Here is a 113,571-nt window from a genome sequence, read left to right on the forward strand (position 1 = left end):
CTTTTACTATACCAGGGGTCTGCAACCCGCGGCTCCAGAGCCACATGTGGCTCTTTAACACCTCTGCCGCGGCTCCGGGGCGGATACTAGCGAGGGGAGGAGGCGCATTGTGTGCCCCGACACTCCCCACTGTGGCAGGCGCTGTACTGGCTGTGATGCCGCATGGGGGCGGTGTGTGCGCTAGTCATGCACCGTCCCGACGTCACCTTCCCGGTTTTGCGGCTCCCAGGTTTTTTTTCTTCGGAAACGGGTCCAAGTGGCTCTTTTTGTCTTAAAGGTTGCAGACCCCTGTACTATACGGACCTTGGTTGGCAAGGTGATGTCTCTACTTTTTAAGATGCTGTCTAGGTTTGTCATTGCTTTTCTCCAAAGAAGCAGGCATCTTTTAATTTCGTGGCTGTTGTCACCATCTGCAGTGATCATGGATCCCAAGAAAGTAAAATCTCTCACTGCCTCCATTTCTTCCCCTTCTATTTGCCAGGAGGTGATGGACCCAGTGGCCATAATCTTCGTTTTTTTGATGTTGAGCTTCAGACCATATTTTGTGCTCTCCTCTTTCACCCTCAATAAAAGGTTCTTTAATTCCTCCTCACTGTCTGCGTCAAGGTTGTGTCATCTGCATTTTTGAGGTTGTTGATATTTCTTCCCGCAATCTTAATTCTGGCTAGGGAACAAAAGAGATATTTACATTTCCCTGTTTCCCAGCCAAGTTAATCACACCCTTTTGTCTTCCTCTGGGTTTGTTATTTCTGGAATGGCTACCTGTCTGGCACTCAGGTATCAGGATGCCAGGAATTATCACTCAGGCAGAGAGGCTGCTGCGTAGCTGAGCTCACATCTAGATGAATTTCTGAAGTTTTCCCTGTGAGCCAGTACATAGGTACATTTATCAGTGAATTCTTACATTTGGTATTGTGCAGCAGAGGCCCTTGGGATAGAGAGGAGGAAACTGTGATGAAGTGTTTTGTGGGGACAAGCCACAAAAGTGATTGTGCTGGTTTTGGTAGTGGGCTGCATGTGCATGATATCTGCTGGAGGGTCAAACACCCCCCCCCCAATCTAAACATAAATTCCAGCAACAGGGAGACCCATGTCCCCACACCATTGAGATCCTTTGGAGCGGGGGGGGGGCGGTATATAAAATGGCAATAAATAAAACAAGGCCTCTAGCGGGCATATGATGCAAAACAGCAATGCCCTTTTAAAAAGGCGCTTGTGATTTATTGGCCATGGCAAACAGCCTTTTGCTGGCGGAGCAAAAGACTTTTAACCCTTTCACCACAGGGGTGAAATAGAGAAAGGCTCCGCGGCCTTTTTCCCAGGGCACTCCCTGGGCGCTGTTGCTAAGGAGAAAACCATAGAGCTTTCCTCCCTGGGCGCTGTTGCTAAGGAGAAAACCATAGAGCTTTCCTCCCTGGGCGCTGTTGCTAAGGAGATAACCATAGAGCTTTCCTCCCCCACCCACCCGCGGACGAGGGAGGGAGAGCGCAGACGCGGAAGCGGCCGCTCTGCGCCGTCATCTCTACGGGCTGGGCGGACGCGAGAAAAAAAAAAAAAAAACACACCATGGCAGCCGGCGGAGGAGCGGCTCGCGGATCCTGAGGGGCCATTGCCCGCGCCGCCATGTACTCCTCCGCCGCCTCCTCTTCGACGCCGCTGCCACCCTCCACCAGGCGGGACTTCATCACCGTGACCCTCAGCCCCGGCGGAGCGCTCGACGCAGCGGCGGCCGCCGTCGGCGGCGGCTACAACAACAGCAAGGCCTGGCGGAGGCGCTCCTGCTGGCGGGTGAGGGGAGAAGCCATAGAGTCGGGGCTGGTGGTGGGGTGCGCGGAGAGGCAATAGGGGCCGCAGCGCTCTGCCCTCCTCAGGCCGGGGTGGGAAGTGCCGCGCAGGGCGCATGCGTCAAGCCTTGGCAAGCCAGGAAGCCCCCAGGGTGGGCATTGCATAGCCATAGTCCTTAGGGTGCTTACTACTCTCCCTCTCCAACCTCACCAACCCAACCCAAATGGAGCAGCTGAAAGTCATATTAGGGAATTTGCTGCCAAGGAGTGTGGTGGAGTCTCCTTCTTTGGAGGTCTTTAAGCAGAGGCTTGACAACCATATGTCAGGAGTGCTCTGATGGTGTTTCCTGCTTGGCAGGGGGTTGGACTCGATGGCCCTTGTGGTCTCTTCCAACTCTGTGATTCTATGATTCTATGATTCTAAGGGACTCCGAGGGTTATCCAGCCGGGCCCCCTGCAGCGCAGGAACCTCGGCTAAAGCATCCAGGACAGATGACCACCCAGAGTCCACCACCTCCCGAGGGAGGCAGTTCCACTGTCGAAACAGCTGTTACTGTCACAGAAAGTTCTTCCTGATGTTTGGTTGGAATCTCCCCTTTTGTAACTGGAATCCATGAGTTCAAGTCCTCCCCTCTAGAGCTGGAGAAAACAAGTTTGCTCCCTCTTCCATATGACAGCCTTTGAGATTTAGTTGTAGGGCCAGGTGAGAAAGGCAGGAACTTCCTCTGACCCCTTCCCTACAGTCTGAAATGGTTAGAATCATAGAATCATAGAGTTGGAAGAGACCACAAGGGCCATCGAGTCCAACCCCCTGCCAAGGAGGAAACACCATCAGAGCACTCCTGACATATGGTTGTCAAGCCTCTGCTTAAAGACCTCCAAAGTAGGAGACTCCACCACACTCCTTGGCAGCAAATTCCACTGGCGAACAGCTCTTACTGCCAGGAAGTTCTTCCTAATGTTTAGGTGGAATCTTCTTTCTTGTAGTTTGGATCCATTGCTCCATGTCCACTTCTCTGGTTGTATTAGCTGCACTGGTTGGATTTCTGTCTCACTTTTCTGACTCATATGTACTGTTGTAGAATGACTGAATGATTGATTGCTTTCATATCCCACCTTCTCCTCCAAGGAGCTCAAGGTACATGGTTCTGAGTGCCATAATAAAGCATGCAGTGTGATCCACTTCCTCATTTAATCCCCACAGCAACCCTCTGGGGTAGGTTAGGCCAAGATGCAGTGACTGTCCCAAAGCCACCCGGTGAGCTTCATGAGTGAGTGTGGATTTGAACCTTGGTCTCTGAGGTCCTAGCTTGATCTCCTAATCACTACATCAGCACCAGCTGTCAATCACCTTGTGGGGAAAGGGTGTGGGAGAGTGCAGCTGGAGGAGGTGCTGGGGTGGATTCTGCTTGCTCTCCTTCCCGTTGTTGTTGTTGTTGTTACAGTCATACGTTGGGTTGAAGCAGCTTCGGGTTGAGCATTTTCAGGTTGCGCTCCACCGCAACCCAGAAGTAACAGAATGCATTACTTCCGGGTTTCACCACTCGTGCATGTGCAGACGCTCAAAATGATGTTATGCACAGAAGCGGCAAATCACAACCCGCGCACATGCAGATGTGGGTTGTGTTCACTTCAGGATGTGAACGGGGCTCCGGAATGGATCCCATTCGCATCCAGAGGTACCACTGTACTGTAATGGTTGATTGAATGGTTGTTTTTTTTAAGGGTAATATTATGTTGGTGTGTTTACCTTTGTTCCTTCAAAGGGCAGGGTTATAAAAAGAACAGGAAGAGTCCCATAGGTGCAGGAAACTGGACTATTAGTAACAATTTATAAGAATATCAATTCCAACATGTTTTGAAAACAAACCTGGAGTTTTCATTTTAGATTAATAGACTCCTGCCCCTGCTGGGTTCCTTTCAACTTTTAAAGATAGGTATATGAACAAATGTCCATGGAGTCCAGGATCCTGCTTCCCTCAGTGGTCAACCAGATGCCCCCCCCCCAGAAGCCTTGGAGGAAGCCTTAAGGGCACGCCCCCCCCCCAAGGTTGATGCTGCTAGTATCTAGTATTCTGAACACAGGTGTTCCAGCCCAGCTCCTCCTATGTTCTTCTGATAATTCAATCAGTCCAGAGGGGGCCTGTCAGGTCAAGCATCCTCTTCCCCCAGTATCCAGCCACTTACCCAAGTCCACATGTGAGGCATAAATACAACTCCCCTCTCCCATTGTTGCTTCCTAGCAACTGATACTCAGAGCCATGCTGCCTCTGAAATCTGGTGGCTCAATACAGCCATCACAATTGGTAGTCATTGATTGGCTTTTCTCCTATTTATTCTCCCCCCTCCCCTTGATTTTCAGACCAACATTTATTCTCCAAAGCAACTTGCATCAGTTCATGATGCTGGCAGCAGGTGCTGTACCTTCAAGGTGTAGGCAGGGTGCCTTTCTCTCCCCACTGAATCATCACAACAACAAAAGACAGACCTCTGGGGTGCGACAGGAAACAGAGAGGTGGCATTAGCCCTGGCAGCTTCCTTTTCGAGAAAGAAACTTTGAACAGAGAGCTGGCTCTGTGTTTTCCTCAGACAGCTGTTGCTGTTAAGCCATGAAAAAGTCAAGAAGCGGCCTTGATCCAGATCTCATGAGCTGTGCTGTACGTAAGAGAAATCTCTGGCATTTTTTGTTTTTGTTTTAGGCAAGATGCTGACAAGAGAGGGAGGTGCCCAAGTGCAGTGAAATCAGGGCAGTTGTGGAGGCGCGTGGGACAAGGAAGGTTCATGTTGCTCCCCTTTATAAACTCTCCTTTCTAATCCCTCCGTAGCGGAATAGCTGTGGTGGCTGCATAGACCCTCCATGCTAAGAGGCAGTGTGCATCTTGAGTGCCAGAGGGAGGGGGTTCTTGCCCTCCTGCCCTGCTTGTGGGCTTTCTGGAAATATCTGGCTGGCCGCTGTTGGAAGCAGCATGTTGCACTAGGTGGACCTTTCGTGTCATTCAGCTGGATTCTTCTTACTTCTTTATGGAACTATATCAGTGGTTTTTATTTAGGATCTGTGTTCAGAAGCTGGAGGAGATGCTGGAGGCATACAACAGAGAGAGGCCAGGGAGGCTGTTGTATTTCCTGTTTCGGACTTTCCAGGAGGCTTCTGGCTGGCCTCTGTTGGAACCGAGTCTTGGATTGGTCAGTCTGAGCCAGCAGGACTGGTCATCTGCTCTAACTTTTTCTCCACAGTCACAGCACAATTTAAGTTGTTTAACTGTTTTTGCTTGCAGTTTGTTCCTTTCCCCTTCCCTCCTCCCTCCCAACAGTTAAATTTCAGATTTTAAGTCCTTCTAGAAGGGTGTGTGTGTATGTACTGTATTATACTATAGAGCAGAGTGGGGCAGAAAATAAGTCAGGATCTGTAGGTAGATTGGGATCCACTGCTAGATCTCTGGGTAATCTGAAGAACACCAAGAATGATTTCTCACTCCCAGTTGCTTAAAATTTACTGCATACAGTTCTGGTTGCCTTAACACAAAAATGTTATTGTAGAGTTGGAGGGCAACCAAAATTATCAGTTGGGGGGGGGTTGAGGGTGGAGTGACTTTCCGATGAGGGAAGTTTGCAGCATTTGGGACTTTTTAATTTAGAAAAAAAGCCAATAAGAGGTGGCAAGATAGGAGTTTATAAGATGATGCTTGGTATGAAGAAAGTGGATAGAGAAAAGTTTTTCTTCCTTTATTATAATACTCACTAAATGTTGCAAGATCCTGTGTTCCTAACAATGGCATCAACAAATTTACCCCAAATATTGCTGAAATACTGAAAACTGGGGAGGCGGGAACCCAGAGTGGATATTTTATGTAGAAGGGCTGTGTGCTCTGCTCAGTTCTGGTGCTCATAAGAAGTTCCTGGGCTCAGAAGTCTTTCATTCTAAGATTTTGTTTTTTGATATGGTCGATCTTGGGGTTCCAGTAAAAAAGCAAAGTGGATTCAGCAAAGCTGAACTCTGCCTTATTATAAAGTTTCATATGTGGTAAAGGAACACTGTCTACATAATTGCTTCAGAGAATCATCCTTGCTTTTCTGTGTGGAGTGAAAAGGGAGATACAAACTGGGAAGTGTTTAGTGCAGCTTGTGAAAACTCACATGGAGACCTGTGGTGTCAATGCATGCATGTCATGAGCTAGGGTTCTTCTCTGATTTAGACTTTATTTATTTATTTATTTATTTATTGCATTATTTATTTATTGCTATATAAATAGCGCAGTTATTTGCATTTCTGATCTCTCTATTGTTTCAATCTCAGAAATGGAAGCAGCTGTCCCGCCTCCAGCGGAGCTTGATCCTCTTCCTGTTCGCCTTTCTGGCTGTCTGCGGAGTCATCACTTACGCAAACATGTCCGAACCCTGGAAAAGTAGGTCTATTTCACTTACTTCGCTTTTCTGCAGCTTAGCAAGGTTGCAGATTTGTAATTTTTAAAAAGCAACTAAAGCTTTCACCCTAAACTCAGGACAGGTTTGGAAAGTTCTATACACAGAGAGGGTTCTGTATGCAAAAGGAAGAGGCCCTTCATTGGTGGGAGGCCAGTTCTAAAGCAGCAACCACTGGAGAAAAATTAAGGGCATCTTTGCTTATTTTCAGAGGCTGTTCTGCTTCTTTTGTGTTACTGTAATCAGTGGTGCTAAACGCAAGTTTAGACCACGGTGAAAATCCCCACCCCATCCCAGGCCTCCCTAATCAAGGGCATATTGGCTAGAAAGTATTTACATGGGATGTAAAACAAATTCATGATCTCATTTGGGTGTCAATAATAAATGTGATGTTTTGTACCTGCTGAGAATGTTAAGATCCTAATGACTTATATCAGTAGTATAAGCATATAAGCATCTACACGATCATTGCTGAACTAGTCAAACACTTGAAACATTCAACTTGTACTTCATTGTACAGTGGTACCTCTGGTTGCAAACGGGATCCGTTCCAGAGGCCTGTTCGCAACCTGAAAAGAACGCAACCCGCGTCTGCATGTCTGCGCACATGCGGGTCATGATTTGCTGCTTCTGTGCATGCGCATGATGTCATTTTGCACACATGCACGAGCAGCGAAACCTGGAAGTAACCCTTTCCAGTATTTCTGGGTCGCTGCGGGACACAACCTGAAAAATTGTATCATGAAGCAAACGTAACATGAGGTATGACTGTATTCGCATGGTGTTCACTTACGAAAACCCACATTGTAAGATGAGACTGTGCTGTCATATTGTCAAAGCGTAGAAGCGAATGTTCGTAGACGGTTGGAAATACTCAGAAATCATAGAATCATAGCGTTGGTGTAACATAGAAGGACACTGGGCAACTTATAGAGAATTCTTGGACTTTTCAGAAGTAGTAAGATTTTAAAAAGGAGGGACTTGGACAAGTGGTGATGGATTGGTTATAGTATCATCAAATAAATGATGTGTTAAAACTGGACAAAAGAAGGGGTTTTTCAGCCCAAAGTTCACAATTTGAAAGAGAGATTATTGATAGTAAAGAAAAATAATTTATAAAATGTATAAACTACTATTAGAATGGGGGACAAAAGATGAATTGGTAAAATTCGTTGGGTAAATGAATTGGTAAAATGGGTTAAAAAATATATGATCCATTGGGCAAGGGATAAAGGGCGTGATATAGAAATTATGGAAATTATGGAAAAAAGATCTAAAATTTACTGCATGTTACACACTGAAGGAAAACCATATGAAAATGATCTATAGGTGGTATTTAACGCCAAGTAAATTAGCTAAGATGTATAAAACTGAAACTGATAGTTGTTGGAAATGTAAAGAAAAAGAAGGCACATTTTATCATATACAGTGGTGCCTCGCAAGACGAAATTAATTCGTTCCGCAAGTTTTTTCTTCTTGTGAGTTTTTCGTCTTGCGAAGCACGGTTTCCCATAGGAATGCATTGAAAATCAATTAATGCGTTCCTATGGAAACCGCTTGCCAGGCTGACGGTGCGGAGAAGGGCTTTTCTCCCCACCGCAAGCCTTCAGGACAGGTACGGGAACAGAGGGGAAGGGGCGCAGCGCTTCTCCTCTGTTCCCGGGGCTTGCGGTGGGAGGAGGGTTTTTCCTCCCCACCGCCAACATTCAGAACAGCATTCTGAATGTTGGCGGTGGGAAGGAAAACCCTCCTCCCATCGCAAGTCTTCAGGACAGCGTTCTGAAGGCTGGCGATGGGGCGGAAAGACCTCCTCCTGCTGCCAGCCTTCGGAAGGCTGCTCCGAAGGCTGGCGGTGGGGCGGAAAGACCTCCTCCCGCCGCCAGGCTTCGGAGCATCCTTCCGAAGGCTGGCGGCAGGAGGAGGTCTTTCTGCCCCACCGCCAGGCTTTGGAGCATCCTTCCGAAGCCTGGCGGCGGGAGGAGGTCTCTCCGCCCCACCGCCAGCCTTCGGAGGAGGTCCGAGGACAGTGGGGAAGACGCGCTGCGCTTCCCCGCTGTCCCGGAGATTTCCCTATGGGCTTTCGTCTTGCAAAGGAAGCCCATAGGGAAATTCGTTTTGCGAAGCGCCTCCAAAACGGAAAACCCTTTCGTCTAGCGGGTTTTCCGTCTTGCGAGGCGTTCGTCTTGCGGGGTACCACTGTATGGTTGACATACGAAAAGGTTAAAAACTTCTGGGAAATGATGAGTTGCAAAAAATGTTTAAAACCCCGAAGCTTTTCTTTTAGGCATAACAGATGAAAATATACCCAGGGACCACAAATCTCTTTTTATGTATGCTACTACAGCTGCATGGATGGTAGATAGAGGGAAGATAAGATACCAACAAAGGGAGAATGGCAGACAAAGTTAATAGAATATATAGAAATGGCAATGGGGGGGGGAATCATAGAGGTGGAAGGGGCCACAAGGGTCATCTAGTCCAGCCCCCTGCAGTGCAGGCTCAAACTCACAACCATTAGATTAAGAGTCTCTTGCTCTGCTGATGGAGCTAACTTGCTGTTGATGCTTAGTTCACTGCAAAAGTTTGCAAGCTATTATTTTGGAATTGTGCGTGCTTTGAAGATGAAATACATATTTTGTTAATATGTTACATACAACATGTTCAAGTTAGTGAGTCCCCCCTCTGGACTGCCGGGCCCCAGCTGCACCTGCTGCCCTGTCATCAGCCCTGACTGCAATAATGAATGAATCGAAAGATCAAACCCGGTCTCAGCTCTTTGGGCTAATTTGTAAGGAAAAAAGAAATTATGCCAGTTCTTCTTGCTGGGTGATTTTTCTTGTGGGAGCAAGATACATTGGACAGGGAGCAATGATTTGGTTTCCATGGTTTTGTTTATTGTTCTGGTAAGCCTGAAGCCAGCATGTAAACATGTTTTACTGGATGAGATCTTACCAGGAGTCTTGGACATTCATTTCATTATGTTGCATCAGGTGGCATTCACTGCAGTTAATTTCTCTTTCCAGGTCTAACCAGCAGAGCTTCAGAGGAACAAAAGACTTATATGGAGGTCCCTGGGTTGAAGCCAGCAAATCAGGCAGTTCTTCCAATTCCACAAAACGCTGATGCCAATCAGGGGGATTTTTCACTTCAAGTAATTCTCTCCCCAATGTCTTTTTTGGAATCTAGAGGGTTGGGGGGTAGCAGCCTAACACACAGCAAGCACCCTCTGTATCTAAGTGTATGGTAATATTTTATTATTTGGCGAATTGTGCTGTTTAAAATGTGTATTTTACATTGGACTTCCTTTAGTAATGCTTCCTTTTGAAAAGGTGAGTAAGAGGTGACATGATGAACGATTATAAAACGATGCATGGCATGGAGAAAGGGGATACAGGAAAGTTTTATTTCTCCCATACCGCTGGAACTCATGGACATCCAGTGAAACCAAATGTTGGAAGATTGAGGAAGAGAAAATAAAGTACTTTTTCATGCAGCACATAATAATAATAATAATAATAATAATAATAATAATAATAATAATAATATAATTTATCACTTGTACCCTGCCCATCTGGCCGGGTTTCCCCAGCCACTCTGGGCGGCTTCCAACAAAGACCAAAAATACACTAAAATGTCACACACTAAAAACTGAACAGGGCTGCCTTCAGATGTCTTCTGAATGTCAGGTAGTTGTTTATCTCTTTGACATCTGATGGGAGGGTGTTCCACAGGGCGGGTGCCACTACCGAGAAGGCCCTCTGCCTGGTTCCCTGTAGCCTCACTTCTCGCAATGAGGGAACCTCCAGAAGGCCCTCGGCGCTGGACCTCAGTGTCTGGGCAGAAGGATGGGGGTGGAGACGCTCCTTCAGATGTACTGTACTGAGGCCGTTTAGGGCTTTAAAGGTCAGCACCAACACTTTGTATTGTGCTCGGAAACGTACTGGGAGCCAATGTAGGTCTTTCAAGACTGGTGTTATGTGGTCTCGGCGGCCGCTCCCAGTCACCAGTCTAGCTGCCGCGTTCTGGATTAGTTGTAGTTTCCGGATCACTTTCAAAGGTAGCGCATTGCAGTAGTCCAAGCGGGAGATAACTAGAGCATGCACCACTGGCAGTTAAACTTTGGAACTAGCTCCCACAGGAGGAAGTGCTTCCCACGAGCTTGGATGGATTAAAAAGAGGATTAGACAAATTCATGGAGGATAAGGCTATCATAAGCTACTAGCCGCAACAGCTATGCTCTGCCTCCACAGTTGGATACAACAATTTTTCTAAATGCTGGTTGCTGCAAGCTGCAAGGGTGGAGGAGAGTGCTCCTGTGCTCAAATCCTGCTTGCAGCGGGTAAGAGGTGACACGATAGACGTTTACAAAATCATACACGGCACAGATAGAGAGAAGTTTTTCTTCCTTTTCTCATGACACTAGAACTCGGGGTCATCCAGTGAAGCAGTAATTCATCTGAATTCCAGTTGCTAGATGCCGCAGAAGGGGAGCGGGCTCTTGCGCCCAGATCCTGCTTGTTGGTTTCCCTTTAGGTCACCTGGTTGGCCACTGTAAGAACAGGCTGCTGGACTAGATGGGCAATTAGCTTGATCCAGCAGACTCTTCCTAGGTTCTTATGAGTACCTAAAATACAACAACCCTACCACAAAGGAAAGGGACGCGGGTGGCGCTGTGGTCTAAACCACAGAGCCTAGGACTTGCCGATCAGAAGGTCGGCAGTTCGAATCCCCGCGACGGGGTGAGCTCCCGTTTCTCAGTCCCTGCTCCTGCCAACCTAGCAGCTTGAAAGCACCTCAAAGTGCAAGTAGATAAATAGGTACCACTCCGGCAGGAAGGTAAACGGCATTTCCGTGCGCTGCTCTGGTTCGCCAGAAGCGGCTTAGTCATGCTGGCCACATGACCCGGAAGCTGTATGCTGGCTCCCTTGACAAGTAAAGCGAGATGAGCGCCGCAACCCCAGAGTCGGCCACGACTGGACCTAATGGTCAGGGGTCCCTTTACCTTTACCACAGAGGAAGAACAGGAGAGGGTGGCTTTCATTTGTCTTCTACCATTTCCTGTCTTCTCAAAGCTGTCTGGAACACAACTTGATTAATCATTAATCTGAGGAAATGCCAGACTCGTAACTAGTCTTCTCTGCCAGCACCTTTGTTTCTCAGAAAGGAGACTGAGGTTTACGAAATGCCCTGTATGATTGCTTCACATCTTTAATCTTTGACTCCCAGCCCAGGACTCCACCTTGTGTCTTTTGCAGGTTGCTGACGAAGTCTTGCATGCTTACCACTCATATAAGCAAGTCTCTTTGGGTGACAGCCCTGTCTCAAGCCCTGGGCCACTGGTGTGTCACCTAGTGTGGTCAGGGGTTGCTGCTGAAGGAAGCTCAGGTCCACTTGGGATACCACCTCTCTGGCAAAGTGGGCGAGAGAAGTGGTCTATGTCCTGAATTTTCCCTGTGTCTGAGGTTTGGCCGGATTGCTGGGGCGGGGGGCAAGCACCCTATCTTGTCTCATTGGGTGGTGCAGTTATGACTCTCTTTTGCTTTGGAGGCAGGGCTGTGAAAATGGCTTCATGCTCCATCCCTTTTCGTGGGAGGCACATTCCATTTTCCAGTCTTGCCTGTACTTCCAGGCAAGGGGACCCTCAAAGAGCTTCAGATCCTTTTCATGGCAGTAGGTGGTGTTAACGGAGAAATCTGAGGGCTCCCTTGGACAAAAAACAAGGACACCAGCCAGGGATACCAGAGCAAAACAGAAGCCAGTAGGCTTGGTCTTGATTGAAGACTGTCGCGACAGGACTCCCACCTGCCACAAGGTGGAACAAGGTGGACGCCCGGAACAAAAGAGAACCCAAACTTTTATTAGCTGCTAATCCCCATCTTACACCCCCCCAAACTACATCACTCATACATCATGGTTACATCATGAAAGGGGAGGTCTGGTGGCAGGAATCTGAGCATCCTGGACCCTGCCCCATGGTTCCCCTTGCCCTCCACCAAACACCCATCAAGTGTAACAAAAGAGATATTTACATTTCCCTGTTTCCCAGCCAAGTTAATCACACCCGTTTGTCTTCCTCTGGGTTTGTTATTTCTGGAATGGCTACCTGTCTGGCACTCAGGTATCAGGATGCCAGGAATTATCACTCAGGCAGAAGGGCTGCTGCGTAGCTGAGCTCACATGTCTAGATGAATTTCTGAAGTTTTCCCAGTGAGCCAGTACATAGATACATTTATCAGTGAATTGTTACATTTGGTATTGTGCTTCAGAGGCCCTTTGAATAGAGAGGAAGAAACTGTGATGAAGTGTTTTGTGGGGACAAATCACAAAAGCCACAAAGGTGATTGTGCTGATTTTGGTAGTGGGCTGCATGTGCATGATATCTGCTGGAGGGGCAACCCCCCCCCCAACCTATACATAAATTCCTGCAACAGTGGCATCACTATTACTGGCCTGTTTTCTTCTGACCTGGTGAGAGAAGCCTCTCATCTTAAAGAAGCAAATGGAGGCTAGTAATGAGGCCAGGACTCAGTGGGGCTTCCTGTCCTGAGAAACTAGGAAATAGCTGGATTCAGTTCCCTGTCAACAGATGAAAGGGGAGAGCTGAAGGTGGGGGCAGTTTCAGTTTATCCCAGCCCTGCAGATATGGTCACAGACATGGGCATCGAGCCAAGTCTCCCCTTACTTCCCAGTCTTGCCTGCCAAAGGTGACAAAGCAAGTGGCTTTTTACAGGTATGTGTAGGTGTGTATGGGAAGGTGGGAAGTCATTGTTTTCTTCCTCTACTCCATTTCCTTAGAAACCTCCGAAGCAGCTTCCTGTCCGGCGGGGACCTCCTAACCTGCAGATCAGGCCACCATGGAGAGACTCGAGGTTGAACTTCCCTGATGAGGCAGTCAAGGAGGAGGGAGAAGCTGGCCAGGCTGGTAAAGAACAAAAAACGGAGAAGTCCGTCATCAGGTAGTTGGCTGGAGGAGCATTGCTTGGTTGCAAGAAAGTTATAACACACATTTCGACCCTTTAGGAGAGACAGCCGCAGGAGCAGCAGGAATGGAGATGTGAAGCTAACATGGAAAACATCTAGTGACAGATGCCTGGGCTTCAGTTCAGCTGGGGGTTAAGTTCTGAGACTAAGGAGAAGCTACACGCTGGCACCACAGAGGACCTGGGAGTGTTCTGGGCATAAGGGGCAGTAAGGGAGAACCATTTAAGAGACTTTTGTGCGGAGAAATCTGCACCCCCGGGAAAAGAGGAGCACCTATATTTGGGTATGCAGCACCCCAATCCTTGATTGAGCCTTTGTTGTGCATCTTTCTGACGTTGCTGTGACCGCAGAACCCAGACAGTTTTCCTTGAATAGTTCTCTTTTTGCAGCTGGAGAGGAGCTGTTATTGAGCCGGACCAGGGCACAGAACCTCCTTCCAACAAAATAAAGGAACCAGGCAGGCCCTTGCCTGTGGAATCCGAAGATACTAAAGAGCCAGGTAATGAGTCAAGGGGAACCCCCATCTCTGGTGAGGTCAAAGCTTATTCCTGCCATGCAGGCAGCTGCTGGTTACTGCTACACAAAACAGACAGGTCTGAAACAGACATGTCTGTTGGGTACAGAGACTGTTGGGGAAATATCCAGGTTCAAGCCTGATACCCTGGGCTGCTTGGAACGGTCAATAGAATCCAGATGCCAGTCATCAGTAAAATAGGATGTTTATTTAGGTGTTGCAGGGCCGATGCATCACAGTCTCATCCAGCAAGTAGTATGGGGGGCGGCACACCAAATATGAAAAAAGCACAAGCAGGTATACAGTTACAAACAAAGGGTCAGGTCTGTCCATATATGGCAATAACTTCCACCTTCTAACTTCTGTCAGCTTCTACAAGAGATGGCAACAGGCTTCTAACTTCCTTATCTCTTCTCCTACAACAGTTTATAATAACAAGTGTGGTGTAGTGGATAACTCGTAATCTGGTGAACCGGGTTCGTGTCTCCACTCCTCCACATGCAGCTGCTGGGTGACCTTGGCCTAGTCACACTGAAGTCTCTCAGCCCCACTCACCTCACAGGGTGTTTGTTGTGGGGGAGGAAGGGAGAGGAGAATGTTAACCGTTTGAGACTCCTTCGGGTAGTGATAAAGCGAGATATCAAATCCAAACTACTCTTCTTCTTCAAGTTCCTGCTACTTTGTTCTTCTTTCACGGTTCTGTTGTGAACACAGCCTTCACATTCCAACCTTCACTAGCTCAGTCCTTCACAAACACTTTTCAATTTCCATTCTTTAATTTATCTGACATATTAGTGAAGATGTGGGCCCAAGCTTTCTTCCTGCCATTTCCCCTTTGTTTCAGACAGTATGGCTGCATGTAACATTCAGATATTGTTTATTTTAACCTTTTTTAACGCTCATGGCGCTGTGGGTTAAACCACAGAGCCTAGGACTTGCTGATCAGAAAGTCAGCGGTTCGAATCCCCGCGAAGGGGTGAGCTCCCGTTGCTTGGTCTCTGCTCCTGCCAACCTTGCAGTTTGAAAGCACATCAAAGTGCAAGTAGATAAATAGGTACCGCTCCAGCAGGAAGGTAAATGGCGTTTCCGTGTGCTGCTCTCATTTGCCAGAAGCGGCTTAGTCCTGCTGGCCACATGACCCGGAAGCTGTACGCCAGCTCCCTCGGCCAATAAAGCGAGATGAGCGCCGCAACCCCAGAGTTGGCCACGACTGGACCTAATGGTCAGGGGTCCCTTTATGGTTTTGTTTTAGCCATGGTTTGTTGGAACAAACTAGGATCAGTCTTGTGGATGAACAAAGCAACCATGCCTAATTTTGCCTAATGCTGATTTCACTTTTCTAATGGCTCTTGCCTCACATCTCTGGCCATGTGAGCGTCTGGGGAGGGGTGCTGGAAAAAAACCAGGTTCATGCCAGTACATTGCATTCAAAAAGTAATGGGAAATCATGGTTGCACAAGCCATTGTTTGTATGCCAGCTTCAGTCCATGGTTTCACATTCTGAATTGTTAGTTTCCCCTCCCCCCCAAAAAAATTATCAAACTTATTAGTCACTTGTCACCTGACAGTCTCCAAACAACTTACACTAAAAATAAATAAATACACACACAACAATAAGGGAAGGGGGGAAAATAAGGGGATTGTATAATATACTAATATATTGTCTAACGAAACACTTATGAAAAAGCAAAAAAATTAAATTGTCTTATAAATAATAACAGTGTTAACTATACACTTAACTAATAAGTTTGATAAATGGGGAAAAAACAGTTTGGTAGTTGACTAGAGTAGGCGAATCATGCAATGTGAGAGGGGGCCCTTGCCTAAACAGAACCCAGAGAGCTGGTCCCAGCAGCTAAGTTCCTGTGTCCTACAGCTGAGTTCTTCTGCTTTCTGATTTTAGTACCTCTCAATGAGCGCCAGATGGCAGTGATAGAAGCATTCCGCCACGCTTGGAAAGGCTACAAGGAGTTTGCCTGGGGCCACGACGAGCTGAAGCCCATCTCTAAATCGTTCAGCGAATGGTTTGGCCTTGGCCTAACACTCATTGATGCCCTGGACACCATGTGGATCATGGGCTTGAAAGAAGGTCTGCCCCATTTCTCCCATGTCAGCTTTTTCACTTGGCCTCATTTACTTGATTTATTTTACCAAATGTCTATACCACGTCATCGGAGCAGAACCTCTTGAGTGGTTTATGGGAAGTGTTGAAATCACCAGTAAGACAATTAAAAGCAAATAATGAAAAGCATTTATAAAAGCAAAGTCAGTAAACAGAAAGAAGAGATTTAAAACATGCCTGCTTTTATGTCTCTTCATAGGCTTGCTCAAACAAAAATGTTTTAAGCAGAAAAAAATACAGTGAAGGCACTTGCCTGATGCCAATAGACAGGGAGTTCCAGAGAGCAGGTATTGCTGTGCCAGAAGAATGATTTATTGCAGCTGCAGAACAGGTATTACGTGGCATCTGCAACAGTGGCAGATCTGCAGATCAGAGTGGTCAAATGGGCACATTCGGAGTGAGGCAATGCCCTCCTTTCCATTGTTCCGCTTGTTCCGCCAGTGTTATCTGAGGAGCAAGAACCTTTCTTCCAGAGCTGGCACATTACCTTGAATATTAGCACACTTTGCTGTAGCTGCAGAAGATTTTCTTTTTTGTCTTTTGTTTGGGGGAGGGGATTTAGTTTGGGCCCCCAGCCCCAGGTTGACCATGTCTGCTGTGGAGAGCATCACCTGCCCCCTACCCCCACCCACTTCCACAGGCATGAATGGTAGAGAGCTATATTGGGCAGGGGCCATAGCTGCCACGGAGCACACTCTGCAGATGCAGAAGGCACTGGCATCATCTCCAGTTAAAAGGGTCCAGGTGACAAGTGATGGCAAATACACTTTTCTGCATGAAAAGCTGGGCAGCTGTTGCCAGTTAGAGTAGGCAGCACTGGATTAGATGGACCCATTTCATGAATGGGCCTAAAGGCAGCTTCTCCTGCTCCTAGGCCAACAAGGGAAACCTGTCTTCAGCAGCTTGGGGGGGGGGCTGCTCTTTCACCTGACATCCAGGTGGGCAGGAGCCACTCCCAGATGTGGCCTTAAGAATGAGGGTGGGGTGCTTTCCTGAGTCTTTCCTTCCCCAACAGCCCAGAAAACCTTGGTCCAGGGTTTCCGTTTACAATCTCTTGACTCCCTTCCCCAATGCAGAGTTCAAAGAAGCAAGGAAGTGGGTTGCCACTGACCTCAACTTCAACAAGAATGTGGACGTCAACCTATTTGAGAGTGCCATTCGGATCCTTGGGGGCCTGTTGAGCACTTACCACCTCACAGGGGACAACCTCTTCCTAGAAAAAGCTGTAAGTAGCCCTGCGATCTTGCAGTCCAACAACAACCAACGTCCCCCACCCCACCGCTGCCGCCACCAAATTCCCACAATAATGTCTGAACGTTTCTGGCACTCTTGAGAAAGTAGCAGCCCTGTGGAACTGAAAACTGAGAGAAGCCAGTTTAAAACCAGTGTCTGTTTACAGTGGCTAATTGGATGTTTTCCATCCCCACCTCTGCCACCTTGTCATGAGTCCCATAGAGAAATTGTAGAGAGAGCTGTCAGACCAGAAGAGGGTTGGGGTGTTGGAGGAGCTGCCTGCTGGTGACCCTGGGGAGACAGGCTGTGCCTGGGCCTTGAGAGGCTGGAATCCAATCTTGGGGAGGGTCCCGGTGGTGTAGCCTCCCAGCACTCTGCTCTGTCCCCTTCCCGCGTCACCTGGGAGTGCTGCGTCCACTCCACAACCCCCAGCTCCAGTGCCAGTCTCACCTCTGATCCTGACACCTCTGCTGCACCACCAGAGTCCACTCCAGCTCATCCTCTTAGGAGAGGTTAGGCACTCATCAGGAAGAAAGGGTATTCAAGGAAGACTGGAAAACGTTTATGGAATATATGAAGAATCATTGTAAACAAATTCAAACATTAGCAGGTTTAGAGTAAATTTTAGCAGTATAAATTACGTTGAGATAAAAATGGATAAAATAGGCTACAGAGTGAATGGAATATGAAACAGCAAGGGAAAGTTAAAAGGCGCCATGGAAAGCGGGGAAGGGAAGTCGATGTTTAATGTATTGTATTTGGTGTATGTTAATGTAAAAAAACGTAACAATGAAAATCCCACATAACGGGACCCAGGTTGTGTTTGTGCTTGTCTTCATTTGCTTAGCCAGACATAGCACCTGTTGTTTCTTTGAACCCTGTTTTGTACCACACTGATTTGAGCACTGAAGATATTGACAGAGACTGCACTCTGAGTTCGAGTTCTCAATCCAGTGAGAGCCAGGAGGACACTTGCTGATAAAGGGCTCTGCAAATCCAAGGATTGGGGAAACCCTTTTGTGTGCTGTGAGGGAGATCCTCAAGGGCAGCCCCCCCCCCAACGTGGTGCCCTCCAGATGTTGTGGACTGAAACGGCCAGTGGTCAGGCACGATGGGAGCTGCAGTCCAGTACCTGAGTCTGGGGAATACTGCTTTGCCTCTTCTCCTCCCGGTGACACTTCAGAGCAGCCCACCCGTGGCAGATCTAGCTGTCAAGCAAAAGATGAGCATTAGTGACATTCTGTTTGGTTGCTGAGCTTGGATGCAGCAAACCACTTAGCTTCTTTGATATCCCTGAAAGAGTTGTTCACTTTTGCTTCTTGAATAGCTACCCTCTCCCCCTACCCCCCGCCCCGCTCTATGTTTAAAGGCAAGCTGTGTTTGAAACTGAGGGAAATGTCAAGAGCCCTTGGTAACATTGCGTACTAATAGCGGGGGTGTGGGTCTGTTCTAAAATGTCAGGCATGAGCCCTTAGGCCCTTCTGAAGCAGCTCTTTGGACCCCAGCAAGTCAGTACTGGCTTTGGCAGCCCCAGAATGCCCCTGCCCCCTTCAGAAAACAGGCTTCGTGATGGAGGGCCCGACCTCCAAGGCTGGCTAGCTCAGTAGTTCTGAAATGGCATGACAGGGATTGTGGGGGATTCTCCAGGGCAAGACAGGAGATGGTAGATAGCTTTCCATGAAAGGCAGCGAGCACATAGCCGCTGACCGCATTACAGAATTGTAGAGTTGGAAGAGACCCCTAGGGTCATCTAGCCAACCCCCTGCAATGCAGGAATCTCAACTAAAGCATCCATGAAAGATGGCCATCCGACCTCTGCTTGAAAGACATTGGTTCGAGTCCTACTCTCCAGATCAGGAGAAAACAAGCTTGTTCAACTGTTCCTCATAAGGTTTGGTTTCCAGACCCTTGATCATCTTGGTTGCCCTCCTCTGCACATGTTCCAGCTTGTCAACATCCTCCTTAAATTTGGTGCCAGAACTGGACACAGTATTTGAGATGTGGTCTGACCAAGGCAGAATGGAGTGGGACTAGTACTTCCCTTCATCTGAACACTACCTCTGCTGATGCAGCCTAGAATCGTGATGGCTTCTTTTGCTGCTGCATCATGCTGTTGACTCACGTTAAATTTATGATCCCTAGGTCATTTTCACGTGTACTGCTAGCAAGCCAGGTGTCCCGTCTTATATTAGTGCAGCTTGTTCTTCCTGCCTAAGTGCAGAACCTTTCATTTGTCTTTATTGAAATTCACTTTGTTAGTTTGGGCCCAGTTCTCCAATCTGTTATAAGGTCATTTGAATCACAATTCTGTATTCTGCAGAATTAGCAACCCCTCCCAGCTTGGTGTCATCTGCAGATTTGATTACCATCCCCTCAATTCCTTAGTCCTAGTCATTGTTAATAAAGACACTGAACAACAATGAGCCCAGGACAGAACCCTGCAGCACCCTTCCTGTCCCTGTTCTTCAGGATGACGAGGAACCACTAATGAGAACTCTTTGGATTCAGTCAGTCAACCAGATACAAATTCACCTCACAGTTACCTCATTCAACCCACATTTTATCAGCATTCTCGCAAGAATATCATGGGGGAATTTGTCAGCACTCTTACTGAAATCAAGATACACTATGTCCACAGTGTTCCTCTGATCCATCAAGCTTGTGACTCTCATCAAATAAATGTGATTCATCTAGCATGACTTGTTTTGAGAAACCCATGCAAAACTTAGTAATCACAGCATCCTTTTCTACATGCTCACAGACCAACTGTTGAATTATCTGTTATAATTTCCTGGTATCATTGTCAAGCTCACCAGTCGGTAGTTTTCTTGTTGTTTAGTCGTGCCCGACTCTTCGTGACCCCATGGACCAGAGCACACCAGGCACTCCTGTCTTCCACTGCCTCCCGCAGTTTTGTCAAACTCATGCTGGTAGCTTCAAGAACACTATTCAACCATCTCGTCCTCTGTTGTCCCCTTCTCCTTGTGCCCTCCATCTTTCCCAACATCAGGATCTTTTCTAGGGAGTCTTCTCTTCTCATGAGGTGGCCAAAGTATTGGAGTCTCAGCTTCAGGATCTGTCCTTCCAGTGAGCACTCAGGGCTGATTTCCTTCAGAATGGATAGGTTTGATCTTCTTGGTCTGTAGTTACCTAGGTCTTATTTCCCCCCATTTTTGAAGATGGAGACATTTGCCTTCCTCCACTCTGTAGGGACCTCACCTGTTCTCCAAGATTTCTCAAAGATCATAAACAAAGGTTCTGAATTTACATCCGCAATCTCCTTTAGTTCCCTTGGGTGCAACTCATCAGGCCTTGGAGATTTGAAATCAATTAAAGTACCTAGGTGTTCCCTTACTACCTCTCTTCCTATCTTGGGCTGCAGCTCTCTACTTGCATCATTTATTCTGTTATCACCAGGTTGGGCATCACTTTCCGTTTGTGTGAAGACAGAGGCAAAGTAGGTACTGAGTAGTTCCGCCTTCTCTTTGTCACCCAGTAGCATTTCTCCGCCTTCCCTACATAGAGGACCTACAATTTGCTTGTTTTCCTCTGGCTTCAGACATAGCAGAATAAACATTCATCATCATCATCATCATCATCATCATCATCTCTTTCACAAGCCTGAGCTCATTCTGAGCTTTAGCCAGCCTGACCTTCACCCTGCAACTGTTGGCTACTCTTGTTTACCCCTCCTTTGTGATTGCCCAATTCTTCCATTTCTTAACTCTCAGCTCATCTGTAAGCTCCTTGTGCAACCACACTGCTTTCCTTAGATGCCTCCCACTTTTCTTTCTTGTTGGTATTGTCTGCATTTGGGCCTTCAATATTTCTCTGTTTAGAAACTCCTATCCATGTTGGTCTCTCTTCTCTTTGAATATTTCTGACCATGGGATCTCACCCAGTAGCTCCTTCAGCTTTTCGAAACTGGCCTTCTTAAAATCCAGAGTGCATGTCCAACTACACTCAACTTCGCCTTGCCTCTGTATCATGAAACCCAAGAGGACATGATCACTTCCTCCCAAGTTTCCCAGTACTTCCACTTTGTTGATCAGTTCCTTCCTGTTGGTGAGGGCCGGGTCTAGAATAGATGATCCCTTTGTTGCTACTTCCACCTTCTGGGAAATGAAATTGTCAGTGATGCAATGGAGGAATTTGTTGAACCTTTCATTCATGGCAGAATTTGAGTTCCAACAGATATCAGGGAAGTTGAAGTCTCCCATGACTACTATCTCTCTCTATTTCTGTATTGCATTAGGTGCCTTCCTTACTTGTCAGGTGTGACAGTGAGGTTCAGTGGGCCTGGCTCATGGCAGCCCTATTAACTGAATGCATGACTGGAAATATTCCCCTTTGGTACATACAGCAAACCAACTCTGGTGGCTTGTAGAATAGCAAGTTTGAACCTGCACAAGGCAAACAAACTCAATGAAGCACTCAGATCCAGGTGGCAATCCCAAGTCCAATAGCAACATGGCAATGCCTTGCAAGACTGATTCAGCTGCCAATTTAGCTTATTCCTGCATTGCAGGGGCTTGGGCTGAAGCAACGTGAAAGTAAGTGGGTACTTGCTAGGTGCAAATAAGGATCAGGCAGACTCAGCAATGGAGAATAAGAAGGTGAGGTTTATTGCCAGGCAATAAGGACCCAGTTCGAATCCCCGCGGCGGGGTGCGCTCCCGCTGTTCGGTCCCAGCGCCTGCCCACCTAGCAGTTCGAAAGCACCCCCGGGTGCAAGTAGATAAATAGGTACCGCTTACCAGCGGGAAGGTAAACGGCGTTCCGTGTGCGGCTCTGGCTCGCCAGAGCAGCGATGTCACGCTGGCCACGTGACCCGGAAGTGTCTCCGGACAGCGCTGGCCCCCGGCCAATAAATGTGAGATGGGCGCACAAACCCCACAGTCTGTCAAGACTGGCCCGTTCGGGCAGGGGTACCTTTACCTTTACCTTTAAGGACCCAGTTTGGAATCTCTTCCAAAAGGAGCTGGGACCCCGATTGACAGAAATCCAGAGGTCTTTATACCTGAGCAAATCACAGCAAATCATAGATCATGAGACAACCATGAGGGATTCACAATATTGTCAGCGAGAATCAGCCAATCAGCAAGCTCTTGTCACGCTACCAGCTCCTGGTCAAGCACTGGTCAAGCACAGGGTTCAAGTTCTGCTTTCCGATGCTCCCAGTGACGCTCTGTCTAACCTCTCCCCTAGTTATGACAGGACAGGGAGTTTGGAGATTTTGTGGTTTTGCTCTTCCTGTTCCGTGGATAAATTTAGCCTGTATCTGAGGGGATTTTGTAGCAGAATCTCTGATTCATGTCTTCCCCTTGTCCAGGGTACACGGATGTTTGTAGGGGAAAGGTCGGCTCCTAACTTTGCTGTTCCAAGCAGTTTGCAGTTTGCTAAGGCACAGTTTCCCTTTGATTCAAAATGGATTATAAAATACTGTAAGCCTTGATTATGTGTAAGCATATATGAATATATGTTGAATATATCGATTACTGATAACTGATTATATGGATAGCATAGGGGTAGCCCTTCTTCCTTGCCTCAGGGCTAGATGACCCTTTGGGGCCCTTCCAACCCTACAGTTCTGTGATTCATCAAAGTGGTTTTTGCTCATGGTGAATAATAAAATGATATTGGCTGTTCTCTCTCCTCCTCCTGTCTCTTCCCCCACCCCACCCTGCCAATATCACATATTCTCGACTGTTCAGAAAGATATTGGGAGCAGGCTCATGCCGGCCTTCAACACCCCATCTAAGATTCCATTTTCGGATGTCAACATTGGTCGGGGCACAGCGCATCCTCCTCGCTGGACATCGGATAGCACCGTAGCAGAGGTGACCAGCATCCAGCTGGAGTTCAGGGAGCTTTCGCGCCTTACTGGGGAAGAGAAATTTCAGGTATAGCTGTTGGTGAGCTCTTCTCTCCTTCCTTTTCTGATGGCATGCAGAGGGGCACCGTTGGACATCTAGTCCCACCCCCTTCCATCTCTTGCCAGAAAACGGGAATGTCAATCCATGCCATCCAGAAGTGGGAATAAATAGCTTCTGGGACATATATCATTCCTGTGCTATATAGACCCGGGCACTTAAGCGAAGACACCCAGAATGGAACAGGTGGGAGGGAGGGGTTGGAGAGACAATTGTCTGATATGATCCCAACGATTCCAAACCACCCCCAGTATTTCCAGTAACCAATGCAGCAGGATTTAAGGTTCTATTAAAATGCAGTGTAAAGTAGTTTCTCTTTTGGCAGGGTAATAGTTACTGTTTATGCCAGGAAAATAAATGAGCATGGAGAACAGGCTTGTCCATGCCTATTAGCCCAGCCAGCAAATGCAGGCCTTCTTGTTTAGATCTGGTATACCTCTAACTATTGGATTCTGAGAACGGGCAACCGGAGGCAACTGTTGCCTAGGAAGTCTTGCGGCCACTGAGAGAGAGGCACTTGGCTGGCCACCGTTGGAAGCAGAGTGCTGGGCTGCATGGATACTTGGCCTGGTCCAGCAAGGCTGTTCTTGCATTTTCGCTTGTCTCTGAGAAATCAAAATTTGAAATTCAGTCCATCTGTTTTTGTACTTTTCCCTGGGGGGTGGGGGTTGTGTAAGCGTACAAATGAGTCTCCCTTGTTTGTACATGTAGAAAGCAGTGGATGGGGTGATGAAACATGTCCACACCCTTGCTGGCAAGAACGACGGCTTGGTGCCTATGTTCATCAACACCAACAGTGGGCAGTTTACCCACTTGGGGGTCTATACTCTTGGAGCCCGAGCAGACAGCTACTATGAGTACCTGCTCAAGCAATGGATCCAGGGAGGGAAGAAAGAAAATGAGTAAGTCCTTTTTACTTTCCCCCATCGCCTCCTTTCTTTTTTTTTAAACTCTAGATTACATTGAACCTTGCTGGAAGTGGGGAATAGGTGGGCATCAAGGGGCCTGTTGAAGATCTGTGCCCTCCGTATGGAGGCAGACTATTGAGTGACCTGGATGGAAATGCAACAGCATGTTGGAAATCTGTCCACTGCCCCAGGCATTTCATAATCCTCCTAAACCAGACTTCCCTAGCCCAGTGCCCTTCGGATGCTTTGGACTACAGCTCCCATCATCCCCAGCCAGCATGACTGTATGATGCTAGAGCTGGTAGTAGTGCAGCTGGGGCTGATGGGAGTTGTAGTCCAAAGCATCTGGAAGGGTGCCAGTTTGCATAAGGCTGTCTTAAACTAATTTTTTTTCCTGTTCTGAAAAAGCCATTTTGCTCTATGGCCTGTGACAGTTCATTCACAGATTGACACACACAAGGTAAATGTGAATGTCACACAGGCTGGAAGTGTGAAAGGGCTCTGGGTGGTATCTTGTCTGCCTCTGCTGACAGCAGTCACAGTGCTTAAAAAACCAAGCCCTCCTGATGTGTGTGTGTGTTTATAATTGTCAGGCTTTTGGAAGATTACGTGAAGGGTGTCGAGGGGGTGAAGATGCACCTTCTCCGGAAATCGCAACCAAGGAGACTGACTTTTGTTGGTGAACTTGCTCATGGCCGCTTCAGCGCTAAAATGGTGGGCTTGCTTTCCATGGCTGGGAGAGCTATTTGTTAACATTGTTTTCTCTTGACCGTTCTGTTCTGTAAAGAGGTCCAATCCCTTTTTCCATTTTACTCCTCCCTGAACCACCAGACGTCACCCTTTTTTATCTGTAAGGGTGTCCTGGTCTTTGACTTTGTAAAAGGCTTGCACCTCTCCTCCTTCTTTCATGAAAGTTAGGCAGCAATCCTGTACATCCTTTCTTGACTGTGATCTCCACTGAATACAATGGGATATAGTTCTGAGTGTGTGTGGACTGCTAGCCAAATTTTTCCTTTCTATTCCCCAAACAAAATCTTAATTCCACTGGATAAAACGAGCTGAATTTGTCAATGCACTATCACATTTTGGTGGGTGCCCTCTTAGTGTTGTAGATCTGTCTTTTTCTAGGCTCTGGGGCACCTCATAAACTTTTCACCGGTTCATTCAAGGAGTAGCTCCCTTGAAAACGGTTGGGCTTTTACTCCTCAGTCCATTGCACAGCCACAGGGAACTGCCGGCTGCGTCCTAGGGTACAATCTTCAGCTCATGTCTGGCAGCATTCTTCCTCTTCCCTCCCTATCCTCGTTTCATTCTGGGTTGTCTCTATTAAGATCATAAGCCTTTATTTTTAATTTACACCCCCAAGTGCACTGTCAGGAAAGCAGTATATATAGTAAAAAAAAAAACCCCACATTGAAATGCAGGGACCCGGTCGACCTGTCCGTTACCCCATCTAAATGGAGCACATGCCCAAGAACCCTTTTCAACATCCTCTGGTTCTGTATCAGGGCTCCTTGCAGGTAGATTGCCAGAGAAGTCTCCCCGCCCCAGCATAGACTTTGAAAACTCCTAGAGAGATTTGGTTCTTCCTAACTCTTGTCATGTGTTTCCTGAGCAGGATCACCTGGTCTGCTTCTTGCCCGGAGCCCTGGCTCTTGGTGCCCACAATGGGCTCCCCGCGGACCACATGGCCTTGGCAGTGGAGCTGGCAGAAACCTGCTACCAGATGTATGCGCAAGTGGAGACGGGCCTGAGCCCAGAGATTGTCCACTTCAACATGCATGCGCAAAAGGACCGGAAGGATGTGGAGATAAAGGTGAGCAACTCAGCAGGTGGGGGGGGGGGATCTCAGCCCTGAGTGAATCTAACACCCTTTTCCTCCATGGACCCCCTTCCTTTATAAGCAGCAGGACTGCTGTGTCAACTTGACTTCAGCAAAGTTTCCACTCTCCCATCTCTCCACCCCAGCAAGCTTACAGGCCCAAGGCCCACCCCCAGCATCTCCACTTACAAGCGCGGCAGAAAGCAACCTGAGGCAGGGGCACGGCTGCTCAGCCTCTGGCTGCTGCTGTTGCAGGCAGAAGTGGGACAGATGCACCAGCATACAAGGCTTGACTGTTGGCCCATGTGTTCCATCTGTCCTTCTTAACAACCGTATTACTCCGATATTGTTATTTTTGGGGGGTGGTCTAAAACTGAGAGGTTCTGCTTTATTAAAGACCATCTAGAGAGAAGATACAGTGGACACTCGGGTTGTGAACATGATCCGTGTGGGAGGCACGTTTGTAACTCGCAGCGCCACGTCTGTGCATGCGCAGGTTGTGATTCGGCGCTTCTGCGCATGCGCAAAGTGCGATTTAGCACTTCTGCGCATGTGCCAAAACCCGGAAGCAACCTGTTCCGGTACTTCCAGGTTCAGTGCAGTGTGCAACCCAAAAACGCGCAACCTGAAGCATCTGTAACCCGAGGTATGCCTGTACATGAGACAGTGGCGGAGCATCTCCGGCACCAGGGGGTGGAGAGCAGGTGGCGACAAGGCTGGCACGTGTCCTGGGGACGTGGCACACTCCCTGCAGGGGTGGGGTGCCCAGTGCATGCCGGGGGGGCAGCCACGATGGCACCCCACCAGGATCACACTGCTACTGAGGGCGATGCTCTCTCCCTGCACTGAGAGTCCCAGTTTGTAGCTTTGAGTCTCTTAGCAACTGTTCAACTTCATGGTAAGTACCAGTGAGAGGGGCCTTTGGAAGTCTTCCCTGGGCAGCTTGCCTGGCACCATTTTTGTGGTGTTTTAATGCCATGAGAAGCTTTCTATTCAACTGGGACCTATTAAACGGTTAGCTGGTGTCACCTGGGCCTTGTGATTATTGCCTCTGTGTCGGGGTACAATTGAGTTTTGCTTTTGTGGTTTCCTGACTTCTTTGCATCCATGTTGTTTTCTTATTTATTAAAAGATCAGCTAAGAGAACAATGTTATGAGGCGACAAATGCAATAAAATGAATAACTTAAGAAAATAAATAAGCAAGCTACTAGCTGTTATGTGCTACAAGCACCTATTAGGGATGTATACTCTGGCATGCATAGATACATTTTAAAAACGGACCTGCTCAGTAGGTATATTGCAAACATTTTGGATCAAGAAAAGTAAGGATATGGTAAAATGGAGGAAGGAGAGGCCAACACACACACACACACACACACACACACACACACACACCTCTCAGGGCTAAGGGATGTGGGGCTACAAATGGCCCCTTTCTTCTTCAATAATTCTTTATTTTTTCCCCCTACCCCAGGCAGCGGACAGGCACAATCTTCTGCGCCCTGAGACAGTGGAGAGCCTTTTCTACCTGTATCGATTCACTGGTGATAAGAAGTACCAGGATTGGGGCTGGGAGATATTGCAGAGCTTCAATAAATACACACGGGTAAAGCAGATCTCGGGGGTGCGCTTTGGAAGGTCTTGGGCAGCCTTGGTCCACATCTTCACACGACGCACAGCTGATTTGTGGAATTTGCTGCCACAAAATGTGAAGGCCTCGAGCTTAATTAACTTTAAAGGCTGTGTGTGTGTGTGTGTGCGCGTGTGCGTGTGCGTGTGTGCATGAGAAATCCAGAGGCTATTAGTCATAGTGGCTAAATGAAGCCTCCCATGTTCAGAAGCAGCATAGTTCTGAAGACCACTTGCTGAGGAGCAACAGCAGAGGAAGCCTGTTGTCTTTATGCCCTGCTTGAGGACTTTACCTAGAGGCAACTGGCTGACCCCTGTTGGAAGCAAGTGGCTGGCCTTGATGTGTTCTTTGGTATGATCCAGTAGGGATGCTCTTAAGGCGTTTGTTTTTAAAGATTATCATCTCACTTTTCCAGCTTGTGTTAGCTGTCCAGGCCAGCCTCTGCCAACCTGGTGTCCTTCACACATTTTGGGCTGCGACTCCCATCAGCCTCCCGCACAATGAGTTGTAGTCTGGAACACTTGGAGGTCACCAGGTCGAAGAAGGCTGGCTTAGAACATTCAAGGCAGTCATATGCATGACACCAGGCAGTGCAGGAAAGACGGCATTCTTGGAGGCTGTCCTCCAGTGCCCAACCCTCCCCCAGTTTTCCTCATGACGTAGGAAACTTGGGATTTGGAAACCTAACATGGAGGGGGTGGGGAATGGCTGGTGCAGGGGTGTGTGTCATTACACTTGCCAAGCAATAACCAAATGGCTCTAGGCAGGGAGCAGTCCCATGCTCAGGTTTCTTTTCTTGGGATCCTTCTGCCCAGGTCCCCACTGGTGGCTACACATCCATCAACAACGTCCAGAGCACCAGCAACCCGGAGCCAAGAGACAAGATGGAAAGCTTTTTCCTCGGGGAAACGCTCAAGTATCTTTTCTTGCTCTTCTCTGACGATGTGGACTTGATAAACCTCGATAAGTATGTCTTCAACACAGAAGCTCACCCTCTTCCAATTTGGCCGTCAGCATAAAATGAAAGATGAGGCACCAACCATTCCCGGTCTTGATCGTGTCCCAGCTTGTTGGGGTCTGAAGGGAGGTGTGCAGAGTTTTGTGGGTTCATTTTTTTGCTGGCAGCACGTCAGAAAGGATTACGGAAGGGGAGCTCCAGACATACACCCCCTCCCCCCACCACACTACCCTTGCATCTTATCTCTCCGTCCACAAAGACTTGGTTGGGCAAGCAATGAAGTTCAATGCTGAATCCTGCCTGGAGCACGAGACATTTGAGAGGAGAAACAGGGATCACATTTATTTGACCTGGTGAGATCCACCAAGCCTTAGATTTCGTATTGGTGTCCGAATGAACGTCCCGGTGAGAGGAGACTCATTTGGGAACGCCAAGCTGCTCTCACTTTACAGCATCGTTCCACTGTATGAGCCTGTGCCATGTCTGTATGGTAGAGGGAACAGAAAGAGATAGGCATCCTCATCCCAGATTTAGAATCCTTGTTGCTGGTGCAGTTTGCTGATTTTCCACTTACATTCCAAGCCAGAGGGCTCTGCCGCTGGCCACACAAAAAAAGCTGACCTTTTTTAGCAGTGTTACCAGTGGCGACATCTTCATGGCTCTCTGAATAATCTTGTGATGCTCGTACCGTTGTGAACTGTGGGGCAGTTTAAGTGCAGAGGCTGCTGGTTTGGGTGGAGGGTTGTGTACACTTCTAGGTGTGTCACTCTATATTTAACTTATCTGCATAAATGCAGGAAGACAATGTGAAAAAGAAATTTTACATTCTAAAAAAAAAAAAAGGGTTATCTGTGCAGAAGTTTATATATGTATAGTTAATGTTTCAGCTCAGGTATTCCAACTGAAAGCTGCTTCCTGAAGCTCCAGGAGTCCTGAATAAATGTGTGCGGTCGTTGCCATTTCCTCCCGTGGATTGGAACCCATGCCTGAAATAAGCAGGCTTGCTGTTCTTTCCTTTGCTGTGTGCTGGCTCAGCCGGGCCTTTGCTGGAAAAGAGGGTTCTTGTTTGTGTACACAGCTAGGAAGCAGTTGCTTCCAGGGTCCAGTTTCTATGGTGAAGTCAAAGAGAATGGTAATGATTGTGACTGTTAGGAAATGGGTTAGCACAGAGGATGTATTGATTTGTATTGATTCTCCTGAAACAGTAGGCTTGATAAGAAAACGCTGTGGTGGCTTTTTAAATACAGGTCAAGGAGTAAACCTAATGTATTAAGTGCAAATGTATTAAATAACCTAATGGGGTTTTGAGGTCTTGAAAGCTCTTGCTACGGGGAAAGCTTAGTTTGAGGCAGTAGGGGGCTCTTTGGCAGTATTCTGGCTCTGATGCTGCTGCTTCCTGTTCTTCGTCTTGCTGGCCACCTCCAGGGTTAGCTCAGGGTGGTGAAGGGCCTTGTGCAATAACCTGAGTTTAGGTCAACTAAGGAGTGGGGGCATTTCTCCCTTTCCCAGGTCTGTTGCATGTGCTACCCTTTCATTTGCCCTTGCTATGGCTTCATGTGGAATTCAGGGTACATGTTTCAGAAATGTCTTGTCTGTAGTTCTCTTTTTTCTTTTTTCTTATGCTTGCACAGCACCACCTCTCCCTTATAGTTTGTTAGCCATTATTTCTTCCACCTCCTCCTGCTTCCACTGAATCCCAAACTCCAGAAGAAGAATCCCAGATTGGAGGGGTGGAGAGGGTGCTGGAGACTATCCTCTCTAGTTTGGGGGCTGACCAGTCACCCAGCAATTTTCATTGCCTGCCGTGGAATTCCCAGCCTCTGCTGCTTCCTGCTTTTCTTAGTAGTACATTCTGTCAGGCCTGTCTTGTAACCGCTTAGTCGCTGTTTTTGAGCTGCAACAAATTATTTAAATATCAAGGGGTAACAAATTAGTGGGAAGATGCCCTGTGGCTTCCACGTCGGAATGAATAAGAGAGCAGAGCTTGGACTGGCACGAGAATTTCCTGCAATGAATTATGTTCTTGGTAGATCCTACTTGTCTTTTATTTTTTAGAATTCTGACAGAATTTCAGAGTGTATTTTGCGAGCTGTATCAAATCTGGTACATATGGTGTTGGTGCTGGACTCGCTTTGCCCAGAACAAGAGCTGAACAACAACAACTTGTCTTAAGACTTTCCAATAAAAAAAGCAAGTTTTCAGAGACTGAGGTTTGGCTGCTGACTTAATAGCTGGAGCAGCGCAGTGGACAAGACCCTGCGGGTGGTGATCCAGTGCCAAGTCTCACCACTGCTAGGTATAGTCTCAGCCTCAAGCTTCCCTGCAAAAGTGCATGGATTGCAGCAGCCCTACCTTGCAGGATGGCGGTTAGGATCTCAGAGATAAAAAGTGCAATATAATTGCTAAGGATTAATAATTCCAAATTTTGCTGCTGTAACCTTGGATTTTCAGAGGAAGGCACTGGATGCCAGTTGTTTTACACGAAGCCTGTCTTCCCGGTTGTAGGGCAGTGTCTCCTGAGTGGCAGCAGAAAAGCAGCCACAAGCCACATGACCCTGCCTGCCCTGGGCAGTACTGGAACATTCGTCCAAGAAAGATTTATGTGTGCGTGTTTGTGTGTGTCATTTAGAATACTGTGGTGTTCCTGTTCCCCACTCTCCTCACCCAAGTGCACCCTGGAATTTAAAAGCCATATTCTAAAGCTGAACAGTTGCCCCATCTTGGGAAGGCCAACGCTTAAACTTTGCACTGGGGCCTTCTACACCCAAGGGTAAAGGGGGGGGGGATGAGTGGGTGTAGGAGCTGGAGGCGAGTGCTTTCCCTAGGAAGGAGGCAGAAGCTGGTAGACAGGTGATGATGTATCCCTTGGTAACATGCAGCTAGCCAGGCACAAGGTGGAGTCGTCTTGGGACTGAGAAACCTACCGTGCTGGAACACGCTCTCCAACTCCTGGGCCCCCACCCAGAGACTAACAGCAGAACAAATGAGCTGCACCTGCAGAATGTGGCTTTTGTTGGTGCAGAATCCTGATTTCTCACTCCCCTCACATGCAGAATATTCACAGCTCCCCACAAAAGCCAAATCCTCTTCATTCTCTCGTCTTTCAAAGCACTTCCAAAAAAGAAAAAAAACACACACCTGTATTGTCATTTTTCTCGCTCTGCAGGGCCACAGGTCTGCAGGCATTCCGTGTTAAATCTTCCATGGTTATGTGTAGGCAGGTGGGTTATGGGTACAGTGTTGTGAATAGGAACATGTCTTACTGTGAAATGCTGCCTATGAAGATTGCCAGTTCTTTCTCCAATGTCTTAAAGGAGGGGAAACAGGAGTTTCCCATCCTCTTCCTCCGAGCAACAGAAACAACCACCAGGAGTCTAGTTGGCAACTTGCTGCAAACTGATAGGAAGTGAAGGCCAGATCTTCCAACCACCAAACCTCATGCCTAGATGCTCAGTTGCTGCTGCGTTTACTCCTCCGTTTGGTACAGGAGCTGCAGGGTGGAGGAGCTTCCGAGACTTAGCCTATTCCCTTTCCCCAGGCAGCTGCTCTAGAGCTGACTGCCTTCCTTCTCTTCCCCTGCCAAAGAAGAAAAAAGAATGAAGCCTTGCTGTGTTTGTTATCTGGTCCACCATATTTGTTACATAGATGAGCCCATCCCATTGTGAATGTGCAAATGATTTTTGGTGTACTTCACCTTTTTAAGAGGTGGAAGAAATATATCTTAAATATGATTTAAATAAAAAAAAAAACCCATTGTATTTAGTCAAGCTAATCCACAGAATTCTATTCCACTTTAATAAACTTGTAATTTATTTTGAGACGCTGGTTTTTTTCCGTGTTCTGGTTTACTGCTTATGCATCCTCACGCCCTCCAGGCTGCTCAGCACCTGACTTTGCTTGATCTTGCACTGAACTAAATGGGGCCACGGGTGCCACATTTCCGTCAAGCTGCAGGCAGTGACCAAAACAAACAAACAAACAAACTAACTCATTGGCACTAGTGGTCCGCAGAACAGCTAGAGAGCAATGCCCATCCATGTGTTCCTTTAAGACTGGCTGTGAACACCCTTGGGGGGGCGTAGCTCTGTCGCAGGATACCTGCTTTACATACAGAAGTCCCCATGTGCAACCCTTGGTGTCTCCAGTTAAAAGGAGCAGGGGGCAGGTAACGGGCCTGAGATGGGGGGGGGGGACAACTGAGTACTGGGCTAGACAGGCCAACGCTCTGACTTGGTGTGCGGGAGCCTGAGCTTATTCCAAGTGATTTCAACGAGAGGGTACAATAATCAGCATACTTGCCTCCAACACTTGGGATCGGTTATAAGCTCCATTAAGACACAGGCTGTTCTTCTTGTTCTCAGCAATGGCAATTTGCCTGCTTTGAAACAACACAGGAGACGAGTGAGCTTGAAAGCCTCAGCTAGCGAGAGCAGTTAATGGCAGAAGTCCCTGTTCCTTTCTCCGGAGAGAGCTGGCTGTCTCACTATAGGAAATAATGTCTGTCATGTATACCTGGACCCGATCCAATGTTCAGGAAACACAAACAAAGCAGGATAGAGCTCCTGAGGGAATCTCCAGTTTTATTCTTGTTTTTACAATCCTGTTGCAGAGAAGTGTCATTGACTCAGCAGCCCAACAACCAACTGGCAAACCGTAGGCAGGACTCCTAGCTGGTTTTGGTACCCAAATGCTGCCTTGACGACTCCTGCTAAAGTCTGGCTGGATAGTGGTCGGGAGTGAGCTGCTTCGAGGCCCCAGCTGCTGCCTTGACCCAGTCATGGATGATGTTTGCTTCTTGGAGACGAGCCTCTCTGGCGGAAGGTGGATCGGCTGGGTTGGAACCCCTGTTGGAACACATAAAGCCCACAGGAAGCAGATGCCAAATCCAGGGAACCACAGCTGGCAGTTTTTCAGTTCGGCTATTTTGGAGCTCTTTTTGGGATGAAATGACCCCTCTGGTTTACACCTGCTCCTCTGGGGTAAACTGCCTCTAAACACAGAGGCTCTATTTATCTATCACAGGTGTTGGTCCTATCTTCTGTGAATTTATTCAAGTGGCTGCTAAGATACTAGCAAGGGCTAGTCTTGCACTGGAGAAGAGAGAACGAGGAACTGGGGATCTTAACATACCTGCACTGAAATAGCCCACATTGAATTGCTTAATGCAATATACAGCGGTGCCTCGCAAGACGAAATTAATCCGTTCCGCGAGTCTCTTCATCTTGCGGTTTTTTCGTCTTGCGAAGCACGGCTATTAACGGCTTAGTGGCTATTAATGGCTTAGCGGCTTTAAGAAAAAGGAAACAAACTCGCAAGAACTTGCAAGACGTTTCGTCTTGCGAAGCAAGCCCATAGGGGAATTCATCTTGCGGAACGACTAAAAAAACGGAAAACTCTTTTGTCTTGTGCGTTTTTCGTCTTGCGAGGCATCTGTCTTGCGAGAATCATAGAATCATAGAGTTGCTAGAGACCACAAGGGCCATCGAGTCCAACCCCCTGCCAAGCAGGAAACACCATCAGAGCACTCCTGACATATGGTTGTCAAGCCTCTGCTTAAAGACCTCCAAAGTAGGAGACTCCACCACACTCCTTGGCAGCAAATTCCACTGTCAAACAGCTCTTACTGTCAGGAAGTTCTTCCTAATGTTTAGGTGGAATCTTCTTTCTTGTAGTTTGGATCCATTGCTCCGTGTCCGCTTCTCTGGAGCAGCAGAAAACAACCTTTCTCCCTCCTCTATGTGACATCCTTTTATATATTTGAACATGGCTATCATATCACCCCTTAACCTCCTCTTCTCCAGGCTAAACATGCCCAGCTCCCTTAGCCGTTCCTCATAAGGCATCGTTTCCAGGCCTTTGACCATTTTGGTTGCCCTCCTCTGGACACGTTCCAGTTTGTCAGTGTCCTTCTTGAATTGTGGTGCCCAGAACTGGACACAGTACTCCAGGTGAGGTCTGACCAGAGCAGAATACAGTGGCACTATTACTTCCCTTGATCTAGATGCTATACTCCTATTGATGCAGCCCAGAATTGCATTGGCTTTTTTAGCTGCCGCGTCACACTGTTGGCTCATGTCAAGCGAGGTACTGTTGGCTCATGTCAGCGAGGTACCACTGTACTAACCTGGTGCCCTCCTGATGTTTTGGATGTTAATGGCTGTTGTGGTTCAAAACATCTGGAGGGTGCACATTTGGAAAGGCTGGCTGAATGGCATAAAATAAGTGAAGAGTTAAAAATGTATTTACCACATTTTTCACTCCATAAGACACATTTTTTTCTTCCTAAAAAGTAAGGGGAAATGTCTGTGCGTCTTGTGGAGCAAATGCGTGGACCCTGGAGCCAAATTGCCCAGGGGCGAAAAGCAGATCATGCTCATTTTTTTGAAAAAGGGAAATGGGTGTTGAAACAAAGCTGCTGATTGGCAAGCGATCAGGGAGGGACATAAGGGCCGCTAGCAATAAAGGAGGCTGCCTGGGAGGGGGGAGGTAAAGACAATGAACTTGCAAGGAAAGGAGACAGGAAGACTAAAGCAATGAGGAGAGAAATTGGAAGAAAAGGAGCAAGAAACCCGCTCCAGCTAAGGAAACGACACTAAGGCAAACGAGGGAAGGGAGTGTTGAAAGGAAGCAGCTGATTGGTAAGTGAGATAAGGGATGCCAGCCATAAAGGAGGCTGCCTGGGAGGGGGGAGGTAAAAGCCCATAGATCCTCAGGATTTTTGCATTGGGCCACCCCAAATTCACCATCAGACTACATAGCATGTCCATGGCTACAGCCTGCACCAAAAAAACCCCACACATCCACTGTTTCTTGGGGCTGCAATGGCGCAAAAGCGTGGTTGCAAAGCACGGATCCACATGGATTCTCAGGATTTTTGCATTGGGCTACCCCAAACTCACTGTCAAATCACATGTCTGTGGCCACAGCATGAACCACAAAAATCATACATCCACTGTTTCATTCAGAATATTTTTTTTCTTGTTTTCCTCCTCTAAAAACTAGGTGCATCTTATGGAGCCACAAATACGGTACTTATGGGTTTTTAAAAGGACTTCCTGCCTGAAGGAGGATCTTGAAGGATTCATTAAACCTTCAGTGGTGGCACCCATGTTGGTTACATAGCTCCTGACAATTTCTGCAAATACATACCTGAGATCTAGGTGGTGGGCACCTCCCTTGATAAATATCGCTATCAACGAGGAGCTCAGGTTCTTTCTAACCTGCAATGGCAAAGAACGGAAGTCAGACCTTTCTGGGACCAGGCAAAGTCTTCAAGCTGACAGCTATAAAAGAGCAGGCAGAATTTGGAGAGGGTGATAACTTACTCCGCCACTGGCCCAGGGATCCAAGTCTCCGTTTGAGAAGATGATGTTGCTTGCAGCAGTCAGATCTGAGGGTATTAAGCAAGATACTAAATAAGACTATTCGCTTGCCTGGTAGAAACTCCTTAAATTGCACCAAAGCAGCTGAAGCCCAGTGGCAGAGCTCCTGCTTTGCATGCAGAAAGTCCTAGGTTCAACCCCTGGTACAGCTGGGAGAAGCCCCAGCCGGAAATCATGGGGAGCCCTTGCCAGTCAGTGTGGACAATACTGAGCTAGATGAGGCAATAGTCTGACCCAGTAGAAAGCAGTATGGTGACAACTCATGAAATAGACTCCCAAATGTAATGCCCAAAGTCTTTCATGGGCTAGCTGAAATTCAAGGGGAGGTCTGCATTGAAGGCAGTCGAGGAAAAGGACGTGCTCTAGACTGGGGAGGGGAGGGAGCTGCCTTGTTACAGAGTTGGACCATCTGTACCTCAAACCAATATTGGCTACTCTGGCTGGCAGCAGCTCTCCCATCAGGGCACCCATCGGGAGGTGACAAGGTTTGCTGAAAAGGGTTTCTGCTTGCTGATCTCACCAGTGAGGTACAATCCCAAGCCAAAGGGAGAGGGAATGAAGAAAAACCTGTCTGCTTACCACCACCCCAGAAGCTGGTCCGTAGCCATGACGGCCGAGGGCGGACCCCCCATTTCTGAAAGCAGTACTGCTCCCTGGCAGCATCTGTGAAGGGGATCTCTGGGAACATGTCGGTCACGTTGTTGCTGTTGAAGGTTAAGTTGATTTCAGTGCAGGCCTGAAGAAAGAACTGATATTTCAGCAGCGGTACTGGTCCCAAAGAGGGCAAAAATGGCAATGAAATGTGAGCATGTGTGTTTCGTTCTGCACCAGAGGTGACTTTCTTGGGAAAGTACGTGCTGGGCCAGAAGGTGGCTTCCCTTCGTGAGGATGCTCGAGACAGTGCAGTAGGATCACATATTACCTGCATTGAATTTGCACAATTTCAGCCATATGCTGCTGAAGGGCACTGGATGGAATCCCAAAAGTTAAATGCAAGCAAGCTGGCTCTTTTTGCACTGGGAAGACCTAGCACATAATAGCTTTTAAGCTCTCTGCCTTGCCTGGGAGCAAGGCCCTCTCCATATGCTGCGTCTGGGATGCTCCCACAAGATTGTGTGGGAACTAGGAAGGCCTCATGAAATGTTGCAAGAGCATTCAGAGCCTGGTACACAGAGAGAACCCTGCTCCCTAAGCAAGGCAAAGATCTTAAAAGCTCTTTTTTGCGCTGGGAAAAACTTGTTTGGGAGAGGGGAGGCAAACCCCTATCGATGCCCTGGCTCTGAAGCCTTGAGATGCTGGAAAAGTACCTCCCGGTACTAACGCCTCCCAACACTACCATCCTGAACGGGGGGCACCAGCTTGGGGAGGTAGTGCCTCCCAGCACCTCGTTCAGGGTGGTAGTGTTGGGAGGCGGTCATGCAGTGCTCGGTTCTTAATATAAGCTGCACTTTAACTTTTCACAGTCAGAATTTTTTGGGGGAGTGCAGCTTATATTTGGGCCAATACGGTATCATGCAATCATATGCTTGTGTAAAATCAGTGTGAAATGAAGATAGCATGATTTCATGATTGTGTGATACCATTTCATGATTGCGCAATGTGATTTCATGATTGTGCGCTATGACTTAATGAAATCATAGCGCGATATCAAGGTGTCATGATTCCATGAGCGTGTGCTACGGTTTCATGAAATCACAGCGCGAGATCAATGTATCATGATTCCATGATTACGCTGATTTCATGAAATCATAGCGTGAGATCAAGGTGTCATTATCCCATGATTACGCTGATTTCATGAAATCATAGCGTGAGATCAAGGTGTCATGATTCCATGATTACGCTGATTTCATGGAATCATAGCGTGAGATCAAGGTGTCATGATTTCATGATTACGCTGATTTAATGAAATCAGTGTGAGATCAAGGTGTCGTGATTCCATGATTGCGCTATGATTTCATGAAATCATAGCGTGAGATCAAGGTGTCATGATTCCATGATTACGCTGATTTCATGAAATCATAGCGTGAGATCAAGGTATCATGATTCCATGATTGCGCTGATTTCATGAAATCAGCATGAGAACAAGGTGTCATGATTCCATGATTACGCTGATTTCATGAAATCAGCATGAGATCAAGGTGTCATGATTCCATGATTATGCTGATTTCATGGAATCATAGCGTGAGATCAAGGTGTCATGATTCCATGATTACGCTGATTTCATGAAATCATAGCGTGAGATCAAGGTGTCATGATTTCATGATTACGCTGATTTCATGAAATCAGTGTGAGATCAAGGTGTCGTGATTCCATGATTGCGCTATGATTTCATGAAATCATAGCGTGAGATCAAGGTGTCATGATTCCATGACTACGCTGATTTCATGAAATCATAGCATGAGATCAAGGTGTCATGATTCCATGATTGTGCTGATTTCATGAAATCAGCATGAGAACAAGGTGTCATGATTCCATGATTACGCTGATTTCATGAAATCAGCATGAGATCAAGGTGTCATGATTCCATGATTACGCTGATTTCATGAAATCATAGCGTGAGATCAAGGTGTCATGATTCCATGACTACGCTGATTTCATGAAATCATAGCGTGAGATCAAGGTGTCATGATTCCATGATTACGCTGATTTCATGAAATCATAGCGTGAGATCAAGGTGTCATGATTCCATGATTACGCTGATTTCATGAAATCAGCGTGAGATCAAGGTGTCATGATTCCATGATTACGCTGATTTCATGAAATCATAGCACGAGATCAAGGTGTCATGATTCCATGATTACGCTGATTTCATGAAATCATAGCATGAGATCAAGGTGTCACAATTCCATGATTACACTGATTTCATGAAATCAGCGTGAGATCAATGTGTCATGATTCCATGACTACGCTGATTTCATGAAATCAGCGTGAGATCAAGGTGTCATGATTCCATGATTACGCTGATTTCATGAAATCATAGCGTGAGATCAAGATATCATGATCCCATGATTACGCTGATTTCATGAAATCATAGCGTGAGATCAAAGTATCGTGATTTCATGATTGCGCTATGATTTCATGAAATCATAACGCGAGATCAAGGTGTCATGATTCCATGAAATCATAGCATGAGATCAAGGTGTCACGATTCCATGATTACGCTGATTTCATGAAATCAGTGTGAGATCAATGTGTCATGATTCCATGACTACGCTGATTTCACGAAATCATAGCGCGAGATCAAGGTGTCATGATTCCATGATTGCGCTATGATTTCATGAAATCATAGCGTGAGATCAAGGTGTCATGATCCCATGATTACGCTGATTTCATGAAATCATAGCGTGAGATCAAGGTATCGTGATTTCATGATTGCGCTATGATTTCATGAAATCATAGCGCGAGATCAAGATATCATGATTCCATGATTACGCTGATTTCATGAAATCATAGCGTGAGATCAAGATATCGTGATTTCATGATTGCACTATGATTTCATGAAATCATAGCGTGAGATCAAGGTATCTTGATTTCATGATTGCACTATGATTTCATGAAATCATAGCGTGAGATCAAGATATCATGATTCCATGATTACGCTGATTTCATGAAATCATAGCGTGAGATCAAGGTGTCATGATTCCATGATTGCGCTATGATTTCATGAAATCCTAGCGCGAGATCAAGATATGATTCCATGATTGTGTGGTATCATGATATCATGATTCCATGGTATCATACGTGAAATGCAATCGTATACAAGGGGTGGTATGTGGTGTTATGGGAGAGGGACCGTATTGGCCCAAATATAAGCTGCACCTTTAAGATTGAAGACTTATTTGTGGGCTCTACCCCACTGAACAGGGGGAGGGGTGGCGGCACTCAGTTCCGAGCACACTGCATGCCCGCCTCCTGGCACTACCTCCCCAAGCTGGCATTGGCCTCCCTCCCCGTTCCCTATTTACCAGGGGTTTGAGTACCTGCGTTTTTGCATATATGCAGAACCCTTTGAATCAAACCCCTGCATAAGATGCAAACGTACTGAACAGAGACACTGAAGTCTACACTGCAATTAAAGGGGGGGATTAAGAAGACTTGCTCAAAGTAGCAAAGTGGAAAGGGCTATGGATTGAACAGCTGTTTAAACACTCCCATCTGCAGAATGCAAATGCTTTTGTATAATCTCTGGTGGAGCTGCATTTGGGAAGCTATGTGATTGTCTGGCTACCCCATCTCAAAAAGAATTAGCGTAGATCTTGGGAAAGCACAGGAAAGGGCAACCAAAATGATCAGTCTAGACCAGGGGTCCCCAACCTGCAGCCCATGGGCTGGAAGCGGCCCACGGAGGCCGTTTAACCGGCCCCCGAGCCACCCCCGAACCGAGCTGCCCGCTCAGCAATAATGGAACACTCCTGCAGGCCCCATGGCCACCTCCAGCAACTGGAACGGCTACTCAGCATTCCTGGGAAGGGGTCCTGGTGTTCTGGAACTCACAGCTGCTCTCTTGTAAGCACCTGGTCTTAGCAGAGTAAAGCAGCGCAGACGGAGGTGAGGAGGTCTCTGGGCATACCTACTTTATTTCTACTAATTACAGATTAAAGAACAAACGTGTGAGAGGAGCAGCCCTCATACAGACGTCCTGTCTCATCGCAAAACAGAGCGGAAAGAAAACTTCCTCACGGAACAGAAAGTAAACAATAGGATCAGATGATCCTTGCAATGGGAGGAGTGAAATACTAATAGGTAAGTTCCTGCGTGCAGTGCTAAACCAGGGACTCTCTTCCACAGCTCCGGCAATTGCTTCTGCGCATGTCTGCGGCGCCGGAAATTGCTTCTGCACAGACGCCAGAAATTGCTTCTGCGCAGGCACGGTTTTTGGCATCTGGGCATGTGCAGAAGCGATTTCCAGCGTCGCAGACATGCGCAGATGCGATTTCCGAAGTCGCACTGCACTGGTCCGGCCCACAGAGGATCTCTGCAGGAGTGATCCAGCCCATGCCCAGTAAACCTTGCCAATTCCTGGTCTAGAGCATCTTTCCCTATGGGCAGCAGCTGAAGTGTTTTGGATGCTTAAATTTAGTGGGGGGGGGGGAGCTCACTAAGTGTAGAAGGGAAAATAGGATGGAAGATTGTAAAACTACATACAGTGGTACCTCTGGATGCGAACGGGATCCGTTCCGGAGCCCCGTTCGCATCCTGAGTAGAATGCAACCCACGACTGCGTGTCTGCACATGTCGCGATTTGCCGCTTCTGTGCATGCACGTGATGTCATTTTGAGCGTCTGCGCATGCACGAACGGCAAAACCCAGAAGTAGCACGTTCCGTTACTTCCGGGTCGCTGCAGAGCGTAACCTGAAAACACTCAACCTGAAGCATACTTAACCCTAGGAATTACTGTACGGTATGGATATCCTGAACAAAGGAAAGTCCTTCTCCCTCCGATTGATTTATCAGACTTGTTCATTTGCTGTTGTTATTGGCTACTGCAAACCAGTTCTTATATTGGAAGGCAGTTTAAGAATCATTAAATACAACTAATTGTATTTAATGATACGATTAGTATCACTGGGCAGAAGATTTGAGATAGCGAAAGAAAGAAAAAAGCATGGGTAGGCAAACTAAGGCCCGGGGGCCGAATCCGGCCCAATCACCTTCTCAATTTGGCCCACAGACGGCCCGGGAATCAGCGTGTTTTTACATGAGTAGAATGTGTCCTTTTATTTAAAATGCTTCTCTGGGTTACCTGTGGGGCACAGGAATTCGTCCGCCCCGCCCCCCCCGCAAAAAAAAAATATAGTCCGGCCCCCCACAAGGTCTGTGGGGCAGTGGACTGGCCCCCTGCTGAAAAAGGTTGCTGGCCCCTGCCATAAAGCATGGAGAGCGACCTTTGCCAACCTGATGTGCTTCAGACTTTTGGACTAAATCCCCATCTTCGTTAAAATATATTCATTTATACCCTGCCTTTCTCCCTCACAGGGACTCAGAGCAGCTTGCTGATAAAAATAAGAACAATTAAAAACGTGGGGGAGGGGGTTTCCATTAAAAAACAAACACTGGTATAATTAAAACACACAATCTGTTAAAACCATGCAGCACAGCACCAGGCCTTTCATTAGGAGCAGGGATTTCCCCAAAAGCCTGTTGGAACAAAAAAATAAATAAATAATCTTCACCTGCTGGTGGAAGGACAACAAGGAAGGAGCCAGTCTGGCTTCTCTAGGGAGGGGATTCCAAAATCTGGGAGAAGCCCGTCACCCAGCAGGGCTGGTGGTAGTCAGAGTCGACACAGCATCTGGCGGGTGAAGGTGGCGCTCTCGTTAAATTTCACTCCTCTTCCCCCAGGCATACCTGATAGTCCCATGCAGCGGCATCTGATCCTGTTCCACAACCTGTGGGGTCAGCACATTTCTGGTACAGCTTGTAAATATCGAAACATGGAACTATCCCAGTGGAGTTATAGAGCAGCCCTAGTGAGTAAAGGGGAGGAGGTTATGATGCTGCTCATTTCAAGGGGCCAGTACGTTTCTGAGCACAATTCAAAGTGCTGGTGTTGACCTTTAAAGCCCTAAATGGCCTCGGTCCAGTATACCTGATGGAGTGTCTCCACCCCCATCATTCTGCCCGGACGCTGAGGTCCAGCGCCGAGGGCCTTCTGGCGGTTCCCTCATTGCGAGAAGCAAAGCTACAGGGAACCAGGCAGAGGGCCTTCTCGGTGGTGGCGCCCGCCCTGTGGAACGCCCTTCCAGCAGATGTCAAAGCGATAAACAACTACCTGGCATTCAGAAGACATCTTAAGGCAGCCCTGTTGAGGGAAGTTTTTAACGTGTGATATTTTACTGTATTTTCGGTTTTTATGGAAGCCGCCCAGAGTGGCTGGGGAGGCCCAGCCAGATGGGCGGGGTATAAATAATAAATTATTATTATTATTATTATTATTATTATTATTATTATTATTATTAACATCAGTATGTTTAATAATAACAATAGCGATGATGATGATGATGTTTGATTTATTTAATATGTGTACAGTCGTACCTCCGGTTGCGAACGTGATCCATCCGTGCAGGAGGCACATTCACAACCCGCAGCGCTCGTAGCCTGAAGTGTTGCATCTGCGCACGAGCGTGACGCGATTCGGCGCTTCTGCGCATGCACGTGACGTCATTTTGCGCTTCTGCGCATGCACGAGTGCCGAAACCCAGAAGTAAATTGTTCCAGTACTTCTGGGTTCGGCGCGGTCCGCAACCTGAAAATGCGCAACCCGCAGCGTTCATAACCCGAGGTATGACTGCGTTTTGCTTTTTCCAGCAACGTAAGTTGAGATCAAAGTGGCTGACAATAATCACAATAGCACAGTGAGGGGAAGGGGGGAAGCCCACTGTAAACACTATAATAACAAATACAGTAACATTAATAATAATAATAATAATAATAATAGCAGCAATTAATTTGTTGTTGTTGTTGTTGCTGCTGCTGCTGTTTTTGTTGTTATATGCCACCCATCTTACTGGGCTGCCCAAGCCATTCTGGGCATCAAACAAAGCAAACCACAACAATAGATCATCGAAACCCTTAATATAATTTAGTAAAATCATAGTCATTCAACAGAAATAATTAAATTTACATCCTGCCCTTCCTCCCCAAAGGAACCGAGGACATCAGACAACAAGAAATAAACAATAAAAACACTTGAGAATGTAAGAATAGCCTGTTGGATCCAGCCAGTGGAACATTTAGTCCAGCATCCTGTTTTCATGGTGGTCAAGCAGATTCTTCAATGGGAAACCCACGAGCAAAACGTGAGCACAGGAGCCCTCTCCCTCCCCTCCTGTGGTTTCCAGAAACTGGGATTCAGAAGTATTTATTGCCTCTGACCATGGAAGGAGAGGAGGGCCACTGTGGCTAGAAGTCATTCATAGCATTGCCCTCCTCCATGAATTCATCCAATCCTCTTTTAAGGCCATCCAAATCAGCAGCCATCGCTACTTCCTCTGGGAGTGAATGCCATAGTTTAACTTTGCCCTGCAATAAGAAGTCCTTTCTTTTCTCTGTCCTGAATCTTCCAACAATCAGCTTCACTGGATTCCCATGAGGTCTTGTGCTGACGGGGGCGGGGGAGGGACTTTTCTGTCCCCTCTGTCCATGTCATGCATGATTTTATAAACTTCTATTATGTCACCTCTTAGTTGCCTTTCCTCCAAACAAAATAGTCCCAAATGCTGCATCTTTTCTTTGTAGGGGAATCTCTCCACCCCCTTCATCTTAAAAACATCTTGAAAGCAATTCTAATATAGATACCATCTGGGAAAGATCTGAACTTGTGGGAAGACAGAAGTCTTCAGTTGGTGTCAAAAAAAGAAGAATTCTATTGAATATTCTTTCCAGGGCAGGGGAGATTCCAAAAGGGTAGGTGCCGCAACCCAAGAGGATTGCACAGAAAGGACCTGTTAAATTAGGACCTGCAGAACACAGTATACAAGGGGTGAGACAATCTCTCAGGTGTCCTGGTCCCAGTGCTTTGTTTCTGGGGGGGACGCAGGGGCACGCGTACCCCTAAACATTTTGTGAATCTCAATTTGGCCTTATTGAGGGGCAGTATTTCAATATGGGTGGCGCTGTGGGTTAAACCACAGAACCTAGGACTTGCCGATCAGAAGGTCGGCGGTTCGAATCCCCGTAACGGGGTGAGCTCCCATTGCTCGGTCCCTGCTCCTGCCCACCTAGCAGTTCGAAAGCACATCAAAGTGCAAGTAGATAAATAGGTACCGCTCCGGCAGGAAGGTAAACGGCGTTTCCGTGTGCTGCTCTGGTTTGCCAGAAGCGGCTTAGTCTTGCTGGCCACATGACCCGGAAGCTGTACGCTGGCTCCCTCAGCCAATAACGCGAGGTGAGTGCCGCAACTCCAGAGTCGGCCACAACTGGCCCTAACGGTCAGGGGTCCCTTTACCTTTTTATTTCAATATGAGTAGGAAAATGAGAGTACTCCTAAACATTTCTTTTAGGAAAAAACCACTGCCTGGTCCCAAGCTATACATCAAAACCAGCAGCTTGAACTTAGCAAGGTATCGTAACTGGTAGATGCTAGAGAAACAGCTGGAAGCAGAGCTTTCCTCTGCCTATGCTGCCACCTAGCAAACACTCACACGCAAGGCCAGTGGGTGCAGCAGCCTGATCCTAGGCAAGGACTCAAAAAACCTGCAGGCAGGTCTGGACTTGCTTGCCTGGCCCGCTGCAAGCCACTTCAGGCATGACCAGGAAGCTGAGTAGATACTGCACCTTTGTGGACATGAATAGGCTCGTGGTGGGGGGGGGGTAAGGAAATGGTGTTCTTGGATATGACATGTCAGCTGACCTGCTCTCATAGTAGCCCAAACAAAAACTTCAGGCAGCCCCACTTCTAGAGTAAGCACCAGTTGGAGTTCTCTGTTCAAGAGGCATGCCTTTAGATTTTAAGAACAGGCCCTGAACTCTCTTTCCGTTAGAGGGTGCCTGGGGAGGTCTTCTAAGGCTACCGCCGGTGGATTACCAGACTGCAGCTTTGGGAGGGATGTATCTTGCCAGCCCAGTCAGGGCCAAGAGCCAGAGTCTTTGCTCAGACACCTACCTGTCCAAACTTCTAGAGGGCCTCAGGAATCTGCGCACGAAGAACATCTTGTGCGATGTCACACTGGAGGCAGAGGGAGTCTCTTTCTCTGCGCACAAAGTCATTCTGGCTGCAGCCAGCAACTACTGCAAGATGCATTTTTCCAGAGATGCTGCAAGTCACAACAGTCACATCAAGCTGCCGCGCGTCACCGCCCAGGGCCTGCAAAACATCCTGTCCTTTGTCTACTCCAACAAGCTGGAGCTGACACTCCAGAATGTTGAGGAGACCTTCCAGGCAGCAGAGGTGCTGCTGGTGCGCGATGTGATGTGCTTGTGCTTCCGGTTTCTGGATGAGGGCTTGGATCAGAACACCTGCCTAGCAGTCCTCGAGATCGCAAAGAGGCTTGGCCCGAAAGAGTTGAGGCAGAAAGCTATGAGCTGCGTGAGTCGGCACTGCAGCAGCATTTTGGCAGATCCGGCGCAGCTGCAGGAGCTGGATGCTGCTACTCTGTGTGAGATCTTAGACACTGCAGACACCGAGGAATTCAGTGAGCTGGAACTGTTCCATGCAGCGGAATGCTGGCTGCGCCACAACAGCACACACCTGGAAGATGCAGCCGAGGTTTTGCAGCACATTCGGTTTCCCCTCATACCTCTCCACGACCTGCAGAAGTTCGTCCAGGACGTGCCCTTCATGAAGACAGAACCCACCTGCTGCCAGTACCTCCAGGAGGCCTTGGATTATCACTCACAGCTGCATGCTCAGCCGACTCTGCAGAGCGAGCGAACCAAGGTCCGTGCCGGCGTTGACATGCTGGTTGTCCTTGGTGGCAGATCTGCGGACAACACCATCTGTGGCAGCATGTGGGCTGCTGATCGGAACTGCCTTTTGTGGAAAAAGATTGGGCAACTTCACAGGCCCCTGTACAACCACTGTGTTGCTGTGATCCAAGGCTTTGTCTTTGTGATGGGGGGCCAGGACAGGTTTGACCCTACAGGACAATGTCCTTCGAACCAGGTAAGCACAAAGCTTAAAACGAAGAGAAGCCTACAGCAGCTCACTCACACACAACTTAAGTCTAGAAAAGGACAAAGGTAGATAGCCCAAATACGTATCATTGTTCCCTATCTGTTCCTATTAGGGTCTCTGCTTCTAGGTCACTCATTGTGAAAGCTAGTTCCTCAGAAAGCCAACGCTAACCATCTCATGATGTTTTCTCGTTTGTTTGTACAAATGCATTGGGATAGCCTTTGTTCCAGACACTGTCCCACCCACCCCCCAATTCTGTTCTCAGAGGTTGATTTTTTAAAAAGACAAACTTAATCTGTGTTTCTGCATCTCCACCTAATCCTTGCTTCCTTTATATGTGCGTGTGTGCACAGTTTGCTCTAAACCTTGCACAATCATTGGTGGCAGCACAGCCCCAGAGATACCAGGGGGTCCACCCTCCAAACCCACATCCCAGCAAAGTTATGAGTGCCCATAGGTGGTGTTGTTGTTTAGTCGTTTAGTCGTGTCCAACTCTTCGTGACCCCCTAGACCAGAGCACGCCAGGCACTCCTGTCTTCCACTGCCTCCCACAGTTTGGTCAGACTCATGCTGGTAGCTTCAAGAACACTGTCCCACCATCTTGTCCTCTGTCGTCCCCTTCTACTTGCACCCTCCATCTTTCCCAACATCAGGGTCTTTACCAGGGAGTCTTCTCTTCTCGTGAGGTGGCCAAAGTCTTGGAGCCTCAGCTTCAGGATCTGTCCTTCCAGTGAGCACTCAGGGCTGATTTCCTTCAGAATGGATAGGTTTGATCTTCTTGCAGTCCAAGAGTCTCCTCCAGCACCAGAATTCAAAAGCATCAATTCAAAAACGTGATCCACCTGGATCAGGAACTGGCAAGCCACTCCAGTATCCCTGCCAAGAAAACTCCATGGACAAAGGCAACAGGCCCATAGGTGTATGTGCAAGCAAAAGGCACCCCAGTCCCCAAAGAATGAGCCCTTTAATCCTCAGAGGAGGAAGCACCGAAGACAGCAGTCTTAGTACATAAAGGGACAAAGAGTGACTGCTGCAAAAATCAGGCTGCAATAAAGGGGTACAGGTGGGAATCACAATAAGCACTCTCATCTGAGTGAGTGGAAAGCTTACCCAGTTGGGCACATAACGAGTCTCATCTCTGACATGGTAGTTCCATACTCTGGAACTAGCTTCCAGGCTGGATTACCGCAATGTGCTCTACATGGGGCTACCCTTGAAGACGACTTGGAAACTTCAGTTGGCCCAAATGCAGATTACTGGTTGGGGTTCAATTTATAATTTATATAATCCCCATTTAAAACAATTGCATTCATTTTCCTGGTTCAATTTAGGGTGCTCATGCTAGCTTTTAAAGCCGTAAACAACTTGGGATGCAAATATGTGAAAGACCGCCTCCTTCCCTATAGACCCTCGGGTGGAGGGAAGGCCCTCAGAATAATTGCTCCACTATCAGAAATGTGGGTGGTGCTGGCGGCCTGGGAGGTAGGCCTAAGCACCTTCATTATGCAGCTTTTATGGTGCTGAAGACACACCTCTCTACCCTGGCCGTTGACACCTGAGATAAATATTTTTAGGACCCACTCTAGTTGTGATTGTAATTTGCTTTAAACTGTTTCTAACATTGTAAAGCGGACGCTCGGGTTGCGAACATGATCCGTGCAGGAGGCACGTTCACAACCTGCAGCGGTCGCGATTCAGCCCTTCTGCGCATGCGCAAAGTGCGATTTTAGTGCTTCTGCGCATGCGCAAGAGCTGAACCCCGGAATTAACCCGTTCCGGTACTTCCGGGTTCGGTGTGGTGCATAACCTGAAATTGCGCAACCTGAAGCGTCTGTAACCTGAGGTATGACTCTATCTTACATTACTGTTACCCTTCCTGGGACCTTCTGGGTGGGTAACAGTAATAGAATTCTTAGTTCTGGGCTTTCTGAAGCAACAGCATTAAGTCTGCAAAGTGGACCTTCCCAGAGACAACTAGGCAGTTTCCAAGGGCCAGGGCACCGCAGTGGACGCTCGGGTTGTGAACGTGATCCATGCGGGATGCACGTTCACAACCCACAGTGTTTGCAACCGGCAGTTGGGTTGCGATTCGGCACTTCTGCACATGCATGACCGCCGAAACCCAAAAGTAACCCGTTTCGGTACTTCTGGGTTTTGGTGCTCCGTATAGTAAAAGCCATGGTTTTCCCAGTAGTGATGTATGGAAGTGAGAGCTGGACCATAAAGAAGGCTGATCGCCGAAGAATTGATGCTTTTGAATTATGGTGCTGGAGGAGACTCTTGAGAGTCCCATGGACTGCAAGAAGATCAAACCTCTCCATTCTGAAGGAAATCAGCCCTGAGTGCTCACTGGAAGGACAGATCGTGAAGCTGAGGCTCCAATACTTTGGCCACCTCATGAGAAGAGAGGACTCCCTGGAAAAGACCCTGATGTTGGGAAAGATGGAGGGCACAAGGAGAAGGGGACGACAGAGAATGAGATGGTTGGATGGTGTTCTTGAAGCTACTAGCATGAGTTTGATCAAACTGCGGGAGGCAGTGGAGGACAGAAGTGCCTGGCGTGCTCTGGTCCATGGGGTCACGAAGAGTCGGACACGACTAAACGACTAAACAACAACAACCCGAAAAAACCCAACCTAAAGCGTCTCTAACCCGAGGTATGACTGTACCTCTTTATCCCAGTTAAGTGAACAAACTGCATGGATTTCACAAGCTCTGCCCATGTTGATAGGTCCACACTCTGTGTTCTTTATAACCTCAGTTCTCCTTTGATCTATCTGGGAGACCTCTCTTGTGCGGGTGTGTATTCCTTGTCCACCTACTATCAAGGGGAGACTTACAACAAAATGCTGTAGTTACCCCAGTTACCCAGTGGGAGTGTTCCTGCTCAGGACTTTGGTTAACCGGCAGCCTTTGAAGCACTGTTTGGGGCTTGTAAAAGGCCACGCATTCTTCTGGAATGAGAGTAAACACCTCTAGCTGAGTCACATCGTTTTGCTTACACTTGCAAACGCTCAAACATTTCCCCTTTCAACTGATGGAACTCCAGCCTGATAACATTTAAGAGTTGCTGCCCCCCAACCCCCCCCCCCAGGTCCTATGCAAGAATGATGCCCCAAAGACTTGGTGCTAGTAACTTTTTTGTATTTTCCCCCCAACCCCAGTATGCAAAAGGGAGAAGGAAAGACTTGATGCTACTGATTTTTTATTTTATTTTTGCATCTCCTCCCCACCCCCCCAAACCTGGAATGCGGGAGGGGAAAGGCTGAAAGAATAGGTTTGGGCTGGTGGATGAAGCAAGCGCAAATATTTCAGATGGGCATAGTATAAATTGGTGTGGCATCTGAGGGGCAAGATGGGTTCTGCAGCCCACAACAAAGCCATCCTATGTGGAATGCCACATTACTACGGCAGTCACAGGACCCGGCAGGGATGTAAAAGATCTGGGGCCCAGAGGCACAATTTTGCAGAGTTTACATGTGCTAATACAGTCATACAGTCAGTTGGGAAACAGGTGGCACTGTGGGTTAAACCACAGAGCCTCGGACTTGCCGATTAGAAGGTCAGCGGTTCGAATCCCTGCGACGGGGTGAGCTCCCGTTGCTCGGTCCCTGTTCCTGCCAACCTAACAGTTTGAAAGCACGTCAAAGTGGAAGTAGATAAATAGGTACCACTCCAGCGGGAAGATAAATGGCATTTCCGTGCGCTGCTCTGGTTCACCAGAAGCGGCTTAGTCATGTTGGCCACATGACCCGGAAGCTGTCTACGAACAAACGCCGGCTCCCTCGGCCAATAAAGCGAGATGAGCGCTGCAACCCTAGAGTCGGCCACGACTGGACCTAATGGTCAGGGGTACCTTTACCTTTAATACAGTCATATCTTGGGTTAATGACGCTTCGGGTTAAATGTTTTCAGGTTGCGTCCCACGGCGACCCGGAGGTACCGGAAAGGGTTACTTCCGGGTTTTGCCGCTCGCGCATGTGCAGACGCTCAAAATGACGTCACGCGCATGTGCAGAAGTGGCGAATCACAACCCACACAAACGCGGGTTGCGTTCTGCTCAGGTTGCGAACGGGGCTCCAGAACGGATCCCGTTCGCAACCAGAGGTACCACTCTAATTTATATGTACAGGTGCAGGTTTAGAATTTAAACGTCACAGAAGGCATGTTGGCTAATTTCCCAAACTGCCACATAAAAGTCCTTCAACTGATTTGCCCCCCACTCCACCCCAGATCATCTCAGATCAGTTCCTCTACATTTGCAGCCAAACCATTTCCCAACCATCCCGTTCCCTTTCACCTGCCCCCATTCTGTTGTCCTCCACATCGCGTCTACATAATGAGGACATCTTAATGTGGGGAGCTATTTAGTCTCCTACCTAGTAACTCAGGTCACACTCCAGTTCCAGTTCCCTGCCATCCACCACACACCCCAGAAACACTAGGGGCACTTTGGAAAGGGCTTGGGGCAAGGAAGGCATGCTCCATGGACTCAAATCTGTGCCCCACAGAATCCTTGTCAAGCTGCTGAAGGATTCCACAGCCAAGTTGCTCGCAGGGGCAAAACTGTTTGAGAATATTACACCCGACTGCACTGGCTGCCAATCCGTTTCAGGACCAACCTGGTTTTGTCCTATAAAGCCTTTAATGGCCGAGGACCACAATACCTGAAGGACCGCCATGTGAACTGACCCAGACGCTGAGATCATCCTCTGAGGCCCTTCTTTGTGTGCCTCACCCATGTGAGGTCCAGAGGGTGGCAACATGAGAACAGATGGCCCCTGCCTTCCCCCAGCTGTAGAGTGGCAGAGGGTGCACACACTCCATAAGGGTGCTGCTTTACTGCCTCTTGCACAGTGACCGTATGGGCTGCCGCACATGCGCACTCCATACGAGCTGCCGCACATGCGCACTCCATACAGGATGCCGTGCATGCGCACTCTGTGCGGGCTACCCCGCCCGGGGTGCCAGAGGGGGTTCCTCTGCCATTGCCCTTTCCTCCTCCTGGCTCCAGGTGTTCAGGTTTGACCCACGACACGGCAGCTGGCTCCAAGCGGCGAGCATGCTGGGACGGCGGACTCGCTTCCACGCAGGGGTGCTGAACGACTGCCTCGTGGCTGTGGGCGGGGGAGCCCTGCTGGGGACGCTCACCGACACGGCAGAGGAGTACCAGCCAGCTGAGAACAAGTGGCAGCTCATCACGCCCTTCCCAATGCCTGTGGCAGACCACGCGGGGGCCACCCACAAGGGGATCCTCTACATCTCAGGTGAGAGACCACTGGTGGCTTGACTATCAGAAGTCTTGGCTCAGGGTGGAGGGAGGGGGTGGGAGGCTGGATGTTGGCCATTCTAGAATGCAGACCGCTATCAAGCATAGCTGTCAATGTTTTCCCTTTTTTAAGGGAAATTCCCTTATTCCGAATAGGATTCCTCACAAGAAAAGGGGATAGTTGACAGCTATGCTATAAAGGGTTGCTGATTTTAAGGGGGCATACAGATAAAGCATAAAAGGATGGTTCCTGGTGAGGTGGCTGTGATCTATGCTCCTGTAAACTCCAGCTTAGACTACTGTAATATGCTCTACTAGGGGCTGCCCCTGAAGAGGATCTGGAACCCACCATTAGCTCAGAATGAAGCTGCTGGGGTTGCAAATTAGCTTCATGTATTCATCCTTTGCACTTCTAAGTTTGCCCTTTATCAAATGGACCCAGAGCAGGGTGCAAAAGTATCTCACTTGAAGTATAAGGTAAAGGTAAAGGGACCCCTGACCATTAGGTCCAGTCGTGACCGACTCTGGGGTTGCGGCGCTCATCTCGCTTTATTGGCTGAGGGAGCCAGCGTACAGCTTCTGGGTCATGTGGCCAGCATGAGTAAGCCGCTTCTGGTGAACCAGAGCAGCGCATGGAAACGCCGTTTACCTTCCCGCTGGAAAGGTACCTATTTATCTACCTGCACTTTGACATGCTTTCGAACTGCTAGGTTGGCAGGAGCAGGGACCGAACAATGGGAGCTCACCCCATTGCGGATTTGAACCGCCAACCTTCTGATCAGCAAGTCCTGGGCTCTGTGGTTTAACCCACAGCGCCACCCGCATCCCACCACTTGAAGTATACTGTACACTAATTAAGAGCATAAAATAAAGACCCCAAGAACAATGGCAGATGGATGCACTGGCTTAATTCAAAGTGCTGGTTCTGACCTTTAAAGCCCTTTCCAGCATTAGACCGACATATTTGAAGTATGTTAAGCTCTTCTGTATGCAGGTTCCCCCACTCCTCAGGTGAGGTTGAGTTGTGTGGCCAGCTGGAAGAGAGAGAGGTCCTTTTCAGTGGTGGTGCCCCAATGATGGAATGCCCACCCCAGAGAAGGCCAGCAGGCACATACTCTGTTCGCCTTTCAGTGCCAGTCAAAAGCCATAATGTTTTCCCAGGCTTTTTAGACTTAAAAGCAATCTAGCTTTAAAAATCTTGTTCCCTCTTTACTCTTCACGTCCCTTATTTTGTTTGGATATGTATTATTTGCGTTTTAATTATTTTTGTATCTTCTGCTTCTTATGGAAACTGCCCTAGGGATTTATTAAAATTGAAGGGCGGTATTAAAAAATAATAATCTGTACAGTGGTACCTCTGGATGCGAACGGGATCCGTTCTGGAGCCCCATTTGCATCTTGAAGCGAACGCAACCCTCGTCTGCGGCGATTCGCCGCTTCCGCGCATGACGCCATTTTGAGCGTCTGCGCATGCATGAGCGGTGAAACCCGGAAGTAACACGCTCCGTTACTTCCTGGTCGCCGTGGGACACAACCTGAAAACACTCAACCTGAAGCACATTTAACCCGAGGTATGACTGTACTGAATTTGCAGCATCCCAGTGAATGAACAAGAAAAAAAGAGGCAGGAGTAGGTACATGAGCAAGGGAAAGGAAGGGCCCCACAATGGAGTGCTTGAGAAGAGGGTTGAATAGACTCCCTTCCTATCATGCTCAACTGACTGCCGGGGGCACGAGGGGAGGGCCAAGAGCAGAGAAGAGGAGACAGCCATGATGGGGCAGCCAACGAGTGGAGAACAGCGTTCAATATAGTGAGATGCTACAGACACAGAAGGGAGGCTCTCAGCGCTGTGAACACACTTTGCGCCCCCTTTTACGACCCAGTCTCTTAAGACTTGGGAGAGGCCTTGGCTAAGTGGTAGGCAACATGCTCCACAGGGACACTTCGACTCCGGAAGGACCTTGAGAGGATCAGGACAGGAAAAGGCTACTGTGCAACCCAAAGGGAAAACCCCAGCCACCCAACCCAATCTTCTATCGCCCGTTTCCACCAGGGGGATTCGCCGCTGGCAAAGCTTTACGCGACACATACAGCTATCTCTCCCGCCTGCGTCGCTGGGTCAGGAACCAACCAATGACTTTTGCCCGGTGCGACCACGGAATGGCCATTGCCGGAGACAGAATCTTCTGCGTAGGAGGAAGGGCCCTGGCAAACGTATGTTGAGCTTCGTTTATTTAATGAGTTGTGGTGGTGCCAAACGCCAGCCCCAGGTGTCTGGTGTTGCCCTGAGCTACACAATGTTCTCTCGTTTCTCACTTCCTGGTTCCTTGTGGCCAGGCTCCCTTCCCAGAAGTGGGAGCATCCCCTTCTGTACAGTCTGACAATGGGAGCAGCCTTTCTCAACCTGTGGGTCCCCAGATGTTGTTGAACTACAGCTCCCATCATCCCTAGCTAGCAAGGCCAGAGCTCAGGAATGATGGGAGTTGTAGTCCAACAACATCTGGGGACCCTACAGGTTGAGAAAGGCTGCTCTAGAGAGAAAGCAGAGTGTCCCTCCTAAGACAGCCCCTGGCAGGTGCTGACCTGTCGATATTGACACGTGGGGAAGAGTTGCTGTTGCACTCAGGCCCTGCTAGTGGGTTCCCCACAGGAATCTGGGTGTCCACTTTGAGAGCAGGATGCTGGACCTGAAGGGACCCTCTTTGGCCTGACTCAGCCGCAGGACTCTTCTTGTGATCCATGGCACCCTTCCTCAAGCTGGTGACCTCCAGATGTTTCAGACTCCCACCTCCCACCACCAATGACCACCAGTCATTTTGGCTGAGACTGATGGGAGACATGGCCCAATATATGTGGGGGAGGGTACCTGGTTGGAAGAGAATGCTTTCTACACCACAATATTCTAGGTTTCCTGACAGGGCATTGAAGCATTTCTTACTTTACCACACACACACACACACACCCCAGGCACATAGAACTAGCAAGCCCTTTAAAAAAACAGAAACTCTTCATGCCCCTTCCAAATTTTCATTTCTATGTAGCTGGATCATGTGGCAAGCCTAATATATTTTACTACCTGGGGCTGAAAGGCCAGGTGGCTCCCCCTTATTTGCTAATTAACAAGGCTGCCAAGTTTAATCAAACAGATTAATATATTTTTTAAAGGTGCTGCCAACTAACTGGCCAGCAGGTTTTTAAAAGAGAGGAATATCTGGGGGGGGGGGATGGCCTGTCCATTATGTGACTGATTCCCTATTTGACCCGTACTCTTAAAGTTTGTTTAACCAAGTAGCATTCCTGAGTTAGACAGATTGGGTTCCATGACGGAGAAACAGATCCCTGTCAGTTTTAGATGTTTTATTTAAAGGGTTGGCGTTTTGCAAATAATAAACCTAACACGTGGACAGAAAATGCAATCATTTGGGGGAAAATGCTGGTTCCCTGAAACACACCTACATGGTCTGTCTCCTGATGAAGTCAGAAAAGTCTTCATTACAATCTTGGTCTTTAAAATTTGTTGGAAGCCATCCAGAGTGACTGGGGCAAGCCAGTCAGATGGGGGGCATATAAATCATCATCATCATCATCATCATTCCTCTGCATATGCTCAGGTGTTCCCTTGAACTAAAACCAGAGCAAATTGCTGGCATTCCTACTAACTGATTAACACAGGGGGTGGGGGGGGGCAGCTGAACAATGCATTGCGAAGGTCTCCTGTGCAATTAGTGGGAACTGCACACCAGCACAGCTTCTACACAAACTGACAAGAGATACTCTCTGACCTCTTTAAAGTCGGGGGTGGCTCACATGCAACCTTCCCAATGTTTCTGGGATACTGGCTAGGCGGGTCTGGCGGGAGTTGCATTCTGAAATACAGTGGTGCCCCGCAAGACGAAATTAATTCGTTCCGCAAGTTTTGTCGTCTAGCGAATTTTTCGTCTTGCGAATCATGAAATCCCATAGGAATGCATTGAAAATCAATTAATGCGTTCCTATGGTCAAAAAAAGTCCAAACAAAGCCAAATTTGGTACAACAACAGTTTATTAACTGCTCTTTAAAGTCACACATACTGTAAAGAGCAGTTCAAAAATTGAAGGGAAAATAAATTAACTTTATAAACAAAACATGTCTTTGTTTTTAGACAAAGGAAACAAAGTCGCGAGACGTTTTCGTCTTGCGAAGCAAGCCCATAGGTGAAATTCGTCTTGCGAGGCAAATCGAAAACGGAAAAACCTTTCGTCTAGCGAGTTTTTTGTCTTGCGAGGCATTCGTCCTGCGGGGCACCACTGTATCTATGGGGCACCAGGAAGGGAAAGGCTGCCATAAAACAACTTCTGTGCCAGGTCTGTCTGAGCAACCGGCAGGCCATGCTGTCTCCTGGAGCTACAGCATACCTCCCTCACCCTCCACTGAACAGGGGCTGGATCCACCCCTCTGATATTTGGTTCTTTACAGGCTAAGGAATGGGTTCCTGTGAACGAGACGGAATACTACTGCCCGGTTAGTGATCAGTGGACGCTGCTCACTCTCTCGCCCTTCGACCTTTGTCAGTTTGGCCTCGCTGTGCACGGGCAGCAACTGTACATCACGGGCGGTGGATCAGTGAGACAGAAGAGGAAAGAGGACGGCGTCTACATCTGCAACCCTGGTGGGAAAGTGTGGGAAAAGGCGGGCTCCTTGCCCAAGCCTTTGGTGGATCATGCCTCTTTCTTTGTTCAGCTGCCGCGTCACCTGGTCACAGGTGAGCAGCAGCAGAATGGAGAGGGGCCTTCAGCTGCTGGCAGGAAGAAATCCACCCTCAACCTGTTCATCACGAGCAAGACTTCATCCCAGCCTGCTCTTCAGGCAGAGAAAGAGGCTTTGGGCAAAATCCAGGAGGAAGATCTCTGGTAGAAGCCCCACTGAAATGAATGGAAGTGGCACATGATTTTTTTCCAAGCCTGTGGCCACATCCAGATGGCCTCCCAGTCCACAGCCTGGACGATTGGGAATGAGCCTCAGGTTCGTCTACTCCGTCCTCCACATATGAGGGATTAGAATCTCCCAGTAGCTTATCAGTCTGTCTAAATGATAGTTTGAGCAAACCATAGTTTGCCTGTAAGACAGAATCCAGAGACATGCTTTTATCCTGCTTTATGTGCAAACCGGAAGCAGAAATGTTCTAACCTTCCTCTGTGCACTGAAGAAAGGCTGGAGGGAGGTGAGAGGAGAGAGAAGGGAGCACGCAAGCTCAAGGCTTGCCCCTGCTCCCCTCAAAAGTGTGGCTTAGGGGATTGTCCGAATGCAGCCTAGATAACTTGCACATTTTCAGGCCCGACACAACCTGAGAGAAAGCACAGTGCTCATGTACACTTTGGAAGGAAGTCAGATGTCTTACAGTCACTCACCACTAAGAGCTGCCAAGCCCCTGATCCGGTCCTTGCTCTCCAGCATCAGCTCACAGCCAATCTGAGTTAAACACACAAACACACACAGCAAATTAGGTTTTCCGAGAGCCAAAGAGAAATTGGAAGAAAGTTACAGGATCTTAGCTGGAACTAAAAAATACATTGGTCACTGCAAAAAAATGAAACAAAACAATGAAATAAAACAATGATGGAAAAAGCTGCTTACAAAGGCTAGATATGGCTAAGGTGAAAGTTCAAAAGACGGACAGAATAACTTCTGGGTTTCCAGTTCATTTTCAGCCTACCAGACCTAGAGTCAAAGGGGAGTTCCAGCATTAACATCCTGCAATTCCACCCTAGCAGATAGTCATAAAATGATCCCATTGCTATACAAACAGTATACTTCTTATATTATGTACCTATACAGTGGTACCTCTGGTTGCGAACGGGATCCGTTCCGGAGGCCCGTTTGCAACGTGAAAAGCCCACAACCTGAAGCGCCGTATCTGCACAGGTGCGCGGCACAATTTGGCGCTACTGCACATGCGTGAAGTGTGATTTAGCGCTACTGTGCATGCACAGGTAGCAAAACCCAGAAGTAACCCTTTCCGGTACCTCCAGGTCACTGTGGGACGCAACCTGAAAAAACGTAACATGAAGCAAACATAACATGAGGTATGACTGTATTATATTAGGACTCTCCTTCCTTGGAGGTTTTTAAGAAAGGTTGGATGGCTATCCGTCATGGGTGTTTTAGTTGAGATTCCTGCTTAGCAGGGGGTTGGACTAGATGACCCTTGGGGTCCCTTCCAACTCTACATTTCTATTATTCTATGTTTATCATCTGTAACATGGCAACAAACACCCTCCTCTTCTGTAATGCCTGCTCAGTTTCCTCCCTGTTGAGCAGACAGTGTGGACAGACCAGACCAGAAATACTTTGGTGCAGCCTTTGTTTGAGAGGGCACCTGCAAACACTTGCAGCATTAACCAGGGTCTCTTTGCAAGAAAAAAAGGAGGAACCCAAGTTTATAACTACGTTAACCTGTGTCAGGTATAAATCAGCACCAGGCAGGCAAGCTCCACAAAAGGCGGCTGGCGGTAGTGTGTTTTGAGATTTTAAAAAATAAGCAAACATTCAAATGACTACTATAGGTAGGTATGCGTTCATTTTGTATACCTGGCCTATAGACATGCTGCGAGAGCTTTAGCCCAGCCCAGTGGAAACCGGTGGAGGTGGAGGAGTCGAGTGTTCTCTGGTTCATGAAGTTGCCTGATCTGTGCAGGCCTCACCTTGACGGGATTTGCTGGAAAGTGGCCCATAAAGTCTGTCTCGTAAGGGTAGTCCATCATGGCTATCATGGTGAAGGCATTCCGGGCAAATCCGAAGAGCTGGTAGATATCATCCTTAGACGAAAGCTTTTGGCATGTAGACATCCCACGGCTGATCCTCTCGTAAGCTGAATGTGGAGAAGAGAGGTGTGTAGTGTGTTGCATGATTAAGTGCATCTCACCAATTTCATTGAGGCTAGTATGCTTTAGGACAGCAGCCTAAATATAGTGTTTGGGCTACGCAGTGCTTGGATGAGTGATGTTTTCTGCTTTCATTCAAAAGAAAAATGAAGTGCCTAGACCTCATGGTTTTAAACTGCAATGCTTAGTCAACTGACTGCTTACACTGGGGGGTGGGGTGGACGGACCATTCGTATTAGCTATAGAAGTGCTGCCCAATTAAAGTGGGCACATTTCCTTCAAAAATTGTTTATTTTCTTATGCACACACAAGATGGGAGTGGTACTGCTTTCCTAAAACCATTTTAAAGCAATTTGTTTATTCTATAGCTGCTCCAGAGGTCTCGTAGCTTAAAAGTCCTCTCTCCCAAGGGGCTGTTCCTTGTCTGACAGGTGAGCTCACTTTACCTCCAGCCAGGTACAGGTCTTTGATTTCCCTAAATGCTTCTCGTACGGCCATAGCACAGTCCGGATTGTAGTTCTGAAAGTCCTGGAAAAAAAGAGTGTTCTGATTTAAGTGAATTGCATCTTTGAGGGAGCCTGAGACTTTCATACGGCTTCACAGGTTCAGGCACACAATTTTACGTTGAAGATTGGGAGGTTTGCCTAGTAAGGGGAAATGAGCCCACTCAAAAGTTTCCATCTAAAACTTACCGCTGTGACATCCTTGAAGAACTGATTGGAGTCTCCGATCCCAGCCACAGACAACACAGGCGCACTGGCAGCGAGTGCGCCAGCCACTATGTTGGGATACTTCATTCTCATGTAGGCACTCAGCATCCCTCCATAACTGGAAGAAAAGAGAGAGAAAAAGAAGCAAGTTATATTCTTTGACACTATGAGACATTCAGGTGGACTGCTCGCTCACTGGAAAGGGACAGTCGTCTCTTCAAATTGTTTGCCTGAATTAGTGGGTACAGATTTGCCATTATCAAAGAGTCAGAACACAAGAGCCACAGGTATGAGGCAAGAGGAAGTGGACAAAATGGCTGAACTTTGGCTTCTTCCCTTCCCTAGTAGCTCGCGCCAAACTCAGATCCAATTGCTCAGAAGGAAAGGGTATTATTGGCCCCAGGTAAGAGGGGAAGAGGGACGTGGGTTGCGCTGTGAGTTAAACCACAGAGCCTAGGACTTGCCGATCAGAAGGTTGGCGGTTCAAATCCCTGTGATGGGGTGAGCTCTCATTGCTCGGTCCCTGCTCCTGCCAACCTAGCAGTTTGAAAGCATGTCAAAGTGCAAGTAGATAAATAGGCACCACTCCAGCGGGAAGGTAAACGGCGTTTCTGTGCGCTGCTCTGGTTCACCAGAAGCGGCTTAGTCCTGCTGGCCACATGACCCGGAAGCTGCATGCCGGCTCCCTCGGCCAATAAAGCGAGATGAGCGCCACAACCCCAGAGTCGGCCACAACTGGACCTAATGGTCAGGGGTCCCTTTACCTTTAAGAGGGGAAGAAAAGTGTGCCCCCTGCTCAGTGTGGTTCTTGAGGCAAAGGATCTTTTTACTTCAGAGAAGGGACAGCTATTATCCTAGGGGAAGGGCTATAATTTCCCTGCAGACTTTGGGGTGTTTCCAGTTGGAGTGTTGTAGAGAACAAGCACATGACAAGATCCGCCAAGGCATGGCCTGTGTCCAGGGTGGCCCACTAAGCATGCCATGAAGCATACCCCAGAGAGAATACCATTCAGGGCACTGAACTTCCAACCTAAACAGTCCCAAAGTAAATGAAATACTTTATTGTCACTTGTACAACTTGTATACAGGGAGATTACAAAATTGGGAGCTCAGAGCCGCAGCGTATGAACGTGCCGCCATCTTGGAACAAGACAGTAAATACCGATTCAAGTGACCCACAGTTATGGGGGAAAGCTAGCATTGCCCTCACCAAACATACTGGGGTACAACCTTTTCATACTTCAACTTCTCTTGGCCCATGAGCTCTCCTCACCTTCCTTGGCCATAGTTAAATCAACCCTTTGGAGAAATCCTGGTTACTATGAAGTTTAGGTGGTGGTGCCTAAACATTTGAAATATCTGCCTCATTCCCTGCTCAGAACAGACCCCCTCCCAAAAGCAGCTGGCCCACAGCAACTTGGAAATATTTTGCCAGACCTGCACGAAAAACATCGCACACATCAGATGCAGGTAACTGCTAGGAGGAACCAGCGAGCGAGCCCTCACCTGCCTCCAAATGCAATGACAGGTGAGTCCTGTGCTGCGTACTGCTTCTTTAGCGCCATGATGAGAACTGCATAGTCAGCGAGGGCTTGCTCCACACTCAGCGGGCCCGCGTTTTCCCTCTGCAGCGACGCTGCCCCAAATGGAAGCGACTTCCCATAGTATCTCTGAAAAGCCAGCAGAGGAGCACAAGAGACATCTCAGACAGCAAGGTCACCGTAATCCCCATCAAGCACGCTGCCTCAGGCAATAGGGACATCTTTGCAAAAACACTCACATGCTCCGCAAAGACCACCAGGGCGTTCTGCTGCTCAGCTAGCTCCAGGATGAAGCCGCTGTTCTGAGCAAAGGCCCAGACATCTCCTTCATTCCCGGTGTAGAAGAAGATGGGTCCAGCTCCCCTCTTCCAGTATTTATCTGTGAGGCAGCAGAAGTACATTGAGGCAACTAAGAAGAATCCCGTTTAAGAACAGAGAGACCTCTAAGAAACTTGCAAGAAGGACGGTGCCTGTATTAGAATTGCAATCTTCTTTTCCCCTCTACGATAGCACAATTCTCAACTTTCTGACTGGTCTTCAGCAATGGAACTGGCACTACTTGCACCTTTGGGTGCTGCCAGAGCAAAAATGGAGAGGCTGGGGCCCAGCCGCTGGGCCCTTCATATATTGTTAGGACTACCATAATCCCTGTCATCCGCTGTGCTGGCTGAGGCAGAGAGCAGGAGCCCCACAAGATCTGGGGGGGCCACGCATTCCCTCATCTGTGTGCCACAGCAATCAGCCCTGAGGGAAGGCAGGCTCTTTGAAGCACTGCTTTTTTCCACAGATTGTTAATCACTCCAGATAAGTGAACACCTGTTCAAATTAACTAAGGAATGGACATATTTGATATTAAGGGGCTGTCCACATCAGGGAAGCCCCCATAGCTCAACAGTAAAGTTCATGTATTTCAAAAAGAAGGTCCCAAGTTGGCATCTCCAGTAAACAAAAGGATTTTAAGTAGCAGCACTAGGAAAGGGCAGCCTCTGCCTGAGGCCTTGAAGAACCACTTCAGTCAGAGGAGGCAACGTGGGACGAGACGGGTCAGAGGCCTAACTTGGTATGAGACAGAATGGGTCATTAACACACAATTAATTTATGGAATGTGCTGGTGACGCTAGCTCTTGGATTCCCATAGAATTTATTTATTTCGTACAGATATAATAAGAAAGTAAGGCTGTCGTCATGGTGCAATTTGCTTGGCCAGCACAAGAGCTGCTTTGCCTTCACAGCAGTGTTGGACTCTAAGTAGAAAGGAAGCAGAGGACGCAGTCACAGGCTGAGGCAGGTGGCCCAGGCAAGCCACTGAGGAACTGTCAGCACAGGACACAGGAGAGGGGAGATCTAATAATACCTCTGAGCCATAGTTACAATATGGAACCTCCATGTTCAGATGCAGTATACCTGTCCTTCTCTGTTGCTGCCGAGCAACAGTGGGAGAAGACTATTGGTCTCATGCCCCGCTTGTGGGCCTCCCAGAGGATCTGGCTGGTCATTGTGGTGAGACAGGATACTGAACTAGATAAATGCTTGCTCCAATCTAGAAGTGACCTTTTCATGTTTTTATATATTTTCATCACCAAAAGCATACCTGTGATGAGGTATCTCTGGGCAAAAGTTTTGTTGCTGTAGGTTTCGAAGTTGAAGTGATCTATCCACTGCTCAAAATATTTCTCTTTGAAGTCAAGCTGGGGGTTTCTGTAACCTTAAAAGAAACAAACCGCGTCACTTTCAGATAGAAGGGGGTTAAAAATGGCAGTGTCAGTCTACTGACCATGGGAAAGAGGTCAACTACTCCAGTATCTGCTCCGTGAAATCTGCTCTGCTGTGGATTCTATTGTACAAGAACAGCTAGGCTTTACAGTCATATCTCGGGTTACAGACGCTTCAGGTTCCGTTTTTTCGGGTTATGGACTGCCGAAACCCAGAAGTACTGGAACGGGTTACTTCCGGGTTTTGGTGGTCGCACATGCGCAGAAACACTAAATCACACTTTGCGTATGCGCAGAAGCGCAAAATTGCAACCTGCATGTGCGCAGATGCGCTGCTGTGGGTTGCGAACATGCATCCCGCATGGATCACGTTCGCAACCTGAGTGTCCACTGCACGTACTTTCCTCTGCCACTCCAAAATGCTGGCTGTATTTCTCTGATACTGTCAAACAATTATTCAAGGCTGCAAATTTGGTGAAGCATGTGCTGCAGAAATTAAATCATTTTTAAAGTAAAAAACATGGCATTTCTGGTCAGGTCTGGACATTAAGAAATGTAAACATAAGGTGAGGAGGACAGAAGTAGGGCTGGAACTGTTTTTTGTTGGTGGGGCTAAACCCTGCAACATGCAAAGTAACTAAGTGAGCCTCACTAATATAACGAAATGAATTGGGGCGGGGAGACAGAGGAAATACTTACAAAGCACAGAAAGTTACATTTCCACCCCACAATCTCCATTAAGTAACCACACACTGCTAGAAAGGGACTGATAGCTTTGTAACGAATCTGATAACTGAAACAAGGAAAAGGTGGCGAGTAATTTCTAAAACATGAAGTTGTGGAGCTCAAATCTTCCCAGGAAGCATGTCCACTAGCCCAGTGGCGTAGCGTGGGGGGTGCCAGGGGTGCCGGCCACACCGGGCGCAACATTTGGGGGGGCGCGTTTGGCCGGCCCTCCTCGAGGAAGCAGGAACCCCACTGTCCTCGGACCTCTTCCGAAGGCTGGCGGTGGGGCAGAGAGACCTCCTCCCGCCGCCAGCCTTCGGAAGGCTGCTCTGAAGCCTGGCGGTGGGGCGGAGAGACCTTCTCCCCGTGCCAGCCTTTGGATGGCTGCTCCGAAGCCTGGCGGTGGGGCGGAGAGACCTTCTCCCCGCGCCAGCCTTCGGAAGGCTGCTCCGAAGCCTGGCGGTGGGGCGGAGAGACCTTCTCCCCGCGCCAGCCTTTGGATGGCTGTCCTGAAGACTTGTGGTGGGAGCAGTGGCGTAGTGTGGGGAGTGCAGGGGGGCCTGCTGCACCTGGCGCAACATCTGGGGGGGCGCGGAAGAGACTCGAGTGCTAAAATCCACGGGTTAGGGGGCGCAAATTACTTGCCTTGCCCCGGGTGCTGAGAACCCACGCTACGCCACTGCACTAGCCCTTTGACACACAATATTGCTCAAAACTGTGGAAGTGGCATGATGCTCCAAGTGATATATTGCTTTATTTCCAATATTTCTATTGCAAAACAGAATTACAAACTGCAACCAGCTGATTTGAAGTTACTGAATGAGAGGGGTGGTGCTCTCTGCAAATGCTCAGAAGCACTCTTACTCAAAACAGCCCCAGAAAACACTAGCAAAGCAGCTTTATATGTTCTCCAAGTGGACCGGGATGGGGGGGCGGGTTCTGAGTTGTGGGGATTAATTATAAAGGAATTGCTCCTGAGCCTGTGAAGACTGTACTTCTCCATCACATGCTTTCTGCCTCACAAACCAACTCCAGCCGGGAACACCCTGAAATAAGGATTTAACGAAGAACGAATAAATGCATTCACAAAGGAGAGTGCCTCTATTCCTGTGCAGTCTTGCATCCCTTCCCTCTGGTGCACCTGAGCATGTGCAGAGTTGCATCCCTTCCCTGCGATCACCACCACTGATTTCCGCTGACCCTCTCTCTGGGAGCCACGGACCCGAGGCCCGCCGCCGCCTTACCTGCAAGGACCCCCGGCAGCAACGCCAGAGAGACGAGGCGCAGGTAGAGCGCGGGTCGCGTAGCCATGACCGCAGGCGCGGCGGTCCCTTCTTCTGCAGCGTGGGCACGGGTGGCGGTGGTGTCACGTGAGAGGAGCCCAGCGCGTCACGTGAAAGACCTGCCGGCAGAGGGGCGGGGCGAAGGGAGGGCCATGTGGTTTCCCCCGAAGGGGCGGGGAAGGAGAAAGGGGCGCGGCTCGCCTCTCGTCGCCCTGCCGCCATCTTGGGCATCAAAGGGCACTGGCCCCGCCCCTCTCCCTCTCCACTGCACTCTGCACATGCTCAAGGGCACGCCTTTCTTATAAAAAAGGGGCAGCCTGAAGGCCGGACGCGTATTTAAATTGCTTTCCTGGACCCTGTAATAAATTGTTTGCTTATGTAAATATAATTTACTTGTTTTGTTTATTTATATTACATTTATTTTCTTGGGTTTTTTTTCTTGATCTTTACTCTTATTTTCTTGTTTTGTAAAATTTTTGTGCCACTTGATTGTAACACGCACAAACACTTCAGACACTTCAAAAGCAGCTTGCAAACTTCAAAGAACAATAATAGACTGAAAACACAGCAGCATTCTGAATTTATATCCCACCTGCATTCCCAGGAGCTCATGGTGGCCTGTGTGGCTCTTCCTTTCCCCATATTATTCTCATAACAAGCTTCACTAACTATGTATCCTGAAATTTGGGTTCCCCTCCAAACCAGTGCCAAAGTTTTGTGGTGGTTTTTCAGCACACACTCAAACTGAATAACTGATACTCAAACTGGAGGTGATGGGTGTCACCCCAAAACCCAGCCTTGTTTGATGGCTATGACCCCTGATTTAAGTATCAGTTGCTCAGGTTGGAGGCCACTGCAGAGCATGGGGTTTTCACTGCAAAATGATTGCAAAACTTTGGGAGCAGTTTGGAGGGAGTCCCACATTTCATAGTTAATAAAGCTCCCACAACAACCCTGTGAAGCTTCATGGTCCAGTGTGGGATTCGAACCCTGGTTTCCCCCATGTCCATCACTCTACCCCACGTCACAACAACCACTACCCCACCACTGGCTCTCATATATAATATAAATATATTTTGGAGATATATAAGCCTTTCAAACTGCTTTTAATGGTTTTTGTTTGTTATTAACTGTTTTTATGTGTTTTATTTTTGGGGAGGGCAGTATTTGGCTGTTTCTGTTTATATTTTATATATTTTGTGTTTTTATATTGGGATTTTATCTTGTGAACTGCCCTGAGACCTGTGGGTATAGAGCGGTATATAAATAAAATTACCCATAAATAAAAATAAATTTGACAGTTTATTAAATCCCAGCATGTAGCCATTATGCCTAGTGTGCTCCCCTGACAAGGGTGTCCTGGGTGCATGTCTGACTCCTGGAAGGGAAGACCTGTGATTTTTATTGTAGTTTTTGTGGATGTTCTTGATGAAAATGACGAGGTTCCATAAAGATCTACGCTCAGAACCATGTTTCTGTGCATGACAGTGCCGCAAACAGGAGCGGCCTAAGCCATTTTGCTGTTTGAGGCAAGAAGAGTGCATTCCCCATTCTGTGTGCAAAATCTGACTAGACTGGTAATTGAGTCTTTCCTCGGCTCTGGTGATAGACCCTAGGGTGCTAGGGCAGCAAGCTAGCTTAGAGCTAATAATAATAATAATAATAATAATAATAATAATAATAATAATTTATTTATACCCTGCCCATCTGGCTGGGCTTCCCCAGCCACTCTGGTCGGCTTCCAACAAAATATTAAAATACAGTAATGCATCAAACATTAAAAGCTTCCCTAAACAGGGCTGCCTTCAGATGTCTTCTTGTAGGGCCGGCCACATGACCCACATTTCTAGCCACTTCCCACCCTTCAGAATTTGTCACCTGTTATGTACTGAGTTGAATAGGATCCAAACTGCAGCAGTCTGATTGGTCCTAGAACAATAGGATCCAAAATGCAGCAGTCTGATTGGTCCTAGAACAATGCAGCAGTATGATTGGTTGGCAGGAACCACCCAATCCTACTCCAGATAGAAGTGAATCCACAACCTGATTGGCTTACAGTAGAATTCCGGAATTAGCCAATCATGTGCAGCCCATTGTGTAAATAATGTATATAAAGCAGATACTGTGAGGGGACTTTCATTCACTCCTCCTCACCACTATGAGCTGAATAAAGAGCATGAAATCACTTTGCGACTCTGAGTATATTTCATCACCCAAGGCAGCTATCTCACTTTGTCTCATGGAAGGGTCGGCCCTCACTGCAAAGCACCAGATCCGTGATGTTTAACGTTCAGTCAGTTGTGAGCTGGGATGGTGATGAAAAAACTGAAATCTCAAGGGGATCTGTTTTACTGGATCCGAATTTCAGCACATGTTCTCTCTCTCAACTCACTTTTTTCTCCTTCCTACACCCTCTGCCCCCATTTTACAGTTGTTATAGAAATAATAGGGGGTTTGGCTATTGCTGCCCAACTCCCCAAGGGACTGGATCCCCTAAGTCCATGATCGGTCAGAAATGAATGGATGGAGGCAAGATCCACCCTATAGCCCAAGACCACCCCCCAAAACATCATACATACATCACAGAAGGAGGTGGTTTCCAGTAGAAATCTTAGAGTGTTGCTACTCTCCTGTCTGTCGGGATACCTGATAATGCCTTATTTGATAGCCATTCCTTTGGGATGGTAAATGCTTTAGATTCTGAATCTCTTACACATATTGATAGTTTGCTCAGCTTAACAGATACTTCCCAGACTGCATTTGAAAAGAGAGGTGTAAGCTCCTATAGTCCAAAGACAACTGGAAAGCTTTTCCCATTTTCTTCCTCCTTGCAGAGAAATTGTTGTTGTTGTTTAGTCGTTTAGTCGTGTCCGACTCTTCGTGACCCCCTGGACCAGAGCACGCCAGGCACTTCTCTCTTCCACTGCCTCCCACAGTTTGGTCAAACTCATGTTTGTAGCTTCGAGAACACTGTCCCACCATCTCGTCCTCTGTCGTCCCCTTCTCCTTGTGCCCTCCATCTTTCCCAAAATCAGGGTCTTTTCCAGGGAGTCTTCTCTTCTCATGAGGTGGCCAAAGTATTGGAGCCTCAGCTTCAGGATCTGTCCTTCCAGTGAGCACTCAGGGCTGATTTCCTCAAGAATAGATACGTTTGATCTTCTTGCAGAGAAATATTTGAGGTCAATTTGGGAGAGTCAAAATGCCTTCAGGATTGTTCTCTTTACTATTTCAGACACATGCTTTAGACACTTATGTATGTGTTTGCCTTGTACATTTATGAACATTTATTATGTATTTGATACCTTATAATTCTTATAACACAGATCACTGTCCTTTAACTCCTACTCTCTGAGGCACTCCACTTTTCGGTCACCTTCTGGATCTTGAAAATCACATAGAACTGAAGCTCCTCCAGCTTCACGTCTATGTAGATAGATAGATAGATAGATAGATTCTTTATTGTCATTACACAAGTGCAACATTGCACAAAGTGCAACGAAATTGGATGCCATCCCTTAAAACACCAAAAGCAAGACAACAACAACAACCAAACAAACCACATTCCAGCCACACCCACACCACACCCATCAAACTCCCAGGTCACACTAACGAGTTACAGCATTCAAAAGGGCCACAGCTCTTGGATAGAAACTGTTTTTCAGTCTATTTGTCTTTGACTTGATGTTTCTATATCTTCTGCCAGAAGGCAGTAGTGCAAACAGACAGTGTCCCGGGTGAGATGAATCCTGCAGGATGTTATTTGCTTTCCTAAGACAACGGGAACCGTACAGTTCTTCCAAAGATGGGAGAGGATGACCAATAATCCTTTGGGCTGTGGTTATGACCTTTTGGAGCACCTTCCTCTCCCTAGCTGTACAACTGGAGAACCAAGCACAAATACAGTATGTAAGAATGCTCTCTATGGAGCCTCGGTAGAAGGACACCAGCAGTCTCTCACTCAGATTGTTCTTCTTTAAAAGTCTGAGGAAATAAATTCTCTGCTGGGCCTTCTTCACCAGAGCAGTGGTATGTGCGCTCCAAGTCATGCCCTGATCGATAGCTACTCCCAAAAACCTGAATTCCGCCACCCTCTCCACCCGTTCCCCGTTGATATACAAGGGCTGAATGTCCACCTTTTTTTTCCTGTAATCCACCACCAATTCCTTGGTCTTAGCCGTATTAAGAGCCAGATTGTTCTCTCCACACCAAACACAGAGCCGCTCCACCTCGTCCCGATAGGCGGACTCATCCCCTCCTGAAATGAGCCCTACCACCGTAGTGTCATCAGCAAACTTGATGATTTTGTTGCTGGAATAGATGGCTGTACAGTCATACGTATAGATAGTGTAGAGCAGGGGACTCAACACACAACCCTGTGGTGAGCCGGTGTTAAGGCTAAGGGCTGTGGACATGTGTGACCCTACTCTAACCCTCTGGGAACGTTCTGACAAAAAATCCAAAACCCAGAGACAGGTGGAGTTGGAGAGTCCAATCGCCTCTAGCTTGGACACCAGTCTATGAGGGAGGATAGTGTTGAAAGCAGAACTAAAATCCACAAACAGCAGCCTCACATAACTCCCCGGCTGCTCCAGATGGGACAGAGCAGCATGGAGAGTGGTATTGATGGCGTCTTCTGTGGATCTATTTGCTCTGTATGCAAACTGGTAGTTGTCAAAAGTTGATGGAAGACAGGAGATAATGTGACGGCGCACCAGTTTCTATGTACATACAGAACAAGGATAACATGGCATCTATCCAGGTGAGACGGGAACAGACTCCCCCATTTGTCTCTATGGCAACAGAGCCCACTTTTTTAAGATACAGATGATAGTACAGTAGAACCTCGGCTTACTTTGGGTTGTGAAAGCAGCAAACCTGGAAGTATTTTGCCGGGTTTCGCCACTCGCACATGCGTAGAAGCGCTCTATCATGCCGCATGCATGCGCAGAAGAGGCACCTCTGGTTGCGGAAAGCTCGGGATCCAACCGGAGCTCCAGAACGGATCCCATCCGCAACAAGAGGTACCACTGTACCTAGCCCCACTCAGCTATAAGGCCACTATCCTAGACTAAGGAAGTGTTCTGATGGGTTTCCTCTTATATACCTTACCCTTGCAGCTACAGGATCAAAGGTTTGGAAGGGACCCAAAAATGTCATCCAGAATGAGTCCTCAAACCTTTTTGGCATTTGTCTCAGGAGACAATAGAGTGCGCCATCCACCCGTCTTACATACTCCACTTTGGATTTGTGTAGAGTTTACTCCCTAGTCTTTTCTTCTCCTGAAGATATCCCACAAGGCAGTGAAGGTGTAGAATCAGAGCTTTCCTAGATGGGCTGCCTTCCCAGGTAGATGGGTCCCAAGTGCCCCTCTACACCATGTGCAGGTACCACCTTCTTGACTGTTGGACCCACTCTTGGTCTTGTCTGCTCAATCCTTCGGAGCCTGTCTTCACACACAGAGTCCCAAACTCACTGAGGGTTTGTGACCCATTGGCTACCCTCACCAGATGCAGCCGGCCACTTGAAGTCGTTCTCAGGACTGTGGCTGCTGTCACATGCTGGCAGCTTCTAACAGGTGAGAGCTGAGTGCAGGGTGGGGACCAAAGGGGGATGAACTACCTGAGAGGGAGCACAACATGCCCCCCACCAGAGGTACTGCCCCTCCCCTAACACCCCAGACACCCAGCCCCTATACCAGTACTTTTCAAGGGAAGTAGCAACGCAGGTGGCGCTGTGGGTTAAACCACAGAGCCTCTTGGGCTTGCCGATCAGAAGGTCGGTGGTTCGAATCCCCGCAATGACGGGGTGAGCTCCCGTTGCTCGGTCCCTGCTCCTGCCAACCTAGCAGTTTGAAAGCACGTCAAAGTGCAAGTAGCTAAATAGGTACCGCTCCGGCAGGAAGGTAAACGGCGTTTCCATGCACTGCTCTGGTTTGTCAGAAGCGGCTTAGTCATGCTGGCCACATGACCTGGAAGCTGTACACCGGCTTCCATGGCCAATAAGGTGAGATGAGCGCCGCAACCCCAGAGTCGTTCACGACTGGACCTGGGGTCCCTTTACCTTTAGGAAGTAATCACCTTCATCACCTCATAATGAAAGAAGCAATAAGTTAGGGGTGCTCAGGGTCTTGCACAGGCAGCAGATGACGTCTCCAAAGGTCCCCTTGCACTCTCAGACACCACACTGGCAAGTCCTGAAGGCTCACGGTGCCTTTAGCTCCTCACTGAGACAGTCTTTCCCTCTATAGCTGTGAGTGGACACCAGACAGCAGGGCCCATGGGCAGCTGCCCACAGTCTTGTCTCCCTTCTCCACCCCTGACTGCTGCTCAACCAGACTGGACTTAACAGTCCCTGACATGGGCTTCCTGGGAGAGCCTCTGTCTGACTGCCTTTGCTTCTCTGGTAAGCCTCAATGGAACAAAAAATGCATGTATTTAGGATGACAGGCCACACAGCCAGGGAGAATACGACAGCCCTCAGCTGTGGGCTCCTTTTTCATGCAGCTTCCTCAAACTGCTGGAGAGGCAAGTTTCAAACTGAAATTCAAAATGCTGTTGTCTCTTCAGCATGTAATGAGAGAGACGGGATGTTTTATAGTCATAGCTGTCAACTTACAGATTTGAAAATAAGGGATCAGCAGCCAAAAGAAGGGATCAACAATTACTTTGATAAAATACATATTTTGTTGCGTGCAAATGGCTTTAGATACCTATTAGGTCCATAAATTACCATATAGCATATATTCAACACAAAAAACTGCAATAACTTGTTGTTGACAAAGCACAGCTAGACATAGAAAGGGCCCCATTACCTTCAGTAGCTCTTTTAAGGGACATCATCAATAAGGGACAGCAGTGGGACATGGCGCTGGGATAAGGGATTGTCCCGCCAAATAAGGGACGCTTGACAGCTATGTTTATAGTGGGATACCCTGGAAACACTGTATTTGCCTACCTGGTCTGTTTTGGGCTACAACTCCCATAAGGCCTTGCTTCATACAGCCATGCTGGGTAGGGCTGGTGGGAGTTCTAGTACTAAATATCTAGAGGGCACCTGGTAAGGGAAGGCTGCTCTCTGGGAAGCAGTCATATATACCAGAGGTGAATGGCCTGGGGCCTTTCAGATGTTGCTGGACACCAACTTCCAACATCTCTGCCCACTGGCCTTGCTTGTTGGGGCTGACAGCAGCTGGAGTCTAATGATCGCTGAAGAGCCACAGCTTAGCCATGCCTGCCTTACCAACTGATGTTCAGAGATAGACTGTCTTTGGACATGCAGGTTCCATCCTCAGCTAGGAAGATATGAGGATAAGAACTTTCTCTCCTTGTTGCTCTGTAGCCTATGGCATTCAGAGGCAGATTGTTCTGGAATATGGAGGCTTGTGCCCTAAACAAGCATTAATGCACAGCCATGTCAAGGTCAAATGTCCTCCAAGCAACCTCTGGCAAAGGACTGAACTTGATCTCTATAAAACAGCCTTAAAGTTAATTATTTTCCTCCACTTCATGCACTGAAGTAGCTTGAAGAAGTGGACAGCGACATGCTGGAAAGCCAACTCGTAATTGCAGAGTTGAGTTTCCACTTGAAGGGCTAAAAATAGTTTTAATAATCAATTTGGGGGCAGGAGATCTCAGAGAATTGGATTGTTGCACAAGAAAAGGTCAGTTCCAGGTTGGGAGAGAGAAAGTTCAATGTGCATTCAGTGAATGTTATTCAGTGTACCGTAGATAACATTCAGGGTCCTCAAGCTCCCCCATCAAGAGAAAACAGCAGGAGAATTTAATGCTCCAAAGCACATTGCAGTTCATATGGTAACTATTGTTGTTGTTGTGTCTTTAATCCTGAGAAACTGAGAATACTGAGAAACAAGACATGGGTTCAAATTTCTGCTCAACCCATCACCATCTCCCAGCCCCTCCATCCCACTCTACCTTTCAGTGCTGCTGTGTGAATAAAATGGGGTGGGGGGCACCACAAACATCACTGGAGAACATAAATGTAATGAATATAAGTTACGGTAATAATTGTTCATGCGTCTGACAGATGGATGCTGCTTTTTAGCGGTTTTCCTCAGCATGGATTAATCACAACCTTTGTGGGTTAATGATGTAAAAACCACCACATTCCTTTCTAGGTAAAGAAAATTATGGATTCAAAGAAGCCATTTAATGTAGCCTGGAATCATCAGCAAGCTTACTAGGAAGTAGGCTCCATGCACAAACATGATTACTTCTGAGTAAACAAGCAAGGGATCGCAGTTAGAAATTAAACACAGTATCCATCATCACTCCTTGTTCCTGAAGTTAAGGGAAGATATTAGGACTGCCAGTGGCTATGTTCTGGCTAGGCTCCTCTGTGTTTAATATTTATTATTTTATTTTATTGAATTCATATCCTGCCCTTTCTCTCAAAGGAGTCTAGCAACATTTAAAATATTATTTTAAAAGATTATTTTAAAACAACATTTAAAATATTATTTTTAAACAAAGACAAAAACAAGGGGATTATATTAAAAAGTGAAAACCTTCTAAAAGAATTGCAGCAAAAACATTCTAAAAGCAGTTACAGGTAAAAACATTATTCAACACCTCAGACGGAAATCTCATTGGCGGTGTTTTCCTGTCATCGCACCTGAATGCCAGAAAAGCGGCTTCCACTATTGGATACAGGCAGCCAACAATGCAATTTTTCAGTACAGTATTTCTTTAAAAGTGCATGCAATGATAAATTTGGAAATTTCAGGCTCCAGCTGATTAACCGGGTAGGGTTGTGTTTTAGTTTCTTTATTATTTTAAGCATTTTGTTGCCAATGTGCGAGTATAACAGGCATGTAAAAATCACCGTCTAACGAATTATCTCTTGTAATCTATTAAAAACTAACACGAAAACACTTGTATGGCGATTTTGGAGTCACATGTACAATGATTTATATGCAATTATGAGACACGTTCATACTGAAGACAGAATACCGCTGAACTTCGAGGCTCCATGTAAGCGTCATTCTTCGCAACCCACTGAAAGTTTTCGCGCAGCGCTCCGCGGCCGTCAAAGAGCGCGTCGGATGCAATCCATTCTCCGCTGCTTGTGAAGTGCCCGATGGCACCGAGCTCTTGTTTGTCCAGAGGGCGGCGCTGAACCCGACTGCCTCGCCTTTCTCCCCCAGACTTGGGCTGCCGGGAGCTAAACGCGGCGGAGCGCGCCTTGGAGAGCTCATCGGAAACCGGCGCCCGCTGTGCATTTACGCACGGCGCGCCTCCGCTTCGCCGGAAAGAGGCAGCACTTCAGCCGGCAAGAGGAGAAGGCGGCAGCGTAAAGCGCCTTCCAGTAGAAGCTGAGCGCGCCTCGGGGGCCCCAGCAGGTGAGTGCGCTGCTCCTCGGGCCCATTAGCCTTTCTGACCAGCGCGTAAAGTTCTTTCTCCTCCAAGGCGTAGGAAGAGACGACCCAAACCGGTGACTTGTCCTACAGACAGGAGAAGAGCGGTTTCATCTAAGCCCCGAGACCCGTTTGGTGGAGCAGGTGAAGAAATCCCCTAAATCAATTTCCTCCGAGCGCGGGTAAAGCGCCTTCCTTTCCCTCCGCGGATTACCCTAAGCTCATCGTCTAGGCTTAGGGAGGAAGGGCAGAGGACGATGGGTGAGCGCCGGTGCTTGTCTAGCAGCGAGCTGGCAGAGACGAAGGAAGGCTCCTGGGCGTGCTCAGCGCAACTGCCCGATCCGCCTTTGCAGACCCCGGCAGTGATGGGTTTGGGCGCGCTTTCTCTCTCTCTCCGCCTCATTACAGATTTTCCTCTCCTTTCCATAAGGGTTTTCTTACGGTAGAAAAAGTCCCGAGGTTTTAAAACAAAAATTCAGTTTCTCTGAAGGTATCACATAACAGAAACGACATCAGTTGCAGGTAATGGCCAGCCTTGTAGTGGGACTTTCGTTAAGAGCCATTGGGGTAATTCCCTAACCCCCAGGGGTGGGGTTGGGTGGGCTGCGTGCGGTTTTTACTCCCTTCTCAAACTCATCCTTTTTCCAGAACTGGATTTGCCAGCCGTTTGCAGCCTTTAACAATAGCGGTAATAATAGTGATCGGTTGTGGCCAACGAAGTTCTACTCAGAGTAGGTCCACTGAAAGAATTGAACCTAAGTTTGACTGCCTGCCATCAGGTGAAGACCTTGTTCCAAGTGGCTTTTGGGAACTGACTGCTTTTAATGAATGGGGTGGGGCTGTGCTGTTTTTATTGTAATTTTTTGTATACTGTATTTTAAACAAATGTTATATATGTATATAACTTTAATTCTGTTTAATTGTTTTATAATGATTTTTTAAAAAATAGTAATTATTATTTTTATTTGTAAGCTGCCTTGAGTCCTGTCAGATGAAAATGTGAGGTATAAATAAATATGTAAGTAGTAGTAGTTACTCATGTCCATTAACTTCAGTGCTTTGGATACAACCTTGTGCCTTTGAGCACATTCAGCCATCATTTAACCATAACCATCATTCTCATGTGCTTGCAAGTTTGGGAGCTGAGGTTCTGAGGCAAGCAAAGTCTGAACCCCACACCCCATTTTTTAGATAAAAAATAACAAGTTGCTATAAGTGTTGTGGGGAAATCCCTGCTTGGTGGTTTCAGCTGCTTTTTTATTTATTTTCCTTTGGTTCCCCAGCCGCTGATGTGTTACAGCTTGCTTTTTAAAGCACAACAGAGATGTTGGCACATCTGGTCTCATATTGCCTTGTCCTGACTGGCAGAGGCTTTCCAGGGTCTGTCATGGAGATAGGCTTTCCCCAGCCAAGTGAAGAGTCTTGCTGCAATTTATTCAAATGCTGCAGATTTATTCACATGGGCGAAGTTGTAAATTAATGCAAGGACCTTGACCTTGACCTAGTCATGGGCATCTTGTGCAAGCTTTTCAGCGCCAGAGTTATGTGCTGGCTGTGGTCTGTCCCAATCAACAGTCCAGCCTCAGCAATTTGCACCAGCTCAATGGTATCCACACAGAGAGCACTTTGCAATAATCAAGTCTTGAGGTTACAGATTATTATTACTTAATGTATATAAATCCTGCCATTCTTCCAAATTGGGATACCAGGTGGCGTACAACATTTAGCAACCTCATTATAAAATAAAATAAAAATGAGTTGGTTGTTAAAACTCAGCCATTAAAATTTATACAAAGTGCAGTTAAAATGCAACAACATGGGATAAGCAGTATACGTCTTCATGCTTTTTATTTTATGCAGTGCACATACTTACATTTGCAGCCTACTTATATTTCTATTCTTCCAGCACCCGTTCATCAGTTAATGCTCATGAAAGTGCACAGTCAGGAGAGCAGTGACTTCTGTCCCAGAGGGTTAGCATTTGCAAGCTTAAGTTGCGGGAAGAAATAGTTTGGATGTTTGGAGACACTTCTTAATAGTAAGAGGCTGTCTGTCAAAATGTGCCCCTCGGGATGCCAAACTACCCACCCTCGCCCCCACCATGTAACCAGCATCACAAATGCCAGTTGGAGAAAAGCCTTTATAGCTCTGCGGTTCACAGTTGAAAGACACTATCCCTGATCCCTTATGAAGAGAGAGTTTGCCCACTTAGGAGTTTGTGTGCCTGAAGATTTACCACACTACTTAGTGGTTTGTCCAATCCATGAGGAATTAAGAACAGCCTTGTTCAAAGATTTAAATCTCCCAATTGGGAGATTGATTTGATATCAAATTAACTTTTTATTAGGGGACAGGACCCCCTATACCTCTGAAAATGTGGCTTATTCTGCCTTTAGAGCAGCAATTTTAAGGTGAAAAGTTTGTGGGGATGATAAGCTAAATTCTTCAGGGCAGCAAACTCCCATCTAACAGGATGCCTGGTTTTAATCATTATTTTAACTGTGTTCCGTTTTATGCATTTTGATTTGTAATGGTTTTGGCTACATAAACACTTGTAATTTGTCATGGTAATAGCAGTCTGACAAATGGAAGCAGGGTTGTGAAATAGCTGAGCAAGAATAGCTGGGCCAGATGAAAGGGTTGCCACCCAATGCCCCACCTCTACTTACGTGTGATATTTTACTGTATTTTTGGTTTTTATGGAAGCCGCCCAGAGTGGCTGGGGAGGCCCAGCCAGATGGGCGGGGTATAAATAATTTATTATTATTATTATTATTATTATTATTATTATTATTATTATTACTGTTAGCTAGACCCTAGTTAGGTGTTACTGCAACAAGTCGGCATGACTTTCGCCCCTCCTGCTGCCCTCCCCTGCCTCAGTTGTCTTCCGCTGTGTTAAATGATGGATTGTAAGCTCCTTGGGGCAGAGACTCCCCTTTTGAACTTCTTGCAGAGAGAGTGCCATGCCACATCCACAGCACTATATAAATACAGTTGTGCTTGGTTTTGCTTGCTTTGGAATTCCGGTAAATCTGCATAAAATGCAACCAGGTGACTTATTCTTTGTGGCTTCTGCTGTTTTTGGGTGCAAATGCTAAATATAATCCATCCTATATTTGCTGCTGCTGCTGCTGCTTTTTTTGGCAAATGTCACAGAGGTGGGGCCGGGCATTTGACAAAGATGCTTCTGGCCTGGGGCAGGATTCAGTTTTCACTGGCTGCTAAGCTTCCTTCTGGCTTGCCAGCAGCCTGTTCAGTTTCGTTGCGGCAACTGGAGGAGAGCTTGACTTGTAAATCACATCTAGGGATGGATGGATGCTCTTGTGACTTGACCACTCCCCTGTGTTGGGAAATGAGAAGAGAGTTTACTCTTAATGCAGCCTTCTTCAGCATCTGGAGCCTTCCAGATGTTTTGGGAATACAAATTCCAGCAGCTGTAGCCAGAGTGGATCCAAATCTAAGGTGCCAGTGTGGTGTAGTGGTTAGAGCTTTGGACTGGGATGTGGGAGACCACGATTTGAATCCCCGCTTGGCCAAGGAACTTACCAGGTATCCTCTCAGCCTAACTCAGGGGTCAGCAAACTTTTTCAGCAGGGGGCCGGTCCTCTGTCCCTCAGACCTTGTGGGGGGCCGGACTATATTGGGGGGGGGATGAATGAATTTCTGTGCTCCACAAATAACCCAGAGATGCATTTTAAATAAAAGCACACATTCTACTCATGTAAAAACACGCTGATTCCCGGACCATCTGCAGGCCAGATTTAGAAGGTGATTGGGCTGGATCAGGCCCTGGGGCCTTAGTTTACCTACCCATGGCTTAACCCAGTGTTTCCCAACCTTTTTTGGGCAAAGGCACACTTGTTTGATGAAAAAAATCTCGAGGCACACCACCATTACAGCCCCGTGACGTCAGCGCGCAGCGTCAGGCCGGGAGGGACGCACGAAAGTGTAAGTTTCAATTTTTTTCCCTCCCCCTTGCCGGGGAACCTCCAAGCTTTGGGGGTGGGGGGGGAGGAGGCAGCAAAGCGAGGGACTGAGGGACTCCTCCAACGACAAGGGTTGGGGAAGAAGAGAAAGGGCTATTCCGCTCCAGTCACGGGAGGGGAATATGTACTGGCCCAACTGGTGTGCGGTCTTCGGAAAGCGGGGTGCGGGAAGGAAGCCTAGGCTCGGGGTCCACCGACCTCGGCGGAGAAAGGCAACAACCGGAGCCGATGACGAGCCGGCGCGTGCGTGCAGCGGCTGGCCTTGAGCTCAGGAAGCTGCGCGCGGCGATGTTGACGCGGGGCGTGTGAGAGCTTGGGGCGGGGGGGCGGGAGAGAGAGAGAAAGAGTTGGCAGCACCAGGCGCTGTTACTTATTGCGCTGCGGACGCTGCCAGCAACTGCGGTGGTTGTGCGGCAGCCGCCGCCGCAGAACATCCTCGTCAGTCAGCTGAGCTGCCTGGCGGAGTAGGGAGCCGAGGGGCGGGGCTTCCTTTCTGAAGGAGCTGAGGGTGGGGGTCCTCCGGTGCCTTCGGCGAAACGGCGCCGGCCCAGAGCGCTTCTAGGAGGCTGCCTTTGTGCGCGACGTAAAGCCCTCTTTCCCTCCCTCCAGCCCCGTGTCACCTGTGGAAAAGGGGGCTGGATCCAGTGACGCAACTCGGAAAACTGTTAGGGAAGCCAGAGCAGGAAAGTGAGTGGGAGGCGGCGTCGCCGCTTTAACCCATGTTTCCTTTTTGAAAGAGAAACTTAAGTCAGTGTTTCCCAACCTTTTTTGGACTCACCCACCTCCCTCCAGGCAACATCTCGCGGCACACCAGGCAACATCTCGCGGCACACTAGTGTGCCGCGGAACACCGGTTGGGAAACACTGGCTTAACCCACTTCACAAGGTTGTGGGGATTAAATGAGGTAGGGAGAACCATGAGCTCCTTGGAGAAAAGGTGGGCTTTAAATGCAACAAGTAAATACAAATAAACAATGAAACTCTGGACTGGAACCTCAAGGACTTTGAACGGGATGCGGAGCCTCATATTGCTACAGAAGGGAGGTGCAGCTTCAACCCTCAAAATTGTCTGGCAGTGTGAATCCTGGCCTTTTGCTGGGTTAACAGAGCAGGACCCCAGGCTCTCCAGCCCAGACTGTGGAAAGCTCAGGACCGTGAGCTCACCCTCCAGGTGTCTCCAAAGCCCCAGCCATGACTGAGGGCAAGTTGCCTCCCCCTGGGTCACGTGGCTTGGCTTCCTTGTGTGAGTTATTATCTGTAGCTATGTTATTTGCACCGCATGCCCATTGTGGCATATGTGTGAATACACACACACACACGGATCTGGATTGTGATGATTAGTAGTTAGACATCTCTGCCTGTCAGTCAGTAGTGTGAACTACCGTATATGATCCCTGGGCTGCTGCCTTAGGACTCAACAGTAGCAGCCCTGGCGTGAATACATACTGTTTCCTAGCAACTAGACACAACCTCCTGTGCTGATTCCAGAAAGCGTTGGAAACATTTTGGTTCTTTCCTTAAAAACAGAAAAGAAAAGCTGTCCCTCAGGTAGTTCTTTGTGCTTTCTCATAGTGCAGGGAGGGAGGAGGGAAAGATGCAATGTGCAATGATGAGTCTCCCACTGGCTGTTTTTGCAAAGAGGTGTGGTGGCTCGAATTTCACCCGGTGACCTGTGTGCTAATGGAGTTGGCACCCAGCTTCTGCTGTGGATGGACTTTTCCCAGGCAGATCCTCCTCTGCGGGTCTCTTAGGTCCTACACAAGGTGTTTTTTCCTTTTGAATGTGATTTGCAGGGTGCGAGTTTGTGTGTGTGCATACCTACTCAGCATACACGGGAACAGACGGAGTAAGACTACAGTGGTACCTTCAGTTACAGACGCTTCAGGTTACAGACTCTACTAACCCAGAAATAGTACCTCGGGTTAAGAACTTTGCTTCAGGATAAGAACAGAAATCGTGCGGTGACGGCGGAAGGCCCCATTAGCTAAAGTGGTACCTCAGGTTAAGAACGGACCTCCAGAACGAATTAAGTTCTTAACCTGAGGTACCACTGTGTTCTATTAATTTTGATGATTGCGTTACTGAACCTTGTTTGATTGGGTATGATTTTGCTTTTACAGTGGTACCTCAGGTTACATACGCTTCAGGTTACAGACGCGTCAGGTTACAGACTCCGCTAACCCAGAAATAGTACCTCGGGTTAAGAACTTTGCTTCAGGATGAGAACATCCTGAAGGGAGGCCCCATTAGCTAAAGTGGTACCTCAGGTTAAGAACAGTTTCATGTTAAGAACAAACCTCCGGAACGAATTAAGCTCTTCACCCGAGGTACCACTGCATTATGACTGAAGTGCCAGATATAGAAATAGAAATAGCAGAGAATAATTACATAAATAATTGTACAGAGTCTGTTACAAGGAAAATGGAAATTCTGTGGCTGCTATGAATTTAGAAAATGTGTGTGCCTTGGCTCCTTTCAGGAGGAGGAGAGTCCATAATGCATTCATGGGGCGGGGGGGGGGGAGAGAAAGCATTGATGCCTTTCCCCCTGGCTGCACGCTTCAAACTCAGCCCACAAGATCAATTCGTCTTTGCCAACATGCTTCCAAATTTTTCCTGTGTTAACGCTTTTTACCCAGATGTTTCAACACGACTTCTGTTTCTTCTTTAGTAAGGCTGGGAGGCTAAAAAGTGTTGCATTCTCATCAATCTTTCTCCATACTGCTTTCTTTACCAACCTCTGCTGTCCTCCAGATGCTTTGGACTACAATTTGCATCAACACAGTCCTATCTGTGGTATAGGGATTGGTGGGAGTCATAGTCGAAAACATCTGGACTGAGTCTATAGAAGCAGAGGCTGCCTTATGCTAGAGTTTGGGTGTTGTCTGCTTTGACTGCCAGCACTGTCTTTCCAGGCTCCCAGGCAGAGAGAGAGAAAAGCCACCTCCATCAGCTCCCTGAGGTTATTTCACCTGGATATGCCAGGATTTGAACCTGAGACCTTCTGCCTGCAAAGCGGGGCGTTATGCCACTGAGCTTTCCCTCAGAGGCACATGGAGATTCTTGAACATGGATAGGCAACCTAAGGCCTGGGGGCCGGATCTGGCCCAATCGCCTTCTAAATCCGGCCCACGGATGGCCCGGGACTCAGCGTGTTTTTACATGAGTGGAATGTGTCCTTTTATTTAAAATGCATCTCTGGGTTATTTGTGGGGCATAGGAATTCGTTCATCCCCCCCGCTTCAAAATATAGTCCGGCCCCCCACAAGGTCTGAAGGACAGTGGACCGGCCCCTTGCTGAAAAAGTTTGCTGACCGCCCCCTTCTTGAAAGTTCACAGAAAGGTTATTTCCCTTTCCCTTTGTTCATTCCCTATTCGCTCTCTCACATCCCTGCTCATTTCCCTCCCTCTCCCCCCCCCCCCGCCATATGTATTACTTAGTTGGAACAAGGGATTGGGTGAGGGGAAAGAGGATTTCATTTGATTCACATTTATAGGTGAACTTGGCTAATTGCCACTTTCTGAAACAACATGAGAGCTGAAAAACCACCACCACCAAATACTCACATGTCTCTGAGTTTTGCGATGCTGCTCTTCAACCAAGTTCATCAGGTGTACAAAAGGCATATTACAGGGGTTAAGTGCAACATGCAAAATGCATTATATTAGGGGAAATCGTTTTGCCAATATATTAGGAGAATTTCTGGTGTTGATTCTGCATTCAAGTCTTTAGTTTACCTGGTCAAAAAACCCCCCCCCACTATCAGAACAATATAAATTCCAGGCTCTTAGCTAATTCTGCTAAGAAAAAACAAACTAAGGGCCAGTTTTTTCTTTATGCGTATTTGGACCCAGAGGGGGAAAAGACTGATGCTAATCAAACTGCCTCTGTATTCATTATATATTATGCACCCCTCTGTGCCACTGCATCGCTGGATGTCAATTGCATCTGTCTTTTGATGGATAGGCAACCTAAGGCATAGGGGGCCGGATCTAGCCCAATCGCCTTCTCAATCCGGCCTGTGGTCAGTCTGGAAATCAGTGTGTTTTTACATGAGTAGAATGTGTCCTTTTATTTAAAATGCATCTCTGGGTTATTTGTGGGGCATAGGAATTCGTTCACCCCCCAAAAAAATATAGTCCGGCCCCCCACAAGGTCTGAGGGACAGCGGACTGGTCCCCTGCTGAAAAAGGTTGCTGAAAGCTGTGGCTGTTTAAAATGGTGCTGTACTTCTTCAAATGTGTGATGTGAACCGGGTCTCTTAAAGAGTTTACCACATAGAAACAGCCAGCCAGCAGGCGATGCAATAGGAGATTCTTGCTAGGTTGCATGATATGGCCTTGGAGACTGACCCCCCCCACCCTCAATCCATCCAAACTATTTAGGTTGAAAATACAAAGGCCCCATTTCATAGCTAGTGACTCTTTTGAAAGACTGCGGATCTATCCAGCTCTCCTCCCAGAGGCCAGCCACCAAGCTGGTTGTTTCCAGCCAAGTTTCCCTCCTTCTCTACGCTCCCTGTCCCCTGAGCCTGGGCGTCTGTGTCTGAAGAGAAGACAAAAGCGCCTCTCTGCTTGCCATAAGAATGGGGTTCTTGCTTGGGCAGAGTGGTGTGAATGGCTTGTCTCTAGCCCCTGGGGAAGGGGCATGATGCAAATTCACTTCTACACAAAAGGCTCTTTGAGGGAAGGAGGCTGGGCCAGCAGGAGATTGATCTTGAGAAAAGCCATGAACTTGAGGAAATACAGTAGATGTTTCCCATAGAATGTCAAATGCCAAGGTAGAGGGTGTGACGGCGCAATGGCCCTTTTTCCCCTGGCGCCATTGGGCCTGTCCTCTCACTTAAAAATAGAGTGTGCACCCAACTCACAGAACGCCAATCTCATAAATTCCCACAGGCTATCTCAGATTATCTTGTGGGGGACTTGTGTGAGGTAAAACTTAATAATTAGGAGTCTCAGGCAGGATTTGTTCTAATAAACAATAATGGTTTTATTTAACAAGGAAATTTATTACACGAGTAGATAACACTTAGGATACTTCAGTTTACAATGTTTCACTTCAAGGTTTTCTCGGTTGTTTCACACTTAATACTTTGGTTCTTAACTTAATACTTTGGTTCTTAACAAGGTGGTGCTTTCTGTCGGTTGCACACCCCTTTGACAACCCTACTCCTGAGGTACTCCAAGTAATAGACTCAAGGTTTCACTGGTTTGGGAGTCTTCTCTTACTAGAAGAATCTCTCCCCTCCTTACTGGAATGACACCTAAGTACAGTAGACTGTCTCTTTACAGCTTCTACTTCTCCTGTCTCAACCTCAGCCTCCCAGTTACAGTGGTGCCTCACAAGACGAAAAGAATCCGTTCTGTGATTCTCTTCGTCTAGTGGTTCTTTCGTCTTGCGAAGCAAGCCCATTGACGGATTAGCGCTATTAGCGGCTTATCTGCTGATCGGATCAGCTGATAAGCGGCTTAGCGGCTTGGAAAAAGGGGGGGAACCAGCAGGAACTCGCAAGACATTGTCGTCTTGCGAAGCAAGCCCATAGGAAATTCGTTTTGCGAAGCACCTCCAAAACGGAAAACTCTTTCGTCTAGCGAGTTTTCCGTCTTGCGAGGCATTCGTCTTGCAGGGCACCACTGTAATTCCTGGCCTATTACTCTCACAGGACACCACACACTGTCCTTCACACTAAGCTCAGAGACTCCTTTCTCTAGCTTGTGATATTTTCCTCAGAGTGGATGTTTTTACCCACAACCAACTCTCACTCCCTATCACTACAATGCACTCTCCGTGCGACTGCCCTTGAAGACAACTTGGAAACTTAATTTGGTCCATAATGCAGCTGCCATATTGCTGGGTGGGCTTCCGTTTAGATTTCATATAACCCCTGTTTTTAAAAAGCTGCACTGGCAGCCAGTTTGTTTTTTCTGGGCCCAATCAAAGGTGTTCACTTAGTGTTTAAAATCCTAAATGACCTGGGCCCCAAATATCTGAAAGCCTGCCTCCTTCCCTGCAGAACCCATTGGGTGCTAAGATTGGTAGTTCTTCCACCCTCAGAGGTTCAGAGTGGCAGTGACCCAGGAGAAGGCCTTCTCTGTGGTGGCCCCAGTGGTGGAACTCCCTCCCTACAGAGACACGCTTGGCACCTTCATTACATAGCTTTTGGCAAATGCTGAAGATGTGCCTCTGTACCCTGGCCTTAGATGCTTGAGGTGCATATTTTTAAAACTTACAGCTTGCGGTTGTAAGCTGCTTAAATCTGTTTCCAATATTGTGTTTTTTAACATTGCAACTTGTCCCAGGACCTTAGGATGAAGGGCAGGTAATTAGCATTTTTGTTTTTTAATTAAGTCTTTATTGGTTTTAAATGCAAAGATACAATGATACAAACATACAATGAAGGTAAGTATTTCAGATTTAAATACAGGGGGGGGAAAGAAAAGAAAGGGGGGGAAATAAAATTTTGAAACAAAGACAAAAAAAATGATAAAAAGAAAAAAAGACCAAAGATTTATACGACATTATAATTTATTTATTTTTTGCAAAAATCTTCCAATCTTTCTCGTTATACTTTTTCTGTTGTCATGGTATTATTGTGCAGTTTTGTTTTATATCCTTTTTCATACATTCCACTATAATATTTATATCATTTATCTATTATTCGCAAGTATCATTCCAATTCTGCTAAGATGGTATCATTTTTGCGATGTAATTTTATATATTCCTTAAATGTTTTCCTTTCTCCGTATGTTTTCTGGTTTAAAACTCCCCTGACTTTTTCCGTCAGCTTTGCCAGTTGGAAATACTCTATCATAAGTGTCTGCCAATCTGTGGGCAGGTAATTAGTAATAAGAATGTTTCACACCACCACCCTGGGTCATTCTGATCAGTAATGGTGGAAGAGAGTGCCTCATCGGAGCTGACCCATTGCCACTGCTCATCTTTCCAGGTAGCGCTCCAGGGACGAAGGGTGCTGGCTGTGGCCCTGGGCACCCAGAAGGCCCCACAAGAACATTCCAGAATGTTCTAGAACCATCTTGAATGTTCTGGAACAGTCTTGCAGCCTGCCGGGCTCTCCTGGCAGACGTGCACCACTTTCTGGAGTAGATGAACCAAGGGAGAAGTAGTTTTCCTGACGTTTGAAGGCCTTTGGGCATGGGTGGGGAGGTCTCAGTGGCAGAATCTGGCCTTCACTAGCCCTGATCTGTGTTCTCTCCTCCAGTGCTTAAGCCTGTCTGGGATGCATCCTTGCACTCTGGTAATGCTTCTTGCTTTCCTGGATGGTGAAAAGAGATGTTTCCTGTGCAGGGCAAAGTATGCTTGAAGCTTGTGCAGAAGCTCCCGACTTTTGCTGGAATGTAGCATCTTGTGGAAAGGTGAAAGGCACATCCATTGCTCCACCTGCTTTTGGTTATGACCCTGCCTGTCACTGGCATATGACCTCTCAGAAGCTTGTTCATGGGGGAATATGGCCCTCGGGCAGCATAATTCCCCACCTTGGGACATAGGAAGCTGTCAGTCAAATGGCGAGGATAGCTAAAAGCTCTGTCCCCTGGAAGGGACCTGCTGTTTGCAAAGCAGGCACGACAACAGCCAGCTTTGCAGGGCTTCTTCACCCATTTGGCAGAGCCGGCAATGAAACCTGTTCTTTCCTTCTCCCTCCTCTTTGCAGCACCTGTCTCTGAGATGTGTGAAATGGGGCTGGTCTCTCCTGAGCCCTCCAGCCTGACGCCATACTATGGGGAGATGCCGGACGCTTATTGTCAGGACGACCGCTGGCAGAGGTTGCGCACGGCTGTCAGGAAGCTGGAATTCTGGGAGAACTTTGAGGCGGAATTGATTGGCAGCGGCTTCTTCTCCAAAGTGTTCAAGGTATGACTGAAGCGAAATGCAGCCTTTGCAATGCTTTGACACTGGCTTAAGCTTTTAGTGCAGATTCACCCTCAGGAGTGCAGGGCACTTGCAACCCTTTGCACCTGCCTGCCTGTCTGTGCTGCCTCTTCAGTACAGCTGCCCTGTCAAAGAAGGGAGAGAGTGTTACTCTGGCAGCCTTTTTTGTGCTGCTGTAAAACAGAAACAGGGGACGCGGATGGCGCTGTGGGTTAAACCACAGAGCCTAGGACTTGCTGATCAGAAGGTCGGCGGTTCGAATCCCCATGACGGGGTGAGCTCCCGTTGCTCGGTCCCAGCTCCTGCCATCCTAGCAGTTCGAAAGCACCTCAAAGTGCAAGTAGATAAATAGGTACCACTCCGGCGGTAAGGTAAATGGCGTTTCCATGCGCTGCTCTGGTTCGCCAGAAGCGGCTTAGTCCTGCTGGCCACATGATCCGGAAGCTGTACACTGGCTCCCTCGGCCAATAAAGCGAGATGAGCACTGCAACCCCAGAGTCAGTCACGACTGGACCTAATGGTCAGGGGTACCTTTACCTTTACCTAAAACAGAAACCTGTTGCAGCCTGGAGAGGGCAGGTAAGGCTGTACTGTGGTGGTGGTGTGCAGCATCTGTTTTGTGTGCCGGGGTGTCTATGTGGTGGGGTCCCAGGCTTAATTCCCTGCATCTCCCAGTAAGGCTGAGAGAGATACCCCCTGCCTGAAGCCCCACAGAGCTGCTGCTGGTGAGAGGACACTGAACAAGACAGTCTGGTGGCCTGACACGGATAACACAGCTTCTTGTGTTCCTAGACTGGGGTAGACAACGTAAGGCCCAGGGGCCCAGATGCGGCCCAATCGCCTTCTCAATCCGGCCTGCGGACAGTCCGGGAATCAGCAGTTTTTTACATGAGTAGAATGTGTGCTTTTATTTAAAATGCACCTCTGGGTTATTTGTGTGGCATAGGAATTCATTCATTATTATTTTCTAAATATAGTCTGGCTCCCCACAAGGTCTGAGGGACAGTGGACCGGCCCCCTGCTGAAAGTTTGCTGACCCCTGTGCTAGACCTTTACTCAAGCCTGTATGCGTTAAACCCACAACTTAACAGTGGTCAAAGAAGCTCAGCCGGGTTTCCTGAGAAAAGGCACAGTGCCGTGTTTCAGACAAGGAAGGTCAGCTGTAAAAATTGCCAGCCTCCTGCCAGCCTTCCTGATGCAAGCAGATTTGGAAGCATAGCACATTCTCTCCATCCCAGGCACCCCCTCCCCTGGCAACTGGCAACCATGAGCTGGTTCCCAATCCGTCATCCCCACCTACTCACTGCAGCCTCCTGACTCTCTTGTTCCTCCCACTCTTGCAAATTGTTGTTGTGATAGTTACTATCTCCTTCCCCCTACACACACACACACACAATTTTCTTGCAGCATTTCTCTCTCTCTCTCTCTCTCTCTCTCTCTCCTTTCTTGGCGCTCTGTAGAATCCCAGCAGCCAGCAAAGCTGGAGACATTTCACTGTAGAATGAAACTGTTTTAGATAACAAGAAGGATTCCCAGAGATCCACTATGAAGCCTTTGTTTAGAATAGAGAGGGGGGTCTCTCGTTGGACATAGGTGAAATTGTGTTTTCTCATGCTGAGGGCATAATGCCCAGTGATGAAATAGCATTTGATGTTTGGGTTTGTATGGCATCCAGGAGAGCTGTTCCCTGGGGTTTAATCCATTGGTTCCTGAACTCTTTTGGGCTGCTGCCCTCTTGGTTCCATAAACTCACCCGATAAAAAGCATTGGTCAGAACAGCACAGTAAAATTTGAAACAGTAATGTGTGCGTGTATTCAAAATCCAATTAAAACTTAAGTTTAGCTAACAAAACTGATTAACTTGACCCAGCAACACCAGCTTCTCAGAGTCTGATGGTTACTTAGCAAGAGTCTTGTTCCCCACCCCTGAAGTAAAGGTTGCAGCCCTCATTCTCAGCCTCCCTCGTCCACTTGTGTGGAGTCTCTCCTTCATGGGTGGCGGTGAGGGGGAAGCACTCAGCTATGTATTTATTTGTAGGAGTTTCTAAACTGCTCAACACATAAAAAAATACCACAAACAGAACCAGTCAAACAGACCCAGTTGAAAGTGCTTCACTTATATCAGGCACGTCCAACAGGTGGTAGATCACTGGCTCCCCCCAAAAAAGCGCTCAACAACTTTGACCTGAACCCCAAAAAAGGGGGTAGATCACTGCCAGTTTTTACCTCTGTGAGTAGATCACGGCCTCTTGGGAGTTGTCCACCCCTGACTTTTATTATATCACTAATGCTAGTGGAATAATCCAGATGTTTGATTATTTCAGTCGTCGTACATAAAGTACTCACATTTGTAATCACTGGGCCTTTTCTTTGCAAATTGCTCACTGGCGGGGATTCTTTGGGTGTATTTCCTGACTGCTCCTCATCTAAATATCTCATCTTTGTCCAATACTCACTAAGGTAATACCTTCACAATAGCCCTGTCCTGGTAGATCAGCCTGAAGCTGGTCTAAAGTAAAAAGGACAGGAATTCCCCTCCAGCCTCCCAGTGAGTTTGTGGCGGAGGTGAGGTGGTTGTGTTGTGTTTCCGAATGTTTTATTGAATTTATAGTAAGATGTCATTGACCAAGGACACGGCCAAATAATGGTATCATTGAGTACCAAGGCTTCAACTATCCACGGCAGAGCATGTGTGGTGGAGGTCGGACATTAATGTCACTTCTGTTTATGTTGTTGCACCACCTCCCCCAGTTTCTGCTCATAAAGCCCTCATCCGAGCACAGTACGTAGACACTTGCCAGGTGGTTATAGCAGGTCTTTAAATGCCGAATACTTGGTGCAATATGCCACTGACCCCGCTATTCCGCCAGCCTGGTTAAAGCATCAGCCTTGTTTTGAGCTGGCTGCCTCTTCCTCTGAGAGCTGTGAGTGTGTAAATCCCTTTTATTCTTCACTAAAAACAACTGCTGAGCCACAGTGCTGCCGGGCTGGTTGATAGCCAAAGCAAATGAGAGGTTTTTGATAGTTGTTTACTCAGTTACAAAGCAAACTAAGTCTCGTTAAGATGTTTGCCAATTCCTTGCAATTGCCTGGAGCCTGCAGCTCTCTATTTTAAGGCTGGCTGGTCTTTTACACCCAGATGTTCCAGGGGAAAACCTGAAGATCTTGAAGATGCAAACTGCTGCTCCCTAATACACAGAATTCCAAGGAGATATCGTATGAATTCTATTTGATAGATTGATTATATTTGTGGATGGGTAAATATTATATATATATTTTTCCCCACAAGTTGTGAGGAGGTGTGTGTGAAGCTGAGCTTATGATATGGTTTACATCTTTAGATCATGGCATAAGTATAAGATTGACATAGCTCTAATGTGGCATGAGACACCCCCCCCCCCCATGATGAGCTTTGGTGACCCTGGAACAAGCCAGATTCCGACTGCCTGCTGAAAGGCATTTGGGCATCCTGAGTTCACCCGTAAAAAGGTAAAAGGTAAAAGACCCCTGACAGTTAAAGTCCAGTCGTGAACGACTCTGGGGTTGCGGCACTCATTTTGCTTTATTGGCCTAGGGAGCCGGTGTACAGCTTCCAGGTCATGTGGCCAGCATTACAAAGCCGCTTCTGGCAAAACCAGAGCAGCACATGGAAATGTCATTTGCCTTCCCCCCGGAGCGGTACCTATTTATCTACTTGTACTTTTGGGCATGCTTTCGAACTGCTAGGTTGGCAGGAGCAGGGACCAAGCAATGGGAGCTCACTCTGTTGCGGGGATTTGAACCTCTGACCTTATGATTGGCAAGCCCAAGAGGCTCAGTGGTTTTAGACCATAGCACCTCCCTGTCCCTGAGTTCACCCATATTTGACCTAAATGATTAACACATGCAAATTAAGTGGCTAAGCGCAGGGTATTCAACTCCTCAGTATTTGTATAATGGTGAGGTGATTTGAAGGCAGATAGCAGACAGGGACGTCTAGTTACAGGAAGGTAGCCATGTTGGTCTGCTGTAGTCGAAACAAAATAAAAAAATTCCTTCCAGTAGCACCTTAGAAACCAACTAAGTTTGTTATTGGTATGAGCTTTCGTGTGCATGCACACTTCTTCAGATACCTAAGGATGCTTAGGTTCAGATAACTATTACAAGTCTTTCACCCTTTTGTTAAACAAATAGGGTGGCTAGTTAAACCATTTCTCACTATTCTGGGGCTAGCAGTGCAAAATTGTAAAGGGAAAACATTCCCTTCTCTAAGCTGAGATTGATTTATAGGGCTTGGGTACCCATATTGCATTCCACTTACGAGTCATCTATTTTCAGCTCTAGGCCCTTCTCCCAGGTAAGTGTAAAAGCTTCTAATGGGTCCAAAAGCTGGAGGGCACCTAAAGCAGTTGCTCCCAAAGCAGGCAGTATCCGTGCTCTGGGGACGGGGCAGGCCAGTTGGTGGGGTTACCTGTGGAGTGAGGCAACAGCTTCCGCTGTAACCTTTTCTTTCCTGAATCTTAATGCCAAATTGATTGAATTCCTGATGACTTCCGACTCAGGGTAGCCCGGTGTGGGAGCACTGATATTCCACTGAGCACAGAGAGAAGCAGATGGTGGGTGAGAGAATCCGGAAGGCTTCCGATTGTGGGTGCCAAATACCCTGAACTGGTGGTCTAGATTAGACATGCCTTGAAAGTGATTAAGAGGAGGCAAGGCATGGTGGACATTAGCAAATGGCAGCACTGTCCTCAGCAAAACATATTTTATTAGGAAGAGGCGTATGGAGCCGAGTGAAGACTTCCTGCATTGCCTGTTTGCAAAGGTCACTCCACAATTTTGCGTCCATTAGAGGCGGCATAGTGACTGTTTTATGGAGCTGAACAGCTGAGCTGCCCCCATCAATCTTGTTTTGAAGCAGGGAATGTGGAGCAGCCAAGGTAGTGCACAAAGAGGGATGCGGGATGCGATAAAGGTCAGACCTGCGATAGAAATGCTAAGCAGGGCTATTAGTTAATTAAAAGGCCTTCACAAATCAACTAGGAACCCTTTTAAACTGTGGCTTTGGATGAATCTGAAATTTGCATATGTCAGTTTCAGTAAGAGGACCTCACAAAGTCTGGCACTAATTATTGGAAAGAAAGATATGCTTTTAACATTTTTTTTGTTTTTGTTTTCTTTCCCTAGCCCAGTAATGCCTCAGAATTTACATTACTGTACCCTTAGCACACAGCTGCACTGAGTATAGAATTACTCTCGGCCAATAAATAAAGCTTTTAGTTGATTTAATCCAACACTCCCACTTTCTGAAATTGCAGCTCTGGCACTAAAAGACAAATGAAAATTTAGCTGCAGCAGATATTACCTGCTGAAGATAAAGGAATCAGGCCCACTAGAAAAATCAATATGTAAACATGAGATCCTCTAGAGGTAAAAAAAAAAATGCAAGGGCAATTTTCTTTCTTTAGTTAGGTTTTTAAAATGTTAAATAATGTAAAACAGAACCATTCACCCCAGCCTATGAATGGCTGTGGATAATACAGGAAAAAAGGAATATGTGCAGAGCCTCACAAACTAAGGTTCACTGGAAATGAAGTCTGTCTTTCTAGAAAATAAGGCGTATCCATGTCATTGGTGTTTTTGTTTTTATAGTCTTGGTTCTAATTTCTATTATAGAAAAAGTCTGGAATGTATCGCTGAAGTCTCCATCCCCTGTTTTTGTCTCTGCTTCAATATTTCTTACCAGTTTTCTGCTGGTATGGTTTTGTTTTATGCTGGATTGTGCATCTTAATAAAATTCCATATAATACTACAAAGAAAATATATGTATAGAAGCCCCCACCTGGAAGTGTTTTTGCTGGATTTCAGCAGGCCTTGTGTATGAAGGTCTCTTCCAATTAACCAGAGCACCTCCTCACTGCCCCAGCTGGAAAATTCACATCCCATGGGTGCCACGTGCGAGGAGTGGCTGTTTATAAATTCGCTGTGGGAGAAGTGCAGTGATGTGGCAGCCTCTTTGGCAGGTGTCATTTGTAGCCTTTAATCTGTTTAAAGTGTCCAGATAAAGGGATGTGATAGCACTACTCCCTTCTGCCTTGGTCAAACCTCACCTGGAGTCCTGCGTCCAGTTTAAGAAGGATATTGACGAGCTGGAAAGTGTGGAGAGGAGGGTGACCAAGATGATTGAGGGTCTGGAAACCAAGCCTTATGAGGTTGGTGCAAAGTGTTAGTGCTGACCTTTAAAGCCCTAAACGGACTTGGTCCAGTATACCTGAAGGAGCGTCTCCACCCCCATCTTTCTGCCCGGACACTGAGGTCCAGTGCTGAGGGCCTTCTGGCGGTTCCCTCACTGCGAGAAGCAAAGCTACAGGGAACCAGGCAGAGGGCCTTCTCGGTAGTGGCTCCCGCCCTGTGGAACGCCCTCCCACCAGATGTCAAAGAGAAGAACAACTACCAAACTTTTAGAAGACATTTGAAGGCAGCCCTCTTTAGGGAAGCTTTTAATGTTTAACAGACTACTGTATTTTAATACTTTGTTGGAAGCCGCCCAGAGTGGCTGGGGAAACCCAGCCAGATGGGCGGGGTATTAATAATAATAATAATAATAATTATTATTATTATTATTATTATTATTATTATTATTATTATTAGGGACAGTTGAAGGAACTGGGAATGTTTAGCCTGGAGAAGAGGAGACTGAGAACTGACAGAATAGCCATCTTCAGACACCCATGGAAGATTTAGCATGCTTGTTTTCTGAGAAAACAAGAGGGGAGAATCCAAAGCAATGGATTCAAATTGCAAGAAAAATTCCAACTAAACATTTGGAAGAACTTTTTGATGATAAGAGCTGTTTGATTGTGGAATGGCCTGCCTTGGAAGGTGGGAGACTCTTATGCCTTGGTAGGTTTTTAAGTGGAGTTTGGGTGGCCATCTGTCAGGTATTCTTTAGTTGTGATCCCTGCATTGTCAGGGTTGGACTAGATGACCCTTGGGGTTCCCTTCAAGCTCTATAATTCTATGATTTTCTTAACCTTAGCTTCTACGTCATGTCCTCTGCATGTGCTTTGGTACCTTAAACCTGTGTGCTCTCCCAAACTTTGTTTAAGCTGTTTCCATCTTACTGAGCAAATCACTACTATGATAGGGAGGGGAAAGTGTCAACAAAGGGCCTCTGATAGCTTGATCAGAATGACCCAGCATGTACCAGCTTAATTTAGGTTCACCTCCAAGTGCCAGGGTTTTAAAGGAGCCATCAAGGTGATGTGACATTATACCAAGGAGATCCTAGTATGGTGGTTTTAAATTTTGTTTGCTCTGCAGGGCTGCTCAGAGATAGGGAAAGACTAATAATAATAATAATAATAATAATAATAATAGTAGTAAAATTTATTTATACACCACCCTTCCTGGGGTATAATACTAAGGTAGATGGGTCAGCAGTCTGACTTGGAGGTATTATTACTATTACTATTACTATTACTATTAATCCTGCCAAGTCAGATAATAATAAGTGGCAATTTAATTTACATACTGCTTAATGCCTAGGTGGCTTCTAAGCAGCTTGCAAAACAGAAAAACGATTGCACAACATTATTTAAAAACAGAATTTAAATACAACCCTTTACATCAGGGGTCACCAAACTTTTTCAGCAGGGGGCCGGTCCACTGTCCTTCAGACCTTGTGGGGAGCCAGACTATATTTAGAAATAAATAATGAATGAATTCCTGTGCCCCACAAATAACCCAGAGGTGCATTTTAAATAAAAGGACACATTCTACTCATGTAAAAACATGCTGATTCCTGGACCATCCGCAGGCCGGATTTAGAAGGCGATTGGACCAGATCCGGCCCCCGGGTTTTAGGTTGCCTACCCATGCTTTACATCCTGCTTGTGGGCCTATCAGGGGCGCCTGGTTGCCACTGTAGGAAACAGGATCATAGAATCGTACAGTTGGAAGCAAACCTGAGAGTCATCTAGCCAAACCTCTGCAATGCAGGATTCTGCAGCTGTATGGGGACTGAACCTGCAACTTTGGTTTTATCAGCACATGCCCATACCAACTGCAGGGTGCTAAAATAGGGACGTAGGAGGCTGCCTTATACCGAGTGAGACCGCATCAAGCTCAGTACTAGGGACATGAGGAGATTCTGCTGGATCAGGCCAATGGCTCATCTAGTCCAGCACCCTGTTCCCACAGTAGCTCACCCAGATACCTCAGTGGGAGACCAGCAAACAGGATTCAAGCACTAGAACACTCTCTCCCCTCCAGTGGCGTAGCGTGGGTTGTCGGCACCCGGGGCAAGGAAAGTACCGTATTTTTTGCACCATAACACTCGCTTTTTTCCTCCTAAAAAGTAAGGGGAAATGTCTGTGCGTGTTATGGAGGGAATGCCTACGGGTGGCATGCCTACGGATTTTCCTCCTCTAAAAACTACGTGCGTGTTATGGTCGGGTGCGTGTTATAGAGTGAAAAATACGGTAATTTGCGCCCCCTAACCCGTGGATTTGCGCCCCCTAACCCTAACCCCCAGATGTTGCGCCTGGCCCCCCTGCACCCCCCACGCTACGCCACTGCTCCCCTCCTGTGGCTTCCAGCAACTACGATACGATAATATTTATTGTCATTGTCCCATACAGAACAACGAAACTTAAAATCTACACCAGACATTCAGAACCAACAAGCCTTCTATCCCACCTATCCCAGCCTGGTTAACCCCCTAAAAACTCTGATACCCCATAATTAAATACAATATACTCCCACAGAGACTCCCTTAAAGGTAAAGGGACCACTGACCATTAGGTCCGGTCGCGGACGACTCTGGGGTTGCGGCGCTCATCTCGCTTCATTGGCCGAGGGAGCAGGTGTACAGCTTCCGGGTCATGTGGCCAGCAGGACTAAGCCGCTTCTGGCGAACCAGAGCAGCACATGGAGACTACCTTACACTGCGTTTAAAACCAAAATCGCATTTGGATAGAAACTGTTTCTCAGGCAGCTAGTCCTATACAGTGGTACCTCTGGTTAAGTACTTAATTCGTTCCGGAGGTCCGTTCTTAACCTGAAACTGTTCTTAACCTGAAGCACCACTTTAGCTAATGGGGCCTCCTGCTGCCGCCGCTGCGCCACTGCTGTGTGATTTCTGTTCTCATCCTGAAGCAAAGTTCTTAACCTGAGGTACTATTTCTGGGTTAGCAGAGTCTGTAACCTGAAGCTTCTGTAACCTGAAGCGTATGTAACCCGAGGTACCACTGTATATAAGTTTATATAAAAGCGGGCTCAACACACACCCCTGTGGCATCCCCGTATTCATGAGATCCGCAGAGACGTGGGAACCCATCCTGACCCGTTGGGAATGGTTTGATAGAAAATCTAATATCCACCTTCACAAAAGTCCCAGGTCTAATAGTTTGGGCACCAATCTATGCGGAAGAATAGTATTAAATGCAGAACTAGTATTCAAAAGCATTGTTGCCTCCCACTGAGGAGCACAGCCACTTTGGGTAGTAGCCATTGACTGCCCTCTCTTTCATGACCCCGTCTCCCCCTTTTTTAAAGTCATTCAAGTTGGTGGCCATCACTGACTCCAGTGGGAAGGAGTTCCATACTTTGACTATGCCCCGAAATCTGCATGAATAAGTACTTTCTTTTACCTGTTCTGAATCTTCCCAAAACTCACAGGTTGCCCAAAGCCCTGGAGGCAAAGCAATGGTGGTGAAGATCTACAAGAATGACGCAGACCAGGAGGGGATCGTACGCGAGATCAGCTTGCTGCAGAAGCTCTCCCATCCCAACATTGTCAGGTGGGTCTCTGGGTGGCAGGTGACCAGGGGTGGCCCCCCCACTCGCCTCGGTGAGGCAGTCGCCTCAGGCGGCAGGCTGGAGACAACTGGGAGGGGCGGCAGATCCAGGGCCCCAAGAAGCATTCCTCACACTACCTTCTGCGCTTGTTTCCCATGGCCATGGTCTAGAAAGGGTGGGAGCGATGCTTCGGCCACCTGTTCCCCTTTGGCTCCCTTTTTTCTCCCTTGCTGCTTCCAGGATGTTGGTTCTTCCCTGAGCGACCTCTAGCTGCCTCAGGCTGAAAGCAAAGAGTAAGGTTACCGTAACTTCTGTCATAGAGCTTCAGTATGCAGATGACAACTTAGTGTGCGCGCGCTCAGAGGATGACATCCAAACCATCCTAAATATCTTTGCAGAAGCTTACAGAAAGCTTGGCCTATCACTCAACATTCAAAAAACCAAAGTGCTGCACCAGCAAGTACAAAATAATCCTTCTGGCAGCACCACAAATCCAAATCAGTGATGTAATGTTGGAAAATGTCAATCACTTCTCCTACCTGGGCAGTTATCTTCCTACAAGGGCCAACACTGATGCCGAAATCTAGCATCGCCTGAGCTCTGCGAGTGTGGCTTTCTACCAATTGAAGTATCATCATTCTTGTTCTTGGTTTAAATGACCTCGTGCTAGACAACAAAAAGGGAAATGTCATGATGTAATAATAATAATTTTATTATTTGTACCCTGCCCATCTGGCTAGGTTTCCCCAGCTACTCTAGGCGGCTTCCAACAGAACACTGAAAACAGAATAAAACTTCAAACATTAAAAACTTCCCTAAACAGGGCTGCCTTCAAATGTCTTCTAAAAGTCAGATATGTGTGTATTTCCTTGACATCTGATGAAAGCGCAGTGAGGGAACTTCCAGAAAGCCCTCAGAGCTGGACCTCAGTGTCCGGTTGAACGATGGTGGTGGAGATACTCCTTCAGGTATACTAGGCCAAGGCCATTTAGGGCTTTAATGATCAGCACTGACACTTTGAATTGTGCTCAGAAATGCACTGGGAGCCAATGCAGATTCTTTAGAACAGGTGTTATATGGTCTTGGTGGCCACTCCCAGTCACCAGTCTGGCTGCCGCATTCTGGATTAGTTGTAGTTTCCGGGTCACCTTCAAAGGTAGCCCTATGTAGAGTGCATGGCAGTAGTCCAAGCAGGAGATAACCAGAGCATGCACCACTCTGGTGAGACAGTCCGCAGGCAGATAGGGTCTCAGCCTACGTACCAGATGGAGCTGGTAAACAGCTGCCCTGGACACAGAATTGACCTGCACCTCTATGAGTAGCTGTGAGTCCAAAATGACTCCCAGGCTGTGCACCTGGTCCTTCAGGGGCACAGTTGCCCCATTCAGAACCAGGGAGTCCCCCATACCTGCTCGCCCCCTGTCCCCCCCAAACAGTACTTCTGTCTTGTCAGGATTCAACCTCAATCTCTTACACCCCATCCATCCTCCAACTGCCTCCAATCACTCACACAGGACCTACACTGCCTTCACTGATTCTGGTTTGAAAGAGAGGTAGAGCTGTGTATCATCCACATACTGATGAACACCCAGTCCAAACCCCCTGATGATCTGTCCCAGCAGCTTCATATAGATGTTAAAAAGCATGGGGGAGAGGATGGAACCCTGAGAGACCCCACAAGTGAGAGCCTAGGGGTCTGAACACTCATCCCCCACCACCACTTTCTGGACACAATCCAGGAGGAAAAAGTGGAATCACTGTATAAAAATGCTTCCAGCCCCTCTAGGTGGTCCAGAAGGATGTCAAGGTCGGTGGTATCAAAGGCCGCTGAGCGATCCAGCAGAACTAGAAAACAGCTTTCACCTTTGTCCCTAGCCTGCAGGAGATCATCAACCAGTGAGACCAAGGCAGTTTCAGTCCCATAATGAGGCCTGAATCCCGACTGGAAGGGATCCAAATGGTCCACTTCTTCCAGGCGTGCCTGGAGTTGTTCAGCAACCACCTGCTCAATCACCTTGTCCAAGAGTGGAACATTTGAGACTGGGTGATAGTTGGCCATATTGGCCGCGTCCAAATATGTTTATTTAAGAAGCTATTTAATGACCACCTCTTTCAGTGGGTCTGGGAAGGCTCCCTCACAGAGGGAAGCATTCACCACTCCACAGAGCCCATCGCCTAGCCCTTCCCAGCTCGCTTTTATGAGCCAGGATGGGCAAAGATCAAGGAGACAAGTGGTTGGTTTCACTCATCCAAGCAGCCTGTCCACATCCTTGGAGGTAACAGATTAGAATTGCTCCCATGCAACTTAACCAGACAGGACTCTAGCACTCTCCCGCCCTGGCCCTGCTCCCATGGTGGAGTCTACCTCTTTCCGGATCTGAGCGACTTTATCTGCAAAAACTTTGCAAAATCGTTGCAGGAGATCTTGGAGTCCTTACCAGGCCCAGATAACACAGGTGGTTCCGTTAAATTGCAGATCACCTGAAAGAGTGTCCTGCTGCTGTTTTCTGCAGATGCAATAGAGGCAGTGAAGAAGGTCCTCTTTGCTGCCGATATCGCCACTTGGTAGGCTTGACTTTGAGCTCTAACCCATGTCCGGTCTGATTCAGAATGAGTCACTGGCGCTCTAGTCATCTCAGTGATTGTTTCATCACCCTCAGCTCCAGGGAAAACCACATGGCTGTCCGGGCTCCATTCAATCGGAGAGGGCACTTTGGAGCCAAGCAGTAGATAGCACTGGTTGACTCCTCATTGCAGTAGGCCACCAGGGAATCAGCTGAAAGGCCATCAACATGGGACAAAACATCCCCTACCACTTTCTGGAAACCATTTGAATCCATTAAGTGGTGGGGGCGGACCATCTGAATCGGTCCCACCTCCCTGCAGAGGGGAAGGGTCGTGGAGAAGTCCAGTTGCACCAGGAAGTGATCTGACCATGGCACTTCTTTCGTTTCGCTTTTACTAAGTGTCAGATCACCCACGTCACTAGAGGTGAACACCAGGTCCAAGGCATGTCCGTGACTATGATTTTTGTACATTATATTCCCTAATAAAGGTATCTTGGGATCTGTGTGAAGGGTGAGAAGCTGTATCCCATTCTGGAGGTAAGGAACAATTCCCCAAGTGATTCCTCTTTACTGTTATTATGCCTATAACTATACAAGCAGTAACCATAACATAACAAATTGTTTCCCCATGATGGTACTGAATGTTAGGCAGCCCTCAAGACTTGAACCCTTTCCAGTGAGTGCTGGCTGAGGGATCCACTTATTCTTTCCGTGGTGGGCTCCAGATAATACTGTCATTCCCACCCAAGAGTCATCTCGTTCTTTTAGGACTAATGTGATGGAAGCTTCCACTAGAGCACCAGCAAACAACAAATCCCTGCACATAGAAAACTAGCAAGTAGAGCATTTCTGATTTACTAGCTTTCTGTGTGCGAGGATTTGTTTCCTTTTTGGACTAGTGGAGTGGTCTGCCATGGGAACCCTTGCAGGCAAACTGAAGAGGAACACTCCAGGCACGGGTTGCTGTTGGTGGCAATTTAACCTTGGTCCGTGAACAGCCTGCTCTGTTTGGCTGGTGCTGGGACCAGTGTCCCTTCCAGCTTCTTATGGAAATGCTAATGGGTGTTCCCTCTTCAATCCTCTACTGGTAGTATGTGAATGGCGGGTGCCTGGAAGAGCTGCTGGCCTGCAAAGAAGTCTCTCTCAGCTGGAAGGAGAAAGTGGACCTGGCTTCAGACATCACCCGGGGGATGGTCTATTTGCACTCTAAGAACATCTACCACAGGGATCTCAACTCCAAGGTAAGCTAACTGGAGATCCTCCCTGGGCAGGGGCAGTCTACCTTTTAAGGACCAGTTGCTGGCTGTGATGGTTGGTGCCCACTGGCACTGTTAGGGCAGAAGACAAGCAGGTTGTCAGAACCAGAACCAGAGCAGGCAGGTGGGGGTTGGCAGTGCCTCTTGCACCCTAACGGACTAAGCTCCACTGGTTGCTGGGCAGCGATAGCAAGGGAGGGTTGTGGTCTTTACGTCCTGCTTGTGGACTTGCCAGGGCGTTTGGTTGGCCACTGCGGAAAACAGGATGCTAAACTGGGAGCTTAGTCCAAATCAGGACATTCACCCATCTAGCTCAGTACCAAGGGTGGAAGAAAAGCTCTGCTGGATCAGGCCCATGACCCGTCTAGTCCAGCACCCGGTTCTCACAGTGGCCAACCTGTGGAAAACCAGCAAGCAGGACTTGAGGACCAGAGCACTCTGCCTTTTCTGTGTTTCCCAGAAACTGGGAAGCATTGCTACTCCGACCATGGAGCTAGAGCATAGCCACCGTGGCCAGGAGCCCCTAATAGCCTCAACCTCCATTTATTTTCCCAGTCCTCTTTTAAAGCCGTCTCTGTGGGAGGGAGGGTGTTCCATAGTTCAACACTGCGCTGCGTGAAGAAGGACTTTGTTTTATCTGTCCTGAACCTTCCAACGTTCAGCTTCGTTGGGTGTCCACAAGTTCTTGCATTAGGAGTACTGTCTATACCAGGGGTCAGCAACCTTTTTCAGCAGGGGGCCGGTCCACTGTCCCTCAGACGTTGTGGGGGGCCGGACTATATTTTGAAGAAAAAAATGAACAAATTCCTATGTCCCACAAATAACCGAGATGCATTTTAAATAAAAGCACACATTCTAATCATGTGAAAACACTAGGCAGGCCCCACAAACAACCCAGAGATGCATTCTAAATAAAAGGACACATTCTACTCATAAAAAAAGCTGATTCCTGGACTGTCCACAGGCCAGATTTAGAAGGCGATTGGGCCAGATCCAGCCCCCGGGCCTTAGTTTGTCTAAAGGTAAAGGGACCCCTGACCATTAGGTCCAGTCGTGGTCGACTCTGGGGTTGTGGCGCTCATCTCGCTTTATTGGCCGAGGGAGCCAGCGTACAGCTTCCGGGTCATGTGGCCAGCATGACTAAGCCGCTTCTGGCGAACCAGAGCAGCGCACAGAAACACCGTTTACCTTCCCACTGGAGTGGTACCTATTGATCTACTTGCACTTTGATGTGCTTTCGAACTGCTAGGTGGGCAGGAGCAGGGACCGAGCAATGGGAGCTCACTCTGTGGTGGGGATTTGAACCACTGACCTCCTGATTGGCAAGTCCTAGGCTCTGTGGTTTAACCCACAGCACCTACCCATGGTCTATACCAACTGGCAGCAGGATTTCAGAGAGGGAATCTTTCCCAGCCCTGCCTGGAGAACCTAGGCATTGAATCTGAGACCTTCTGCATGCTAAGCAGATGATCGGCTACTGAACTTCTGGCCCTTCCTGAGTAGACGAGCCTTTGGTCTCTAAGCAAAGGCAGTTCTTTATGCTCTTCAGAGATTTTGCAAATTATTTTAATTTTTGTATTCATTTCATAAAATTTATACGCAACTTGATTGTTAAAAAGAACAAAGTAACCTCAGAGTGGCTTACAAATTCAACACACATTAACGAAGAGCCCTTGCAGGAAATCTTCCACATGAACCTAGAGAGAACTGGCTGAGTAGGGGAGAGACGCATCTTTTTTCCTGCCTGCCTCTGGGAGGCAAAGCTCTCCAAGCTTGAACAGTGAGGTCATTGCCAATCTACTTAGAGGAGAGGCAGATCATCTGCTGGTTAATGGCATCATTGCTTAATGGGATTTTGGCCTCTGCATTTCTTGGGCCTTTTCCAGAAGCCTCCAAATTTGCAGAGCGGTTGGTGGTGCGGGTAGAGGTTCGTGTGAGATTGGAGTTTGGGGTCCCCCTAAGGGAAACAAGTGGCCAAGAGATTCCTGGAAGAGGGAAGAGTGTACTTGTTTGCACAGTGATGCAGCAATAGCTATGATTAAAAGGCGGTCAAGCAAACTATTGAATAAGAAGGTCTATCAGTGACTATTAAATTAATGGAACTTCCATGTTGAAGTCAAGTCTACCTCTAACAGCTGCAATTGGGGGGCGGGGCGGGGGGGACAACAGGATGCAGTTCTTTGGAGAGCTTCATGTCCTACCTGTGGATTTCTTAGAGGTATCCTGCTGATAATTGTGGGAAGCAATGTGTGTACATGTGTGTTGATCTAGGAAGGCTCCTCCTACAAAAGTGGTGTCAATGAGGGATGAGCAAATCTGCCTCTTTCTCTTTCTAATTTCCTCCACGGTCTTAATTTTGTGTGTTTAAAAGATTCTCACGAGAAGGTCCTCACTTTGGCCGCACACACACACTTTTGCAAGCAATTTCCCCAAATATAATTCATATGTTGTTTACACCAGTATATGCATTTGTTACCATAAGTTTGTTTCTATCCTTCTTTTTGGCCCAAAGGCTTCCAAAGCAGTGAACAGATTAATAGAGAAAGAAATATACAGTACGTATAGAAGTACAATGAATAAATACAACACTTCAATAAAATTATAAAATAGCGAAGTCGCTAGATGCTCCATCAATCCCGTTGTATGTGTTTGTGAGCTGGGTTCATTATCTCACCACAGCTACAGCTCCCTTGCATTCCACCTCTTGCTTAGAAGCCAAGTTAGCTCATATCCACAGTTGCCCAAGGGGAACCACTCTGAAGGAGCAAACACCGGTGACACTTTCCGCAAAATCTTTTTTTTTTTTTACTCGTTTTTTTAGTTGGAGAATAGCCAAATATTTGGAGAAGGGCAAATTTCGAAGCACAGTTGCATTTCCGTTCATATGTTGTTTGGGGAGATGTAGGTCTGGTAGGTTTATATTAAAATGAAGATTGCACTGAATTTCTGCCTCACTCCTAGCAATAGCACCCAGCTGTGGTGGGGCATAAAATGGGTCTGTGTCTGTTTATCAGGGTGTCATAGGCATAAGGGGAGACCGAGGAACTAGTTGTCTACTCTAAGGGCAACAGGCCTGATCCAGTAAGCCAGTGTTTTTCAACTTTTTTTAGTCCACAGCTCCCTTGACCAACTCCATTCCTTCTGCGGCACCCCTGTGGGGCTCAGGACCCCAGTTACGTCCCCGCTTGCCTGCAGAGCTGGCAGCCTCTCACTCTTTTTCGAACAGCCTCCCTTGTGGAGTGTTCCCTCAGCCTCCTCTCCTCTCCCCTCTCCTTCAGTGTCCTCCGGGCATCAGCTGCTGCTGTCCCTGGTCTCTGAGCTGCCCCCCAGCCTCACACTGCCCGCCAGGGGCCTGGGACTTATCTGTCCATTCCCAACAGCAAGGGCTGATGGACTGACTAGGTGGGCTCCCTCAACCACCTGCTTGCTTGCTTGCTTACTCTGAGACAGTCTCAGCTCCTGGCAACCAGCACCCTGTGTGGCCAGCCCCAGAGGCACCACTCGCTCATGGAATTTGTAGCCAGGGCTGCTACAACAAACATCTGTGCAAACCTTTGAGAGGCAGATGCACGAGAGGACATCAGGGGAGGGAGGGAAGGAAGGAAATAGCCAGGGTTGCAGAGGGTGCTGCAGCACAATGGTTAAAAACCACTGCAATGGTTTGGTGTGGGAGGGTCTCTTGCGCTCAGATCCTGCTTGCTGCCTTCCCACAGGCATCTGATTGGCCACTGCAAGAAGAGGGTGCTGGACTAGAGGGACCCCCCTTTGGCCAAATCTAGCAGGGCTCTTTTTATGTTCTTATGGTACCTTCAGATCTGTTAAAGAAATTGGAGTTCTTGTTGAAACTGCACTGAAAAGGATATATCAAGAACTCTGGCCAAAAGTTTCAATATAAGGAATAATTCCTACTCAAGAGTGAAATGAAAAACGTGTATATTCTGCTAAGAATAACAGTTTGAAGCTAGTAGTAAATTTAAACACAACGTGTAAGTACGATAGTTTTAAAGTAACGGTACGTTTGGATACAACGTTTAAGTACAGAAATAATGTAGTTTCAAATATACAGTGATATAGTACAAAGGTACATGAAATACCAGTGCACAGCAATTGTTTTATACAAGTCTCAATAGTAGTCAAAATAGTAGTAAAAAAGAGTCCATATTATATAAAATCAGAATAAAGAATAAAGAATCAAATAGGGCCAAAAAGGAGTATCCGGAGTGTGAATCAGATGTACGACTCAGTAGTGGTGACCAGGACAGGGCCCTGTTTCAGAGTACACGCCTTCTTCAGCTCGGTTTTTTGAGGACTATAAATCTGTTGGAAGTCTGTATCATTTAGTTCTTTTATGTTTCTATTTCGACATGTGTCTTAGATAATTGAATCCAAGTTTTCTTGCGTTTCTCTGTGCGTCTTCAGATCTGTAGCATCTTTTGGGGCTAGTACAGTGGTACCTCTGGTTGCGAACAGGATCCGTTCCGGATGCCCGTTTGCAACATGAGCAGAGCGCAACCTGCAGCGGCTCGTCTGCGCACGCACGGGTTGCGATCCGCCGCTTCTGCGTATGCACGTGACATCATTTTGCGCTTCTGTGCATGCACGAGCGGCGAAACCCGGAAGTAACCCTTTCCGGTACTTCCGGGTCACCGTGGGACGCAACCTGAAAAAACGTATCATGAAGCAAATGTAACATGAGGTATGAGTGTACAAGAATTCACCGACTTTCTGATTGAAGGCTCCCTCGGCCAGTAAAACGAGATGAACGCCGCAACCCCAGAGTCGTCTGCAGCTGGAGCTAACAGTCAGTCAGGGGTCCCTTTACCTTTACCTTATAAGAATTCACACACACCTCTTAGTGGTGCAGCAATAAAACTGCTGGCACACTTGCGAAGCTAAGCAGGATCCGGTATGATTTCAAACAACAATAATAGTAATAATATTTTTTATTTATACCCCGCCCTCCCCAGCCAAGGCCTGGCTCAGGGCGGCTAACAAGCAATAATAAAAACAAGTTGAATGAATACAGCTTAAAAACAAGATTAAAATACAACATAAAAATATTGAAACATTAAAATATTAAAATGCAGCCTCATCACAGGAGGAGAAAGGGAAAAGAAAAAAAGGGGGGGGGAGGGAATCAAATTGGCTCCAAGCCAAAGGCCAGGCGGAACAACTCTGTCTTACAGGCCCTGCGGAAAGAAATCAGATCCTGCAGGGCCCTGGTCTCATGAGGCAGGGAGTTCCACCAGGCCGGAGCCAGAGTTGAAAAGGCCCTGGCTCTGGTTGAGGCTAATCTGACTTCCTTAGGGCCCGGGACCACTAGGGTGTTGCTATTTATGGACCTTGAGGCTCTCCGTGGGGCATACCGGGAGAGGCAGTCCCGTAGGTACGAGGGTCCTAGGCCGTGAAGAGCTTGAGGATGAGGGAACGCATGTTGAGATTCCTGCATTGCAGGGGGTTGGGCTAGATGACCGTCGGGTCCCTTCCAGCTCTATAACTCGATGATTCTCGTATGTGTTCAAAGTTGCCACTTAGAGCAGGAAAGGAAGAGAGAATGTGCAACCTTGTAAAGTGTGCCTTGAAATGGGTTTCAGAACTGCCTCATTCGGGTGACGCAACGTGGGCGTGAGGCCCTGGTGACGGATTTCGGCCTAGCCAAGGAAGTGGCGGAGCTTTCTGCGAAGGACCCTGAAAGAAAGCTTTCTTTGGTGGGCTCGGCTTTCTGGATGGCCCCTGAGATGTTGCGAGGGGAACCTTATGACCGGAAGGTACCATATTTCCCACCCCTCCGTTAGTTTGAGGGCTGTTCTTTTTGGGACCCAATCTGGCCCTTATCCCCAGGGTACCTTGATTTACTAGCGTAGTCTGCCTTGTTAGTAGTGATGGATGAGCCTATGAATTTCAGTTTCTCTGTTTCCCCCAATCTTATGTTCAGCTTAGATCTATTTGTATTTTTATTAAGTCCTCAAAATAATTAGTTGACAACTTAGCACATTTTCCCAATTTATATGCAATTTCCCCTAATATTATTTGCCTCTAATGCCATTTTAATGAATATGTATTTTCATGCACACTTTCCCCAAGTGTTTGTGTGTATGTGTGTGAGTGAGAGAGAGAGCGCGCGAACACACACACACACATTTTTCTTGGATTGGAGAACTGCATGGCAAAATTTGGAGACATGTGAATTTCAAGGATAGCTGTATTTAGGTTAATATCTAGTTTCAGGAAGTATTAATTGGGTAGGTTTGCATAAAAATGTGAACTGAACAGAATCCACCCCTCACCCCCTGAGTACAATGCCTGTCTATTTATTTTATTTTGCAACATTTATATAACGCTTGATCACTATACAGTCGTACCTCGGAAGCTGAATGGAATCTGTTCCGGAAGTCCATTCGACTTCCAAAATGTTCAGAAACCAAAGCGCAGCTTCTGATTGGCTGCAGGAAGCTCCTGCAGCCAATCGGAACCCGTGTTCGATGTTTGGGTTCCAAAGAAAGTTCGCAAACCAGAACACTCACTTCCAGGTTTGTGGCGTTCAGGAGCCAAAAGGTTCATCTCGCAAGGCATTTGGGATCCAAGGTACGACTAAAACCAAAAAGCATTTTACAGAAACCCCTTGTACAAGCTCACCTGCACCGTTGTTTAATGTGGGTAGTAAATTTCTTGTACTTCCGTTCATTCTATGTTGTCTCGCCAGCATTCTTCTCTTAAATCACCCACTTCCCACACATTCTCCTCTATCGATCTGGATTTTCTCATACCAGCGATACGTGAAAAAGGCGAGGGCACAAAACAATCCAGATTGGAGGAAAGGAAAGTGTAGGCAGTGATTTAAGAGGAGAGAGTCATATGGGTAGTGGAGAAGTGATGGAGGTGCAGGAAGCTTCCTCTCCACATTAAACAACAATGCAGATGAGCCATCAATCTCTGACTCAGACAACAGTCTATGTTGTTTGCTTTTATGCAGAAACCTAGACGGCAACATCCTTAGCTGTGGTGGGTGGAGAAGTCTGCCTGCTTTCAGGTATTTCCAAGCTATTCAGAAGACTTCAGGGGATCCACCCACTGATGGCATTTGGCCAACCTCCCTGACAAAAGAGGCGCTTGGCAACTTTACCAGGCTCATTAAGGACTTAATTATCCAGCACTGGCTCTCCTCCAAGCTCCCAGTCTCACAGGAATGTTAAAAGCAGTCTTTTATTAGCAAGGCACCTCTGTTTGTGGACTAGTAACCTCAGGGTTCCTGTCTTCCAACCCTTTATGATGTCGCCTCCAACTTCTGTGAAAGGCTGGATTGTTGGTCCCTCTGCTCACTGCCTGTGGGGCCTCCAGAGACCATCTCCCACTGCTTCCTCCCACTGACCCCTTGCTCCTTCCTGTAGGTGGACGTCTTCTCTTTCGGCATTGTCCTGTGCGAAATACTAGGGAGAATCCCAGCTGACCCTGAGGTGCTGCCCCGGACCCAGGTCATTATGGTGCTTTTATCTGCTATTCCATCTCAAGTAACGTTGGCTGACACCAAGGCTTTGGCATGTTGCATCATGCACCATCCATGCAGTGCCCACAAGATGCTGTGCTCTGTTTAAAAGCACATGCATTGCGGACTCTGCCTAGCGACAGTGATGGTTTTGTACAGCACCATCTGTGCTAGCCGGTGGAGTTTGTATGTTGCAGGAGAAGTTAACTTCAGTGAACTGAATCCTTGCTTGGAGGAAACTTTTAACTGGAAGATGTTCAGACTAAGACTTGGGATAAAATAAGAAAGCTTAAGGGAAGTACATTGCTTGACAGGAAAGGGTTCTATATGCTAACTAAGTATTTGGAGAAACCAAGAAGCCTTGTTTGACTGTTTGTTCTCAGAAGATCAGTGCAGGTGCCAGGCTGTTTTGTTCCCTAGGCAAGGCTATCTACTTGCACTCCCCACCAAAATAATTGCTAACTTCAGTTTGCAAAAACAGATGTTTTGTAGACAAAAATAAAATAAAATTACAAAACTTGAAACTGCTAAATTTATTTTGAATTGCAAGATAATATTTGATTATCTTTCTCAAATACAAAAGAAAATGTTTTAGCACATACCGTATTTTTCGCTCTATTAGATGCACCCGACGATTGGATGCACCTAGTTTTTAGGGGAGGAAAACAAGAAAGAAATAAGAAAGGAACGCAAAGCACCCTGAGCTAAGAGGGAGCGCTCCTCCATCTTCGCTCAGGAGGCTTTGCAGGGCTACCCCTGAAGCCAGGAGAGCAAGCAGGATTGGTGCGCACCGATCCCTCTTGCCCTCCTGGCTTCAGCGAAAGCAAGCCTACCGGCTTTCCTCCCGCAAGAGCCATGCGCTCTTTAATGGGAGCGTGGCTCTTGGGGGCTTTTCTGGGAGGTGGGGGAAGGGACAGAGCCGCATGCTCTGTCCCTTCCCCCACCTCCCGCAAAAGCCAGGGATAGCTGCATGAAGCCTCCGCAGGGGCTCCTTCGCGTGGCTAAGCCAGAAGCTAGAACAGCCAGCGGGGTCCTGCTCGCTGTCCTGGCTTCCTCTTTAGCCGCGTGCAGCCTCTCCGGCCGGGAGACGCTGCACGGGGCTATGGCATAAGCCAAGACAGCCAGCAGGATGCATCCCACTCGCTCTCCTGGCTTCTTTAGTCACGCACAGCTTCTCCCAGGCAAGGGGAGTCTTCATCCCCTGCCCGGTAGAGGCTGCATGCGGCTAAGGCTCCCCCAAGAGCCACGCTCCCGTTAAAGAGCGCACGCAGTGTGTGTGTGGCTCTTGGGGGCTTTTCCCCGAGGAGGGAAAAGGGCAGCTCTTCTCCTTCCTTGGGAAAAGCCCCCAAGAGCCGCACACATGCTCCACGCGACTCTTTAAAGGGAGCACTGACAGAGCCTCCCACCTGCATTCACTCCATAAGATGCACACACATTTCCCCATACCTTTTAGGAGGGGAAAAGTGTGTTTTATAGAGCGAAAAATACGGTATATCATTTGAATAATCTTCATGCCAAAATAAGCTTATGAGACATTGACCAAACAGGCAGGGGCCTCTGGCCACATGTGTTCTCCACTCATTTTAAGGGGTCCTCTTTTGTGGAAGGAGAGTGGAATCCTTGGGGCCCAAGTGTAACCGAGGGGGCAGCATTCTGGACAAACTTGTGGTGGCACAAGCTCTGCTGTTCTCGGGCTGGATAAGTGGATGAAAAGCTGAGTCACCTGTGAATCCTTTTATCATTTTCCCTGCTAGGATTATGGTCTGGATGTGGCGTCCTTCTATGACATGATCCGCGAATGTCCCAAGCAGGTCTTGGATCTGGCTGCCAGCTGCTGCAGGGTAAGAAAGTTACTGGGAGGAGTTAAAAGAAAGTCCTTGTCATGCAGTGTATCATTAACTTACAAAAATTGTTGCTGTGATAGCCAATTAGCTTGGATGGCTTCAAAAGTGGAGAAGTAACTCCCCCCCTTTTTTATGACAATAGGTCTGTTCAACAGGATTCTTGGTAGCTAAGAATAGAGCCTATTCAGAGGCTGTCAATAATAATAATAATAATAATAATAATAATAATAATAATAATAATAATAATAATAATTTATTCGTACCCCGCCCATCTGGCTGGGTTTCCCCAGCTACTCTGGGCGGCTTCCAACAGAACACTAAAATACAATAACCTAGTAAACATTAAAAGCTTCCCTAAACAGGGCTGCCTTCAGATGGCTTCTAAATGTTTGGTAGTTGTTTTTCTCTTTGACATCTGGTGGGAGGGCGTTCCACAGGGCGGGTGCCACTACTGAGAAGGCCCTTTGCCTGGTTCCCTGTAACTTGGCTTCTCATAGCGAGGGAACTGCCAGAAGGCCCTCGGCGCTGGACCTGAATGTCTGGGCAGAACGATGGAGGTGGAGACACTCCTTCAGGTATACAGGACCGAGGCCATTTAGGGCTTTAAAGGTCAGCACCAACACTTTGAATTGTGCTCGGAAACGTACTGGGAGCCAGTGTAGGTCTTTCAAGACCGGTGTTATGGGCAGGACAGTAGGTGACAGGCAGAAACAAAGGACTGTTGACTTTAGTCCCTGGCATCTGGTTAGCCACTATGGGGAGCAGGATGCTGGACCTGATGGAGGTTTAATCCTTCTTGATTAATCCCATAATTAGGAAGGGGAGCTGGTTGGATCAGGCCCATGGCCCATCTGGTCCACCATCCTGTGGGAAACTCTGAAGCAGGGTTTAAGCAAAAGAGCCCTCTTCCCTCCTGCACGTCCATCAACTGTTATTCAGAAGCATCACTGCCTCTGGCTGTGGGGGCAGAGTCTGGCCATCATAGCCAGCAGCCATCGACAGCCTCCATGAATTTGTCCAATCTTCTTTTAATCTTCCAACCTTCTGTTTCATTTGGCTTCCAAAGAGAGCCAGTGTGGTGTAGTGGTTAAGAGCGGTAGTCCCGTAATTTGGAGAACCGGGTTCGCGTCTCCGCTCCTCCACATGCAGCTGCTGGGTGACCTTGGGCCAGTCACACTTCTCTCTGAAGTCTCTCAGCCCCACTCACCTCACAGAGTGTTTGTTGTGGGGGAGGAAGGGAAAGGAGATTGTTAGCCGCTTTGAGACTCCTTCGGGTAGTGATAAAGCGGGATATCAAATCCAAACTCTTCTTCTTCTTCATGGCCTTGATTTTTCTCTTTCTTCTTCTCCCCGCAACCCCTTCCTGCTCCTTCCAGGTGGAAGCGTTCAAGCGCCCGTCGTTCTCAGAGATCTTGGAGGAGCTGGAAGACACTGCAGAGAGGCTGGAATCTACAGTGGGCAAGCAGACCCCCGGCTGAAGCACCGGGGACCTGAGCTGCAAATGTACTTGTATATCTTGAAACGGACAGCGGTGAGCAGGAGGGAAAAGGGCCTCACGGCAAAATATTAAAGGGGTGCCTTGCCCTGCTCACCCATTTCAGGACAGATCCGCGACTTGTATAGAGGAAGAGGGGGTTCTGTTTGTGCCTGGCTAGCCTAGCCCCTGGATCTGTCCACTGCAGAGCCTCTCTTGTAGAACAGCTTTTAAGAAAAGATGGTCCTGCCAAGGTCCTGTTGCTTGCAGAGCAAGCAAGGTGTACCACACAAGTGGGGGGGGGAGGCCACCCACCTCTCCAGACCAGTGCCTGCTGAAGAAATGGGCTTTAGGTAGCTCTAGCCACTGAGCCCAAGGTGCATGGAAAAGGCAGCAAATCCAGTGCAACTGCCAGCCCAAAACCCTTTTCTGGCCCCCACAACATTTTATTGAATTTTTATTTGTATACAAAAACTGTAGGCACAAAAAAGGAAAAGAAAAATCTGTTCGTTAGGCCTCCCCCACCCCATTCCCTGGCCGTCTTGCTGTCGCTTCTTGGCTGTTTCTGCTTCTTAACTGGTGCCAGGATCAGGCCAAATGAGAGACAACCATGCACACACAGTGAGAGTGAGAGAGAGCACTTTTTCTCAATGCGGAGATTGATTAACACATAGAACGTGGTGCCATAGAATGACGCTGGGGGTTTAGACAAAATCCGTCAAAGTGGAGCTAGCTAGGAGTTGTGGTGGCTGATAGTGGGATCTCTGTGCAAATAAATCATCTACTGGGAAAGGCAAATGCCCGTTTGTGGGCTTCCCGAAATGGGGATCTGCTTGGAAGTTGTGGGGAATGGGAGACTGGGCACAATAGATCTATGCTTCATTGGAGCTCCTCCATCCTTGCAGCCCATCTTTTGCAACATACAATTCAGGGATTGCAGCAAATAGGGCATTATTGACAAGATGACCTCTAAGCCACCCCCTTCCAACTCCTGCAACAGCGGGGTGGGCCCAGGAGTTGCCTGTTCACCATGCTGGCCAAACAGAAGCAGTGTAGCTCTGAATAAGCTGCTGGTGGTGGGGCAAACAGCAGGTGAGAGATGCAGCCTTTGTGCCCCTTCATGGATCCTCCTGGCTGTCCTATGCTTGGAAGCAGTATACTCAACTAGAGGTCAAACTTCAGCAAAACAGTCCTTGTTTCCATATCTGAGAAGTCCCCATTTTTCAGCAGAAGACTTTCTCCTCTTGCCAGACCTTGTTTCTCCCTAAGCCAGGCATGGGGGAGCCTGTGGCTCTCCATGGGGCTTTGAACCCCACCCTCACTGTTTCAGCCTGCATGGCCAGTGCTCTGGCATCCATCGTTCCACCTCTTCCTTGCAATGGTCCACGTTTTGAGGTGTCCCTGCCAAGGGCACATCTCACATTTATTCCTGCAGCATCAGTACTGTTCCTGGAAACAGGTGTGACTTCTTGGGGGGCTCCCTGTTTACAAGTCACCATGGGCAAGTGATGAGAAGGGTGGAAGTTCAAGATGGGGAGTGTGGCATAAAAAGAGTTGTGCAAAGTATGATGGGCTGTAGCTCAGCAAAGGCCCCGGAATCAACCCTTGGCATCCCTAGTTGTTTTAAAAAGGATCTGAAGGAAAGACCCTTCTCTGCTTGAGACCCTGGAGGAGCAGCTGTCAGTTTGCATTTATTTTATGCTGGAGAGAAGCAATTCAGTTTGCATTTATAGGCAAACCTTCCTAATTATCCAAAACAATCTGCAAACCGAAACTCACCCACCCTATGAAGTTCGCAGCTCTCTTAATGTTGCAGTGCTGGGGCATAGCGTGCATATAAATGCACACACAGTGGTATCTTGGTTCTCAAACTGAATCCATTCCAGAAGTCCATTCCAAAAACCAAGGTGTTCCAAAACCAAGGTGTGCTTTCACATAAAAAAGTAATGCTAAAGGGATTAATCCATTCCAGACTTTTAAAAACAACCCCTAAAACAGCAATTTAACATGAATTTTGTTATCTAACAAGCTAGATCCATAAAATGAAAGCAATAAACAATGTACTGAAGTCACACAATCAATCAGTCAGTCAGTCAGTCAGTAGCTGAACAAAAAAGAGCTGTAAAAACAAAAACGCAAAATAAATAGCAAAAACAGAGAGACACCAGTGTCACACTCAAAACGGAAGTGTGGCACTCAAAACAGAGCATGTTTGGCTTCCGAAGAAAGTTTGCAAACCAGAACACTTGCTTCCAGGTTTGCAGTGTTTGGGTTCCAAAGTTGTTTGAGTACCAAGGCGTTTGAGAACCAAGGTACCACCGTATATTAGTGAAAATATTCAAAATGAGAACGTGTTGTAAAAGGTGAATTCCACACTAAAATTCTGGTGCGTTTTCGTGAGAGCTTATTTAACAACAAATCACAAACTGATGTATGATTGTGGAGAAGTGAACTTAAGAAAAAGCTAGAGATTGAGAAGACACCAAAATTGCCAACATCCCCTCAGCTGGACTTTGGACCAGGCAGCTTCCTGTGTTCATGGAGGTGACTTTTGTTTAGACCCAACCCAAACATGATGAGGGATGCCTGGCTTGATGTCACAGCTGCCAAGGTTGTCCCCTCCCTTTGCAAGCAGCAGTCAGTGAGGTGGGATAGGGAATTCTGAGCATCTTGACATCACACTGTCTTGCTTTATCAGAAGCTATCTTGTAGTACTTGGGGGTGGTGAGTAGGGGCACATTCCCTGGGAAGTCTTGCTTGGGCCGTAGTCTCTAGGTTTTATCAAACACCCCCCCCCTCCCGGTTAAACACAACATTAAAAAGTGGGATAGGTTTTGCCAGGTGGGCTTTTAAAGCAGGTACAGGGAACATGGTGATTTCCAGATGTTGCAGACTACAGGTCATCCCTGCCCACTGGCCATGCTGGCTGGGATATTGGGAGCTGGAGTCCCCAACACCTGGAGGGGCTGTGGGTTACCCATTCCTGTTTCCAGAAGGTGCCACTCCTGCCCTCCCCATCACTGATTTTTTAAAAGTCCCATCTGCAGAGTTATGGCCCCAGCCTGTTGCAACTCATGATTGGTCTGCCTTTTCCCTTTGTATGAATCAATAAATGACTTGGGAACCTGCTCCTCAAATACCAAATGTCTCAGTTTCCCTCCCCCTTTATGTGGCTTTCCTGTTTCTTTGGTAGCAGCTTTGAAAGGGTGGGGCTGAAAGCAGAAAGTTATCTGAAAAGAAGTCAAACTGAAATTTGGAACTGAAGTGCATTTGGGAGAGTTGATTTTCTGTCAACGTCCCCCCCCCCTTCTTCACAGATCCCAGCTTTCCATAACCCCGCACCGCCTCTAAAAGCTTCAGACCTCTGCCTTCATCCAGAGCTGGTTGCAGGGCTGTGTACACACACACACACACACACACAGAAATACTGATTTGCTACTAAAAAAAAGCAATCAAGGCAAAACAAAACATTAACAATAACAGTGGTATCTAAAAAAGCAGAGACATCAC

At 47.6% G+C, this 113,571-nt stretch overlaps 4 protein-coding genes across 6 annotated transcripts; 3 read left to right on the top strand and 1 right to left on the bottom strand.

Moving 5' to 3' along the window:
* The first annotated feature begins 1,535 nt into the window (after nt 1–1,535).
* On the top strand, nt 1,536–32,122 carry MAN1B1 (mannosidase alpha class 1B member 1). Of its 3 annotated transcripts, none has more exons than XM_082208892.1 (13): nt 1,537–1,788; nt 6,079–6,187; nt 9,227–9,354; nt 12,999–13,159; nt 13,574–13,683; nt 15,602–15,787; nt 16,897–17,045; nt 22,767–22,955; nt 23,697–23,887; nt 24,487–24,607; nt 25,512–25,709; nt 27,191–27,322; nt 28,162–32,122. In XM_082208892.1, exons 1-13 carry the CDS (start codon nt 1,624–1,626, stop codon nt 28,363–28,365), a joined length of 2,043 nt encoding a protein of 680 aa, XP_082065018.1. In that variant the 5' UTR covers nt 1,537–1,623; the 3' UTR covers nt 28,366–32,122. The 3 variants fall into 3 exon arrangements, with proteins under 3 accessions (XP_082065020.1, XP_082065018.1, XP_082065019.1); XM_082208893.1 differs by lacking the exon at nt 1,537–1,788 and adding an exon at nt 4,097–4,441; XM_082208894.1 differs by lacking the exons at nt 23,697–23,887; nt 24,487–24,607 and having other exon boundaries at nt 1,536–1,788.
* Nucleotides 32,123–32,864: 742 nt separating this feature from the next.
* On the bottom strand, nt 32,865–64,521 carry DPP7 (dipeptidyl peptidase 7). The gene is made up of 13 exons (XM_082208949.1): nt 64,367–64,521; nt 62,276–62,389; nt 60,924–61,063; nt 60,650–60,813; nt 59,126–59,261; nt 58,880–58,961; nt 58,254–58,420; nt 56,961–57,021; nt 42,036–42,154; nt 36,266–36,422; nt 35,630–35,694; nt 35,454–35,524; nt 32,865–33,148 (listed from the first exon to the last, which is right to left on the bottom strand). The coding sequence occupies exons 1-13, from the start codon at nt 64,431–64,433 to the stop codon at nt 33,013–33,015; spliced, it is 1,479 nt and encodes a 492-aa protein (XP_082065075.1). The 5' UTR covers nt 64,434–64,521; the 3' UTR covers nt 32,865–33,012.
* Nucleotides 44,607–56,954, top strand: LOC309524335 (kelch-like protein 9). Its single transcript, XM_082208914.1, has 4 exons — nt 44,607–46,290; nt 51,317–51,569; nt 53,626–53,786; nt 56,029–56,954. The coding sequence occupies exons 1-4, from the start codon at nt 45,235–45,237 to the stop codon at nt 56,464–56,466; spliced, it is 1,908 nt and encodes a 635-aa protein (XP_082065040.1). The 5' UTR covers nt 44,607–45,234; the 3' UTR covers nt 56,467–56,954.
* An 18,975-nt stretch (nt 64,522–83,496) lies between the features above and the next one.
* On the top strand, nt 83,497–113,205 carry LOC309524391 (dual specificity testis-specific protein kinase 1-like). Its single transcript, XM_082209030.1, has 9 exons — nt 83,497–83,624; nt 85,440–85,639; nt 95,318–95,439; nt 98,493–98,541; nt 99,096–99,245; nt 104,855–105,028; nt 106,649–106,732; nt 108,498–108,584; nt 109,964–113,205. The coding sequence occupies exons 2-9, from the start codon at nt 85,454–85,456 to the stop codon at nt 110,063–110,065; spliced, it is 954 nt and encodes a 317-aa protein (XP_082065156.1). The 5' UTR covers nt 83,497–83,624; nt 85,440–85,453; the 3' UTR covers nt 110,066–113,205.
* The last annotated feature ends 366 nt before the right edge of the window (nt 113,206–113,571 follow it).

Source organism: Podarcis vaucheri (genome assembly GCF_965113315.1).
Source record: "Podarcis vaucheri genome assembly, chromosome: Z".
NCBI lineage: Eukaryota > Metazoa > Chordata > Lepidosauria > Squamata > Lacertidae > Podarcis > Podarcis vaucheri.

Excerpts from the sequence above, each read along its gene's own strand:
- MAN1B1 (XM_082208892.1), top strand. The coding sequence starts at position 1,624 with ATGTACTCCTCCGCCGCCTCCTCTTCGACGCCGCTGCCACCCTCCACC. Across the intron at positions 22,956-23,696 it reads CTGGGGAAGAGAAATTTCAG|AAAGCAGTGGATGGGGTGAT; the intron begins GTATAGCTGTTG and ends TTGTACATGTAG. Across the intron at positions 23,888-24,486 it reads GGAGGGAAGAAAGAAAATGA|GCTTTTGGAAGATTACGTGA; the intron begins GTAAGTCCTTTT and ends TATAATTGTCAG.
- LOC309524335 (XM_082208914.1), top strand. The coding sequence starts at position 45,235 with ATGTATCTTGCCAGCCCAGTCAGGGCCAAGAGCCAGAGTCTTTGCTCA. Across the intron at positions 46,291-51,316 it reads GACAATGTCCTTCGAACCAG|GTGTTCAGGTTTGACCCACG; the intron begins GTAAGCACAAAG and ends TCCTGGCTCCAG. Across the intron at positions 53,787-56,028 it reads GAGGAAGGGCCCTGGCAAAC|GCTAAGGAATGGGTTCCTGT; the intron begins GTATGTTGAGCT and ends GGTTCTTTACAG.
- DPP7 (XM_082208949.1), bottom strand. The coding sequence starts at position 64,433 with ATGGCTACGCGACCCGCGCTCTACCTGCGCCTCGTCTCTCTGGCGTTG. Across the intron at positions 61,064-62,275 it reads CCAGAGATACCTCATCACAG|ATAAATACTGGAAGAGGGGA; the intron begins GTATGCTTTTGG and ends GCTGCCTCACAG. Across the intron at positions 57,022-58,253 it reads TTCCAGCAAATCCCGTCAAG|ATTGGCTGTGAGCTGATGCT; the intron begins GTGAGGCCTGCA and ends TGTTTAACTCAG.
- LOC309524391 (XM_082209030.1), top strand. The coding sequence starts at position 85,454 with ATGTGTGAAATGGGGCTGGTCTCTCCTGAGCCCTCCAGCCTGACGCCA. Across the intron at positions 85,640-95,317 it reads TCTTCTCCAAAGTGTTCAAG|GTTGCCCAAAGCCCTGGAGG; the intron begins GTATGACTGAAG and ends CAAAACTCACAG. Across the intron at positions 95,440-98,492 it reads TCCCATCCCAACATTGTCAG|GTATCTTGGGATCTGTGTGA; the intron begins GTGGGTCTCTGG and ends TCCCTAATAAAG.